Genomic DNA, 144,179 nt, shown 5'->3' with positions numbered 1-144,179 from the left:
AATCATAGTGCACATCCTGGCTGCATGACATTAAAAGGCTTAGCACCATGGTCCAAACTACATGACCTTAAACTATAGCGAAGGTCTAGTTGCGCGATGTTAAACTGCATGGTCCTAACTATATGATTCTAATTTGCATAGCCATGGTCCGCTATATGACCTTAAACCATAGTGCACATCCTGACCGCATGATGTTAAACTGCTTTGCACAGGTTCCGGAGGCATGACCTTAAACATGCCCTCACACACACGTAAATGCCCTTTACGTGCATCTTCACGCACGTCTTCCCTAACCGACCCATTCGTCTGCATGTGCCACTTTCATTACCTCCCCAGAGAGTCCATTCCTTTCATCACCCTCCAACATTCCTCAGTGAGTCTCACCCGTTCACAAAACGGTGAGCCATCTCGCCATCCATACTTGCCATCAGCTAGTGGGTCACCATTTTTCACCTTCCATTCATACATCATCCATCTTTCACATGTAACCTCGTACCATCTCCCCAAAGTGAGTCAAAACCAACACCATACTCACTCCAATGCCTCCACAGACTGCCATTTATCACCACCATGGTCCAGTTGTATGACCTTAAACTGTGGTGTATGTCCTTGCCACGTGACATTAAAAGGCTTTGCACAAGTCCCGAAGGCATGACCTTAAACACACCTTAACAAAAAAAAAAGAATAATGGGCATGGTATATACCTGAACAAGGGAACACCATGAGTAAAAATGACGGATGGGCATGGTCACAAAACCATGAGTAAAAGAGTTCCGTAAATAAAAACCTGGGCACAGTGAAAACCCTAAAAGGGCACAATGAGTAAAAATCGAAGAATAAGGCTGGACGTGGCCGAAAGGTCATAGGTAAAAAGCCTCAAATTAAAGGAAGTTGGTGAAAACCGTCTCTACGGCGCCGCTTCCCAAGTCCAAGTAAAAATTCGCAAAGGACGCTTGGATCAATAAACAGATTGACGCAGCACTCGCCTCAACAACCGGCTTTAACCCACATTCAAGAGAAAAATCCCTGGTATCACAATACTAGGACCAAAAAATACGAGCATCAAGAAAGATTTTGACAGCCTGTTTCCATTTACAAAAGGACTAGAAAGATAGAAGACTCACCAAGAAGGCATGACAAGTCTCATGAGGAAGAGCACTTTTCCCACGAGGTCACAACCACACTCCAAAATGCTAAAGAAGGCCAAATTCAATCAGAACTTGGACCTGTTATGCTAACAAAACTGCTAAAAGGTAGCAGAGGTTATACCCACAGCTGGTCACCTTGATAAACTAAGGTACCCTGTCCAACTAAGTACAATCTGGTGCACCATGCAGACGGACGCTAACCAAAGGCCCTTCAGCACACCATCTACCACCTACAACAAAACAAACACACTAAAAAAGGCTAAAAACACCCTAAGAAGGCTAAAGTCATCCAGAACTTGGACCTGCTATGTAACGACACAGCTAGCAGTGGGCAGGGGTTATACCCACAACTGGTCACCTCGAAAAACTGAGGTACCCTGCCCATCGAATAGAATCCTAATGCACCACACAGATGGACGCCAACCAAAGGTCCTTCAACAGACCATCCACAAACAAACCCAGACCAAAATGGGAAATTTCTCTTAAGCATGGCACTCTACTGCCTGATGGGCCTGATTCTGACCAATAAGGTTTGTTCAAAATCCTCAGCTGTCAAAATCACAATTAATCCCTTGAGGGTGAGGACTTCGACAAGATCCCTCAAAAAAGTATCTTCTCCCCTAAAGTCTCCACGGATAGGCCTGTACATTACATTCAAACGTCTTAGCATCCTAGTTGCAGCATTGCATGAATCACCTTGGCGTTCACGTGGTCTTGTGGCTAGGAAGAAAAACATAATAAAGCCAGAGGAAATTTTTCGAATGTTGTCTTTGTGCTTCTCTCGAAGCACAACATTCGGCGAGGCAAGCTGTTTGAAGACATTTTTCAGCATCTTGGCTCCCCAATGCGGAATAAAGAGGAAGTCGATCAATAAAGTCTGACATACAATGGAATTCTCGATAGTCTCAAAATTTCCCAAGAATCAGTCAAAATGTTCTTAAGCACTTCAAAATGCCACCGGCCAAGTTTCGTCGCAATTATACATGTCTAAGACAGTGCAGACTAAGAAACAATTTCAAAAAAATCTGCCTCTAATACCTTGAAACAGACCCCGTAACTAGAGCTCTATTTTCGGTGCATCAAATTATTGTAGGACTATTGTCATTGGATTCGACACAGTCAAAAACCTCATGGGTCAAGTTTCGGCTTAATCAAACACTTCACGACAAAGTTATGGGTAAAATACCATAAAGAGGTAGACCGCACGCTATTAGTGTGTGGCCTCCTAGCACCAAATAACCATTAAAGGTGACTGTTTTTGCTGCCTTGGGTAGTGACTTTCGGGGTCCATATCTAATTTATCCTGGGTCGGATCGTGCTCAAATTTTGTGAGCATGTTCATCTCGTCAAGACGAGAGTTTTGATATGTGGCACGCTTTGTGAGGACGCTCGAGCAAGGAGAAGAGCTAGAGAGAAGTTGCTGATTCGTAAATAAAGTTGCAGGAAATTCAAAAGCAACACCCCTCGCTCGAGTGGCCTAATCACGGTGCTCACGCGTCGAATTGACATGAGACCAATTCTATTACTTGCGTAAGGTCTAGGGCTACCATTGGTCCGAACTAGTGGTTTAAAAAGCGGATCGGTGACCCAAATCGAGCATCTCAAATACCCATCTGGATAGGAGAATCGGCGATCTGGATCAAAAATCGACTAAATCGGTCGAATTAAACCTTAAACAAAATCAGAAAAAAATATGAAAATTGATTATAAATGTTGGTTTTTAGGAATTCAATAAGAAATGAGGGTACTCTATTAAGAATTTTTATTTATTTGCATGAATATGAGAATATTGATATGTTCTTTCTCTACATGAACTACTAGTTACCCTTTAATTTACATCATACAAAAGGATAAACATAGAATTATCATAGATTAAGTATATCACCATACATGAACTACAATTAAGCATACAACTCATAACATACGATCTAAAAATAAAATGACAGACGGCATCGTTCTTCATCTTGGTCACGCTGGTGCCATTGATTGAATTCGTGTGACAATTCATTGACTTGATCTAAAAATGAATCATCCAAATTAGTAGGCACCTGACTATACCCACATCCTTGAGTGTTAGTGTTTTTTTGTGGTCCTAATCCAAAATCCCCGAAGCTTGTCCATCCTTCATGCTCACTTACTCTATCGTGCTCATCCCTACCCTCTTGTTGTTGGGACTCGATATGTGAATAATTTGGCTGGGATTGGGTGGCCTCAGAATCATCACCTCTCTCATTTTCCCTTAGACCCCCTTCTAACTCTCCCTCATTAGGTGCAATATCACCGACATCTCTGAAGAATTGTGGATATGTTGGCGGGCTGCTTCCTCTTTCATGGTGCTCATCACCTTCTTCAAGATCTTCCTCACAGATAGCCTCAAGGAACGCTCTCTTGTGCAACACTGGCTCCTCTTCTTCTACTGTCCATTGTTCTGTTGTGTCTGTGACAAATATTGTGTCCAAGTCTATCAGCCCATAGTCTTCAAGCTTCCTTCTTATTTATCGCTCTCGGAAGTTTAAGTTGTAATGAACGTAGACTAGTTTATGAAGCTTCTTTGAAGCGATTCAATTCCTTCTAGTAGTGTGCAACCATTGGAACGTACTTCAATTTCTCTCACAGCTAGTAGCAAGACATGTCTGAGAGAGCACCTTGATTGCTATCCTCTTTAGGTGAGGTGCATCACTACCATATATTTCCCACCATTCAGCTGGATTAAAATGTAAAAAGCATCGTAAGGGCAAGAATAATTCATAAGATTAAATATATGAATGAATCAAATATTAGTTAGGGGATAACCTGGATCCATCTTAGTTCGAGAATTCCTGGCAAGTCTAGTTCCGAAGGATCCTATAGCATCCCTATACATAGCAAGCTAAAACAAAATATTTCGTTTTAGTGCATTATTCCTCAGAAATATAACAACTCATTCAAGTTCTTACCGAAATATTAAATAATACCTCTTGTATTGCTGCTACCTGGTTTCGATGGCTTCTCTCCAACCTGACAAAAATGTATCTGACCCCCTTCCATAATCTTGTGGGGATGTTCAGGTGTTAAATACAAAACTTTTGGGTTGAAGTAGTAACCTGAAAAATATATAGATAGAGAAATGTCATTTAAAATTTCATAAAAAAATAATTACAATCAAACATTCTAATGATATAAATATATATTTACCTGCATAATGAATTGGACGTCCAAATTTGGTGTTCCACCTTCTTTCTATAATCTCGATCACTTTACTAGCAAAACTACACTTCTCCCCAATAGCTGATTTGGCCCTCTCGATACCTCCATAAATGATGCCCATAGTAGCTTTCTTGTCAGCATCCACCATTTTTAACACCGTGACCAAAGGGGTGTGGCCTCTATGATACTGGAACATCGAGACCAGAACCTCCTATTCGAGATTATGCCGTCTACTTTTAGCCCGGTACTGGACTTCGAGAGGCGGTCATTTAACCGCTCTTCATTGGTAAACAATCTCTTTATTGCACCTTCAGATTTTCGAATGGAGTTCACAACCAAGTAATCTGTCGCAAAGCGGGTTATGGCAGGCCTAATTATCTCTTTTTGCTTAGACTGCTCTTTGAACAAAAATAAAATTAGAATGGTTATATATAAATCTTGACACCAACCTCGCTTCTTGTAGAGTCTCCTTCACAATTTTGATCTCACCGATCTCCTCTAACATAAGATCGATGCTGTGTGCAACACACGATGTCCATACTAGATGCTTCCTCTTATCCATCAACTTGCGGCCCGCAGAAACACATGCACGCGCATTGTTCGTAATAAACTAGACTATATACTTATCTCCCACCTCCTCCACTATCTAATCATATAGTCGCACGTAGAAGTTTGCATCTTTTTTCGTGTTGTACCTTTCGGAGAATGGGCCAAGAAGTTTACAAACTCCTTTTTGCTAACTTTATTCAACCAACCATCACTCATGAGAGTAATACCTATTCTTGGCCAAATCTATTTATATTCTTCAATCCACTTTCTAACTTTCTCCACCTCTTCATCCAATATTGGCCCACTGAGCTCATATGTAGTCGGGGGTTTCACCCCGGGCCCAGCTCTCTGGAATGCGTTGACCATAGGTGAAAAATATGGGCGATTGACTGCATCAAAGGGGATCCCTTTATCGTAGAACCATTTTCCTATATATCTGCCCAACATGTTTCTCGTACCTTTCACTATGCCTTTGAGGGTCATCTGTTCTGACTTAGGCTTTGAGAAAAACGGGTCTATACAACCCTGACCTGCAATACTGACAATCCTAGATTAGCTAGAAATAATTTCTTCAATGTCTGATTCCTCTTGATACATATTGCCACCAACTCCTCCATACATATTTGAGCTGGGCACGCTATACATGCTCGAGCTAGGCCCGCCATGCATGTCTGAGTTAGGCCCGCCATGCATGCCCATGTCATAACCACCAGGTATTTTAAACCCACGTTCCCTCTGGTATGTTTCATGTAAACTCATTCTTGTGGCCATCTCCAAGTCATTATTATATTGCTCTTCTGGATCATTCCCTCTTGATGGCGTATATAAACTAGCTATCTCCTCATCCATCATCTGCTTTACAATTTTTTTACCTTTGGTAGCCTTGAGAAATGCCGTCATCTACTTTCTTACATTATTAGGGACACTATTGTATGCAGAAACATCTCCCTTAACCCCTGCCAAGTGTTGCTTGAACCTATGTACCCCACTACTTATCACTCTTTGGCAGTAATTACAAATAATTTTGTCTTTTTTGTTGGGATCAAGTTTGACCCCATGTTGCCATGCAGGTCTTCCGCAGATCTTGCCATGGTTCAACTTTAAAATGTAAAATGCTAAAATTAACCTCACAGTTCAACATGAAAAATAATCACCATGTGTAGTGATAATATGTAGGGGTAGTTCATGAAGTTATATTTGTTGTTAATGTAAAATACTTCTATTGACAAAAATATTTTAATTCCTACTGAGAAAAATAATTTATTTATGCCACATTATAGATAAAAATAGCCTATATCAGCCACTACATATAGAACAATAAATTTAAATTGATATAGTATCAATAAAAAAAATATTTACAATGGTATAGTAATTCACAATACCAATACATATGGACTTGTCACAAATCTTCATTTCGACAAACATGGATTAGTTCCTACTGAGAAAAAAATAGATTTATGCAACATTATAGATAAAAAAAAGTTTGCATAAGTCACACTTAGAATCAAGAAAAAAATTACATTAATATAATCATCCATAGTGCCACTACATGTATATTTGACACAAAAAACATTTACAATGATATAGTCATTCACAATGCCACAAATAAAATTTACAATGATATAGTCGGTACAATCCCAACTCGATTGAAATGATCACAAATAGTCGTATATCTCAATTACAAATATGCAAGATAATATAATAAAAATGCAAGCTCCAAGTATGGCTACAACTTAAGTATCAAGAACATACATTTTTTGCATTAAAAATTTAATAATAAAATTGAAAATTGCAAGATAATGTTATTATCATACATGCCACGATTTTTTTACAATGATATTCACTTTAATTCCTCATGATAATGCAGTTTAACATGCATTTCATGCATTAAAAATTTAAACAATTAAAAATGCATTTTTCATGCAAAACTGCATTAAAAATATAATACAGTTTAATAGCATGTATTTGTTAATGTATTTTTTTGCATTAACAACAAATTAAAAAATACAGTTTTGCATTAAAAATAAAATAACATGCCACGATTTTTTTGCAATGATATTCACTTTAATTCCTCATGATAATACAGATTAACAACATGTATTTTTTGCATTAAAAATTTAAAAATTAAAAATACTTTTTTAATGCAAAACTTCATTAAAAATATAATACAGTTTAACAGCATTTATTTGTTAATGTATTTTTTTGCATTAACAACAAATTAAAAAATATAGTTTTTCTTTAAAAATATAATTACATGTATTTTTTTGCATAAATAATCTATCAACATGTAATTTTTTTAACTAAAAATTTAACAACAAAAATTAAAAATATTGTTTAATTCCTCATGATAATCAAAAACAATTTTTCGAAAAATCACGATTTCTCAAAAAAACTGATCATGAATAAATAATAATAAAAAAAACTCAGTTCTTCATACACCAACCTAACATCAGTCATTCCAACTCAAAACTCCGCCTCAAATCGAATAAATTACATCAAATTGAATACACGTTTTGATAAACAACACTATAAGGAATCAAAGCTCTATAATATTAACACATTATTATCAAAATATTAAATAAAATCGATTAAATTGAGGGGAAAAAAAAAACGCAGTTCTTCACAGACATCAGTCATTCAATCTCAAAAATCAAGCTTAAATTGAATAAATCAAATAAAATTAAATACATCTAATGATAAACAACACTATAACAAATCAAAACCCTATAAATTCAACACATTATTTGCAAAATATTTACTCAAATTGAGAGAATGGCTGAAAAAAATAAAAAAAGTTAGTCCATTTTTTTTTAACAGACATCAGTCTTTTTTTCTCAAAATTCCAACTCAAATTGAATAAATATAATCAAATTGAATATATGTGATGATAAACAACACTACAATGAATCAAAACCCTATAAATTTAATACATGATTTGTAAAACATTGACTGAATTTGATCGCATGGCGGAAAAAAAAAAAACACAATTCTTACCTGTTCTTTGTGCACCCGTGCTTTCAAACTCAAAATTGATATGTATTCCTCTAAGATAATCACAAATTATGAAAAAAAAATTCTGACCAACACTCTTACGATCACTCATCCTGAAATTTTACAAAAAATGATGCGTTCTTTCGCTTGAAATCAGTGAAATGGCAGAAACCCTAAAACTCACTCTTCGATCCAAATTTTTTGATAAACACGGCGCTTTTTAATTCGTTTTATTGACTGAAATGGATGAGGAATTTGAATTAAAGCCTGTAAGATTCGTTCATAAAGCTGAAAAAGTTGAAAATCGATAACAAAATGACAAAAAAAAGTGAAATCTCGTGAAGAACACTGTGCAGCCCGTGTGATCTTCTATGGATGATTCGGGGATGCTTCGGTGCCCGTTTTGTAAAAAGATGATTACTTTCTCATTGGGCTCGGCATGACGATCCATTTAGTACCAACTTCAAGCCACGGATCATGTTTTTAGGCCACAATCATGCGACTTGAAATTTGCACGAATCTTGGAAACTTTCGATCGATAGTGCGCTAGTTTCTTAGATGTATTTCTTTGATTTCTTCGTTGAATTGCACTGAGTATGTCTTCGTGATGTTGCAACAAACGCATCTTGATTTCGTGCCCCAACAAAGATTTTGCCACCTTGGGCTTTTGACCAGATCTTGAATTTCGGTGGCCGGGATTTACAGTAACTTATTAGCTTCACGGGTGAAATCCAACTGTTCATCATGTGTGAGGTTTGGCACAAATGTAGCCTCAGACCTTACGCACATAATGAAAATGGTCTTGCGTCGATCCATTGTGCGAGACCTTACGCTCGAGTGAGACGCGTCGTTGTAAAATTTTCTGCAACTATCTTCATGAATTGCCAATTTCTCTTTAGTTTTTCTTCCTGCTCGGGCATCATCATGAGTCGTACCATATATCCAAACGTTCGTCTTGACGAGACGAACACGCTCACAAAATTTGAAAGCAATCCGACTTGTAATGAGTGAGATATGAGTCTTCAAAGTTGCTGCTCGTGACTATACAAACCAATCTCCTTTAATGGAGATTAGCGTAAGGAGACGCACGGCAATAGCGTGCGACCTACCCCTTTTTAATATTTCACTTATAACTTTGTCTTGAAACGTCTGTTTAAGCTAAAACTTGACCCTTAGGAGATTTCGACTGTACCAGATCCAATGGCGGTGGCCTTTTGAACTCTTTAGGAACGTCTTCACCTATTATGGAGCAATTCTGAGACTATCAGGAATTCTACTGTAAGTAGGGCTTTATTGACCGGTTTCTCTTTTATTCCGCATCAAGGACCAAGGTGTCGAAAAACGTCTTCTAACAATGACATATTCGAATGTCCTATGATAATAAAGAAGTTCAAGATATTGAGAATCCTTGGCAAAGTGAAACTATAACAAGAACTTTAAAAACTTCACATCAAATTTAAAAATACTAGAAAACTTTAGAAGGAAGATCAACGGAGAAAGCAGTATGACAAAGAAGCAACAGAGAGAGAGGGATATCATGAAGCTAAAATTCAAAGCTAGTTTACACAGAGAGAGAGAGGGAGAGAGGATATGAAGCTGAAATTCAAAGTTTGTATGAGCACATATCCATTTTTCATCTAATATGACAAATAGGTAGAGAGAGATAGAGACCCAGAAATAGAGAGAGAGACAGTTAACAATGTCATCTACCACAATTTTTTATTCTAAGGAATTACATATAGAGAAAAAACCCAAAAATAGAGGATAAAATACTCAAATAATAATGATTTTCTCAAAGCTAAGACAAATTAAGAGAATACTTAATTTTTTAAGGGCTAACTTACGTCATATAAAAAAAAAAAAGTAAAACCCTAAGTTTTATTATAGAGAGAGAGAGATTTCTCTTACTTGAATAGCGTGAGAGAGGGATTGCTGCAAGTAGCTCGCACAACTTGCTCCAAGTACCTCGAACAATTTGCTCGCAGAGGTTCCTCTCCTAAGGTTGCTCGCAGAGAGAGACTGAATTGGGAAGCTCGAAGAGGGACAGAGAAAGGAGGCCCCTAAGAAGTGTGACGATGAAGAAGAGAGCTAGGGTTTTTGAAGGGAGAAAGTCGGGCAACTTTTTGGGTAAAAGTTGCTGCTCACCCCATGGTATGTACGGTTGGTATGTTTAGTATGAACAGTAAAAGTACGAAAAGGGTTGTTCTGACTTTCACCATTTTTTGACTTAACAAACGTGCTTAATACATAGTGTAGGGGAAAATCAGGTGCTTTCCCCACTTTACACCCAATTTTGGAGTTATCAAATACCACCTTAATCCCACGTGAATCTCTCTCTCTCTCTCTCTACGCTCCTTCCTTAAGCTCATCCTCTAACTTTGATGCCCCACCTCTTAAACCTTCTTCCCTTCTAGTTTCAAGGGGAAGAAACCTTGAGCTTAGTCTAGTCCTAGCTCCTAGCCCTCTTGGCCCTGACAACAACTGCAGTCCACACACCTCATCCCTACATAAACCCAAAAAATTTTCTAAACGTTAAGACTAGGATCACCATACACAATCGCGGTCCACTGCTACAAAGGCCTCTCTCTACCACTTCAACAACTCCAAAAACTGAGGATCTGTAGCTCATATCAAAGAATCGATAATGAAAACAGTCCCCTAGTACTATCATCTTTTATTAGGGCCGCTAAGTCCAAGTGATGGGCCTATGGGTTCGACTTCGCTCCAAGTAGGCCCACAACCTTTTTTCTCTTTATCTTTTTTTGTTTTTTTTTTAAATTGATTTTTCTATTCTCTTCTCAGGCATTTTACAAAACTCCCCCCAGTTTTCATTTTTTTTCCTTTATTTTTTCGATTTTAAGCAATTTTGAACCAGTATGGCCGACCGACTATCAAAGAAAGGATTGTAAAGTAGTTTTTCTTTCGTGATCTAAATTTGATAGAACCCCTTTATCTACTTCTAATATATGGAGTTTAAACATGAACCTAGGCGGAGATTGTATTTTCTCTATGAAATTTCTTGTGGAAACAAATACATTAGTGGGATTCTTCAAAAATTTCTCTATTACAAAAAATATTCAACACTAAAAGTTGTCCTTAAACTCTTGAGCAAAATAATATTGCAGAGCGGAAAAAATCATCATACTTCAAAATCTACAAGAGCACTTCTTCTGTTCACTTATGTCCCCATTAATTTCTTGGCAAAAGTTGTTTGCAGAAATCATTGCTATTTGATCGCAAAAATTGTTTGTAGAAATCATTGCAAAAGTGGTTTGTAGAAATCACTTATGGCCGAATACTATCCATGTACTTGAAGATCATTAAGATGATCAACCAACTATTTCTGAAAGTCCCAATCAAACACTCCCATTTGCTAATCTTGTAGAAATCATTGCTATTTGACGAAGAACTTGTCTCTTTGTCCCACTTACATGGTTTTTTATTTTGAAATCTTCTTACCTCAATACCAAGCCTTTATTGCTTCATTAAATTCTTATTCTGAATCCTAGACTTACAAAGAAGCTACAAGTGAGCGTAAGTGGGAATTAGCAATGATAGATGAGTTGAATGCTCTTAATAGAATACACGCTTTGGTTCTTGTGCCTTTTCTAAAAGGAAAAGAAGATTTTAGCTGTCGATGGTTATATAAAATTAAAAAAGAAAGCAGATGACAACATTGAATGATATGAAGCTCATTTGGTGTCAAAATGATAAAACCAGCAACATAAAATCGACTTTGCGAAAACTTTTGACCCAAGCCCTTATGACTAATGTTCTAGCACTAATTTCTGTAGCATCTACACGGCAGTGGCCTATATATTAGCTAGATGTTAAAAATACATTTTATAATGATGAGCTTGATAACTAAGCTTATATGAAGTTACCTCCTAGAGTCATAGATCCCTAAAATAGAGTGCATAGACTTTGTCGAGCTCTATATAGATTCAAACAAGCTCCTGGGGCTTGGTTTGAAAAATTTTACAGCGCAGTGGTATCAACAAGATTTTGAAAAAAATATCATAATCCAACGATGTTTACATTTGAGACTCCTCAAATACAAGTTATCTTATTACTTTATATAGATGATATGATTATCCATAATGATGATACAAGAACTATTCAAAAGATTAAATATAAACTCAATCACATAATTGAAATGAAAGACTTGGGGTTCCTACGTTGTTTCCTTGGGTTAAAAATTGCTTATTCCCCTCATGGCTATGTACTCGCTGAGCTTACGTATGCCACAAAAATGGTCTCTTAAGCATGCTTGGCTGATGAACTAAGTGAGTTGATAACCCCCACTAAATTAATGTCAAATTTTGGGCTACAAATGGAAAACGTCTCGCCAACCCATATTGTACAAATAACTAGTTCGGAAACTGATATATTCACAATTTCATGCCCATATATTTATGCAGTTTATTTTGTTAACCAATTTATGAATGCTTCTTGATCTGTTCAACTAATTGCAATGTAACGAATAATTTGTTATGTCAGGGATATTACATATTGAGCTTTATTCCTCTCTTCTTCTTCCTCACTAGTGCTTTGAGGCAGACATTAATATTTATACTCGAAAATGTGAGCAAGGATCTTCACCCCTGTATTGGTTTCGGGAGCAAACAAGTCAAGGAGTTGGAAGAGAATGGGTCCCGTCAATTATGTTCTGAGGAAGAATTGGATCCTAAGACCTTATCTCTCTCGGACTGACGGCAAAGCCATTTTCCCTCTTATTTCAACCTTGGAACTCTACAAGAAAGCTTTCAAAAAGAGGTTTGAGGATAAATAAGAGACTTTTAGAAAAATAGGTTTAGAAAAGAAATGAGAGAGGATAACCACAAATAAACTACCAAGCTATGGAGGTAAAAATAAACAGGAGTAAAGAACTTAACTATGAAATGCAAAAAAATCAAGAAGGTAAAAAGCATTGAGATAATGAAATCTCTAATACTATCTAAGCTAAGCATGCAATACCTAAGCAAGGGTAAGAAAGCTATGAAGATAAGAAGACAAGCATAAAGGCAATAGGAGAGAGAAGCCACATTAAAGAGAAGAGGAGAGGGAAATGATAAGACATTTGAAATAGAGGAAAAATCAATGCGAGAATGAGAATAAAACATTAAACAAAGAGAAGAGAAAATGAATACTAAGTGGTAAGGGGAGATAATAAATAACACAAAATAAGAATAAATACAAGAAAAGATAAGGAGACGAAGAGATTAAACTATTGAACAAATTATAAGAGAAATAAACTAAATAGCTATAGGGGAAAGAAGGGAAAGGAGGGGATAGAAAAAAATGATATCTAGGCTATAGAGTAGAGTAAACGGAAGAAGAGTAAATACCATTAACTTAGAAAAACAACCACGACAAAGAAAAAGAAATAAATGCTTAGTTGAGGAAATGAGAGAGAGAGAGAGAGAGAGAGAGGGATCGACACATTATAAAAGGAATAAAAGAGAAAGAGAAATAAATACTCCAAACTAGAAGAAATAAATGTTACAGAAGGAAAGAAAAATCATCATTTAATAGAGAAAGAGAAAGAGAGAGAGAGAGAGAAAGAGAGAGAAAGAGAGAGAGAGAGAGAAATCTATGCCATGGGATGAATGAAAGGGGAAATGGGAATAAATATCAACTAAAAGAAAAGGGAGAAAAATAAAACTTAAATGCAAACCAACAAGAACAATCAATATAACATTAAAACAAAAAGAAGGAAGAAGAAATTAAGTGATAAATGAAGAGGAAAAGGATGAATTCATAAATGTGAACAAAATAGAAATCAATATAAGAAATAACAAAAAAAAGAAAGAGAAAATGAAGCTTTAGGTCGGGCCCCTAGGCCCTGTGTCCAAAGTCGGCACCGATTTAGATCGATTTGTTGCACAGTCACTCCCGATCTTTTGGTTTTTAATGGGAAAATTAGAAATAGGAGGAAGAGGGCCCAGAAAGTCAGATTATCTTGACCGCCTTCGGTTTGATAAGATAGCTTGAAGGGGCTAGAAGCTTAGTTTTGGATTGAGGCGTTTAAGCGGAATGGGGGTTTGCTCAAGTGGGCTCACCTTGGGACTTCCACACAAGCTCAAGTTTAGAATTGAGATCAAGAGAAATTGTGTATAACCTTGGCTCAAAATCCCTGAAAATCTAGGTGGAGTTTAGGCTCCAAACTTATCAGAATCTGGACCTTAAGCTTGAGGCAAATGGGACTAATTATAGGGAAAAAGGATACAAGATAGCCTGTCGGTTTTGCATGATTTTCAGACCATCAGAGTTCTGACGAAGTTCGGAGTGGCATCGGATGCACTTGTATTAGTTTCATGTCATTAATGCTACATTGACGATCAACAACAATAATGCAGTTGATACGACCCTGTCAGTGTCTGATGCCATTGACAATGGCGTTGGTAGTGTTTCGATTGCCTTCAAATCCAATTTTGGACACGTATCACATTCTATTGACTCTAATCATATTCTGATGGACCAATAACTGCTTGAAGTTGTTCCGATTGGCATCGACGATGTTTGTAGTATCATCAGACGCTAGCTAGCATGCCATCTTAGTTGTACTGTCTTCAGATTTTTTTCTAATCACAGATGACAACCATGGTCCGTACTAACTTCAGACATGTCAGTACGACCCTACCATATCGGTGGGTACAGCCTGACATGTCAACCAGTCATCTCAGTCTTGGTGACCAGTTTGTTTCCCGCCTGTTAGAGGTCTTCAAGCCTAACGGTGTTTGGAATGGAGCTAGGCAACATTGGCAGTATCACCAGACTTCTTATCATTCTGTAAGATCATGAGGGCCTGGAGCTTGACGCTGGTTGGACTGGTGCTGGCGCCAGGCTTTTGCCTCATTTAGTCACCTACTCTGTGACTGAGGTGCCTTCGGTGCTTTTTCTTTGGACTTTTGATAGGACTTTGGTAGTTGTTGCGACAACACTAGAGCCTTCCCTTCTGAAAGTGCTTCGAAGTCAGGCTGCTCAAAATGCATCGTACCTTGTCTCGCCTCTTGGTGTTGTTGAACCCACCTGGGGAAATATTAGTTTGGTGGAGGCTAAGTTTATGTGAGGGTTCAAGTGGGGTGAAAGGTTTAAAATATCCCAATGATCTGCCTAGGACATTGTAACTTATCCACAATTTCTACAGTTGAGATCGGGGTGTCTATAGTTGCTCAACTTTATCGCTTGTGTCTCACTCGAGCGATGAGACACAAAGCACAAAGAAGTAGATCCTTACAATAAAAGATTTTGGTGGAGGAGAGAATATGAGCTTTTCATCCACGGAGTCCTAGCATCGCAAGGGACCCATAGTGCCTAGTAGTCATGCTCAGGACCCCGGAGGTTAGCTTAGTCAATTGTGCAGGACGTTGCATGTTGGTCGCTCTTGATAGTCAATGCTTAGGATCTGGAGGTTGGCTTAGTCTATCATACGGGGCGTCATAAGTTTGTCACTTCGCTTGTAGGTCATAGGCCGGTGTGCTGCTTCCCCGATAACTGTCGAGTCAAAATAATCTTGAGTGCAATGTAGTAGATGAGAAGGACAGAGAAAACGTGACGAAATAAATGATAGATAGCCTCATTGCCCAGGTGTGTTCCTAGGGTTGTCTAAGGCTGGTGATGGTTTGGGAATTGGGGGTTTTTCTTTTTGTTTTTTGGATTTCATAGGGAAAAGGTACGGTATGCAATATGTACCTACCGCAGTTATTTCCCGTTAGATTGAGCGACTATAAGTGCATTATGATCATCATTATCGGGGCCGTTCTGACTCCTTTGTTTCAAAAATCATTGTCAAATAATGACATTTTTTAAATCAGGGGAGAGAGATTTTTAGAGAAAATGCTAAGGCTAGGTTACAATTTGAACCAAAAATATTAAAGTTTTTGAAATCGCATAAACATAGTGAAGTACTTGATAAAATTCCAGACCGGGTCTCCCCAGTATTGGATTTTTTGGAAGAGAGATATTTTTGAGAAGTTAGAAATGGACATGGTTTGCATTTTAAACTCATGCGACTGATGAGCCATTCGAGTAGTTTAACATCATGTGGTGATGGACGAGATTGAGCGGTTTAATGTCATGCAGCCATGAATGAGTATGGAATTAGACTTCCCCTAGCCAGGTATTGCCAGTATCCATTGGGAATTTTTGGAGGGACATTGCCTCTGGCTTATCATATGATTACTTAGCGAGTCCGATATCTGCCCTAGTTCGGATTCAGGTCAGTTTGGCGGTAAAAGAGTGTACAGAGATGTTCCCATTGTCTTCAAATGGCATAAGGGTATTTTGATTATTTGCTAACACGAGCCCCTAAGGGAATCGTCCATCAGTTCTGACCTGCCCCATTTTTAGTCGATGGGACATTGCCTTGGATACCTTGGGTGCTATTGTGAAATGGTGAGTCATGGTTGTGGGCGACATTGTTCCTTTAGAAACATTCTGAATGCCTTCAGATAGTCAAAGGGTATTTTCCTCCTTTGGTGACATGGGGTCCTAAGGGAATCATCCATCATATCCAGCTTACCCGCTTTTTCAGCCAATTGAATGTGTCCCAAATCCCTTAGGCATTGGTGTTGAATGGGAGGTCAAGGATGTGGGTGACACTAGCAATGTCTTTCGCGACATTTCAAATGCCTTCAGATGGTCAAACATCATTTTCGTCATTTAGTGATAGGGGCGCCTAAGGGAATCATCCATCATATCCAGCCTACCCATCTTTTTAGCCAATTGGATGTGTCTTAGATCCCTTGGGCATTGGTCTGAAGTGAGAGGTCAAGGATGTAGGCGACATTGGCAATGTATTTGGTGACATTTTGAATGCCTTCAGATGGCCAACATGCATTTTTGTCATTTGGTGACACGGGGCCTTAACGGAATCATCCATCATATTTGGCTTGCCCATCTTTTTAGCCAATTGGACGTGTTTCAAATCCCTTGGGCATTAGTGTTGACATTTTTAGTAGCGTCATAGGGTCCTAGGGGTTCATGATAACCTTGGATAGCATCATTTTGGGGAGAATCTAGCTTCCTTGGTTTTCTTCCCTTTAGGTGTTGTCTTGTCATCACGTGAAAGATTCTTCTCAAGCCATAATGAGTCTCTATTTGGGGCACCATTGGCAGTGTCGCTGGTGATATTGCCAAGGCCACCGACCTGCTCTAGGTTGGCTTATATAAGGAGGGCCTCCACTTACGAACTTTCATTTTTCGAAGTTCCTTCTCGAAAATTTTATTTTGTCTCCTGGTGTTATCTGTTGTTTTGCCTATCTTTGAGCGAACGCAAACCATTGTCAAGTCTCGTGAGGAGGATCTTCCTACCCATTCTGATGGGATACCTTATCCTCATAAAATCCCAATCACCTGGGTCATGATTTCATGGCTGTGGAATGTCCTCAAAGGATCCGAGGGTATTCTCTCATTCCTCCTTGGTTTTGAGAATTGTACGAGTTTGCTCGTGACTGGGCTGAGCTGGCCTCATCCTTTTTTGTTCTCTCTTTGTTGGGATTTTTTGTTAGGGCTTCATCACATTTGAATTTTAATCATTTGGAAGCATTGACAAAGAGATTTAATCCTCTTACCAATACTTTCCTCCTTCCTCCGAGTGAAATTACCTGACATTGGAGTTGTCACGAATCTCCAGCCTTCGACTAGCTGAGAATGTTTACAATCCTCTCATAGATAATGATGACCACGCCCCTATAGGCCGTCGCTTTCTCAGTATTCGATTTACTCCCAGTGTGGAGTGGATCGACGTTAAGGCTTTGGTTCATTCTCAAGATGACGCTTCTGCAGAGGTCTGACTTCAAACTTTCTACTTCTGTTTCTTCGGCTTGGTCCTATTTCCCTCAGGTCGAAAGACCATCTTATCCGCGCTACTTCCATTTGTGGTCTCCTTTGGGGACAACCGTGAGATTACTACTATACCGATCATCTTGGCTGACATCTTTCAAGGCCCTACATTCAAGTTGCTCAAATGAGATGATATCTTTAAGGAGGGGTGGTGTTTTTGCAAGTATATCTTCTATTCTGCCCTTTTCCTCCTCTGCATTGTTTGCATTTGCACTTATTTTTCTTGCTTTGATTGAGTATGGGCCTATGAGCACATAGCAATAGTCTACCCTTTATGGGCTTGTATCGCTGTCATGGAAGCAAGGGGTTTGGCATATAAAGATGATGAGACCAAACCCTTGTTGTTAGATGAGTATCAGAGTATCCTAGAGAGCCTTGATGAAATTGATTGTTACATGAAGGGTTTCGAGGATTCGATAATGATCCTTCTGTTAATTGGTCATTACTGGTTGACCCTAGCTGATCTGAGCTATTGCTATGGGTATTATCCCCATCAAGTGCTTCGGCGGGATCGGTATACTCAAGGATTTTTCTCCTTTGTTGTAACTTTGATCGTCAACCCTTTTATCCTATCAAGGGCTCTTTTATCAAGGTTCTCCAACTCTCCATCCTAAGATGGAAGTATCACTTGAACTCTCGCAAGGAGCTTCTAATGAAGATCATCAGTTCGTGGCGCTCTATTAGTTATGAACTTGGTGGAAGAAGGCCGCCTGGACTTCTTTCTTACCCCTCCTGTTGGAAGGAGACTGCAGGCATGCAGAGATCTTTTTTTTGCTAAATCTTTGACTTCTGCCCCAACTCCTTTCTTCCCACTTGTTTTCTTTAAAACCTACTCTAGAATATTTCGGTTTTCCCCTTTTGAACATTCTCTTTGTCTTATACTTCTCATCTCGCAGGAGGGTAGTTTCAGGTCACCCTTTTCTTGCCGGAGTATCTTTTCTTTTTACAAACGGATGAGTGACCGATGACTAACTTTAACCAATGGCACTTCGAAGGAAGGCATATCGGGGCGGGACTATGAGAGGATAAGGTATGCTCGATCTCTTCCCTTTTATTTTTATTTCTCACAACCTTTTCCTCTATCTTTTCCTTTATTCCCTTGATGGAAAGCAAGTGTATCATTTACAATTTTTTATGAGGAGGTTTAGGCATTCCTAATTTCTTGGGTGACCCAATTGGGAAGTTGTACTTCAATTTTCTATGGGTGCACTTTCTTTGTTCGTAGATCTAGATGCATTTTTATTTTCCAAATGATTTGAGTGAGGATTCTAGTTCGTCGAGAAATCCTTAATTCTGCTCTAGTGGGTCGGTTTTAGAATCCTGACGACTACCTTGCCTCATGTTTTCCTTTTCCTCCACGTTTTTCTTCACTCGTTTTTTTTCTCTTTTTTTTTTGGACGGAGATAGCGGCATTTTGAATGGTGCCATACTCAGTTTGACGCCATTTACAATAGCGACAAAGTTTTGCATTCGTGGATTGCGGTTGGCACCATTTGAAACGATGCCCTGCTCATATTAGCACCCTTTATAATGGCACCACATTTTGTTGGGGCAACATTTCTCTTTAGTGACAATCCCAGCCTAGGATTAGTTAGGATCTAGACTTCTGTCTTGTCCTTTTGAGACCTTTTAACCATTAGATGGAGGCCATTTTGTTCTAAGGCAACCTGAAGTGAGGCCTCTTAGCACCTTACTTTCCTATCCCTTGAGCTCATCAGGAATGGATTCGCTTTTCTATTGAAGATGATTATTTTTCTTTTATTTCATTTCTCATCTTCTTTTCTCTTCTTCCATATCCAAAGGATGGGCCTTAGGATAGGGAGAAATTCTTGTGTATTTATGTGTATATTCTCCCCCTTATCCTGGGTGAAAATATCAAGGATAGGGGAAGATTCGATTGATCTTTAGTGATCTGAAATTTTGTTTGTTCCCTCAGCCTGTACATTTGAAGACTTCTAGCCACATGAATGGTCTCAAGTTATGGGCTAAGAACTCTCTCCTCAATTGATTCGGGAGGTGATGAAGGTTGGGTTTTGGGAAATTTGCAAGATAAGGCCCTTCCTCTTAGATTTTCCATTCATTAGGGCTCTGGTACATAGATTTTGCCCAAAATCTGGGAGCTTCCCCCTCCCTTGTGGGGAATTGGGTATTTCCTTGCAAGATGTCACTCGCATCCTGGGGGTAAAGAGTGACGGGGAAACTCTCCTGTGCGAACCTCCCTCAGAGGGTCGGGATATCTGGGAGAAAGTAGGGGGTTTCTAGATCAGGTTCCCCTCGAGAATCAGAGGCGCAAAAGTGGATGGATATCCAAATTTTGATTCTTAGAAGTTTTAGGGGAAATCGTATTAACTCGGGAGGAGAAAGATGCTCATTCAAAAAGTACCCTACATTTTTTAGCCAAAAGCTTCCCGTTTCTGGCCAACCGACCCAAGTTGAGGGAGAGAATGCGAAAGGGCCGAAAATACCTGCTGAGGGGAACATCTGAGTGCAAGAAGTGGATGTCCCTGATGAAGAAGATCACTCCTTGGATTCGGATGAGGAGGAGATGGATTCTTGCCCCCCCATGCCCCATGGCGATGGGGCCAAGAGTTCGCGTACCGGCCATAAGAGATCACGAGCGGCAGTTAGAGGGAGAGTGGTGAGAGTTAGGCGATGTCGTAGAGGGAGGTCTACCAAAGTTCTAGTTGGGGACGTGGTAGAGGATGTTGCTTCTTTGGCTGTGATATGCCCCTAGTTCCTCCTTCTGTAGCTGAAGGGGATACCTATTGATAATGTATTTGGTCCCTCTTTTGATCCTCCTGATGATGGTGACTTGTCTCTTGAGGACGAACATATACTTAAGGGTTTCCTAGCATATCTTCTAGGGGTTTTCCTTTTTCCTGACTCCTCCAAGGTCTCTCCTCACGTGTAATGCTTATGAGTTGTGAAGGACATCACCTACCTCCATCAAATGGCTTGAGGGCCTGCCATCTTGGGTTTTCTTCTTAACGATATTCAAAAGGCTTATGTAGAAGGGTGCATTTATGTTGTTGGCTTCACAGCTATTCTCCAAGTAAAATCCGTTCTTCATGCTTGCTTGAATTTCATATGGAGCTAATGTTTTACCGTTTTCTCATGCTGATGTAGCTCTGGGTGTAGAAACACATTGTTGTTACCTGTCCCGTTCCTTCGAGGGATGTTAAGCGTTCCCCCCACAGTCAGCTATGGGTCAAAGGATGGCGTGAGAAGGTTCAAAGTTTTTCTACATCCCATTACACTGTGATCTTTGATATCTTGGAGGAACAGGAGGTATAAGATTGTCTCATTCTTTGTTTTTAATTTCCTTTCTTTTTTCCTCTTTTTGTCTTGTATGTTTATGATTTTCTTTATCTTTAGATTGACTGGTGTCCTTATGCGAATGTGGAGAACCCTTACTTAGTTCAAAATTCTTCGAGTATATTCCTCACAACGACCCCCCTTATTTGCATTGATATTGTGGAGGCTTATCACCCTGATCGATTTTTTAGGAATTTTCCGAGGTTACCATAGGCCCCTATCTTCTCTGCTCCTAGTATTCGTGGTAACTGGTGATACAGAACATGTTTGGGTCATTTTATCACTCAAGGGCGAAAAACTGGGCAACCTTTGAAAAATCCTAAAACTGGGTGTCAGATCGCCACCCTTCCCATGGTCTAAAAAAGGGAACACTACGAAATAAGCCTAAAGCTAGGAAACCTCTAAAATAATACTGGAACGACTTCAAAAGGTACGAAAAGGGTAGTTTGGGATGCCCGAAGGATGCTCACAAAAGTTTCGTCCCATTCTTATAAGTTTTGATATGATCAGGACAAAACTCGGTTCTCAAATCCAGCTCCTATCATGCTGAAAAGGGACCTTAAAACTGCAGCCCCATTCTTAGACTTTCAAAATAGTACTTGACTATTGTCATTAGATTCGAAATGTCGAAAACCCCCCAGGAACCAAATTTAGGCTCTATCAGACCTTCCAGGACAATTCTTAGCCTAAATTACCATAAACAGGTAGGTTTCACACTATTGCGTTGCGCCGTTGGTGAACCTGTTGTCCTTTCTAGAAACTATGTTTTCACCCCTCGTGATGATTTCAAGTGCTCATAGCTCAATCGTTTGGAATCAGAACAAGCTCAAATTCGGACATAAGCTAGGTCCCGAAAACCCAGTGATTTTGACATATGGCACACATCATGGCGTTGCCGGAGACGAGAAATTTTCTAGAGAGAACATGAACCTAAAACCATGAAAATCAGAATTTTAAAAGAAAATATATCATACTTCGCGAAGCAATAACTCGAGATCTGTAAGTCAGACCGGCACGAAATCCGGTCCGTTGCGACCGCATCGCGAAGGGATACACGTTTCGTATAGATTTTACATTCAGTTAAAGTTCGGAAAATAAAAATTTCAAGGCTGAAGATGACAAGAGTTTCTCGATACCTGGAATCCCATTTTCCAGCGACTTCTCAATTTGGGGATATGCTCAAACTGCAACCAAATTGGATGAAATTTAGTGCAAAACGATTGTTACAATGTCCCCTTTAATTTTTAATCAAAATGAGGACTTGGAACATCATGGATCGCACCAGATCGGTGGTCGAAGTTTATGGACTGGGCCGGATTTTTTTCCCTTTATGAAAATTTTTTTCAAGCCGATCAAAGGCCATCAAAATTTTCTGAACAGATCAAGCATCAATTCTACGATGATGGATCGTCTGGATCACTGCCACAAGCATCTAAAAAATCTCCTGAAGCCTCGCAATTGCAAGAGGCCCCTCATGGAGGGATGGTTTTGTCATTCGCTCAAAAGAATTAAGGGGTATTTTGGTAATTTTATCCAAAAAACATGATTTTATTTTAATTCCATTAAATTGTAATTTTCCACTATTTGACGTAGTTTTGAGCATGCTACCCTTGTTTTGTAGTTGCTTTATATAAGTGAGCTTAAGTCATTTGTAAACCTAAGTTGGGAAGCGTAATAAAAATTGGGTTCTTGCCCTTCAAGCCTTTGATTGTGTATAGCTTCCAACTTCAAGAGAGAGAAGAGAGAAAACTTTACCACTTTAGGTAATTTCCCTTGGACCTCCTACTTCTAATTCCCAACTTCCAAACCTCCTACTTCCAACTCCCAACTTCTAAATCCCCACTTCCAATTCCCTACTCCTTAGAACCTCAAACTCCCTACTACCTAGAACCTTAAACTTCTTACTCCCCAGCCTTCCCAACTTCCTACTCCCTACACCATACACCTGACCTTGGATCACCATACACCCTATCTCATACACTACCCTAATCGACTTAGGTCTATTCATCTTAGACATAGACCCAACCTTAACCCCGAAGGTCAAGACATCTTTCTTATGAGTGCTCAAAAGGAATCCTCAAAAGCACACACAAACACAACCCGGCTTAGGTCCACTCTCTCTTCTCTCTTTCTTCTCTCTCTTCTTTCTCTCTCTTCCCTATTTTCTCTTCGTGAGCGTCAACACCTTATTTTCTCTCTATGCGCGTCAGCTTCCTATTTTCTCTTTGTGCCTGCAAGCCGCGAGTTTCCCTATTTTCTCTCCATGCTCGCAACCTTCCTATTTTCTCTTCATGCCTGCAACCTCCCTATTTTCTCTCCATGCCGCAACCTCCCTATTTTCTATCAGTGCATGCGACCTTCCTATTTTCTCTCCGTACCTGCGACCCTCCTATTTTTCCTTCATGCCCGTTCTTAACACCCTTTTATTTCTTTATCTCTCTCCTCACACAATCATTCTCTCTCTCTTAGTTGTTTATTTTCTCTCTCCTTCACCCAATCACTCTCTTCCCTTAATTATTCATCCTCTCTCCTCACACAACCATTCTCTCTCTCCTCATGCAACCATTCTCTCTCCTCTCATGTTTTGTTCATTCCCTCTCTCTCCCCTACCTTGTTTGATCTCTCACTCTCGTACCTCTCTTTCTCTCAACCACCTCTATCTCTCTCAATCCCCCAAACAAATCATCCCTATCTCTATTTCCCTCTCCTCTCCACACGCCCAAATCTCTCTCTCAATTCAACGCCACCTTTTTCTCCTCTTTTCTCACTCAAATCTTCTCTCTCCCTCATTATCCCACATACCTTTCTCTTCAAATCCCCTCTTTCTTTCAACTCTCCCAACCATCTTTATCAACTCTCTAAATCATCTCTATCTAATTCAATTCTCCAAACCCCTTGAATATCTACCTCTCATCTCATGTATTTCTTTCTCTCTCTTACCTCCACGCCACTTTTCTTTCCTCCTTTCTCTCTCAAACCTTCTCTCTCTCTTTCTTGCATGTACCTTTCCCTCTCAATTCCTCTCTCTTTTACACGTGCCACTCACACTCACACTCACACTCACACTCATACTCTCACCCTCACACTCACAGTCACACACACTCACTCACACATGCTCACATCACAACTCTCAAACTTTCACTCACACACTCACATTATACACTCTCACCCACACACTCCTATCTCCACTATCTTACGCACCTCACTCACACACTTCCATTCGTACTTCACCCATCTGAACCTACACTATTTTGAGCAACTCTAATCTTCACAACCCCTCTATTCTTTTGTGTTGGTATCTTCTTCTATTATTTGTGTGTTAGACTTGGTGCTACACTTAGAACTATTTTAAGATTTTTAACTTTCGGACCGCTGCTCTAACCTCCATTTCGTATAATCGAGTTGAGTTGAAAGAGATATTGATGCTCTTACCCTCAGTCACTCGAATGGGGTCATCCTGAGTTAGCAATGCATAGAGTTATGATTCTTTGACTGCTCTAATTGCTGAGTCACGTCACACTCGAGTGATAAAGACTTCTATCACCCCTCTAGCCTTTAGTTCAGACCCTCAATTTGCCATATTTCCAATAGGAGGAGACCCGAAAAAATATACCTTGAAGGTCATTTTCAGTGTGTGGATCCAAGTGCTGCGTAGGAAAGGAAGGGAGCCGAATTCAAACCATGCTGCAAGGATAGCCGGAGGCCTTTCGAGTTGATCTACGAGGGCGAATCACCAGAATGTGTCCCCCAACCCAACACGGCAAGGTAGGTGCTCGATCCCTTCTTTGTCGATTAAAATCCTTCTCTTTGTTGGTTCCTATCCTCACCACAAGCACACGTGCATACACATGCATGGGCCTTGTGGTTGTTCGATAGAGGATTCCTCCAAACGAGTCACCCATATCTGAGCCGACCCAGGACGATGAGAAATCTAGCCCAACCAGACATGTTTCATTGATTGCATATATATACATTTGAGTGTTTTGTATAAAGATGGATTGATCGACACCAACCATGTGCACACAATCACAAACGGAGTATCCTTTGGCTTATATAAGCCAATTCTCTTGTTTGTCGAATACGCATAAAATAGAAAACGAGTCCCCTTTATTGCCTTAGGAACAAGGGAGAGAGAAACCTCTTTTTGCACTGGTTAGACTCATCATATTCACGAAAACATTGTTTCCATCAAATAGTAGTTAGCAGTTTAAAGTCGTGCAACCATGAACTATAGGTCCTATTTCAAAAATATTTTTGAAAATTATTTGGGGTGAGTGAAAGACGATTTTTAGAAATCATTTTAAAACAGGAGTAGGCCTTATAGTTTAAACACATGTGGCCCCATGGTGGGAATGAAAGTATGCATGTTTTAGGGGTTTAATTAAATCCAGAAACTAGATTAAGAGCCTAGTTTTGAAAATAAATATTCTCCTCAAGAGTAGACTCTTACAAACCCATTTTCTAAAACTAGATCTGAGTCTTGAATGCCCTTTTTGGGGTTTTCATCTGAGGCATGGGGTAATAACGCCCTTTTTGGGGTTTTCATCTAAGGCATGGGGTAATAACGCCCTTTTTGAATTTTCATTATTCCCTATATTTTTATTTCAACTTTTTTGCCTATAGTATTTCTACTATCGCTTCCATTTTTACCTGTGGCGCCCTTGTAGATTTTTACCATGTCCAATTATTCTTGTATTTTTATCCATGGGCAATTTTTTAGGTTTTAACCATGTCCGCCTTTCTCTCTCTTTTTTTTATATATATTGATTTTCTTTTTACTTTTTTATTTTTTTTGTTTCTTCTTTTTTTGTACCCCCTATAGGTAATATTTATTAAGGTATAATGTGTTGGTGAGGTCGAATATTTCCAACCCATCTTGGTTTCTTAACCTGTAAGAGTTTTCTAGGTGTACTTTGGCTATCACACCTTTTGAATTAGGTTTGAATCTTTTCAATGGTGAGGGTTGGCGGATGAATGAAACATCTATTTCAGCACCATGTTGCCAACTTGGAATTGCCTTGGAATGACCTTCCTTACGTAGGCTTCCTTGATGAACTTATGATAGCTTCGCATAGTGTTGTAGGCTCGGAGTCGCCTCTCATCTAGAGTGACAAAGGAGGCTAACCGTGCTTTGTATATTCCATTATCATCCAAAGCTCAATGAGAAAGTATCTTGAGGGATGAGATATTGATTTTGATAGGCATGACCGCCTCCATATAGTAGATCAATGAATATGGGGCCATACTAGTTGGTGTCTTTGTGTTGGTCCGGTATGCCCACAAAGCATCTTGTAATTTCTCGTGCCAATCTTTCTCATTCTCCATAGTTTTATCAAGGATCCTGAGAAGGGCTTCGTTGGTGGCCTCAGCTTGGTCATTTCCTTAGGGATAGTAGGGGGTTAAAATGTTTTGGGTTATGCCAAATTTTTTGCATACCCTTGTGACAATATCATTTTTTAAGCTCGTCCCATTATCGGTGATGATTTCTTCTGTGACTCCAAACTGGTAAGTCATGTTTTTTTTGAGGAATTGTGCCACATGTTATCCTTCAATTTTTGTGAAAGAAGCTTTGACCCATTTGGTGAAATATTCAGTGGCAGTTAAGATGAACTTATGTCCATTTAATGCTCTAGGAGATGTCATCCCAATAACATCAAGAGCCCACCTTGCAAAGGACCATACTTGTGGTATTGAATTTAGAGGCATGAATGGCACATGAATCAGGTCTCCGTATATTTTATATTTGGCGTGTTCCAATAATCCTCAGCCATGGTATTCCAGTAATATCCTCGACGTCTAATTTTCTTGGTGAGGGCAGATGCCCCAGAATGTCCTCCTTCATTGTGTGCTCCGGTGAGGATTCTTTTGATTTTCGGATGATCGACACATCTTAGAAGGACTCAATCAACGGATTTCTTGTGAATTTGGTCATCCCAAACAATAAAATTAACTGAAAATCTTCTTAGGGATTCCTTGCTTTTTGTACTTCCCCCTTCTAGATATTCATTAATTTTTAGAAGGTGATTATGTCATTATACCATGGCATGGCTTCTACTTGAGCCTAGATTACGCCCAAATCCCCTTAGTCTTGATCTTAAGCTTTAGGTTGTGAGAAAGCCCTGAGGTGAGCCCACTTGAGCAAACCTCTTTCTACCTAAATCCTTCAATCCAAAACTAAACTACTAACTCCTTCAAGCTACCCTATCAATTGAAGGCAGTCTGGATATTCAGACCTTACGGGCCCTCTTCCTCCTATTTCTATTTTCCCCATTTAAAAACTTAAGTTTGGGATTGACTATGCAACCATCTGATCTAAATCGGTGCTGACTATAAGTATCTGGCCTGGGGGCTCAGCCTAAAGCATCATTTTCTTTTCTCTTCTTTTGTTTTTTGCATTTATTTCTCTTTTAACTATTTTTATATATTTTCCCCATTTTCCTCTATTTATGATCTTACTCGAGATGTTTGCTTTTCATTCAATAGTTAGTTATATTTAACCATCTCTTTCCCCTTATATCTTCTTATTACATGATCATTTTCCTCTTGTTGGTTTGCATTTATTTCTTTTGGTTTGTTTCATTTATTTTTTTTCCTTGTTTTCTTCATTTGGTAGCATAGATCTTCTTCTCTCGCCCATATCTCTCATTTTCTTCATTACATAGTTTTTCTTCTTTCTTTGTGCCATTTGTTTCTTAGGTTTGTTGTATTTATTCATCTTTTCCCTTTTTGATCCCTTTATGACGTGGATCTCTCCCCTTATCTCATCTCCTTCATTAGATACTTGTTTTCTTTTCTTTATTGCATTCCCTTTCTCTAGTTAGTGGTATTTACTTCTCTTTTCTTCTTTTTCCCTTATCTTGTAGTTTCAATCTTATTCCTTTCTATTTCTTTCTTTTTCTTTCTTCATTTTATGCTCATGTTACTTACCTCCCCTTATATTTTATTCAATAGTTTAATCTCTCCCTCTTTCTCATCCCTTTAAATAAGCATGTATTTTTCTCTCTTCATTGTGCTTATTTTTCCTATATAACGGTGTTCACTCTTCTCTCTTTCTTCTCTTACCTAATAGCCTAGATTCTATCCGTTTTCATTTCTTTATGTTTTCCTTCTCTCTTATGGCTATTTAGTCCCTTAAATTTTGTTCAATAACTTAGTTTCTTTTATCTTCTTCCTATCTCTTCCATGATATATTATTATTTATATTTCCATCTTATATTTATATCTCTTTATCTATAATAGAGATGTCCTTTCTTTTCTTCTTCATATTCACTTCCTTATCTCTATAATCCACTCTCTCTCTTTCACTTTATGTTATGCATGTTTAGTTTAGATAGTAACTTAGACTTTGTAGGTTCCATGCTTTTCATTTTCTCGTTCTTCTTCCATCTTGTAGTTAGATTTTTTACTCCTATGTATTTCTACATTGTTTACTTGTGGTTTTCTTCTCTTGTTCTTTTTCTAAATTTCTTTTCTTAAAAACTTCCTTTCATCCCTAAACCCCTTTTTGAAAGCCTTATTGTTGAGTTTTAAGGTTGAAATAGGAGGGAAGCCAGCTTATCGATGATTTGAGAAGGATAAGGTCTTAGAACCCGTTTCTCTCTCGAAACGTAATTTGATGGGACCCATACTCTTCCAACTCTTTGATTTGTTTGCATCCAAAAGCAAGGCTGTGGCGAAGTCCCTTGCTCATATTTTTAAGGATAAACACCTAGCCACATGTTGGAAGGTGATTTCTTTGAAATTTCTAATCAGATGCCCCACTTTTTTGTAGTAGGGCACCAATCTTTCTTCGCGCACCTTCCATAGCCCTTGGATTTGATTTATCATAAGAAGAAAATCACCTATATCCCGTAATCATTTGATTTGTAATTCGACCGCATTTTCAAGCCCTGTTATCAAGGTTTCATATTTGGCTATGTTGTTGGTGCACGAAAAATTAAGTCTGATCCTTTTGGATGAGCTTAGGATGATGCCCACTGCTGCCCCATATTCAATTTTTTGAACCGTCAAAGTGTAGCTCCCAAGTCAGACCTTCTATTTTGAAAAGGTGTTAATTGGGTAGATCAGTATTTATTGGCATATTACTAAAGAGTGCATGTTCCTCTAAGTGGCCAACTATCGCTTGCCCCTTTATTGACTTTTGGGTGGCATAATCGATTTCAATCTTACTTAGGAGTATATGCCATTTTGCAAGCCGTCTGTTGAGGATCGACTTTTCGATGATATATTTCAGCATGTCCATCCTTGAGATGAGCTTTATGGCATGTGATAAAACATAATGTCTCACTTTTTGAGTTGCCCAAATTAAAGTGAGGCAATGTGTAAGGGCCACAATTTTCTCCCAAGCCAGTATCACTGCGCGAGAAAGAAGATGTAATGTCGAGCGAGAAGGCCTAAGGATTTTTGCCATGCGCAAAAGGCGTAGGGAGTATTGTCGTCTGAGAAAGAGCAACGCTGGTTGGAAGAGAAGAAAGAGCTGCGCAGATTGGAGCAGCACCAGTTGGAAGAGAAGAGAGAGCAGTGCCGGTTGGAAGAGAAGAGAGAGCAGCACCAGTTGGAAGAGAAGAAAGAGCAGCACCGATTGGAAGAGAAGAAAGAGCAGCGTCGGTTGGAAGAGAAGAGAGAACAGCACCTGTTGGAGCAGTATTAGTTGAAAGAGAAGAGAGAGCAGCGCCGGTTGGAAGTGAAGAGAGAGCAACGGCGGTTGGAAGAGAAAAGAGAGCAGCGCCGGCTGGAAGAGAAGAGAGGTAGCGCCGGTTGGAAGAGAAGACAGAGCAATGCCGGTAGGAAGAGAAGAGAGAGCAGCACCGGTTGGAGTAGCGCCAGTTGGATGTTTGATAGTGCAGCGACAGGTGTGTCTTAGTTAAATGTACAGCCTCTGTACATGTCAAAGCCACCGCGTATGTGTCAGAGCAATCAGTGATTGCATCAGCCATAGTGTTTTCCAACCACCCTCTCTTTCTAATCCTTGGGGAACACTGGTCTCTCCTATTTTTCTCAACTTTTCCCAACTCTCTTAGAGCTCACTGCTGCCCCTTTCAAGACAAACCACTGGTAAAGTCAAGGGAAGCCCGTGAAGGCCATGAGTGAGGAGTTGTGATACTGTGAGAAGTTAAGGTAAGTAGGTTTAGCTTTATGCATCCATGAGTGTCGTAAAAATGTTGAAATGGATTAGATGATATAATGGAAAATGTGAAGAATGAATGGGTTAACATGAGGTTGAAGTTTCAATTTGTGCTCCTCAATGCCATGACTGTGTCTACCATATGTTTGATCTTTTTATTGATGGAAACTCATGAAATCTCTCACTATGAGACTCCTTATCACGAATGAGGTTCCAAGCCCAAAGTGTAGCTTCGCTAGGAAATATTAAGTGTTCTTTAAAAGTATATTAACTTGAGAATATTAATTTCCATGACTGTGAATGTTTTTGCATCTATATGTTCGATGACCAAATAGCATCCAAATGGGACCAAATTATTCCCAAATGAAAGATATGTGTGTATGCTCCAAGTTTACTTTTTATGTCATGATACTATTTTACATGGATAAAAAGATATGACCCTAAATGTCGAGGCATGACAATGTTCATAGTCGCTGCTATTTTCAGCAATTGTGGCCTTCTCTGGGCAATGCTTTTGACCTAGCTAATGGAATCCAAAAACCTTGAAATTACTGCCATTGTAAAGTTCTATGAATGTACTTAAAGTTGTATGTTTTGAGATGTTTGAAACTCCCCACAGGTTTTGAATTATGACCCGAATTTCGCGAACATGTCACTGCACACTATTGCAGGGAAATTTCCAGCAACTAAGGCTCACTTTATAATGAGCTATTGACCCATCAAATGGCACAAAAATTTCTTAAAATCATGGTTTTGTAAAGAAATGTGTGTGAGCTCATGGTTTTAGATTTGAGGCATCCTGAAACTCCCCCTACATAGGGAGCTACGCCCTCGCTAAGAGGGTCATGTCACTGTTACTTGTCATTGCATCATTGTATCACCATGCGATACTAAGTTGTCTTGATATATGACAAATGTGAATGCTATATGATAAATTCCATGAGAATGCCATAAAGATATATGAATGATGCCGTGTAAACTACACTTTGTGAGAAAAAAGAGCCACGAATGCGATAATGATGAAATGAATTAACAATGAACACCAAAATGATACTGTGAAAGCTTACGTGTCAATTCCATATGATAGCTGATGAAATGCATGTATTTTTCTAAATGTTATGACGCTACGATGAAATGTTATGAGGCAATGAATGGCCACTGCTTATATTGTTATTGACCACTACGTTGTGGGACACTCACCGGTAGTGGATATTGTGCTATTATATTGATGACAGTGTTGACCACTTGGCATTGGACTTATTGATGGGAACATTGGCTGAAATGTTATGGGACCCGAGCCCATCGGTAGTGAGAGCTAGGTTCACTAAGACATTGATGAGGATATTAGATACTAAGCGGTGGGACACTCACCAGTAGTGGATGCTACTATGATATTGCCTGCTACGAGATGGGACACTCATCGCTAGTAAGGAAAGAGATGCCGGAATAGCCCCTAACTTGCATAATGATAAGAAAGGGTTAAGGGAGAGAATAAAGGGTCGCACCCTAGAATTATGAAATGATATGTGATTGATGCATTGCAAGGTAAGGGCCTATCGAGACCCCAATGCGCGCTAGGAACTGTGTGAGTGTGTTGAAGGTATTACGAAGTGGATATACCGCTTGTCATTACCCTCCCTCCAGTGTAATGGTAGAGGTCTTAAGCAATGGGATTGGCTTAGTCGCGGCCACTACTGCTGGAGTAGGTGATTCAGGGAGTGCGTGGGTAATGATTGAAGGAATGTTTAGCATCATAATTATGGAATGAATTATGATTTCATTAATTGAAGGCTCTGATGTCACTGATTTAGAGGTGACTGTTGTTTAAAGGAAATGTTCACATTCGATATCTTGACTTGATATGCATTTATGCTAAATTATGACTCTATATTGATAAGCTATACTAGTGTCACGTATGGATAGCAGCACCATAGATGTATAACACTAAACCTGCTTAATGGGCTGTATAGCTCATCCCATTATTTCTCCTCTACTTGTAGATTGATAGTGGTAAGTACAGGGCTGGAAGTTCATGTTTGGCGGCTGGAAGACAAAGCTAGTGTTCTTAAAGAAGGTGCTTAGAACTTGTTTATGTCTGGCCTGTTTGGCTCTGGTTTTGTTTTGTTCTTGGTGGATATGTGTAATATTGGGCCTTGATGCCCTAAACTGAATGTAATATTTTGGAAGATTTTTATACTATGAATTTTGGTGTGCGGTGTTTTCCCTTACTCTTCTGCCAGTTAAGCTTGTCGCTTTAGCTCTCTTCCATGGTTTTCTCAATTTCCTAATATAAAGACGTTGAGCCCACTCCTACCTGAGTAACAAACGTTACATTAAATCACAAACCCAAGCTCGATCGCCCGCCATCGCGTACGATACTGTAGTCGGGGACGGGGTTGTGACAGTTATGGTATCAGAGCAGCAAGGAGAGGATTCTTGGCCTAAGAAGTTTAGGAGAGTCCTTAGAATTATTTTTTGGGTAGGCTTGTGAGTGGGTGTTCTTCTGACTAGGTTAAAGGATGTCGAGAGCTCCTAATCACAACGGGAGTTCCAGTAATGAAACCACTGAGGCACTCGGCGAGTTTTACAAGACTCTGGAGGCTCTGACCCAAATGATGAAAGAATCAATACCAACCTAGTCTACCCTTACACAAGAGTAAAATGACAGTAGCCTGACAATAGCCTCATTGAGATGTTTAGGAGAATGGCACCGCCAACCTTTTTGAGGCATGGAGGAGTGGAGAAGGCTGAGAAGTGGAAGAAACTAATAGAGAAGATCTTAGAGGTGTTACACTGCTCAGATGAGCAAAAAGTTAGGCTTGGGGCCTTTATGCTGGAAGGGGAAGTAGAGTACTAGTGGGACTCGATAAAGCAAGCTTGGAGCGAGACAGAGACCGTGGCCACCTGGGAAAACTTCTTGATAGCATTTGATGCGAAGTACTTCCCCGATTCAGTCAAGGAAAGGAAGGAAGTAGAATTTATTAAACTTCAACAAGGGAGTATGATTGTGGAACAATACGCCGTCCATCTTGCAAAGCTTTCTAGGTATGCTCCCCACATTATTAATACAGAGGCACGAAAGGCGGCTAAATTTGAAAGGGGCTTGCTACCAAATATCAGGAGTAGGGTGATGTCAGCCAATATAAAGTCGTACACCCCATGGTAGACCATGCTCTGAAGATGGAACAAGATTGCGAGGATCGCAGGTTAAGAGACGAAGGAAAAAAGAAAACAGTGTCGTTGGGAAAGTTTCGGAAGAAACACCGACAATCTTCTGAGAGAAACGCCAGAGAGGGACCGTACCTAACTAACCCAAGAATTTCGAGGAGTCTTTCAGGTAATATAGACAATGACAGACGCCCGATTTGTACTTATTGTGGGAGAAGCAACCACACTGCCTCGGAATGCTACCAGAAGAAGAATGTATGTCAAAAATGCGGCAAGCCTGGCCACTGGGCGAAGGACTGCACAATGATGAAGACCGAGGATCGCCCGAAGACCCAAGGATGAGTGTTCGCACTCACTAAAAAAGAGGCTAAGGCATCCACCTCGATGATCAGAGGTATGCTCTCAATTTGTGATACTAATGCTAAAGTCTTAATTAACCCTGAATCCTCTCATTCATTTGTTGCTTTCCATTTTACTCGTTACATGAATGTTGCACCTGCATGTCTCAATTACACTTTAGTAGTATGTACACTGATGGGAGACTCTATGGAAACTAACAAAGTATAAAAACAATGTAAGATTACAATTGATGGGTGTGACCTATCAGTAGACCTGATCCCCCTACATATTCAAGATTTTGATGTAATTCTAGGCATGGATTGGTTGTTTACATACCATGCCACCATCGACTACTATGAAAAGATGGTAACCTTTAAACTGCTAGATCAAGCAGAAGTACACCTTGAGGGCATTAGGGATACTTCTCCTCTACACTTTATCTCTACCCTCCTGGCCTCTCGCCTCTTGGCTAAGAGATGTGTAGGATATCTGGCTTATGTGGTGGAGAATCAGGATGTTCAGACCCAGTTAGAAGGGATACGAGTAGTAAAATAATACGTTGAGGTGTTCCCAGAAGAATTTCCATCCCTACCTCCAGAAAGAGATATTGAGTTCGAGATAGAGGTAGTACCTGGCACCACTCCCATTTCTAAAGCCCCTTATAGAATGGCCCCAGCTAAATTGAAATATTTAAAAGAGCATTTGCATGAATTATTGGTTATGGGATTATCCGACCTAATGCGTTTCTGTGGGGTGCACCGATCTTGTTTGTGAAGAAAAAGGGCAGGTCCTTGATATTTTGTATTGACTATAGGCAGTTGAACCAAGTGACGGTGAAAAATAAGTTCCCTCTGCCTAGGATTGATGACCTCTTTGACCAGCTCCAAGGGGCCCAAGTGTTTTTGAAGATTGGCCTTAGATCGGGTTATCATCAATTGCCGGTCAAGGAGGGAGACATCCCAAAGGCCTCTTTCAGAACTCGATACGATCGCTATGAGTTTCTTGTGATGCCGTTCGGGTTAACCAATGCCCCCGCTGTGTTCATGGATTTGATGAATAGGGTGTTCAGACCCTTCCTAGATGAATTTGTAGTGGTGTTTATTGATGATATCTTGATATATTCAAAGAGTCAGGAACTGCATGAGCAGCACCTAAGGATGGTCTTGCAAACTTTGAAGTCGGAAAGATTGTATGCTAAGTTGAGAAAGAGTGAGTTTTGTCTCCCCAATCTAGCCTTCCTTGGACACATTATTTCTAAAGATGGGATCACAGTCAACCCCTCTAAGATCGAAACGGTGCTTAAGTGGGAAAGGCCAACAAATGTGACCGAGGTTCGTAGCTTCCTGGGACTGACAGGGTACTATAGGAGCTTTGTGGAAGGATTCTCAAAGATAGCGCTCCCCCTAACTCGGCCAACCCAGAAGAATGCAAAATTTGTATGATCAGAGGAGTGTGAGAGGAGTTTTCAGGAATTTAAGAAGAGGCTAATCACAGCCCCAATATTAGTCTTGCCCAAAGGAAATGAAGACTTTATGGTTTATACCGATGCATCCCATAAAGGGCTCAGATGTGTACTTATGCAGAGAGATAAAGTTATTGCTTACACCTCCAGGCAGCTAAAGTCGCATGAACAAAACTATCCCACTCACGACTTGGAGCTCACAGAAATAATGTTCGCGTTAAAAATTTGGAGACACTACCTCTATGAGGCCTAGTTTAAGGTGTTCACAGACCACAAGAGCCTCAAGTACTTGTTTTCTCATAAAGAGCTAAACATGAGGCAGAGAAGATGGATGGACTTATTGAATGATTTTGACCGAACAATTGATTTCCAACCAAGCAAGACTAATGTGGTAGCTGACGCTTTAAGTAGAAAAGCGGTGGTCTCCATGGCACATTTGATGGTTCGAGAAATGAAGCTATTAGAAGATGTGGTGGAGTGAAACCCATCTCAGACTCGTAGCAAGGGGGAAGGAATGTTGTCATGTTTAAGAATGGAACCCCAACTCCTTCAGGTAATTTGAGCAGCCCAAAAAGGAGATCCCCAGCTGAAAAAACTCCTTGACGAGATAAGAATGGAAGGAAAAGGAGATTTCTTTATGAGCAGTGATGACTTGTTAAGGTTTAGAGGCCGAGTGTGTGTTCCTAATGATGAGAAGATAAAAGGGTTGTCCTAGAGGAAGCACACCACTCCCGCTACACGATACACCCAGGGAGTACAAAGATGTACCAAGATTTGAAAAAGACCTTCTAGTGGAACAACATGAAGCGAGATGTGGCATAGTTTGTCGCTAAGTGTTTGACATGCCAACAAGTGAAGGCAGAACATCAGAGACCTGCAGGACTATTAAAGCCCTACCCATACCAGAATGGAAATGAGAACACATCACGATGGACTTTGTTTCTGGATTATCAAGATCAAGTGCAGGGCATGATAGTATTTGGGTCGTTGTGGGCCAATTAACTAAGGCTGCTCACTTCTTACCGATTCGCACGACCTATACTCTAGAAAAACTGGCTCAGTTGTACATCAGAGAAATTGTGAGATTGCACGGAGTGCCCAACAGCATTGTGTCAGACAGGGACACTAGATTCACCTCCAGATTTTGGGCAAGTCTGCAGTCAGCGTTGGGAACCAAACTTACATTTAGCACAGCCTTTCACCCCCAAACAGATGGACAGACAGAAATAAGCATTCAAACCTTAGAGGACATGTTAAGGGCATGTGTCACTGACTTTAAGGGAAGCTAGGAAGACCATCTACCCTTGATAGAATTTGCCGATAATAACAGCTTCCAAGCCAGTATTCAGATGGCACCTTATGAGGCCCTGTATGGAAGAAAGTGAAGGTCGCCCATCTGTTGGGACAAGGTGGGTGAAAGAAGATTATTAGGGCTTGAAATGGTTCAAATGTTTCTGAGAAGATTGCATTGATTAGAGAGAGGCTCAAGATAGCCCAAATTCGGTAAAAGAGCTACGCCAATAATCGCCGGAGAGACCTCGAGTTTGAAGAAGTGGATCGAGTCTTCTTGAAGGTACACCAACCAAGGGTGTAACGAGATTTAGTAAAAAGGGGAAATTGATCCCACGATTCATTGGACCTTTTGAAGTCCTGGAAAGAACTGGAAGCGTGGCTTACCAACTTGCCCTGCCACCTGAACTGGTCAGCGTCCATAATGTCTTCCATATATCACTGCTAAGGAAATATCAACCTGACCCGTCCCATGTCTTAGAGTGTAAACCAATCCTGCTCATAGAAGATTTGATCAATGTTGAGCAACCGATTGGGATTTTGGACATACGAGTACAAGTGTTGTGCAATATCATTCAAGGGAGGAATCGACATGGGAACGGTAGGTCGAGATTAGAGAGAAATACCCCCATCTTTTTAGTTAATGTTAATATGATTTTGAGGATAAAATCCCTTTAAAGGGGGAGATGATGTAAGGGCCACAATTTTCTCCCAAGCCAGTATCACCGCGCTAGAAGGAAGATGTAATATCAAGCAAGAAGGTGTAAGGATTTTCGCCGTGCATGAAAGGCATATGGAGTGTTGTCATCTAAGGAAGAGCAACGCCGGTTGGAAGAGAAGAGAGATCAGTGCCGGTTGGAAGAGAAGAGGGAGCAACGCCGGTTGGAAGAGAAGAGAGAGCAGCGCTGGTTGGAAGAGAAGAGAGAGCAGCACCGGTTGGAGCAGCGCCTGTTGGAAGAGAAGAGAGAGCAGCGCCAGTTGAAAGAGTAGAGAGACCAGATCCGGTTGGGAGAGTAACACCGGTTGGAATAGAAGAAAGAGCAGCACCAGTTGGAAGAGAAGAGAGAGCAACGCCGATTGGAGCAGCACCGGTTGGAAGAGAAGAGGAGCAGCGCCAGTTGGATGTTTGATAGAGCAACGCCGAGAGTGTCTTAGTCAAACGTACAGCCTCTGTACATGTCAGAGCAGCCCCGTACGTGTCAGAGCAATGAGTGATTGTGTCAGCCATAGTGTTCTCCAACCACCCTCTATTTTTAAGCCTTGGACAATATGGGTCTCTCCCATTTTTCTAATCTTTTCTCCTCTCTCTTGGGGCTCACTGCTACCCCTTTCAAGACAACCCACTGGTGAAGCCAAGGGAAACCCGTGAAGGCCATGAGTGAGGAGTTGTGATACCGTGAGAAGTTAAGGTAAGTACGTTTAGCTTTATGCATCCATGAGTGTTGTAAAAATGTTGAAATGGATTAGATGATATAAAGGAAAATGTGAAGAATGAATGGGTTAACATGAGGTTGAAGTTTCAATTTGTGCCTCTCAATGCCATGACTGTGTCGACCATATGTTTGATCTTTTTATTAATGGAAACACATGAAATCGCTCACTATGAGACTCCTTATCACGAATGAGGTTCCAAGCCCAAAGTGTAGCTTGGCTAGGAAATATTAAGTGTTCTTTAAAAGTATGTTTACTTGCGAATATTAATTTCCATGACTCTGAATGTTTTTGCATCAATATGTTCGATGACCAATGGTGTCCAAATGGGACCAAATCGATCCCAAATGAAACACATGTGTGTATACTCCAAGTTTAATTTTTATGTCATGATAAAATTCTGCATGGATAAAAAGATATGACCCTAAATTTTGAGGCATGACATTGTTTATAGTCGCTGCTATTTTCAGCAACTATGGCCTTCTGTGGGCAATGCTTTTGACCTAGCTAATGGTATCCAAAAACCTTGAAATTACTGTCGTTGGAAAGGTGAATGTACTTAAAGTTGCATGTTTTGAAATGTTTGAAACTCCCCATGGATTTTGAACTATGACCCGAATTTCGCGAACATGTCATTGCACACTGTTGTAGTGAAATTTCCAGCAACTAAGGCTCACTTTGTACTGAGCTATTGACCCATCAAATGGCACCTAAATTTCTTCAAATCATGGTTTTTGTAAGGAAATTTGTGTTAGCTCATGGTTTTATATTTGAGGCATCCTAAAACTCCCCCTACATCTGGAGCTACGCCCTCGCTAAGAGGGGCATGTCACTATTACTTGTCACTGCATCATTGTATGACCATACGACACTAAGTTGTCTTGATACATGACAAATGTGAAAGCCATATGATAAATTCCATGATAATGCCATAAAGATATGTGAATGATGCCGCTTAAACTACACTTTGTGAGAAAAAGGGGCCATGAACGCGATAATGATGAAATGAATTAACAATGAATGCCAAATTGCAACTGTGAAACGTTATGTGTAAATTCCCTGTGATAGCTGATGAAATGCATATCTTTTTCTAAATGCTATGATGCTATGATTAACTATGATTCATCTATTATGAGACAATGAATGGCCACTGCTTATATTGTTATCAACCACTACGTGTGGGACACTCCCCAGTAGTGGATACTGTGTTGTTATATTGATGAGAGTTGACCACTATGCATTGGGACCTGAGCCCTTTGGTAGCAGATATTGGACTTATTGATGGGAACATTGGCTGCTACATAGTGGGACTTGAGCCCATCGGTAGTGAGAGCTAGGTTCACCAAGACATTGATGAGGATATTGGCCACTACAATATTGGACACTCACCCGTAGTGGATGCTACTATGATATTGCATGCTACGCGATAGAACACTCATCGGTAGTAAGGAAAGAGGTGTCGACATATCCCCTAACTTGCATAATGATAGAAACAAGTTAAGGGAGAGAATAAAGGGTCGCACCCTAGAATTATGAATGATATGTGATTGATGTCATACAGGGTAAGGGCCTAGCGAAACCCCAATGCGTGCTAAGGACTGTGTGAGTGTGTTGAGGGTATTACGAAGTGTATATACCGCTTGTCATTACCCTCCCTCCTGTGTAATGGTAGAGGTCTTAAGCAATGGGATTGGCGTAGCCTAATGAATAGGGCCTCTACTGCGAGAGTAGGTGATTCATGGAGTGCGTGGGTAATGATTGAATTTGTTTATAAGAAATGTTTAGCATCATAATGATGGAATGAATTATGACTTCATTAATTGAAGGCTCTGATCTCGCTGATTTAGAGATGATTGTTGTTTAAATGAAATGTTCATATTCGATGTCTTGACTTGATATGCATTTATGCTAAACTATGACTCTATATTGATAAACTATACTATTGTCACATATGGATAGCACCACCATAAATGTATGACACTAAACCTACTTACTGGGCTGTATAGCTCATCCCATTATTTCTCCTCTACTTGTAGATTTATAGCGGCAAGTACATGGTTGGAAGTTCATGTTTGGCGGCTGGAAGACAAAGCTAGTATTCTTGAAGAAGGTGCTTAGAACTTGTTTATGTCTGGGCCGTTTGGCTCTGGTTTTGTTTTGTTTCTGGTGGATACGTGTAATATTGGGCCTTGATGCCCTGAACTGAATATAATAGTTTGGAAGATTTTTATATTATGAATTTTGGTGTGTGGTGTTTTCCTTTACTCTTCTGCCAGTTAAGCTTGTCGCTTTATCTCTCTTCCATGGTTTGTTCCTTTTCCGAATATAAAAGCGTTGAGTCCACTCCTACCTGAGTGACAAATGTTACATTAAATCATGAACCCGCGCTCGATCGCCCATCACCGCGTAGGGTACGGTGGTCGGGGGGGGGGTCGTAACACAATACTTTTCAACATGTGTGTACCTAGTTTCATAGTCAACCAAGGTAATAAATGGTTCATTCTTTTCCGTGGTCGTTGTATTTCCACAACATAGCCCCCATGGTCTGTTTTTTCAAAGAGAGGTATAAGAATAGCGGTTTGTCAGAAACAAGTGGGCTTAACAATGGTGGGTCAAGTAATGTTTTATTCGCTCAAAGGCTTCTTGACACTTTTCATCCCAATCAAATGGCATATCTTTTTTCAATAGCCGGTTGAAGGGTTCACATGTGTCCGCTAATTGCGATATGAAACGCCTTATGGCTTGTATTCTTCCTTGCAGGCCTCATATTTCCCTTAAATTTTTGGGAGGCGGCATGTCGGTAATGGCCTGAATTTTTTATAGGTCCACTTCGATGCCCCTCTAACTGATTATGCAGCCTAGCAATTTTCCTGAAGTGACTCCAAAAGCACAATTTGGGGGGTTAAGATTGAATTGATATCTTCGGAGACGCTCGAATACCGATTTTCAATCGACTTGGTGGTCATCCCTAGTCTTGGATTTTACTAGGATAGCATCTACATAATCTTCCATGTTTATATGCTTCATGTCATGGAATATAGTTGTCAATGCCCTTTGGTAAGTTGCTTCGGCTTTTTTGAGTCTTAAGGGCATGACTCGATAGCAGTAGGTCCCCATGACGTAATGAAAAATGTTTTTATCAGGTCTTCTTAGCCATATGGATTTGGTTATATCCCGAGAAACCATCCATAAATGACAGTAACTCGTGCTCAGCAGTATTGTCGACTAAGGCATCTATGTTAGGCAAAAGAAAATCATCTTTTGGACATACCTTATTCAGATCCCTAAAGTCGACACGCATTCAAATGAAGTCATCCTTCTTTGGGACGACAACAACATTGGCCAGCCAATTGGGATAGTCAATAGGCATGATGAATTTTTCCTTTAAGAGTTTGTCGATTTCCTCGTTGGGCTTAAGTTCTAGGTGGGTCTTTAGTCTTCGGGCCTTTCGTTTGATAGGATTTGCCTCATCTCGTACGTTGAGGTGGTGCTCAACTAGAGCAAGATCCAGTCCAAGCATGTCATTGTATGACCAGGTAAAGACATTTCGGTATTCTTTGAGGATGGCCACCATCTTATCTTGCTCTTCGGGTGACAAGGAACTCCCGACCATAGTTATTTTCAGGTCGTCCGCAAAACTGAGATTGACATCCAACGTCTCCTCAACAACGACCGTCGAGTAGCCATCGAATTTTTGCTTCAATTGTTCGACATGGAACCTGAGCTCTTCCGATTCGGAATCACTTTCGGTTTCCACATCTATTTGGTCCGAGATAGAGGGCTTTAGCTCATCACCAAGGATTGAACTTTCCATTATAGGATTTTCATATTTTTTTGAAATTATTGTCTTTAAAAACATTTTCTTTAACAAAATCTATATTTTTATTCGATTTGTTAAGATTTTTTTCATTTTTAGAATTAGTATCCTGTACGGGATTGGATGAGGTTACAGAAAAAGACAAGGGTGTGGGGCACTTCTGAGGATACCCCGTGCCTACCCGTTTTTTGGCACCGATGTTTGTTGGTGCCACCGGAAACCTTCCAGCACAGAGGTCATCAGATCGAGAGACCAATTCCGCCCTTGGTCCTCTTGAGAGGTCAGGAGAGTGTGACGCATATCCAAGGCCACTCTCCAGCTACTCAAATCGAGTTGTTTGAGATGTTCTTTGACTGGTTTATGTGTGTGCTCATTTGAAATCAGGATTTTTGAAATTCATGTGGAGCCAAAGATGTCTGGGAGGAGTTGCTATTTGTCGTGTCTGATAACTGTGAAGTTCCAATAGCAGTACTGCACTGTAATTGAATGACATCTCCCATTTGTTCGGCTGGAGAAGCAGGGCTTATGGAGTCGAGATTTTGAATAACTGCGAAGATGAACTTGATCAGCCATTCTAGTCTCTCATTGTCCTCCATGAGGGCGTCTAAGTACCCTAACCCTCTCCAATAGTATTTTTCTTGTTTTTCATTCATAGAATCCGAAACCGTCGTGGTGGCCCCTATTTCCAAAGGTCCTAGGATGTGCCCGATGTGAAAACCTCAGCTTACAAGCATACGTGAGGCTTTGGGCAACTCATATTTATATTACTAATAGAAAATTGGATATGCTCGAAATGTGGAGAGCTGCAAAAGCTTTTGAGAGCAAGATTACTTATTTCGAGAGTAAGAGTCACATAATAAGGTTCATCATATATTACCAAAGGTTCATCTATGCTCCTCAGGATATTAATGCCTCCTGACGAGTCCAATTCTAGTAGATTAACAACTTGGGGCTGGTTCGCATAAATAGTGACTACCCCTTGATCTATAAGAAACTTCAGACACTGGTGAAGTGTCGAGGCTATGGCAAGATTTTTCGTGGAGCCAAGGCCGCCCTAGGAGAAGGCTGAAGGAGGTATCTATATGTAAAACATAAAAATCTAACTATTAGATATATAGGTTCTACGCTAAGAGCAATGGGCATAATGCCCTCTGCAGATCTCTTATTCCCATCGTAAGCTGAGAAAGTTCTAGATAAGCTAGGTCTACTCCGATTCTTTCTATGGTCCTAATTGGAAGGATGTTGAAGACTGCCCCACTGTTAATGAGCACCCTCGAGATTCCATGGCCGGCCACATGGACAGTAATGTAAAATGCCCGATTATGTTATCAATCAATGTCAGAAAGAATGTCGCTATCGCTAAAAGTAATGGGCGTTGAAGTCGTTAATTGTGCGATCATTCCATTGAGTTGTTCAGGTCTAGTGTTAGGCATCACGTGCACTTTTTAGAGAACATTCTTAATTTGGCGCAAGTGAATGGGAGAACTCTTAAGAAAGTCTAAGTTAGATATAGAAGCAGAGATCCTACCTATGTGTGCCGAGAGGTCATAGATGTTAAGGAGACTAGTGGTCGCCCCCTCTTGAACTAGTTGAGCATTAGGAGTTGGATCATTGTGACTGATTGCGGCATAGGGGTAGGATTCCCTATCCTTTCCTATAATGTATCTGCTCTGAGTCAAGTTGGCAATGTCTTGTAAGTGAAGTGATGATCCCATCGATAAGGGTGTAGGAGGGTTGGTCTTTGATCCATGTGTCAAACTCCTCATATTCCCCTTACAATTGGATCGTTTTTTGAACAAGGTACCCCTCTTCAACTCTGATTAATGCCAAGCTATTAGGAGATGAACAATTGCCTTGTTCAGGTTCTTCTTTAGGGGTAATTTCAATGTCTTGTGTGACGAGGATTCCTGAAGGGAAAAATCCTCCAAGATCTCTAGAGCGACTGTGATTATAATGTCTTGATGCCATGTCTAAGGTTCTAAAGGGAAATCGATCCCTTGGTCATTCTGAATGGTGGCATCGAGATATCTTGGAGAGGTTCTTGAGGGGCAGTTTCCCTTGGAATTATTGGTGTAGCCGGTATTATGCATGGGAAGATAAGTAGAGACAAGCCTATAGTGTACAAATCTTCATGGATGGTAGAGATCGTGGCCTTTCCTCTTGGATCTGATGTCGAAACTTTGATGGTTGTAGGCGATGGCGCACTTGGCTAAGGATCACAAGTCGGCAATGGCTCAACATAGATCCCCATATTTTAATTGGCCCCTTTCATTGGCTCACCATGTTTCACCACTTTAATGACTCCTTTTTCTATCAGATTTTTTATTTAATGTTTTAGAGTGATGCAATCCTGGGTATTGTATTGGTGATGTTGATGCCACTCATAGTATTTTCTTTCCATCATCTCATATGGGAGTGGAAAAGGAGGCAGAAGAATCAAATCTCCTTCCTTCAGAAGTTGTCGAAGTACTTCGAACAAAGGTTGTTAAAACGGGGTGAAGCATCTTTACGATTTGATGGGCTAATTGTATGGTTTGTACTAGTTTCTTCACCCCTCCCCCGCCTGTTTTGGTTTCCTCACTGATCTTGGCCAGCTGGTCGATCCTGATTAGTCAAATTCACCTGGTGGAGGATAATCCGATTTACCTCCCCAGCTTCTTGTTGTTTGGCCCTATGGACCTTTCTCAAGGCTTCATTGATTTTCTAATTTTAACTCGGCCTAATACCAACCATCTAAGATTTAGTTCTCTCGTATAGCATGATCTTATCCAACATAATGTTGAACATCAGAGGGACACTATCGTGACTGAAGAAGGTCTTATATTCATTGTTGGCGTTCTCCAATATCATGCTGATTTTGGCATGGTTTGATAACGGGCATTCTGTAACCTTCGAGGTCATGGCATAGAACCAATCGATGAAATCAATGAATGGTTCGTCCAATCCTTTCTTAAGGGCGACTGGTTCCCCTAATGAGATCGGTCATGGTTTCTTAGTATCGAAAGGGGTGACAAATCTCTTAAACATATCTCAACATGAAGCCTCAGGATAGTCCCCGAAAAATTTACGCGATGGTGTCTCTTGCGAGACTGTGGATGAATGTCGCTTTAAGGGGGACCGACCTATGTTGGATTGCTAGTACGGCTAATAGATAACCGGTTACATGAAGTCGCGGTTCTCCCATGCCATTAAAGTGATTTTAGAATTTTGGTGATAAGAAGTTCATTGGTAGGTCAGCGAATCCATCTAAGTAGAACTCGTCATAGGGCCCGATGAGAGTTGGATCGTCGACCCCCATCTTTTGTAGCGATGTGCGCATGATTTTCATCTGACCTTCCAGGGATTCATATTTCAAGTCAACTTGTACAGATGATACCCAAGGGTTACTTCCTAAAGTGACAACTTGACGTGGTGGGTGCAAAAATGGCAAGTATGTCGGTGCCATGGGAGGAGCTGGCTTGGGTTGAGGGTTATAAAATTGGCACGAGGCTTCGAAGATGGGCCGACTCAAGACCATCCCCGGATCGGGTTGTGCTGGACCACGTTGAGGGGGTCCTAGATTAGGTTGGGCAGAGAAGTTGTCTACTTATCCTAGGCTAGGGTTCCTTATGGCTTGGAGAACAGCTTGAGCTATCCTAGCTAGATCTACAATGTTTTCTACCACAGGTTGGCTTGCCCCTAGAGAAAACTGGGCCATACTAAGGTTAGCTGCGAGTCTTACACTAATTTGGGAGGCTCTAAGCTGAGCTTGGTCAGTCCTACAGCTACTGTGGGCACTAGAGGATCCTGTGGCACTACCACTACCAGAATTCTCTAAAGTGGGAGGATGTGGAGCTACTGGTATGGAAGGATCACCTATGCTAAAATGACCGGCTTGACAACCGTTGAAGGCACATATCCTATCTTGCGTTCAGTGTCGGGACGGTGGTAATACTTCGACTTGTTGGAGAACTACATCCGGCCTAACTCCTTAACAATTTAGGGTGCTTCGGATAGTGCAAACTTAGTGACCCCTATTGTCGGACTGACGGCTTCGTTGGTCTTTGAATTGATGACTAGGTGACCTAACCACGGGCCTAGGCAGAGGCTGGGTTCCATAGTCCCACGGGATAGCTACGCGTTGTCTCGATGAACAGCCGGACGATGTACCCGACCTTTGGTATGAGTTGGCAGTCGACTCAATGTCCGACTCTCTCACCACCATACTTGGGTCATAATACATCTCTCTATTTAGGCAAACAAATCAAGCATAAAGACATGGGTACCTCTAAACCACATGAAGGTAAGGCCAGGCTTAGAGTTCCTTCCTTGGGTAATGCTTAGTTTAGAAACAAGATAATGTATCAGGGTACACCTACCTTTGGTTCGTCCTACTCCTATAAGCAACCATGGGTCCAAAGTATTGTGGGGTGATCTTAAAGGCCAAGTATATACAGAGGGTGCCCTCTCGTTGAGGGCCCACGATCCCAGCTGCTCTTCCTATAGGAACTAGGTGCCTACTCCAGAAACATTAATGTCAGATGCAGGTTTTCTTTAAAACTGAGTTTGGAAGATGTTTGACATTCGTGTACTCGGTTGCATAAGTGTCAGTGTGGTAAATCAGCATGCATGCATGTGATTAAGTGTGTCAAACAATCAATAAGGTGCTCAAACAAAAATGAACACAAGATGCTTAATTGCACCGAGTGGGGTGCGCTTCGAATAAACGAACCAGATCAAAGCGCAGTGAAAGTGAAGGAGTAGGGCCCTGGAAAGGACTAAATACCAGGCACCCAAAGTGTGGTTCAAATGAAGAGTGCAACTTATGTCGACTCAGGCACGCTTAGAGTCAGGTGTAGCCCTAGTCAGGGCGCAATGCTAGGTTGAGGGAAGAAGCTTCCTCAAAAACAGGGATCTTGAGGAGGTATGAAGAGGAAGGAAAGTGATAAATCTACACTGAAAAAATCATCAGAGACAACAGAGGTCTGGCGTTGATGTCAATGCCGTTAGCACAGCTGGCAACACTGCCAAAGAATTATGGTTTCGGAGCCACAAGTTGAGGATCAGAGGAACAAAATTCTGGAAACACTGAGAATGTCCCTGAAGACAGTGCAAATGTCATCAAAACTTTGTCCTTTGAAACTCAATGAAAAGGGTCATACATGCCAACAGCAAGCATGTAAGTGCGAGAGGACTTTCTGGAGTCATAGAGACTTAACGCAATGACACTGCCACTAATGTTGTTATTTGAGCTTCTAGAAAGTGCACAAAGGGGAAGCCGAGACGGGCAAAACTTGTTGAGGGTGGTTTTGACATCTCCCTTGATAACTTTTGTCAGCTTTGGGCCCTGAAAAGAAATGAAAGCTCGCAACGAGCCTGGATGAGTTCCGAGTTGATGGCGGCCTTTCGAAACTAAGGATTGAGAGGTCACTTCAACGGTTGAGATGGAAGGGAAGCTTGACATGCCCCACACTGGACGTTAGACCGTTTATACTCGAAAATATGGACAAGGAACTTCGCCTCTACATTGGTTTCAAGTGCAAACAAAGTAAAGAGTTGGAAGAGAATGGGTCTCTTCAAATTACGTTCCGAAGGAGAATCGGATCCTAAGACCGTATCCCTCTCGGACTACCGACAAAGCAGGCTTCACTCCTATTTCAACCTTGGAACTCAACAAGAAAGCTTCGAAAAGGGTTTTAAGGACAAAAATGAGACTTTTAGAAAAATAGGTTTAGAAAAGGAACGAGGGATGATAACCACAAATAAACTACCAAGCTAGGGAGGTACAAATAAACAAGAGCGAAGAATCTAACTATGAGATGCAAAAAGAACAAGAAGGTAAAAGTATGAAGATAATGAAATAAAAAATACTATCTAAGCTAAGCATGTAATACTTAAGCAAAGGCAATACAGATTTGAAGATAAGAAGACAAATATAAAGGGAATATGAGAGAGAAAACTATATTAAAGAGAAGGGGAGAGGGAAAGGATAAGACATTAGAAATAGAGGAAAAACGAAGGAGAAAATGAGAATAAAACATTAAACAAAGAGAAGCAAAAATGAATACTAAAAGGTAAGCGGAGATAATAAATAACATAAAATACGAATAAATACAAGAAAAGATAAGAAGAGTAAGAGGCTAAACTATTGAACAAAATTTAAGGGAAATAAACTATATAACTAAAGGGAAAAGATGGAAACTGAGGGGATAGAAATAAATGAGATCTAGGCTATAAAGTATAGGAGAAGGAATGGAAGAATAAATACCATTAACTAAGAAAAATAACCACAATAAAGAAAAGGAAATAAATGCTTAGTTGAGAAGATGACACAGAGAGAGAGAAATGGATCTACACTATAAAAGGAATGAAAGAGAAAGAGAAATAAGTACACCAAACTATAAGAAATAAATGTTACAAAAGAAAAGGAAAATCATCATTTAATAGAAAAGAAAAGAGAGAGAGAGAGAGAGAGAGAGAGAGAGAGAGAGAGAGAGAGATCTATGTCATGAGATGAATAAAAGGAGAAAGGCGAATAAATATCCAACTAAAAGAAAAAGGAGAAACAGATAACTTAAATGCAAACCAACAAAAGCTCTAAATACAACATTAGAACAAAAAGAAGGAAGAAGAAATTAAGTGATAAATGCAGATGAAAAGGAGGACATCATAAATGTGAACAAAATGGAAATCAATGTAAGAAATAACAAGAAAAAGAAAGAGACACTGATGCTTTAGACTAGGCGCCCAGGCCCGACGCCCAGAGTCAATGTCGATTCAGATCGATTTATTCTACAGTCAATCCCGAACTTTCAATTTTCAACAAGGCAAATAAAAATAGGAGGAAGAGGCCCCATAAAGTCCAATTATTCGGACTACCTTCGGTTTGATAAGGTAGCTTGAAGGGGCTACAAGCATAGTTTTGGTTTGAGGGATATAGGAGGAATGGGGTTTGCTCAAGTAGGCTCAACTTGGGGCTTCTTCACAAGCTCAAGTTTAGAATCGAGATCAAGGGAATTTGGACATAACCTAGGCTCAAAATCCTTGAAAATCCAGGAAGAGTTTAGGCTCCAAAATTATTAGGATCCTGACCTTAATCTTGAGGAAAAATAGGTTAGTCATAGGCGAAAAAGACCCAAGACAACCTGTAGGTTGATTTTGTGTGATTTTTGAACCATTAGAGTTCTGGCGACGTTTGGAGTGGTGTCGGCGATACTTGGATCAGCACCATGTCATTAATGCTGCAATAATGATGGTCAACAAATATTAATTGCTCATTAATGCGGTTGATACGGCCATCTCAGTGTTTGGCATCATTAGCAAGGGCGCCGGCAGTGTTTTGACTGCCTTCAAATCCTGTTTTGGACACGTCTCATTCTAACGACTTTGGTTTGGTTCGGATGGATCAATCACAATTTGAAGCTACTTCGAGTGGCCCCAACGACATTTGTAGTATCATCAGACGCTAGTTGGCATGCCATCTTGGTTGTATTGTCTTCGGATTTTCAACCAATCACAGGTTGACAACCATGGTCCATATTGGCTTCTGACATGTCAGTACGACCCTACTATGTCGATGGGTACTGCCTGACATGTCGACAAGTCATCGCAGTCCTGTCGGTGAGGATGTTTCTCGCCTGTTGGAGGTCTTCTGGCCTGGCGGTTTTTGAAATGGAGCTAGCGACATTGGCAATGCCACCAGACTTCTGGTCATTTTGGAAGTTCATGGGGACTAGCGCTGGCGCCACTGAGAATGGCATTGAGCTTCTACACCTTTTGATCGTGTACTTTGTGACAAAGTTGTCTTTAGTGCTTTGTCTTAGGACTTTTGGTAGGGCTTTGGTGGATGTTGGGGCAACACTAGATCCTTCCGTTCCGAAAGTGCTTCAAAGTCAGGCTGCTCTAAATATGTCTTGCTTTGTCTCACCTCTTGAATCCTTTAATCCCACCTGGGGTAATGTTGGTTTGGTGGAGGCTAGGTTTACAGGTAGGGTGAGTGGTTTAAAATATCCGAGTGGTCTGCCTAGGACATTTCAACCTATCAAAAATTTCTCCAGTCGAGATCAGGGTGTCTTCAATTAACTCAGATTTTATAGGAAATTTGATTGACTGAAAGTCCACTATTGGATTCTGCATTTTTCTAGGAGATTTTCTTAAATCGTGGAACAGCGAAAAACTAAAATGCATTGGCCAATCTACAACTGAAGCTGAATATAGGGCAATGGCACAAATCACAACTAAGATTATTTGTCGTCATTTTAATACTTCTATACCATTACATTGTGATAATGAGTGCATCATTTATACTTTAAAAATCCGGAGTTTTATGAATGTATCAAACATATTGAAGTTGACTACCACTTTGTTTAATAAAAATATTTGACTGACACTATCTCTCTCCTCTTTGGAGTAACTCGCCGACTTTTTTACCAAATCTAATTCTGCACATCATTTCTCGCAATTTGTCTTTAAATTCTTCATGATTACTTTCAAAACATCTCAAGTTTAAAGAGGATTGTGAACAAATAGAAATTGTAGATAGCCTGGTGTGGGAAAATATAGAAATTGTATATTGCATAAGAACACATATAGAAACTAGGTAATTATATACTGCACGTACACCCAAGTATACCTTTTTTGCACATGCCTCTTCAATTGTTTATATCATGTAGTCTAATACAATTTTCATCATGGAATAGAGTACAATTCCTTCACATAGGTCAAATAGACCCAGGAGAATAGATTAAGCACTAGAAGCAAATATGTAACGCCAAAAGGAGGTTACTCACTGTTGCTTTGTGGTGCTTACAAAGAATGCAAATATCCATTAGGCAACTCTCAGATTGAGTTCGTCAATAACGAGGGGATTATTGGCTAGGAGAAGGCCTAGAGTTTCTATGACCCAGAAAGTTCTATACGCTTAGCCATTGGGTTATGGCTTCTTTATATGTAACGAAAGAATAACACGAAGTTCCCAAGAACCTACATTTGGGATCTAGTGCTTGGATGAGCACTCATTGCTGATGAATAGGTGCTAGAACTTAAGAAAATTGTGTCAAATCCAAGAAAACATAGTTATTTCAAATTTTCTCAATTGACAATGCCAACTCTCTATATTCCAGGTTGATTTGTCTCGATCTCCAGGCATGATTATTCTACTATAGAATTTGGCCAATATGTGGTAACGAGTAACTTAGCTATAAACACCTAAGATTTGGCTCAAGTTTTATACATGATTTAAGCAGTTCCTCTATTGCAAACCATAGGCAAAACTCCCAATCACCCATGGGAACCCTCTAGTACACTGCAATAGTTCCTAGATGCCAAAAGAGACCATACCAACAACCTATACTTCCTGTAGGATTCACCCTAGGAAAACTTACTCATTTGTGTATCATACCTATTCCATTTGTAGGGAATAAAAAGAACCTTCCAAAGGTCCAATAATCACTCTTCCAATATACAGTTTGATCATTATGGGCGAAATACTATACAATATGTGAAATTACCATCTAGTCACAAGTTACATATTTCCACATCAGCCCCTTACATGTTTTCTACTATAACTCAACAGGCATTTGGAATCCTAATCCCATATTTTTTTTATTCCTAAGACGCCTAGCTTCTAAACTTTATCATATTCATTAGAACACTAAAAAAAACTCATAAACTCTTAGTTACTCTAAGGGATCTCCAAGAAAGCTTCAGGAGGTTGTATAAAGAGAGCTCGCATAACTTTGAGAGCTCTCCAAACTCTATAAGATGGAGACAAAAACCCTAATTTCAACATCCCTTGACCTACACCATGTTTAGAGAGTCCAAATTCATCTTCAGATCAGCCCTAGGTTATTCCTAAGCCTTTGATCGGACCTAGGTTAGTGTAAGCCCTAGGTCAACTCTAGTTCATCCCTAAGCCCTATATCAAGATCTGGATCCAGATTTAAGCCAAGGAACTCTATATCTAACCCTAAGTCTAACCCTCAAGAACCTTAATATTACTCTATTCTCAATTAGATTTTGGTTGGTATTCGCTCTAGCACCATCAACTTCAGGGATGTTCCCACCACAATGCCTAAAATTGTCATTCATTCATATTTGGTTCATCAATTTCTCCTTGGATATTGTCTTATCTTTACTTTGGTTTCTAATTATTTTACTCCTTTTCTTTCATTTAACTCGTATATTTTCTTCCTATGATTACTTATTGAGTCACCTTTTGGTTAAATGTTTTAAAAAACTTGATAGTACGACATATATGATGTGTTATGGGTACTAATGCACAAATATACTTTTGGTGGTTTCCTTTTCTCTACCTTATGAGTTCTCTAGGAAAGGGACTTGTGAATGTTGTAACATGTGTGCCAGCCCCACATATGAACTAGCATGTACAAGCCAGATTTGTGCTATAAAAGGCCGAACAAAGGTGGTTGCCGGATATAACATAATTGTATTGTTACAGTTACGTCATTTACTATAATGTATATGGCTATTTCTGTCAATGCTCGAGATGTAACATTATATATCTATGTTATAAAGCAAATTATGTATGAACTATATTGGAAGGGGTCTATTACCATTTGATGTCGAATATGCTCGATATTACGAGTACCACCTCCTGTTCGGTAATGAAAACATCGGACATAAGCTATTCTTTTTTAGTTCTTTGTTGTCCGATGTTTGAAATACTGTACAACTGTCTGATATCCCCAATACCTAATGAGATCTCTCTTCCCATCATTTCTCTTCTTTCGCTGGCAAAGTTGGCTTGGCAGTGGGGTTGGTCCTCAAGCTATTCTTTGTCTGAGATAGTGCACCATGAGGTCATGCGAGGTTGGACTACGTACTTGAAGACCAAATATAGCATGTTGTGATCCTTTGCATTCAGTGGATGCTGACAAGCGGTGTGCGCCATATCAGTCATGTAACGTCATAGCACTTCGCCTCCTTGGCGAACTTCGCCATGAAGACCTTCACCTTGCATTCAGTTTCGTTGAGACCACCATGATGGTTGTTCTGTTCTTCCTGTTTCTTGATTCAATTAGTAGCTGCTGGGTCTCTGCCTTTTAAGAGAGAGACAAAGACAGGGAAGTATTGTGAGTCAAGTATGGAACAAGGAGTTTAAATGAGAGAGAGATTTTTGTTGGCCTTTCTTGGGCCAGAAAACGATAAAAGCCCCCACAGATGGGAAAAAGGTCACAGAATGCCCAGAATATTTTTTTATTGGCGCCCAATAATTTCAGTTGTGAAACTGAGATAGTGGTAATTTTCAATGACGACTACTGTGATTTCATACTCTATGAACCTCAAATTCAAATATTTGAGAGAGTAGAAATCGAAAAATGTTCGAAAATGCCCGAAATATTTTGAACGGTGCCCAATAATTTCAATTGTGAAACCAAGATAGCAAAGTTTCTTCAATGATAACTACTGTGATTTCGTGAGCCTCAAATTCAAATATTTGGAAGAGTAGAAATATATAGGGGAAGAGAAGGCTCGCTGGGTATTGGGGATATTAGATAGTTGTCTGGTATTTCGAACACCAGACAACAAAGAACAAGGAAAGAATACCCCCTATATCTGATATTTTCATTGTCGGGTAGGGGACAATTTAGAAAAAAATAAAATAAAATAAAATAAAATACCACGCCAAGAAATGATTATAGACCCCTCCTAATATGGTATGCACTTAATTTTCTCTATATTATATTGCAGGACTTGGGTCATTTCTTAATGTGTATTTCATGGTAGAAGATTGTGCATGTCTTCTCTCTTCTTCTATATATTTTTCATGATATTTTGAATATGCTCTCAACGTGATCAACTTCTATCAAGGTAATTCATATTTCCTTCTTCTTGAAGATTCATTATCTCTCTCTTGAAAACCCTACTTTTTTTTTTCGTCTTTACCTTCTCGTTTATCATCCTCATCCTCCACTCCTAAAATCCTAATCTTTCTTTCTCAGATTTCCTCTATATTGAGGTAACTACTGTTCATTTTATTGTTTATGCTACCATCTGAAATTTACGATACTCCTCTTTGCAACCTATTTTTATATCTCAAACAAAAGCAAAACAAAAAAAAAATCTTAACTATTCTTCTCTTTCTCGATTCTCAAAATCTATTCCAAAACCCTAACTTCTCTTCTATCTTTTGCTCATCAAAACTAAATTTTTGTTTTTATTTCCCTTCCTTCTTCTTATTTTATCTCTCTTTCTTTGTTGGTCTTTCTTTTATGTTAACGATGGCTCCTCTACTTCTATTGGTCTCCCTAATCCTCAATACATACTTGTTAAACACAACACGTCAAACTATTAAAAGGTTTAGATCTAACTTTCATAAGATACCAACTATTGTTAGAGCCCATTAATGGATCGTCAAAGCCTCTAGTTGAATTTTTTACAAAAAAGAGTTTAGCGGAGATGAAACAACTAAGAAAATTGTTCAATCCAACATGGTTTATGATGATTGTGCATCTAAGGGCTAGAACTTTATCAATTGGATTTCTTCCGCTCTTTTAGAGAAACTTATTCATCAAGTAAACAATTTATTGACTGTTGTAGCATTATGGGAGGCCCTTCATGACTTATTTTCTCAGGAAACAAAAGCCCTAACTGCATCTTCAAAGTGAGCTTCATGCATGTAAAAGAAATAACATGCCAGCCTCAGAATTCTATAGTAAGATAAAATCCCTATGTGATCAGCTTGTTACGGTGTAAGATCCTCTGAGTGCAACAGACAAGGTTCATTATACTCTGAGAAGCTTTAGGGATGATTATAGAGTCTTTGTTTACTTTGTGATGATGAAGAGTTCATTTCCCTCATTTAATGAATTGTGGCCGTTCCTATTGCAAGCATTATTCAACCTTAAACCGTTGTTAGAAGAGTAATTCTACTGCAGATTCTCATCATGTTTTATTGTGACGCAGTAACTCAAAATAAGCTAGAATTCAATTAGTGGTGGAAGAGGTACAGGATATAGAGGTAGAGGACGTGGAACTCAAGTGGAAGAACTAATTTTCATCCTAATCGAGGTGTTGTTTGCTATACACTCCCTCAACAGGATCATTTGTTACTTTAGATGGTGCTATTGTTTACCAGATATATGAAAGGAAAAATCATACAATTATTAAGGGCTAGTTTGAATCCTAAGATAAATAAAATTATCATTACAAATTTGTTGGTAAGTTAGGATTTTTTAGGGATCCTATTTACGTATGGAGACTTCATGTTTTTGTCAGCTTTAAATTATAATATGTAAGATGTGGAAGAGGTGCGGTCAAGCCTTGAAGGGATCATTCCACATGATTTTAGACTTAAAAAAAAGAAAAAAAAAAAATTCCTTCATTACTTTTGAACTCCAGCTCATGGTGAGCCAGAAACCCTAGGTTTCTCCAAGTTGTTGCTCGTCTGGCTGGGATTACTGCTGTTTTTCTGTTCTCTTTCTATCTCTACATCTCGTTATAATTTGTCACCTCTATATCTTCTCACTTATCACATAAGCACTATGCTATACCAAAAGTTTGATTGGTTATAACATTTATCACAGAATTATTGTCGTAGCTCATCCATAATGTACGACATGAAGATTTCGAAATACTATTAAATTCTCGTGAGAGGAAGCTTATTTTAATTTGTTTGCGTGGAGCATAATGTTCCTCCCTATAAAAGATTTCTATAAGTACTATTCCCTATCAACAAGAAACAAGATAACCAACTCAGAATCGCATATGTTCACTAAATAGCATTTTCTCTCTTTTAATAAATAGATTTCGGGGCATTAAATACAAGGCTTAGGAACCTTAAATTATGTGTTACTACCAACAAAAAAAATAAAAATTGTTGCAGTTGATTTTTGCTTTTTTTTTTTTTTGGTCTAAAAACACCCAACGGGGAAAATTATTGGTTTAAAAATTGCAGTAAAGAAAAAAAAATCCTTCTTCATCTCTACAAGAAAAATAGGAGTCAAGGGGTCATGGCTTTAGGGGCATTAAATACGAGGTTACGTGAATTGAAATTTTGGGAAGTTCAAACTTTCACCAGTAAATAAAGTCACCTTAATAGAAAAAAAGTTTCAAAATAAAAGTTGCTTTAATGCTCATGCAACTTGTACATATTTGGAACGCTCAAATAAAGGAATTTAATACCTTCAAATGGAAGTAGAAATGTGTAAACTATGAGCCTTGTAATTGGACACCCACATTTATGACAAGCCACTGTAGAACACTTGATGAGCCTTTATAACATGGACAATAGACACAGTAGGACACTTGATGAGCCTTTATAACATGGACAACGATGTTTGTGGCTCTTAGCGCATGTTTGTGGTTCTTGGCACCTGTCGGCACATTCAAGGCACAATACTCGTGTCTACCAATTCAGTAGACATTACTAATTAACATATCTTATTGACGAAGGTTGCTCCGATGCTTAAAACCCCAAATTGATCTTCTCAAACCTGAGTTTTATGGAAATGAAAAAAAAAAAAATGAAGTAAAAAATAGTGCGTCTACCACATTATTTGAACCAACCATTTTTTAAAAATTTTAATTGTTTGTAGATTTGTTCAATTTGCATCACTTTTTAAGTTTTTAAGTTTCATAATTAGGGATGACAATAGATTTTCATGCAGTTACAAAGTTAAAATGCATCTTTCGACATAGTTTTGACGGTGCACGTTACTTCAATAGTAAAAAGTTGACACCTTACACGGACCTCACCCTTATCATTGTTTAATAATTCCATGCAAACAGTTTAGAACAAAAATGAACTCTTGGGTAGACACCTCGCTGGTGTGACCCAAAAAAGAAATGGATTTCGGCCGCTCTAGTGAAAATGTCAGGACATCAAATGCTAATAGTTCTATCCTTATTCTTCCTATAAATAAATTAACATTTAAGGCACTTAACAATGACACCCAATATCACAACAGTTGATGCTTAAGATGGAAGAAGCTAACTAATACATTGGGACATTGGGATAGACATCTCGGGCCCAAGATTCCAATCCTCCAATTATATCCTGAGCCAAAGGGAAGCCAACACCATGTAGGTAATCAACAGCCCTTTGGGAATCATTGCCTCTCCTACAAACCACATACAATGAAGCATGTGAACCTGGAGAAAGATCGGACTCCTCTCTCTTCAAGGCTTCCTCAATCTCCCCCAACCTTGACTGCAAGGTAGAGAGAGGAAGATTTAAGGATTTTGGCAAAGAAGCGATCATAAAGTGGTGCTCTGGTCTCACATCCACCAACACGTGTGGCTCCCCCCTTTCCACACACTCGTTGTACTCCTTGCTGCTGATTCTTGCACTCTCTGGAAGAAGGCTCAGCTTTGGACGAGTCTGCAAAATCATAGCAAGGCATTTAGAGAATGACTAGGTTCAATTGAAAGTTTAATCCTTGAACAGAGTTCAATAATGCATCCTTTGTGAAACAAGAGTAGTGGAAGCCCAGTGATGTAGCATAATTACTAAAAGTTTTTAAAGAAATCACCAAATTTAACTCACTACATATATGGCAATAAAAAGGAAATTAAATGGGCTTTTGTTTTTTAAAGAATAACTTCATAACAAAAGCTCTGCGAGAATGCATTCAAACAAACATAAATTAGCACTTTTTTTAAACCAGTACTGCTGGCTGGTATGATTCCTTTTTGTTTCCTTACAATTTTAACCATCTTGAACAGAACTTCGGTGCCACTTTTGTCCCTTACAAAGATTAACCTGCAACCTGGGGGCACACTTATCTTAAAACATGCGGTCTTGAAACGTGTTAAAGTATTTCTCCATAATGTCAAAGAAAGAGCTTACATATGTCTTCAGACCCCAGGAACTTTCTCTATATCACCCGCTCTGAAAGCTGTGTATGAAGCGTATCAGAAAATAAAACATGAGACTACAAAGTACAATAACTGGGATCACAACCCTCAGGGGCCTAGACATTAAGATGAGTTCTCAAGAAAGGAGATATTATTATTAGCATCAGTGTTCAAAAAGTCTTCAGCCTAAAACGAATAATAGAGGCCTAGGAGGGTGCCCTAGGAGGCCATGTTCCTAGGTGCACACATTAGACTAGTTGCCTAAGCGGTACCTCAATGCCCCTAAGGCCGAGGGCAGAAAAAGGCCCTCAGCCAAAAGCAAAATGTCATTTTCCCCTTGAAAAGGGCAGAAAATGGTTTTGGTGGGCATTCTACCCCCAAAACCCTATTTGTGCCTTCTTGAGAGACATATTTATTTTTTTTGTCAGATTTTTCTCAAGATCCAAAAACATTTCAAAGTGCTTGACTTCTTGCAAAATTGAAGGTTAACGTATAGGATACTTTTTGGGCTTGGAGTGGCTACAAAAGAGGACTTTCGGCTGCCAAAGGTCACGAATTAGAGCCTATATCAAGTTCATTTTGCAAAGGTTAGTATATCAGAATATTTGACTTGGGATTTGTTGCTATTTCCCGTAAAACGGTTTATGATTTGTTTTTAGTTCCCTTCTGGTGTTTGCTTTTGTGAACTTTTACAAGTTTGGCTTTGAATTATCAGCAAGTTTTAGGTTGACTTTTTTTTGAAATTTTCTTAAGGCTGGGAAACCTAATCTTAGGAGAATCATTAATCTCAAACCAAATGAATATTATTTGGTGATTTCTCCTTAATTTTTTATAATTGTGACTTTCATTGCATAGTTGGGTTACCCTATTGATTCCTAACTAAAGTTCGAATTGTTTCTTCCTAGGAAAAACTTGTTTTATGAAAATTACTAAATAGATTGTGCTTGAGTTATTTTGCTTGCATGAATGCTTTAGAATATTGTTTTGTAAATTAATAAATATTTCCTCCTTTTATTCAGTTGGATTGGTTTACATTTAGTGCCACACATCAAAATTTGGGTAACTGCGTATTTCCAGACTTGCTCAGTGAACATATCTAGTTTTTTTATTTAATACTCTATATGGTTTTCTTGTATTGTCTAGACAAAGAGTTAAATGGGGTTTACTTCATTGAATACTTTGATTTTGTGAATTTTGAGGTTAATTAATTAGATGATGTCGTGAGTTCTGTGGGTCATGAGTCGTGACAAATTGGCATTGTCTTCAACCAGTTCAAGTAAGCAAGCTCATAGAGCTTGGAAATACAGTTCTTTAACAAATCCAATTGACAAAGTTAGGGTAGACAGTACTTGTGTCACATGGGGTTAGGAGAGAGATGTTAGAGCACTTACAACACTCGCAGGAGGTCAAAAAGAAGAAAGAGAAAAAGAAAAACCATGATAACCTTTTGAGGAGTGTAGATTTATACGGACTACAGGAAGATGTATATGCCAACGACGAGTGTTCACGGTAGGCCACAAGGCTTGAACAAAAGAAACCTCAAGCAAGGGGGGCATATAAATTCTTACTCCCCCTCCAACCCCCAAATCTTGAGATTACAGTTGCGAGAAACGGAGCAAACAACTTTAGAGGGACAATCTAAGAAAGAAGGTAGGATAAGGTGTCTCAATATGTAGCTAGATGGCTCTATCAAGCAAGCATTCCATTCAATGCCGCTAACTTAAAGAACTTCCAAACTATGTTGGAAGGAGTGGATTAATTTGGGCCAAGCCCCAACATGAGCTCATGGAACCAATACTTAAAAAGGAAGTGGAGCTCACAAATAATTTTTTGAGGACCCACAGAGACACATGGGAGATGTATCTAGGGTCCCTATTATGAATGATCGATAGACTGATTAGAGAAACAGAAGTATTACAAACTTGATAGCGAAGTCACCATTAGAGATCCAAGCCGCGAGATTCATTAATGCATTAATGTTTTTAGGTCCATTAACGCATCTGACAAGATCCAAGCAGCAAGATTCACTTTTGAGTCAGTGGACCAATGTACAGAGGAGGTGGGGAAGGATCACATGGTCAAAGTAGTGACTCATAGGGCTGCAGCCAATAATGGCGGCTTCTAGCTTATTGGTGCAAAGAGGCCACATGTTTTTTGGTCGCCTTGTGCTGCTAGACCTCATGCTTAAGGCTACTGCCATGATGAAGGTGGTGGTGATAACACTGAAGAAAGCGAAGTCATAATAATGCTATGGATGCGGTTAGCATGCCGCCAAGCCCGCACATGTAGAAATACGGGCCCCTTAATAAATTTATTTTTGAAATAGAATTCGATCTTAATTTTTAGGGAATATAATCTTTAACATAGAGATCATGAATATGAAGAAATAAATAAATTTTGAAAACTAGAAATAATAATTCTATTAAAAACACATTCGAACCCTTCGTTTCAATTGTTTTTAGATGGACCACCTATTTGCATCCATCTTTAAGTTGGATGCTTTATACCTCTGGACCGCATATTGTACAAATGCGGTCCAGTCCACATGAAACAATTGTTCTAATGTCATATATATAGCCACACGCAGGTAAGTTTAAAACTCTTCCATTAGAATTGTTGGTTTGTATGCATAGAAGTAATGTCACATATGTTAAATACTTAGGTCATAAGGATCTATGTTAAGTCTCAAGCTCTTGACTTTTAAAGATACTTGTGTTAATATGACACATGTTCTCAATTGGCTAGGTGACGACCATGATGAGGAAGTATACAAACAATAGAGAGTCGGTGAGGCCCAGAGTGGCAAGATTTGCCGCCTACTATCTGTCTTTGCAATCCACATTAGAAGAAAAAGAGAACCTATAGACTGTGTGTCTCAGAAGACTATAGCAGTGTTTTAAATAACGGATTGGTAGGACAGGTCACCCACCCATTGATTGGAGATCTGGATCATCAACTTTGGCGATCCAGCAAAATAAAAGCAAATTTTATATTATTCAATGAATCGATGTTGTGTCCATACTTGAAGTAGTCAAGTCAGCTAAGGGTTGTTGCCGCTAATGTTGAGTTTGGGTTTTGAACCCACTTTGGCTTTTTTTCTATATATTTTATACTATACTTGGATTGGGAAGCTTAGGGCGAAGGGAAAAGCACTCCACATGGTCTTTATTGATCTAGAGAAATCTTATAATACAATACCTCGAAATTTGATTTGGTGGGTGTTGGAAAAGAAAGGAGTCTCCAGACATTACATTGGAGTAGAGACGAGGAAGTAGTTAAGATTGAAGGCCAAGAAGTATCAAAAGTCCACACTTTCGATATCTTGGGTCGATAATCTAGGAAATAGAGAGATTGAGGAAGATGTCGCACACAGAATTAAAGCTGGATGAGCGAAGTGGAGATGTGCAACTAGAATTTTATATAATCATCGCTTACCAATGAAGCTGAAGGGTAAGTTCTATAAGACAGCTGTGAAACCAGCTTTGCTCTATGGGGCAGAATGTTGGGCGGACAAAAAACAATATACTCATAGAATTAGTGTAGCGGAGATGAAGATGTTGAGATGGATGATTGGCAAGACAAGAAGAGATAGAATTCGAAACGAATCCATTGAGGAAAATTTCGATATGGCACCAATAAGTGATAAGACGAAAAAGAGTAGACTTAGATGGGCACGTGTGGTGCAGACCTAGTACAACACCTGTTAAAAGGTGCGAATTAGTTCAAGTAGAAGGCTCGAAAAGGGAAAGGGGGTAGGCCCAAAAAGACGTGGTTGGAAGTAGTCCAAAAAGATATAGGTACTTATGGCATCACTAAGGGTATGGACTTTAATAGAGCAGAATGGTAGACCAGAATTCGTGTAGCTGACCCCATGTAATTGGAAAAATGCTATGATGATGATCTTGAAAGAATTCAAACCTTAGACTTAAAGCTAAACATTGACAAGGCCTAACCACCAAAACATCTCAAGTTTATAATCATAAAATGTACACATAACATAATAACCAATTATGTACACTTAATGGGGTTCAAACCCTAACTACATGCTCAAAAATCATGCATGCTACCCAATTCGTTCTTCCTAATTGATGGAGTGCAAAATTATGCTTATTTTTAATTTCTATTCAATTTTAAACATAGTTTTAAAAAGGACCGCCCAGCGCCTAAGCAGTCTAGAAGGCCTGGACGCATCGCCTAGACCTGGGCGGCCAAACTAGGCGGCTGTCTCTCGGCACCTGCCTAGGCGCCCGGCCCGCCTAGGGGCCGCCTAAACCCGCCTAGGCGCTGCCTAGGGGTAGAAATGCGGCTCTTTGAGAGTATTTTTGGGCCATTTTTTTAATACTAAAAGGGAAAAATTGTGGGCTTTAAGTTCATTTAAAACCTAAAACCCATTTGAGGCTATTTTATAGAGAGAAAACCTAAAAAAAAGTAATAGTTAACAATGGTTTGGGCTTTCATTTCTGGAATAGGGTTCAATTTGCCAAAAGTGATATTCTCCCATTGGTGGAGGTAATGCGGTTAGTGGAAAGTGAGCAAGAAGAATCGATCACATTTATAATGCAATGGAGGTTCCAAGGAGGAATTCAAGAAACAATTTGGCAATGATGAAGCTAAATATGCTCCTTTTTTGAAATTTATTGATGAGAAGTGGAACTCACAACTTGAGATGCCCCTATACCTAACAGTGTATTACCTTAACCTGCTCATTTTACATTGATCATGTGATACACAACAAAAGCAAGTTCATGAACGCAATCAACCAATCCAACATTAAACTCAACCCTAATCCAAATGCCCAAGCCAAAGTGTCAATGGACTTGGAAAAGTATTGATTCTTAGCGGGGTCTCTTGGAACGGACTCGGGGAAATAAGGCAGAGGACCAAGATCTCTCTTGGTAAGTTTAACTCATTCATTGATTTTCTAAACTGAGTATTTAGTTCTAATTATACTATAATTCTTATATATTGCATTTTCATTTATGTAAACTAGCCACATGGTGAATAAGCCACGGGGAAGTGGCCCACATTTGTGCTAGAAGGTTATGTGCACATTGAATTTGACTTGTAGCTTGTCCGATTGCGAGCGCAGCTTCAGCACATTGAATGATAATTAGTTCACCATCTCCTAACCTATTAGTTACTAGCTATTAGTTGTTAGTTGTAGTTGTATCCCTAACATGTACTATGTTTTTCAAAGTTCAAATTACTCATTCATATATTATCTAATAGCTTCACAAAGAAGAGAAACATGATTGAGCAGAACACATTGAACAACCTTGTCATTGTTCAGTAGCACAATGAAAGGGAGAACCTTGTTACAAACATAGATGATGGTAAAGAGTGATTGGTTAATGCTAGAGAGGAGGTATTTGGAGCGGGCTTGACCTAAAATCAAGTTTGTGAGGATTCTGGGACACCACTAATCCCTATATGGACCACTAGATCTCAATCTCAAATGAAGAGGTTGACGAAATGAGAGAGGAGGATAAAGGGGGAGAAGCACACCCAGAGGAGGATTGGAATGAAGAGCAATATGTGGAGATGACTCTTACAATAATGGCATGGCATCATCATCAAATTCATATGCATCTAATGTTGATGGGGATGCTGATGAAACTCAATTTCCAATTTCAGTTCAGTCTTGTTGGTCATTTTGAATTTTACTCGTCAATTTGTGTTTTCTTGGGTTTATGTACTGATTATTTTGTGGGATGTGACTTGTAAATCATGTGTCACCTTTATAATGTTGATGTAGATTGTCGATTATGGAATGCAACCTTAATGTATAATGAAATGCAACTTTATATGGATTTTGGGAAACTATCACCCAATACTTGTATATATTTGAAATAGCACAACACAATAACACATAGAAGACTTCAAATTTTGATTATATCTATATATATATATATATATATATATATATATATGGGTGAGATTTGTATAACCTGTCAACCTTATACTGTTGAAGTAAGCGGCAACTCAAAACTATGCCGAAAGATGCAGTTTCGATGTCAAAAAGCCTGGCGATGGCATGAAAAACTGTCACCTCTAATTATGAAATTTAAAGCTCCAAAACGCGACACAAATGGAGCAGATCCATAAATAATTACAATTTCGAAAATGGACTCTAGGAATATCCATTCATCTCAAGGATGAGACGATGAATTTAAGGGCTTTTTTAGCATCATAACCACATTTGTGATGAGTTTTTTAGGTGCATTGCACCTCTGTGCGTGTGTGTGTCCGTGTCTGTGTGTGCGTGCGTGCGTGTGTGCATGCATGTGAAAAAGTCTTCCCAACACCTATAGGCGAAAATAAATAGTGATTTCACCTACCCTCAACACCGTCCAAATTTCATCGCGCAGACACGATTGTCTGGTAGTGTTTTATTTTTTATATTTTTTTACAGATTAGAATGACCTGAAATTTAGAGGGTATGTACATCTTACTGAGGCGCATCAAATAAAAATATAAAAAAAATTATCCGTGGAAAACAAATTGACCAAAATACCCCCAAATATTTTCGGGGGTATTTTGGTCAATTTTTTTCATGTAAAATATTTTTTTTATATTTTTCGAAGATTCCCCTATTTTTTATTAATTTACTTTCCAAATTTCAGGTCATTCCAATTTGTAGAAAAAAAATGAAAAATGAAACACTACCGGACAATCGTGACCGCATGATGAACTTTGGATGGTGATGGGGGTAGACAAAATCACTGTTCATTTCGCCTATAGGCGTTGCGTAGTGTTTTCCTATATATATATGCGTATGTGTATGTGTGTGTATGTGTATATGTATATGTATATGTGTATATGAATATGTAGCCCCTATAAACACCATAATGGACCAGAATCCCCTTAACTTTTGTTTGGGCCGCCTAGGTTTCTAGGCATCCGCATCCGAATTTCTTAACATTAATTTGCATATCAACAAGAGGAGAAAGGAGCAAGCAGCAAGATTTCCTCAAAGTCTAGGGACAACCAAATCTTTTGGGAGAGGAAATTTTGTCATTGCTAGATGGTGAATCCTACGAGTCAAGGAGCTTTGCATTCAAGAGCGTGGCTTACTAACTCGAATTGAGAGACTCATCTCCCATGGGGAGAGAAATAGCCAACAAAAAATACCCAAAGATGGTATTGTACAGATGCCATACCCAATGATCGATCAAGATAAAGTTATGTGTGCGAAAAAATTAATTTCTCCACAGAGAACTTTATTGTTTGGATTTGTTTGGACTGTTGGGGTGCAAATTTGCAGTTTTATCTTGCTAATCAACTTAAATATGTATTTGTTGAGCTTGGTTTAAAGGGGGACAGCCACTCATGCTCACAGGAAGTTTCTGTTGAAACCTAAATCCATCCAAAGCATATACCAGAAGACAATTTTATGAATCTATCAGCTCAACGAGAACAATAAACTTGTGCCACTCCAATATCAGAATCTGTGTACTGCAGATGAACCAGCTAATAAAATGACAAGCATATACATAGCAAGTGGGCTTTCAAAGGAAGACGAATTTCCATTTTCTTCTTCCTTACACAGACACAACCAGGCAGAAAGTATTTCCCTTCTCAAACGACCATTTTCTCAAGTGCCTGTACTTTCTTATCAGAGAGCTGCTTGTACTTACTCGCGCCCCATGTCCTTACTCAAAATAAGACTCTGTAAATTTGCAATATTCCGAAAAGGAGTCTATTGCACTACGAAAGCACTGTTATGGATGGCATAGAGCATGTTAAGAAACTAAATAGTGGTTAGGACGTGTTAGGAAAGAAGGGGAAATGAAATGCAAACCTTCTGGAGCCTTCAGGCATATAGGCATCTTGAGTTTTTGTGTCTCCTAGGTTGATGTCCTTCACTTCCCATAAAAAATCAATTCTTCTTTGATAATTGAGTAAGCAAAAAATCTAGCAATCATCATCCTGGTTTTAATCAAGTGCAGGGACAAAAAGGTCAACGGGAAACAGGAATGGTTAATGTGACGCATGAGGTAGAACTTGGACTGGTAGATTTACCATCTTGTGTCTCTCCCAGAAGTGGATCATGGAAAGCTTCAGCAGTATATGGTGTGAGACACTAAAAAGGTCACATTGCATGGAGTACAATATCAATCATGGCATGTGAATGTTCCCAAGCCAAGAAAATATAAATCTAACAGACATTGCACCCAACTTATCCCTCACACCCATAGGTAAGTAACCAAAACAAAGATGATCTAAAGCGTCTTTTTGGCTAACCATAGACACCTTCCCACTTGGTTTGTTAGAAGATGGTAGGTTTTGCGGAAAACCGATAGGGTGTGTTTTGCACCTGGTATGAGATGAATCCACAAAGTATTTCCTCTGTCACTCACCTAGCTGAAATTCCTTTGATAAAACATTCACCTGGCTTTTCTGCTGGCTAAAATAACTCAGGGAGTTTGTAATGCAGAATCATGAAGAAGCGGAATGATTCCCCTGTTTTGACTATTTATAGGCAGTATACTTAATCGTAGGAAGTCAAATATAGTTTTCAAATCTGATTTCTAGGGATATTACTTTGATGCTATCCATGAGTATTACAATTCCAGTCATGAATGACCTAACAAATTAATGAAGCATAATATGCACAATTATTTTAAGAAAAGTAAAAAAAAGGGCATAGCATGCAATGAACATTGAGCTATAAAGAAAAAGTGTGCAAAGTGTCATAATAGCAATTGACTACAGGACACAAATACCATGAAAATATTCATCATTTACAACTACATGATTAATTTACTTTAGATGTTCAGTAGATTCAAAGTACAATGAAACAAAGAAAAGCGATATTCAAAAGTACCTTATCCGAGAAGGGAGCTTGAGTGAATTTTTCATAGTCAAAACTCTGAAATGAATCTCTGGTGAATGTTGCATTTTCTCCACAAGCTACACAGTTCAAAGACCTGCCTCTAATTTTCACCTACGCAATAAGATAAGCCACCCATATATTAATATTTTTAAGGAAAACAAGAAAGAATGCATGTCAATATCATAAATAAATAAATTCATATCCATAAAAAAAGCAATAAATGCATATTAATGGAGATAAAAAGCAATAATTATACAAATCCGTGTGCCCTAAATTTTTCAAAGGCAAAAAGATTCTTAAATTTGCATCAATAGCCAATAAAATTTTATAGGGAATGGCAGGTCCAACTAATGTCGCATATAGTGATGGGATTTTGACACATCATCCTTTTAAAAAGTATGTATGAGTTGCACAAAAAAAAAGAGAAAAGTATGCACAAGACAAAGAATGATCTCTCTCTCCCAACTCTCTATCAATTTCTCTCTCTATATATTTTCATATTTATTTGCTCTTTCTACATCATGCTTGTGTGTTTCTTTTTTATCCTGAAATGAAAGGGAGTTATATGATGAAAAGGGCAGGACTTTTGATAGAAATAACATCCTTTATTTTCCAAACAATGGAAGACCAAAAAAATATCTTTCATATATTATTGTGCAGGATTTAAGACTCAAGTAAATAAAAATCAGTTATTACTCCCAAATTTATTTGTATGTAACTAAGTCATCATCATCATCATAGTCTTTTTCAAATTAATTGGGATCGGCAACATGAAACTTGGTCTACCATTCTGCTCTATTAAAGGTCACCCTCAATGAGGTCATAAGTCCCCATATCTTTCTGAACTACTTCCAACCACGTCCTTTTGGGTCTACCCTTTGCCTTTTTAAGTCCTTCCACTTGAACTAACTCGCACCTCCTAACAGGTGTTGTACTTAGTCGGCGCCACACATGGCCAGCCCACCTAAGTTTACTCTCTCTCATCTTATCGCCTATCAGTGCCATACCTAAATTCTCCCAAATGGATTCATTTCAAATTCTATTCCTTCTTGTCTTGCTACTCATCCATTTCAACATCCTCATCTCTGTTACACTCATTCTATGGGTATATTATTTTTGTTCGCCCAACATTCAGCCCCATAGAGCAAAGCTAGTCTCACAGCTGTCCTATAGAATTTGCCCTTCAACCTCATTGGTATGCGACGATCACATAAAATTCCAATTACACATCTCTACTTCGCCCAACCTGCTCTAATTATGTGTGCGGCATCTTCCTCAATCTCTCCATTTTCCTAGATTATCGACCCAAGATATCAAAAGTGTGATCTTTTTTGTAGTTCCTGGTCGTCAATCTTAACTACTTCCTTGTCTCTACACCTATTATTATTAAACTTGCATTCCATATACTTTATCTTGTATGTAATTAAGTATAATAAACATATTTTCAATATATTAATTTTGCATCTAATGACTATTTAGAAAATTGTGATTGATATCTTATTTTATAATTTCTCCATTTTTAACTATTGATTGTGTGGGTAGTCCCAAGCTAGGAAACTCCTAGAAAGCAACGATCCCCGCTATTGCTCCCACACCAGCTCCCGCCTCCAACAACTATAGAAGTTTCACTTATCTTTGTTTTTTTCTCTCTTTTCATTGTACTGAGGCTTTTGCAGAAAATTCTATATCTCCGCTAAAAGGGCCCCGTAAATTCTCTCTTACCAGCGTCAAACTCCAAATGTTCCATCCCTTACAAGATTTCATGTGGGCCCCTTCTGCAAAGATCCCCAATAGAGGGCTATAACTAGCTTTCCAACCTCTAGGATAACTAGGTGAAGCCAAGTGTCCAAGATGGTGGACGTCATGCCTTAATCTTTGGGGACGAAGGCATGACCATCCTCTATCTCTGTTAGTTGGGGTTTTGCCAGTTGTACTTAGAGAATGGTTCTTTGCTCCTAATTCGTAGAAAGTGTCATATAAATTCAACATCTATCCCAATCTTTATGGTTTTGACATGTGCCATCTCTATGTGAAGACCATAAGTCCTTTCTATTTCTATCCCCAGTGGCCTATTAAACACTTAGGGTCATCAGATGTGGGGGACTATCCCACAGCAAGGTTTCAAAAAATGCTAGGCCTGGTGCCCAGCGTCCAGGCAGGCCTAAGGTGCCTTGTAGTAGAAATGTTTAAGATATGTACATATATTTGTTGTCCAACCGCACATATATCATATATTCGTGTCAATTTTGTAATTTATTGCATTTGAAAATATACAAACATATGACATATCACGGTTGAGAATAAACTTGTTCAAAATTTCAAACCATACAAAACCTTTAAAAGTCAAGCTATGTAAGGTCTCCAACTCTCAAATTCTCCATATTCCATATCCATAAAATAAACCTTCATAACATCCAAGTCTCCAACACTCCAAGTCTTCAACAAACTGAGTTCCAAAAGTATAAAAAACCACACAAAAGTCTTCTAATACCTCCAATAACACCCGAAAAATACTTTCAATGAGAAAAAGAAACTTTTTCAATCCACAAAAAATACTTTCCATTATCAGAAATTACTTTAGATTCTCATAAATACGTTTAGCATAGATATTGAGGGTGTTTTTTTAACTTTAAGGGTTAAAAATAACCCCCGTAATATACTTATACTATCTTGGGGGTCAAATGACCCTCTTTGCCCTTTTGGGTGACTTAAAAAAATGAAAAAGGACCCACAGCCCTAAGCGCAGGCCCAGAACACCTGGCCCTCCAGAGCACCCGCCCAGGTACATCCGCCTGTGTTGGGCTGCTTGGGTCTGGGCATGTAGTGGCTATGGTCTAGGACGCCTAGGCACCGGGCGGACCGTTTTTTGAGACCTTGTCTCACAGCCCATAAGCACTTAGTTTTTAGGCTATAAATCCCTTCAAAAATCACTATAATGAAAAACCATATAATAAAGAATGGCAGTTCTACCCTTGCACCTACAAAGTGACATATATCACTATTCCCCTCTATCATGCAAGTGCATGTGGCCTTTCTTCTAATCTTATAATTGGATCAAAGTCCAGATAATTACGTTAGACATGATCTACTATGTAATTAAACATATCACTTGGGTTCCAGATTAATGACATAATCCCATTTGCAAAAAGCAGTAATTGCCCCTTGTGCTCATCTTTCAGCATTTACAAGCAGTGCACTGCTCATAAATAGAAAGAACATACAAAAGAAATGCACATGGAAAACCGACGCATGTACAAAATACACATAAGCAGATGCACACATGCGACCGCACACACACACACAAACACACCTGCGTGTCCACACACTGGCATTTACTAAAACAAATGCACAATGCACGCTTGTCTATGCATTCACATATACACAACCTTCGAACATATGCAGAAAAGCATATGAATGTTAAAGAGCATACACTTATCGAGTTCATGCTAATCATCTATCGGATCATTAGTATACATGCACATTAGTTGTAAACAATCTATACAAGGCATATAATGTTATTGCACATTGGAACATCATGTTAGTACTTGTCCACAAAACTTGAGAAAGATGTATTGATATTCAATTGCATATATGTATTACATGAATGTGATATAGACATTTACTCAAAATAAGCATGAAAGTTTGAATGAAATTGATGACAATTCAAGTTCATATTCTAGCAAAATCAATTTTATTAACAGTATGCAGTAAGTATTCCACCCAGTTCAAGGAAACAACATCACTCCACTCATGACTATTTATGTCCATTCATGGTGCAATGAGAACAAATCATTGCTTGTAAACAGTAAACTTATACAACTAAAATAAGGGGAGGGTGTATATAGTAATTTAGACGAATCAAAAGGAGCAGATAATCTTAAATCTCTTTGGAAGAGCAATATTCCACAAGTTCCAAAGGTCTTACAGAAAAATGCAGGAAAAGCAGACACTCTAATTTAAAATAACTTATGTCAAAGAAGACCTAGAAATATAAAAAAGACTAAACATACAATGTGGATTCTTGCTGGTAAGGCATCAAAAAGAAGCATTCTTCCAGAAAGAGGTTCACCCACTGAACTTGCAATCTTTATTGCCTCTAAGGCTTGAAGGCAGCCGATTACTCCTGGGACTAGAAAAAATCGACACAAATTTAAATATCAGTAAAAGATAAGTTCTGAGCCAGTAAAGAATTGAACAATGGAAGTCACATATCATAGTAAATGGGGGTAAAGATCTTAAAAGAGAAGTATTTTGTAAATGGATTTCTTAACATACTATCATAGGGAACAAATAAAGTTTTGCATCAGTTTTCTTTGTTCACTCATATCAAAAAGGACCATAGCTAGCAAACAGCTGACATATTGACAGACCTTTTACACAACTGAGAAAAATTCAAGCAAGATAATATAATGGGTCCATGTATGGAAGTCCATCAAGGATGCAGCAATATTTGAGCATTGAAGATTTTACCTGTTCCTCAATATTTTCTCACAATTATGTGATAGTGAAGTACTTACAGACAAGAGTAAGTATCATTGTGGGAGGAAAACATTTGCAGCCATATGTTCCTTGAATAGGATCAAGTCCCAACTATGATGGCAATGAGGCAAAAAACTATCCTATTCTACACTGCAGATTGAGTCGCTTTGGGTCCTATATCAGGGTTCTGTTAGCATGTCGAAAACTTTTACCTAACCTTATAAAGATCATGTCAACCAGTTAATTACTACACTACAACTAGGAAGGCATACCACCACCTAATGTTATGAATTTATGATATAACAAGAACTTTTACCTAGCATTAGGGACAATTATATATCACAAGCAAACCCACTTACCTTCTGGCATAAGAGAATATGAGATACTTTTTCTATGACTGTATTTGTTTCACCCCTTAACAAACACGAATCAAAGGTTTTCATTTTCAACAACATTATGCCCAGATTGGAAAGACTCATAAGTTTATTAAGATCGTCAGATGCAATTTTTGCAGTGAATATATAAATAAATAAATAAATAAATATATATCTATATATATATATATATATATATATATATATATATATATATATATATATATATATATATATATATATATATATATATATATATATACATATGCCATTTTCTACAATTAAAAAACAATATTATTGCCATCAATAAATATACAAAATGGCGATATCGAGCACAAAGAGATGACTCTCTTCAATACAAAGGAAATTTTCCGATTAGTTTTAGACCAAAAAATACAATAGCGAAGTGGTGTATGAAAAACTATAGACCATTTTTTTTTTGTAAGTCAGTGGGGGAGAAGGCCCGCTACCCGTTTTTCATTAATAAAAAAGCAGAGAAAAACAATTAAGATATAACCCTATGGTAGGGCAATTACGCCAGATCATGTAATAAAAGAGAGGGAAAAAAATTTGGTGGTTTATGGCGCCACATAGTAGCACCGGGGCCAACAGCTGCCCTCTTAGCTAGGGCATCAGCATCCATGTTAGCCTCACAAAAGACATGTGTAATGGACCATCGATGAGAAAACAGTCTGGTGCAACAATTGTCAACAATCGTCTTTAGTCTCCATGGAGCAATGCATCGATTCTGAATGACATTCACAAGCAAGGCCGAGTCACTTTCAATCTGGATTGGAAAGCAATTACTTTGGATAACCAATTGAACTCCTTCCTCAAATGCCAAGAATTCTGCATGGTTATTAGAAGCAAAACCAAAATGCTTTGCAAGAGCAGCAATAAAACCACCCGCACTATTCCTCAACAATCGTCTTTAGTCTCCATGGAGCATTGCATCGATTCTGAATGACATTCACAAGCAAAGCCGAGTCACTTTCAATCTGGATTGGAAAACAATTACTTTGGATAACCAAGTGAACTCCTTCTTCAAATGCCAAGAATTCTGCATGGTTATTAGAAGCAAAACCAAAATGCTTTGCAAGAGCAGCAATAAAACCACCCGCACTGTTCCTGATAACTCCACCACCACCTGCTAAACCTGGATTTCTCAAGGAAGCACCATCAATATTGAGTTTGTAATTATGAGTCTCAAGAAAAGACCACGCTACCGAAGTAAAGGGCACAGCCCTCTGCTGCTGCCAAGTTATCCGAAGGTTACCAATGATGGCCTTTTTTGATAAATGAAAAAACCATTTGGGCACCGTCAATGAATCGATGGCATGCGTACGTACACACACACAACACAAGCACACATACGAACGCACACACATTTGTACGTATGTATTGGGTCTACTCCACGGCGGGGGTTGGCCAGCCCTGACCAACCTAGCTTGGTGCTCAGCTTAGAAAGAAGTAGTTGCTTTGGGGTTGCTGCTCACAGATTCAAAGGTAGTAGACCCACTTTTTTGAAGAAAGTAGACCCAATTTTTGTTCCACTAAAAACATTGTGAAAATAATTCAGCAGTTGCCTTGATAAAAATACCCCAGATTCTACTCAAGTCAAAGCACATCAGCTGTAAATATCATTTGATAAAGCATGCAATAGAGCATGGGGACATTACCTTCTCTTACTTTCACTGGAAAGATGATAGCAGATCCACTAACTAAAACTCTGGGAGCAGATTTTTTCACTAGACATGTTTAAGCCATGGGGCTTAGGGATTTATCAAATGGACTTTGATGCCAAGTGGGAGATATGTGAAGATTGTGGCCATCAAAGGCATTTTCTCTTGGATTTTCTTTTCTTGCTAGGCGTGCATTTAATGTGCATATTTTTATTCCCATGGTTACGAATAGCTAGTGCTGGAGCACTAGTATATGGAGTGTGCAAATAGGGGTTGACCAATATATGTTGTGTTTAGCATGTTTTCCTCAAACAGCTAGGATGTTGTGGTTGACTGGTATTCACAGAGAAACCCACAAGCGATCTGGTCCTTGAGGAGGCATAGGTGAATCTCCGAATGTAGGACTTGATTATGTGACAGCTGCTACTCACACTTGCGAGCAGATGTGACCTTGGCCTAGAGTGGGGGACTGCTACTACAAAGAGCTTTTCACTAGCATAGTGGGCATCTACAATCCCAGCCAACAATGCCAGAAACAATTTTACAACCTAAGGACTCTTGGTATGGGTGTCCAGTAGGAATCATAAACTATGACTTTGATTACAAGCACGCAGGTTTCATGGTGTGATAGACGTGAGCCATGACTGTTGAAATTAACCAGATTGAGACTAGAGGCGCGGGTGCCACCTGCTTTGATGGATGATGAGCATGGTCTGAAGATATGTATGTGTAATATAACTTTAGAGTGTGAAAGAACATGCACAGTGCTCCATTCTAGTCAGAGTTTGTAAAATGATTTGCAGAAAGAGTCAACATAGTTATACCCATGTCAAGAACCTAAAACTCTTTTAAAATACCTATTATGTAGAAGGATATTTGGTATTTTTACTGCAATGACAAAGTACTTTAGAATTGTTAAAATGTTTTTCACCTATTTATTTTGATTTTTCAAGGGTTTAGATTTTATTTTTACAGTTTTAAGATATCAGTCTTTAGTAATTACTTGTTTTTGAAAGAACTGGATGGAGTATAATAAAACATTTTGTCTTTTCTTTTATTAATATATCTCAATTCTACTTACAACTGCTACAAAACGTTGTAAACACAAAATAAAACTTTAAATACAACCTACGATCTTTCCTTTTACTGCCAAATAGAATAGACACAATCTAGGGATTAAATACAAGCTTAAACTAAGAATTCCAATACAAATATGTTCCTGGAAATTGCAATAAATCTGAAAAATAATGGCATGAAAATAAACTTAGAGAAACAAGAAGACTTACTTGAGTTTGCTAACCGCCCCCACACCCGATTACCTAACCGATACCACACTCTAATCTTATTGGCCCTGCTGAATTTCTGAGTGGAAAGCTTCCTTAGGCAATACCTTTCAAATCTAGGGTTTTGAGAGCATAAACAAGATTAGGATTTCTTAGACCCCATTTTGGACCTCTTAGAGCATGCCACATATGGCACCTCCCTTGGTATTACTCGAGGCTGGGCGTGCCCCTCTCTAATATCTTTGGGTGGTGTGACACCCTTTTCGTCACTAGAGAGAGGGGGAGAGAGAGAGAGAGAGAAGGATGGTGTGGAGAGAGAGGCTAGGAGGTGGTGTAGAGAATGAGGGGGTCCCTTCCTATATTAGGCCTAAAGGGCTAGGCATGCCTATTCAATTTATGACTCATCATGTCTAATAAGAATTTAGGTAATATGTGAGGTGAGAGAGGAATAAACTAAGTCTTCCATTCCATGAATTAGCCATCATGTCTTAGGAAGGAATCTAAGAACCTTATCTCCTGGATCTTTGAACCATATCCACTTCTAGTCAACCTAAGATAAGATTGATCAAAAACAAACTTCTAGAACTTCCCTTTTCTCTTACAAGACTATAGGAAGTCAACAAAAGATAAAAGATTTGGTCAAAGATACGAAGGATATTTTAAAAAACAAAATATCTTAACTCCCACAAAATAAGGTGTCAAAAAAGATTACACTAGATATCCTTCTTTAATAAAACACTTTTTAAAAATAAAATAAAAAAACAAGAAGGGAGGAGATGAGTGGCAGGGGGTTGTGTGTGTGCCACCTCATAAGTGTGGTGTGTGGGCCCCATGGACTCCACACCCCAGACATGAGAGAGTGGTGCACATGTGAGCTAAATCCAAAGGCCCCATGTGTTCCACCTCGCACCTCCACAATCCTGTAACTTCTAAACTACCCTTTTAAGTGTTTTTACCACTGAAAAATAATTTTAAAAATTCTGAGAAAATTTCAAAAATTCACATAAACAATTACACTAAAAATAAGATATGTAAAGGTGGACTGATGCCAAGGGGTCAAGAAAAGTGAGTGTCCGGGCACTCAACCCAACCAAGTAACTGTGATCCTCGACAATCTTTTGAAACCAACTTAACAAGACCTATGAACCACAACCTCATGCAAGGGCTCATGATTGGCTCGTCAAAGCTAGTCAATAAATAGTAGAACTACAACCCTAAAATATGGATTACAAGTTCCACTCTAGGAGAAAGATACACGCATATATCACTATACTACAAAGGGACTCTCTCATGCACAGGTGCATGTATCCCTTTTCAGGGTTGCTTCCTAGCATATGCGACAGTTTTGTTTACATGTCATGCAGAAGTTTGTTGAAGATTTAGCCCTCATTCTCACGAGCCTACATTCACCTACAGGAGACCACAAAACTCTCCTGGCTTATAAATTATCTGATGTAGGGAAATTTGAGGAAACAGTAAAACCGGCAAGAAAAAGGCCAAACACAAGCACAATTCGAGGTTTCTTCTCCAAACCCCAAGCTAATGTTCCAAAAGCCTAAGCTTTTCTCTCTGTCAATTTCTAAAAATCATGTGTAATTGACCCTCTCAAGCCCCCACATACCTTATATATTATAATTCAATGGTCAAGGACATTACATATCCATACAATGATTAAAATAGTATATAAATCCTAATTTAAACTTAAATTTTGTAATAAGAAATTTACCGATGTGAATAGTACCCATGAATAGTACTCATAAATACTACTGTGAATAGTTCCCATGACATAAACAAAAAAATATAAAAACCCTAGAATTCCTAAAAAGTAAAATACATAGAAATAAGCCCTAAAAGCAAACTTTAATATACACCCCTTAAAGTTGAATAAAAATAAAAAATGAGAACAATTTTTCCCTTCATCATTCTCCCCTGGTTGGAGGAAACTCGTCCTCGAGTTTTGAAGTGTGCTAAAATGAAATTGGCGTTATTCCGACAACAGCCTTCAACTCGAATATTACAAACATGATCTTGGTACTTGTGAGTTACTGCACTGATCATAACACAATAATTATGCATTGGAACTAAGGAACCCTTGAGGAAAGGGTCACTATATGTCAATAAAATATTTTTAATCACATAAACTTGTTGAATTTGCATCACCTCAGCCATGTAACAATGCTGAATTTGCCTAGGCTCAACTCTAGAACATACCATGAGTGCATTTTTGAAATTAAGGATTAAACCAACAACTTCACCCTCTTCCAAAATATCTTCACCATCATCGTGATCCTTATCTTTGATCAAATCTCCTAAGAAATCTTGTTGCTCATCTGAGTATATATCGAAGATTGGTGGTGAATCCCAATCTAAAATTTGCTGGCTTCCATGCAATCTGTGTCAAAATAAAAAAATATCATCCTCCAAATTGAAAATCTTAGAGTGATGTTCCCTACATCTAGGTCTTCTATCGCTATCGTCATCACATGACTCCACACACGGAGCGCAAAAGTGAAAAGACTTGTACTCGAGATCCTCTTGGGCTGAAAGTTCAACATCTTGCTCATTATTGAGGGTCACGAACTATTGTGCCAAGCTGCTATACTTGCCAAGTTCTTCAACTCTGTCATCTATGGGATCATAGAGTGGATTTACGCAAAACCCCCTTCTACGGCCCTTTCTTGCTGCCATAGGTTCGCCGAAATCACAAAACCATAGGTAAATAATCAACAAAATTTGCTGATATCAGCAAGATCTAGGTCATTTTAATGAAACTTTGGCCAAAATCAGTAAACCCTAGACCCAGATATAGCTTCCCCTCTTTATTGCTGACATAGGGCACCAAAAAAAAGGGCGTTACAATAACTTCGTATACACTACAATAACTTTCGCAGTCGCTACAGTAACTTCTGTGTCGATCGCGGGCTTTGATACCACTTTGATGTAGGGAAATTTGAGGGACCAGCAACATCAACAAGAATCAAGGAAAACACAAGCATAATTCGAATAAACCTAGGGTTTCTTCTCCAAACCCCAAGCTAGGATTCCAAAAGCCTAAGCTTTTCTCTCTATCAATTTCTAAAATTCATGTGTAATTGACCCTCTCAAGGCCCCACATACTTATATTATAATTTAATGTTCAAGGACATTACATATCCATACAATAATTAAATTGATATATATATATATATATATATATAGGAAAAAGATTTAGTACACCATCTCGCGTACAAGGAATGGATGCGCCAATGGTCTGGATTATCCAGGCATTTTTTCAATGGCAGGATGGGCAGCCGCTTGGATTAGCAAAACAAAACATATGCGCCCCATGGCAATTAATGCCATGTCAGGCCTGTGCGCCGTGAGAGAATGTTTAGCAAAGTACGCGAGATGGGCAATTAATGCCATCTCAATGTTCCCCTCTCTCTCAAAAACGTTTCCATCCTCTATCTCTCTAACTCTCTCTCTCCCCCACCCAAACCAATTGCCTTTCCACCTAGCCTCCCTACACTCTCGTTCCAAGCACCCTCTATTTCCCTAACTCTCTCTCTCCCCCACCCAAACCAATCGACTTTCCAAAAACCACCTAACGTCTATGCACTCTCTCCAGCTAAAACATCTCCCACCTCCATTGGCACAACCTCTATCTCTCTCTAACTCTCTCTCTGCCCCACCCAAACCAATGACCTTTCCACCTGACCTCTCTGCACTCTCTCTCCAACCAAAACATCTCCTGTCTCCATTGGCGCACCCTCTATCTCTCTCTGACTCTCTCTCCCCCACCCAAACCAATCGCCTTTCCACCTGACCTCTCTGCACTCTCTCCAACCAAAACATCTCCCGCCTCCATTGGTGCACCCTCTATCTCTCTCCCCCACCCAAACCAGTCGCCCAAAACAGGCTGCTGGCTGCTGGTCATTGCTAGTTTTTGTTATTTTTGATGTTTAGCCTCTCCATAACATTTCGTTGTTTTCATATCTTCGAATTCGCAATTTTAGTTAGATCTTACATCTGGTGGATGTTCTCATTCGAATAGTCACAAATTCAGGTCATCAAGTTTCTTGAGTAAAACTTAGATTGTTTGTTTGCATTAAAGCTGATAAACATAAATTATAGGCTAAAATGTAGGACCATATTATAAAGGAAAACAAAATGAAATTATATGGCGAATATAGTTACCATTACTTCCACATCCAAACAACCCAAAAAAAAATTACAGCGAAGATGCATACCAGAACCTCGCCCATAGTTTCAATCAAACAAAATGAAATTATTGGCCAGGATGGTTTGGGTGGGGGAGAGAGAGAGAGAGAGGGTGCGTCAATGGCCTATTTTGGGCGACTGGTTTGGGTGGGGGAGAGAGTTAGAGAGAGAGAGGGTGCGTCAATGGCCTGTTTTGGGCGACTGGTTTGGTTGGGGAAGAGAGAGTTAGAGAGAGAGGGTGCGCCAATGGCCTGTTTTGGGCGACTGGTTTGGGTGGGGGAGAGAGAGTTTGAGAGAGAGAGGGTGCGCCAATAGCCTGTTTTGGGCGACTAGTTTGGGTGAGGGAAAGAGAGTTAGAGTGATAGAGGGTGCGCCAATGGCCTGTTTTGAGCGACTAGTTTGGGTGGGGGAGAAAGAGAGAGTTAGAGAGAGATAGAAGGTGCACCAATGGAGGCGGGAGATGTTTGGTTGGAGAGAGTGCAAATAGGCCAGGAGGAAAGGCGATTGGTTTGGGTGGGGAAGAGAGAGTTAGAGATAGATAGAGGGTGCGCCAATGGAGACAGCAGATGTTTTGGTTGGAGAGAGAGTGCAAAGAGGCCAGGTGGAGAGTAGAGGTTTGGGAGGGGAGAGAGAGATTTAGAGAGAAATAGAGGGTGCTAGGAGAGCGCAAAGAGGCCAAGTGGAAAGGCCATTGGTTTGGGTGGGGGAGAGAGAGAGTTAGAGAGAGATAGAGAATGCGCCAAGGGAGGTGGGAGATGTTTTGGTTGGAGAGAGAGTTTGGTTTGGGTGGAGGAGAGAGAGAGTTAAAGAGAAATAGAGGGTGCTTGGAAAGTGAGTGCAGGGAGGCCAGGTGGAAAGGCAATTGGTTTGCGTGGGGGAGAGAGAGTTAGTAAGAGATAGAGGATGGAAACGTTTTAGAGAGAGAGGGGAACGTTGAGATGGCATTAATTGCCCATCTCGCGTATTTTGCTAAACATTCCCTTACGGCGGCGCATCAGCCTGACATGGTATTAATTGTCATTGGGCGCATGCGTTTTTTTATGTTAACCCAAGCGGCTGCCCATCCTGCCGTTGAAAAAATGCCTGGATAATCCAGGCAATCGGCGCATTCATTGACGTACCAAATGTATATATATATATATATATATATATATATATATATATATATATATATATATATATATATATATCTTAACTTAAACTTAAATTTTGTAATGACAAGTTTACCTTTGTGCATAGAACCCATGAATAGTACTTGTGAATAGCTCTGATGGAGGGCAAAATTATACTTATTTTTAATTTCTATTCAATTTGATAGGATGTATATTTTGATTTTGGTTTTAGGATTTTTTGTTTTTAGGAATTTTAGGGTTTTTATAGTTTCTTTTATTTATTTTATTGTTGGACCAGTTAGGGAGTTTTTAGATATTTTAATTAAAGTTAGGGAGTTTAGTTTCAAGTTATACTTAAGTTAGGACCTTTTGGTCAAAAATTAATTGTATGGACAAATATCGTCCGAAACAATAATTTATCAAATATAAATAAGCACATGGATGAGCTGAAGAGTGATTCATGTATTCCTCTCTAAGAAAAGAAAGACTTTGTTTTGCAAAAGAAGCTTAAAGCTTGAGCCCTAAGTGGGAGAAAGCCTTAGAGTTTCTTTAAAATTGCTTGTGTTTGGCTTGTTTCTTGCTAATTTTATTCCCTCAATTTTCTCTCTGCATCAAGATCCCATGAAATAAACAAAAAAAATATAAAAACCCTAGAACCCTAAGAAACTAAAAACCCTAAAAATAAGCCCTAAAAGCAAATTATAATATACATCCTTTAAAGTTGAATAAAAATAAAGAATAAGAACAATTTTTCCCTCCATCACCATCCCTCAGCATCTCTCCAACTTCCATAAGAGATGACCCTTTGAAAACCCTCTACAGTAATGCATATGCCCAGTGGAAGGAGTTTTGGACATGACCAAGACCATACCCCACCTAACTCTAAGTCAATCAACAAACACAACACAGTCAGATTGAAGTGCATAATCCACTATAATTCTACTTTACATGCTCTCGTGGGCTTTAAAGTGCACAAAACCCCAACAATTTTAGAATTCATAGGGATCATCATCACTACTGGTGTTCTTCCTCGTAGAATTAGGATATTGTAAATAATGCTCAGGGGCAAATCAAATTGTGAGAAGCTTTTTGCACATACACATAAACAAGTGCAATGAGGGTCACCCATTATATTTGGTGGGCTTGTCAATGGTAGTGGTGAGTTACAATGGTGGGCCACCATGGCAGGTTGCCAAAGCATCATAGATTGAGGGTTGTGATTTTGTTGAAGTCCACATATTTCTTTTTCATCTAATTAATGTTTTCCCTAAAAATATTACATATTAATTAGTATCTATCTTATAAAAGGTTTTTTAGAGAGAGAAAATCACTTTTCCAATGGATAATGGATAATTCCCCATCTCCAAGGTATTGAGCGCCACTTCTCAAAGATTCCAGGAAGGAAAGTCAAACGTTGGAGAACGATCTCCTCCTATCTCTCTATAAGTTAGGGTTTCATGGTCATGGCAATATACAGAGAAACAAAAAGTTAATTCTCAATCGTTTTGGAAAAGCCCTTACTCTCTGTGATTTATAATCCAATGATGCTCCCTTTCAATATCTAGGATTTTTTGCAGGTTTCATCTAATCTCCTTTAAATTTCAACACTGGTATCAACGCGATCAAGCATTCGTGGTTTCGTTATTAGGCAGGAGGGAGGAGTTTTCGTGGTTATCTTATTAAGCATTCATGGTTTCTTATTAAGCAAGAGGGAGGAGGAGGGGTCGAGTAACATAAATTCACTGAAAATGCAATGAATTTCAATTAAAAGAAGTTTACTAAGGGCTGCACGTAGGTTCGGCAAACTCCTGGCTTGGAGAGGGCACATCAGACTAAGCGCCACCTGACTAATCCGTCCAGCCACTTTGCACACCCGCGCTTGGGTGACAAGGCCGTGCTTTTCTCTTAATCACTCCAGCCACTTTGCAGGCCCTTGCTTGGGTGACAGGCTCGTGTGTTTCTTTTGTGAGTACGTATATTATCTCATTATCATCATCAGCATTTTAGCTTTTTTCCAATTAATTGGGGTCGGCTACATGAATCTTGAATCACCATTCTGCTCTATTAGAGGCAATATCCTCAGTGAGACCATAAGTACCCATATCTTTTTGGACTACTTCCAACCAAATCGTTTTGGGCCCAACATGTGTTGTACTTGATCGACGCCACACATGACCAACCCACCTAAGTCTACTCTCTTTCATTTTATCGCCTAATGGTGTCACGCCTAAATTCTCTCGAATAGATTCATTGCGAATTCTATCCCTTCTTATCTTGCCACTCATCTATCTCAACATTCTCATCTCTGCTGCACTCATTTTATGGGTATATTATTTTTTGTCCGCCCAACATTCCACCCCATAGAGCAAAGTTGATCTCACCGTTGTCTAATAGAACTTGCCCTTCAGCCTCATTGATAGGCGGCGATCACATAAAATTCCAGTTGCACATCTCCACGTCTCAAATCCTATTATTACTAAATTTGTACTCCATACACTCTGTTTTAGTCTGACTAATTTTAAAACCTTTGGATTCTAGAGCATCCCTCCAAAGTTCTAACGTTGTGCTGACGTCGTTTCGGGTCTCATCAATCAAAACTATGTCATCTGACATAAAACCAAATTGGTTTTCAGATACACTTGTTTCATTCCTTAGTCGTTGCTCAATAACTCTTTCCCAAAGCTTCATAGTATGTCTCATAAGCTTGATCTCTCAATAGTTTGTACAATTCTGTATGTCTCCTTTATTCGTCTGGCATTTTCATTGTTCTCAACACCTTGTTGAACAGCTTTGTCAGCCAATCACCCCCATGCACTTTCAAACCTCTATCGGGATACCATCTGGTCCTCAAGCATTTCCTATCTTCATGTTTTTCAAAGCTTCTTTCACTTCCGACATCCTAATCCTACGAAGGTATCGATGACTTCCATCGTCACTTGTACTAACAACCCTTCTACCACTATGTTCCCAATTTGTTTGTCGTTTAATAATTTTTGAAAATAGACTCTCCACCTTGCGTTGACCTCATCATCCTTTACCAAGACCCTTTGATCCTCACTCTTAATGCATTTAATATGGTTTAAATCCCTACACTTTTTCGCTCTTATGTTTGCTAATTTGAAAATATATTTTTCACCATCTCTTGTTCTCAATTTATTATATAGATTATCATATGCCTCAAGTTTAGCTTTACTTACTATTTATCTAGCATTTTTCTTAGTATTTTTATATTCTTCTAAGTTTTGATTGTTTCTATTACATTGCCAAATTATATAACATGATCATTCTTTGCTAATGGCCTTCTGAACCTCATCATTCCACCACCAAGTTTCCTTATCGAAGTTTCTTTTCCCCTAAAACTTCTTTTGCCACTTTCTTGATACAATCAGCCATCTCATTCCATATTACATTGACGTCATGTTCAAAGTTCCATTTTCCTTCTTCAATTAACTTATCCCTAAATAAGTAAATTTTCTCATTTTTTTAATTTCACCGCCTAGTTCTTGGATGCCATTACTTTCAACCCATCTCGTCCATGTCTTTATGCAGACGTGCATGATCACGAGCCTATGTTGGGTAATCAAACTCTCTCCTAGGATAACCTTGCAGTCTTTACATAATGATTGATCTACCTTCTTAACTTAGGAAGACGTCTATCAAGCTTTTATGTGTTCCACTTTTATAGGTTATTAAATGTTCGTCTCACTTTTTAAAGTAAGTGTTTGCTATTGCTAGGTCGTAGGCCTTAGCAAAATCTAGAATAGTCTGACCCATCATATTTCTTTCCCCAAACCCATATCCCCCATGTACCCCTTCATATCCTCTACTAGCCTTTCCTACATGACCATTTAGGTCCCCACCTAAAAAGGTCCTTCATTTGGTATGTCTTGGACTATTCCATCTATGCCCTCCCAAAATTGTCTCTTAATTATATAATTTAATCCTACTTGTGGTGCACACGCACTAATTTCGTTAATTATCTCCTCACCTAATACAAGATTAGTTAATAAGAGCCTATCACCTATTCTTTTAACGATAACTACTTTATATTTTAAATCTTCATCTACTATTATACCTACGCCATTTCTATTATTATCCTTTCCTGTATACCATAGTTTATACCCATCTATTTCTTTAGTTTTGTCTCTTTTCCATTTAGTTTCTTGTAGACAAGCTATGTTTGATCTCCTTAGTCTCATTGTATCCACTAACTCCATACTCTTACCTGTACACGTTCCTACGTTCCATGTGGCCAAACGTATATTATCTCAATACATCAAAAAAAAAAATTTCTTAAACTATTATTAATTGTTTCCATGCGAAAATATTTTCGACAATCTCAATCATCCATAAAATGTTGTATTTTTGAGAGAGAAATAGAGCTAGTGCACAAACTTTAGAGAGAGACAAAGATACACAACTGCTGCTAAAAATCAGTGCATATAAAAAATAAAAGCAAATCAGCTTCTATTTCCTCTACATATTCCTCTGATTTATTTATTCATTTTATCTTTGCATGCTTGATTAGTACTTTAGGGACATTTTTATAAAGGATATTTTATTTGCATCAGAATCTTCCTTATTTGCATACTTTCCCTATGCTATGGTCTATTTTGAGTGGGTAAAATTCATGCTCTTGATTTTGTAAACTAATTTTCTAACTATGGTCCATATTTTGTTTAGAATAACAAATATTGTAAACAACAAAAATAGACTGTCTCATATTGATTTTGACATCAGTCTTGTGCCCTCCTGCTTCCTCTCTTTAGAATATTGAGCTTTATAGAGCAAGAACTTGCATAAAGTACTTTGCTGCCGTATTTTTATCTAGGTTCTTGCGTAACAAAGTACACAAGTAAACTGTTCAAGAGAATTCTTCAATGAATTTATAACCCATAAAGAGTCAATGACCTATTGATTTGACTAGCAGACAATCCATTCTAAAACACAAATCTTAATTCAATTTTTTAGCTCAATTTACCTAAATTTTATACCTTTTAATTTTAGGCAAATCTAAAATTTAAAATGGCATCTAGGCTAGTAATGGCAAAATTATCAAAACTTGAAAACCTCAATGGAACTAATTTCCCTATGTGAAAAAAAAAAATGGATACATTCTCTTCCAAGAAAGCGTGGATTATGTTCTCGATACAGAACCGCCAGTTTTAGAGCCTAATGCCACTAGTCAAACCACAGCTTGAAGTATGTTGGGGTACCCTATCTGAAAAATATGAAACCACTTATGAGACCCATGTGCAATTATTAGTAGAAAAGTATTAACTATTACAAAAGGAAGAAATTTGACTCAGTAACCGAGCATGTCAAAAAAAATGATAGTGCTCTCAAAGGACCTTGTTGCAGTCAGAAATCCAGTCCCTGATCGCATGCAAGTGTCTATTGTCTTTAACAGTCTCCCTCCTTAGTGGGAGCCGACTGTAATTGCATTGAACCACTTTGCACAAGGGATAACCATGTTAAATCTTCCCATGCACCTCAATGTTGAAGCTGAGAGAAGAATGCGAAAGAAGCCAAATGAACTCTACTTTGCTCAAAGTTCACTTTCTTAAATTCTCAAGAAACCTACAATAATCAAAATAATAACAATAATGGGTATAAGGGAAAGGGGAAAAATTTTAAAAATCAAAATAATATGGTTGAGAAGACATGTTTTTATTGTAAAGAAATTGAGCACATCAAGTTTAATTGTCTTAAGCTAAAAAATGAAAATAGGACCTTGACTAACAATAATGCTGGAAAGAATAACAATAATCAAAATAAAACAATGGACTTGATCTGTGTAGTCCTAGAATCATTAGTTGTCGACCATGACCTAAGGAATTGGTGGGTCGACTCAGCTTCCACTCAATATGTCTCAAGGACCAAAGATGGATTTGCAGAGTTGAGAGAGATCGCAGTCGGTAACCAGCGGATCTATATGACATATGGCACCTATTGTAATGTACTTGATATCGGGACATCTAATGTGTATACCTGGAGGAACGAATCTCCTACTTACTAATATTTTGCATGCACCCAATATGAGGTGCAATTTGATTTCTGTACCTAGGCTAGACGACAAGGTTTATGAAATAAGGTTTAGGTATGGTCAAATCATCATTGGTAAAAGGAGTCAAATTTGAGAGTTGGTTGACCTCCCTAAAGATAGAAAAGCTATTGGTTGTGCAAATGGGTCCTAAAAAAAAGCTCAATGCAAATGGATCCATAGATTAATATAAAGCTAGGTTGGTAGCTAAAAGATTTAGATTATGTAGAGACTTATTTGCCAGTAGCCAAATTTTCATATATTAGAATCATCTCAGCATTAGTTGCATATTATGATCTAGAATTATTTCAAATGGACATTTAAACAGCTTTCTTGAATGGATAGTTAAAAACAGATCTATACATGAAACAACTAGAAGAATATGTAATTAAAGGCCAAGAAGAAAAAATATACAAACTTAAGAAATCTTTATATGGTCTAAAACAGTCTTCTCGGCAATGGCATTTAACCTTTCATAACGCATCACTTAAATTGGTTATGTAGCCAATAGATTAGACCATTGTGTATATGTCTAGAATAGTGGGAGTAATTTTGTTCTCTTATCCTTATATATAGAAGATATTTTGCTAGCTGGTAATGATATTAGCATGATTAACCATACCACTTTGAGATGAAAGACATGGGAGAAGCTTCATATCTACTAGGCATTAAGCTAACATGAGATGGAAGTTCAAGACTCTTATGTTTATCTCAAGAAAATTATTTAGAAAATATTTTAAAGAGATTTAAGATGAAAATTGTAAACCCAAAGATACACCCGTTTGCAAAGGCTTGATATTGTCAAAGAAAATGTGTCCATCAAATGACAGTGACAAAGCTGAAATGGAAAGAATTCCATATGCTCAAGTTGTAGGATGTAAATTATGCCATGATGTGTACAAGGCCTGATTTGAATCACGTATATGGTCTTGTCAATAGATTTCAGAGTATTCATTGGCAAGGCGTAAAAAAGATACTCAGGTATATCCAGAAAACTAAAAACTATAAATTGTGCATCCCAGCTGACAAGTTAGAGGTTATTGGGTACTTTGATGCAAACTTTGCAAGCGACCCAGATGTTAGAAAATCAACCTCGGGACTTGTATTCTTCTTTGGAGGTGAATGTTTTTCTTGGTGTACCGAAAACAAGATTGCGTAGCACGATATACTATGGAAGCCAAGTATATTGCTTATAGCGTTGCTACAACTTATACGGTCTAGATTAAACGCTTCATAAATTATTTGACACTGGATATAGCCGACAGACCAGTGAATTTTTTTGTGATAATCAGGTTGCCATTTATCAATTAGAATGGAGCCTATAGTTCCAAGGGTAAGCATATTGAAATTGATTATCAATATATTTATGATATCATTTAAAAGAATGAAATAAGTTATTTCTCATCATCAGATATGACTGCAGACCCTTTTACAAAGGGATTAAGTGTAGACATAGTTTCAAAGCATGTAGCTTTGATAGGACTAAGGAACATCGAAGTCGGGAACTTCAAAATAGGATGTTTTTCTTGGATTCCTTGGTCATGAGAGAAAAAGCCGCAATAGCGTGAAAAAACCCCATGACATGACTTTGGATATTTTTATGTTATGAGATGCATAACTGCACTAGCTTGAAACGCTTCAAGACAAGGATATGTTCATAAAAGTTAAACCACTAAGTGGTACAGACTTTATGATATTTCAATGTATTAGGGCTTCATGGCCAAGTGGAAAATGTTGGTATGTGTGGCCACCCATGGGGTCTCACATGTGCACATTTGTTTTTATTTAATTAATGCTTTTCCTAGAAATATTATGTACTAATTAGTATTTGTCTTTAAAAGGTTTTTTAGAGAGTAGAAAATCATTTTTCCAATAGATAGTGGATAGATCCCCATCTCCCATGTATTGAGGGCCACTTCTAAGAGATTCCAGGAAGGAAAGTCAAACGTTGGATAACGACTACCTCCCATCTCTCAATAAGTAAGGGTTTCATGACCATGGAGAGATGCAGGAAAACAAAAAGCAATTCTCCATTGTTTTAGAAAAGCCCCGACTCTCCGCGATTTACTGTCCAATGACACTCCCTTTAAATATTCTAGATTTTTAGCAGGTTTCATCCACTCTCCTTTAAACTTCAACACTTAATGTTGAACTTCAAAGAGGAGAATCCGCCAAAAATCCCAAGTATTGATAGCGAGCGTCGTTGGACTATAAATCGCAGAGAGCCGAGGCTTTCCAAAATGGTTGAGAATAGCTTTTGTTTCTCTATGTCTCTCCATACTCATGAAATCCTAACTTATAGAGGGATGGAAGGAGGTCGTTCTCCAACATTCGGCTTTCCTTCCTAGAATCTCTGAGAAGCAACCCTCCAAACCTAGGAGATGAGGAGTTATCCACTATTTGTTGGAAAAAAAATTTTCTTACTCTAAAAGACTTTTTAAAGAAAAACACTAATTGATACATAATATTTTTAAGACAAACATTAATTAGATTAAAAAAAATATGTGGCACATGTGAAGCCCCATGGCCACACATATGTACCTTCATCTTCCACTTGGTCATAAGGGTCAAATACAATGATATATTATAAAGTTTGTGCCACTTAGGGGGTTTAACCTTTCCGAGCATATCCTTGACATGAGGATTTTCACGCTAATGCGTTTATGTATCTCTAGACACAAAAAATCATCCAAAGTCATGTCATGGGGTTTTTCAAACTAATGCGGCTCTTCCTAAAAAAATCAAAGAAAAAATATCCCATTTGAGAGTTCCTGACTTAGATGTTCCTAAATCTCAACAAAGCTACATGCTTTGAAAATATTTTTGAACTTATTCCCTTTTTTAAACCCCAAACTTTCAAGATAGTAAGGTTAAATTTCCTACCAGTCCATAATTCATAAGGGGTCAAGTCTATGAATATAGTTGGAACACAATTAATAAAGTACATTGTAGTGTTGAGAGTCTCACCCCAAAAATGAGGTGATAAATTTGAAGAGCTCATCATTGACCTAACTACGTCCATTGGAGTACTATTTCTTCTTTCGGCTACACTATTTGGTTGTGGTGTATATGGCATGTAGTTTGGTGAATTATACCATCCTCGTTACAAAATTCGGTAAATAAGTCGGAGCAGTATGCACCTCCTCTATATGTTTTAAGAATTTTAATGTCTCCCTAGTTGGTTTTCTACCTCAGTTTTATATTCTTTAAATGTTTATAATGCATCAGACTTTCTACTAATTAATTATACATATCCATAACAAAAATAATTATCTATAAATGTCATGAAATATTCCATAACTCTATGTGTTTTTACATTTAATGGGCCACATATATAAGAGTAAATTATACTACGTAGCTCAGCATACCTTTTTCCTTTAGGAAAAGGCTTCTTAATTCATTTACTAGAAATACAAGGCTCGCATGTTTTGAACACAATCTCCCCTAAGTTGGGGAGGAAACCTCTTTTAACCATTTTTGTTCATTTTATCTTTATTTATATCTCCTAATCTTAAACGCCATAAATATGAATCATTCACACACACATAAACATCAAAGGAACCATCAATATAACCAAAATAAGATGAATTTTTATTAATATTCAATTGGTTCAAATTTAGTGCCATACACCAATGCTCGAGAATTTTTACCACGGATTACCCGACCAGACCAGAACCTTATTTCATGACTATTGTCGTCTAGCCTAGGAACAGAAATCAAACTACGCCTCATATTGGCTACATACAAAGTATCAATAAGTAAAAGATTTGCACCTCCAAGTAGATACAGCTTAAAAGTACTGACACCAAGTACATTACAATTGGTGTCATTTCCCATATAAATCTGTTGGTTACCGGCTACGATCTCCCTCAACTCGGTGAATACATCCTTGGTCCTCGAGACATGTCGAATAGGGGCTGAGTTGACCCACCAATTCCTCAGATCATGGTCGGCAACTAATGATTCTAGAACCACGCAGATGAAGTCCTTTCTTTTATTTTGATAATTATTATTTCGAGCATTGTTGTTATCTAGTTTCAATTTTTATTTTTCAGTTTAGGACAATCAAACTTGAAGTGCCCAGCTTCTTTACAATAAAAACATGCCTTGTCAACCTTATTCCTTTGATTTTTTAAATTTTTCCCGTTTCCCTTATATCTATTATTGTTATTGTTCTGATTATTGTAAGGTTTCTTGGGAATTTGAGATGATGAACTTTTGAGCAAAGTGGAGCTCATTTGACGTCTTTCTTATTCTTCTCCCCGCTTCAATACTGAGGTGCATGGGAAGATTCAACAAAATTATCCCTTGTACAAAGTGGTTCAATGCCATTACAACAAGCTCCCAAGATGGACGGAGACTGTTAAGGACAATGGACACTTGCATGTGGTCAGGGACTGCATTCCAGGCCGTAGCAAGGTTATTTACGAGCACTGTCATTTTGTTGACATGCTCGGTCACTGAGTCTGATTCCTTCATTTTGCAAGACTTATACTTTTCTAATAATAATTGCACATGGGTCTCTGAAGTGGTCTCATACTTTTCAGATATGGCACTCATCATACTTCGGGCTATGGCGTGGTCTTCAAAAACTTTAATTAAGTCATCCTCCAAAAAACTCAACATAGTAATCCTAGCTATTTTATCATCTTCTAACTATTTGTCAAATCGCCTTCAGGCTTGATCATTGGCATTAGGCTCTAAAAGTGGTGGGTTTGTATCTAGAACATAATCCACCCTATCTTGGCAGAGAATGTATCCAATTTTTCTATTCTACATAGGAAAATTAGTTCCGTTGAGTTTTTCAAGTTTTGAGAGTTATGCCATCACAAGCCTAGATGCCATTTTAAGTTTTAGAGGTGTTTAAAATTAAAAGGTATAAAATATAGGCAAATGGAGCTAAAAATTAAATTAATTTTGTGTTTTAGAATGGATTATCTGCTAGTCAAATCAATAGGTTGCCGACTCTTTATGGGCTGCAACCTCAATGAAGAATTCTCTAGAACAATTTATGTGCACACTGGTGTGATGCAAGAGCCTAGATTTTGGCAGCAAAGTACTTTATACAAGTTCATGAACTATAAAGCTTCACATTCTAGAGAGAGGAAGCAAAAGGTAGCAAGACTGATGTTAGAAAATATTTATATCAATATGAGAGAGTCTAATGTAATTGTTTACAATAGACAATATTTGTTATTCTCAACAAAATATGGACCACAATTAAGAAAATCAGTTTACAAAATCATGAGCATGAAATTTTACCTACTCAAAATAGACCATAGCATAGGGAAATTATGAAAGTAAGGAAAGATTATGATGTAAATAAAATATCCATAAAAGAAATATCCCTCAACTACCAACCAAGCATGCAAGATAAAATAAATAAATTGATAAATCTATAAATCAGACTAATATGTTGAGGAAATAGAACCTGGCTTTTTTTTATGCACTTATTTTTAGCAGCAATTATGTGTTTTTTTGTCTCTCTAAAATTTCAGCTATAGCCCTATCTCTCTCTCTCAAATTACAGCAGCATTTTATGGATGAATGAGATTAACAAAATTGTTTTTGCACAAAAACAATTAATATTAGGTAAAGAGGAAAAAAAAATGATGCATTGAGATAACATACGTACGAACAAATTTGATGTATGATAGTCAGGTGCGCTTGGTCAGATGTGCCCTCTCCATGTCAGGAGTTGGCCGAAACCACTTAGCCGAAGGCCTTGATGGGATTGGTTATAGAGCTGAGGGAGGAGAACGCGTGAGACTAGCTACACACCACCGGGTTCTTAATAGTGGAAAACGTTGATGCGCTTGCAGCCCTAGAAGAGAAAATCCCTTAACGGTGATGGACAAAGAAGAAATCCTCCTTTCATAGAAATTCATTGTAATGCAGTGAATTTATGTCACTTTGCCCCTCTTGCCTCTTGCCTAATATAAGATCCACATAAATTTTGTTTACATCGGTAGTGAGAGAGAGTGTCAATTTCAACATATGGTTAGAGAGAGAAGTGACGGCAGTAGATGGTTAGAGAGAGAAGTGACGATTTGGGCGATTGCAAGGAGCATAAAATAGAGAGTGGGAAATCTCAACAGCATGTTGGCAAATTTCAGCTTTGATACCAAAGTTGAACTTCAACGGGGAGAATCTGCCAAAAATCCCAGGTATTGATAGAGAGCGCCGTTGGATTGTAAATCGCAAAGAGCCATGGCTTTTCCAGAACGATTGATAATAGCTTTTGTTTCTCTGTGTCTCCCCATGACCATGAAACCCTAACTTATAGAGGGATGGGAGGAGGCTGTTCTCCAACTTTCAACTTTGGATCCTGGAATCTGTGAGAAGTGGTCCTCAATACTAGGAGATAGGGAGTTATCCACTATTTGTTGAAAAAAGGATTTTCTCTCTCTAAAAGACCAAACACTAATTAATACATAGTATTTTAAGGAAAAACATTGATTAGAGTAAAAAAGAAATATGTGGCACATGTGAGGCCCCATGGCCACACACGTACCAACAAAACATTATCATATTCAAACAATTAATACAGTTCTATATCAGACATCTAAAGCCCTAATTTTAATTTGAGCCTTACATAAGAAAAATAAATAGGGTAAAATCTTGTAGGGTTCGTATTATCTGCAAAGTGAATTTTACCTCATATTTACTATCATGTATGCTCGATTTGCTTTGTCAAATGAGATCATGATTTATTTTAACGATTGCATACTAAGGATACATGCACATGCACATGCACAAAAAAATTTGCACAAGTCATTAGCATGCTGAATTTTAAATTTCATTTGAATGTGCATTGTAACACTTTGGTTTTTGTTGGAGCTATATCATAATTGGTTTTACCAAAGGAGTCTTTTCAAATAACTGATGCGCACATGAGCAGATGTTTTCTCGAAAGCTAAAAATAAAACAATAAAAGGAAAACATTATTTGTATTCGTATTGAACATTCAACAAGCATGTTTGGTACCTTGCAATATAAAAACTAAGCATGGATAATGAGTCCTCATATTTACATGTACATATGATCTCACACTTTAATGTGGTCCTTATGAGATTAGAGTGAGCTTTCAAGGAAAGGAAGAGCAGGATCCTTTAGTCCTTTACATTTGATCTCTAGGGAGTATGAAAGTAACCTGGTTAACCTAAAAATTTTCAATTTAAGTCATCCTGGGATTATTAACCAAATACTTTAAAGAAATTTATTTTGGCAATGAGTCAAGAAATCAATTTGCTGAAAATTAAATTTCCACATTTGAACAGAAACCTGCCAGAAACATGATAATAAAACCTATCACCTAGATATAGAATTACATTACCTTTTTTCTTTAAATAAATAGATCCAGAACTAAATTTTGAACAAATAGATAGAAATTAACCTCCCTTTTCCCCCTAACAGTCAAATCATACTAAAAAGGACAAGTCCTACAGTCATCCAGAAGTTATAGACATGAGGCACGGAAACCATCTGACATTTAATGCATCATGAACTAAAAGTTTTTCTACACGGATTTCTAATAATCAGAATTAACAGTCCAAAGTACACAAGTTCTCTAATTAAATTTTTCTGCGCCAATAATTTGCTTGTCTTAGAGCACATTGGTAAAAGAGCTCATAAATCATTTAGCATGACAAGCTCTTGCCAAAATAAGGAATTACCAACTCCAAGAACTCCACTGTCAGAACAATTTTGGCATGCTGCTTGAGGAGGTGGTGAAGGAAATAAACATCTATAGCATGGTCCTCCTTTATGATGGTAAACTGTTAGCTGTCAAGGAGTAAAACTCATGAAGAGATAAAAAAAGCAAGTAAATTAACATCCTGGGAAACTAAAACTCATTTACAAGCATTTCAAACAAATGATAATGAAATAGTTTTAAGCTTATAGTAGATTCTCAAAGAAGTCTTTAGATACTCAATAGTATAAAAAGAACTTTGTTTCCTCTTTAAGTCAATTATCACATGTACAATAATAATTGGCAAGTGCTGAAATGCATACCTGCCCCTCCAATCCTAGGGCAGCACCAGATACAAGCGGCTGCAAATACGGGACTCCAAAGAAGTCAGACAATCAAACCAAGTTTTTATTTACAAAATCATATAAGAATACAACAAAAAACATCAAGTATGGGAAAGCTTGCCAAAGAAATATGGAGTTTGCTTATATACATTTGTTATTTAAGATCAACAATCCCAGTATGTGAGCTGCCAATGAATTAACCATAAAAATAGGACCCATACACACAATAAAATCAATCTTAATCATTGACCTTATTTGAAAATTTAAAAATGAATAATATGAACCATTCAACTTCCCTCACTCAGAACTACAGTGAAAACAAATGAATAATAATCAATGAATTAGAGCAGGCTGCAATGAAAACATGCAAACCTTTTCCTCACACCCTTTGTGACGCAAACCTAGTAGCTTGGAGCTAAGGTTAGCAAAGAAGAAGATAGGGAAAATCCAAAATTAAAAAAAGGTCCAAAAATCAAAGACAAAAGAAGCACTTGCTGCTCCAGGGTTTTGAAAAAAATCCATAGCACGATGCTTCATTATGCTTGAGTACATCTCTCATACAAGAAAACCATAAATAAGACTTAATCATGGCCATCCAACTAACCTAATCCGGGCCATTTATTATAAAAGACTTTAAGTGACTAAAAAGACATAAAAGACTCTAGAAATTACCACTTATGCCCCTAAGTAAATAAAATGACTCAAGAAATAAATAAAAGACATTCAAGAATAGATTCAATGACTATTTTGATTTTCTGCGGTTCCTCTTGTAAACTTTAAGCTCGTCTCTCTTATCTAAATACTCGAGAGCAGTATTCTGGGCTGCATCACATTGGAAACTTGCAACAACTAAGAATTCCTAGCTATACAAGGCTTGAGTATTCATAATATAACTTCATAATTTATAAATGACCCCTATCACTTCAAAAATGCTCTATATTCTTTCGTTTGGAACAGTTATTTATCAACTATATGACTTGCCCCTAAGTCAATGGCATCAACTCTACATTTTCTATCCTTTCAAATCCAATAAACAAGAGATTTATAATTTCCTGTTCCAGCTCCATGCTCATGTTCATGACCCATAAAACTTTCAATTCAGTCTGCCAAACTATCGCATGCATTTAATGGGGGTTTGTAGCCTTAAAATGCCTAAAAACTTAATTTTTATTAAAAGCTTGCTACGTGCTCCCCATCTATGCTTCCTCATGCTTTTATGCCCATTTATTACTCTCAGATTGACTGGGAGTGTGCACTATTTGGATACCTAGAGCAGGATGGGTAGGAATCTGGGTACTACATGCGATATGGTGGGCTCCATCACTCACCTTAGTTTGCGACTGGGCCTTGAACCACCAATCAAGATGTTTGTGTTTGGTCCCCATTACGCGCATTGCCAACGAGAATCCACATAGGCCGAGCATCCCAATGGACGAAGCACAACTAGTGAAAATCTAATGAGAAGTTAGTAGGACCGCTTTTGTGGGAGTCCGATTAAGAGTATAACCAGCTATTAATACTGCCTCCCCCAAAAATTTAGGGAGAGCTTAGCATGTCCCATCACACTCACCATTTTCACCAAGGTCTTGTTCCGTCTCTTAGCTACCCCTTCTGTTGAGTGCATGGCATACAATATTGATCTATGTTACCATGCTTAGTAAGGAACTCCTTAAATAACTTTGAGGAATACTCACCGCCCTATCGGTTCTAGGACCTTAATTTCCTAGTCTGTTTGGGTCTATACCTTGGCATTATAATCTAATACTCTAGGGCTTCTGCCTTTTCACTCATTAAATATACATGGCCAAAAAGGAAGTGCTCATCTATAAAAGTGAACCTCTTGCAGCCTTAATGGATTCGTAGGTCCACATTTATTACAATGGAGAACATCTAAAATGCCAATAGTTCTCTGAGCTTTTGCAAAGGACATCTCAACTAGCTTTCCTTGAATGCATGATTAACATACTTTGGTTAAATCTCAGTAATCCTTCTCTCTTTACTCTCCCCATTCTCTTATGATTTATATGCCCCAATCTCATGTGCCATATATATACATTATTAGCATCTTCAAAGGACGAGACACAGAAAATAGATTCTTTATTGCAATTGTAAAAAAACAATTTACAAAAAGGCCATTCATAACTAATTCTTGGCCCGATTTAACTTCCACCTTATTGCCAGTAAAAACCTAGAGACCAAAACCGAGCTGTCTCACGTCTGGAGTGTAATGAGTTATCTTTAGAACCATGCTTTTTATGTTTTCCAACAAAAGGATGTAATCCCCTAAAGCGAGTATTTTTGTTTTCTGATTTCCATCAATCAAGATATGCTAGTCACATGGTAAACAGGTTTAAAATTTTGAAAACCGTCCTGGTGTTAGACACTTAAGTAGTGCATCCTTGAGTTTAGACACCAGGATCCTTCTTTAAGATCAGCTAGCTTGGTCTCAACAACCACACAAGCATGCTCCCCATCACCCTTGGGATTTGTATTCTTTCGCACCTTGCAATATTTCCTTATGTGTTACACTTATTGCAATTATAACACTTCGTATTCTTGAAGTCCCCCCTTTTCTTAAGCCCAATTTCCCCCTTTTGATTCTCATCTCTCTTACTCTTATTCTTGCCCACGTCCTTCTTTTTCTTTAATGAACCGGTGTTAGGTTTGAGATTTATCAGATTCACGAAGTCTCTTCTTTGAGCATGGTGATGATCTCATCAAGCATTGTTGCATATATAGCCTTTCAAGGCCATGTGTGCACTGCCAGCATTGTTCAGAGCACTATTTGCAAAATCGAACCGAAATGGTTAATCGGACATAGGGCCTAAAGCGGTTTAACCAGCCTAACCGGTCGATATAACCGTTCTAACCGAGCAAGTCCCAGGGCAGTCAAAAAATTGTTAAAAAAATAAAAAAGATACAAAAAATCTACTAAAATATGAAAAACATATAAAGAATGATTAAAACAAAACAAATTCAAATGAAGTTGAAAATTAATGAAAAAAATGGATTTTAAAAATGCCTAGGGGTATTTTTAAAACTTTCCGAGAAAGATGGGAAAATATAAAAGTTAGTATTAATGACCAAAACAATTTCTAATCTTTACAATAATGTAAAGAATATTAAAAAATGTATTACAAATCAAATTCCTTATTTTTGAGATTTTATATATTTTTTTTTATTTTGTTTTTTAAAATACCGTTCGATCACCAAAATCGCCTGAAACCAGAACCGGCCACTAGCCGGCTCTGATCTAACCGGGCGATTACCGGTTAGATTGATCGGTTTTCCAACATGGGTTCAGAGTCACAGTGGGAGTGACCAGGAACCTAATGACTACGAGTATCTTTGCGTACTAGGATCCGGATAAGCCAAAATGACCCTATTTGATTGGATGAGGTGAGGTTCTTGGAACGATCTTGTGAACCGAGAGGTTTCAAGGTTTTCCTCTAGTCAAGGTTGGTATGACAGTGTTCACATCATGTCGTGAGAGCCAAGGCTTGGGGATCAATGGATCTCGGTTTGTTTGAGACATGTTGTGTATAAGCACTATGTGAGCATAGCTAGGTTGTAAGAGGACATCAGCCCAAATCCCTGACATATGTAGCTTGCTCACAGCGTGTGCACAGACAGTCACACTTTGGTAAGCCGTTCTGATGAGGTAAGATCGACCTATCAGAACTGTGCACGCGTACTGAGAAAGGACCCCCACATCCACAAGAGTGCATGTCCTTGGGGGCACCTGTAATCCACTGAACACCCTGAAGTCCATCTAACTATTTGTTAGCTTTGATAGGTCCACTCATATCCGGACTAAAGTCTGTGACTAATAAGGGCCTATTGGGTTGATCTGAGAAATTGGATTGGATTTTTGGGTCTAGCCCAGTGGAGTATAATGTAGCCCGACATTCTATCGGACCTTGTTTTTCCCACTAGATTTATGAGAAGTGCCAGCCCATGATATTTTAATGAGAAATGATAAAACTGATTTATCACGATTTTAGATGATTTTTTAGAATTTTATTTTCAGAGAAAAATACTTTGTTAAAATTGTTGTGTGCTAATTCTAATTAAGGACGTCCACACATGTGGTGTGTGGCACACAAATGGCCAATGTGCCATACGTGCATCCCATAGGGCAGCGACATCATTGCCTAATGGGCATGATGCGGAAACCCTAACCCTAAACGCGGGACCCTTGTTTGGATCTGACACATAGCTTTATGGCACATGTGTGAAGCACATGTGTGGTGGCATGTGTGTTGACATATGGGAGTGCAAAGATTTTTCATTTTCCATTAAATCTTTAAAACTCTAAATTTGTGATTAGATAGCCATTAGACATTTGAAATGGAGTGTTGTGATTGGTGTGAAGAGGACAAGAGGGACGCACCATGACATGGGGTGATGTGATGTCCCCCCTTTGAAAATGACATTGCACTAAGGTTGTGTGAGCCACAAGCCTTAACGACTAAGATTGAAAGGCCGGCATGCCACCCTCATTAAGGTTTTACAAGGCTCATTTCAAATCAATGGCGGTCATTTAATATTTTAAAGATGAATGGTCAAGATGAGTTGATTTTGAAAATTACAGTTTAAGGACACTTGAGATATTGTTGGAATTTTTGAGGTATTATGTGGGCATTTAGTGATAAGGGTGTACTCAATCATCACCATCCACATGATAGCCATCAATAGTGAATGACTAGGCTAGGTCTTTAGCCTCTCTCAACCCTTGGATCACTCAATGGGTGGTTGAGATCTAATCTAGCTTTTGTACCCCACATGAAAAATCAATACAAGGACCACATCACTTCATTCAATTGATTGCTTTCACTTCAACACTTCATCGCTTATCCTCAAAGAGGCTCACGCCCCACTCCATTGCTTTCTTCTTGTCAACCTCAAATTCATGACTTGAACTTGTTATCTTCAAGAGTAAATGTTGCATACTTCCACTCCATAATGCAAGTATGAACCTTCAAGCTTCATCACACACCCCTTCTTGATTTAGGGCTGCTGTCATGTCAAAGACTTGCGGCTGGAAATTCATGGTAACAGTAAGCAATCATGCTCATGGTCTCTTCTTAACGTCCTTTAGTGTTTGAATTGAAGAACATTTATTTTGTGCATATTTGATAAGTGTAGATTTGAGCCTATTGCATGTTTTCCACTCTATATTGGAAGCATGTCTTCTTGAGCACCATCATGCACTTCTCCAAGGGATCAACCCACTGTTATGGAAGTTTAAGATGCTGGAATTGGTCATAACAGCAGGCCTACTTGTTTCATCTTCCATCTTTATTGTGTTGTAATCTTTTATTGAAAAACCTTGGTCATATGCCCTTTTTGATGATGCAGTTTTTAACTTCTTATGCGCAAACTGTTATGGCATCAATGTTCCTGAAAATGCAACTGTATGATACATAACAGTGAGGTCTCAGTGTGCTCCACGCACCAAGTCTAGCCCATTTAATCCCATAGGTGTTTGGATATTTCAACCAAACCCTAGAACCTAAACTACTCAGTTTTGAGCTCATTTTGGATGCGATTTCCCCTACTTTGGCTCTAGTGGTCCAGTGTCCCATTTGAAGTCATTTTGGACTTCTTTGTAAGAGTGACAATTCATAATGTGGTGGTAATGTGTTTGCTTCCCAAGATTAGATCGAAATTACCCCCTTCTTGCGCTATTTGTTGTGAGTGATAGCAAGGGTTGTGAATATACCGTTGCGGCATTCGTACGGTGGTTGCTTGGAATCAGCTTCCCATAAATATTAAACTCATGCACATTACTTCTTAGTCTTTGCCTTTTGTTGTCTTTTATTTTAAAAGAATTTTAAAAGAGTTGTGCTCATCTTGTAAGTTTATTATTGTATTTTGATTTTGTAGTTTGTAGTAAATGGGTGTTTTTCCAAGGTTCAATGGAAGTTTATGTAAAATGTTCTTAAATTTTTTGTTTTACACACCTTGTGTGATTCCCCTGATACTACTTCAGCTCTGGCATGCTCTCTTGTGCAGTACGGGTTGAGGTCAAAGCTTCCCATGAAGTTAGTAAAGTGTTGAGCAGGAGGTTGTCTTACATATTCTCATCAGCTTGTATCTGTGCCAGCTCTTGTTGGATGTGCTCGGCCAATTTTCCTCCATTCATTTTCAGATCAGAGTATTGCCTCGTAGCAAGCGTCTTTCTTATAAAGGAAGAAGTGGCATAATCCTTCTCTAGCTTCTCATGAATCGCCTTTGCAATCTTAGGATTTCGTGCTCGAGGGCATCAGAGTGATCAATAGCCATCAAAAGGGGATGATTAGTTAAGGTATTTCTACGCTCCCACTGAGCATAAGCATAAGCATCCCTAATTGCTTTCATTTCATAAGCACTGCCTCTTGAGGTAGGATTTTTTTTTCCAGGGGGAGAGGGGATTCTCTGCGACTAGCTCTAAGTCCTCCTTCAAAGAGGACATAGCATGTCTTTCTCTTCCAAGTCGCATAGTTCTTCCCATCAAACCTCTCAATCTTCAAAAGTTCAGATATAAAACCTTTGGATGCCATGTTCTTGACTCATGAAATTAAAAAGTTCGTAAACTACGGCTATAAGAAGACAAGCTCTGGTACCAATGGAAGTAGTAGTTATGTAGAATATAAATTCAAAAAATTTCTTCTTTTCTTTATTAATGGCTGGAATTTCGTCTTAAATTGACACAATACAATGCCAAAATAAAACCTACTACAATCTAGACTCTTTAAACCTTACTGCCAAAAAAACACTTGCAACTTAGGAGCTAAAAACAAGAACAGCAACTAAATAAAATAAAACAAAATAACATTAGAAGACTTACTGCCCTTGTTGCCAGAGTTATCGCATTAGAGTTGGTACACCCCACACCCGATCACCTGACCGATGCCACACTTGATTCTTTGATATTGCTGAATCTACCAACTGAGAAGCACATCTAGAACACCCTTATCTTAAATCCATGAGGCTGAGGCCATGCGTCACAATTACGGTTTCCAAGGGATACCCGTTAATCCTTGGGGCACATCGCTGATCGGAACCACCCTAGCCTAATCTGGGGCTGGGGGTGCCCTCTTACTCGCTTGGGAGGTGCATGCCACCCCAATATCGGGTGGTGGCATGCAACCGAGAGAGAGAGAGAGAGAGAGGAGAGAGAGGGCTGAAATGTGTAGAGAATGAGGGATTCGCCTCTTTATATAGACCTCAAGGGCCATAGGGCACATAGACCTCAAAGGCCTTAGGGCATACAGACCTCAAGGGCCCTAGGATGTTCCAATTAAATTAGGATGCAAAATTTTATGCAATCTATGAGGTAAGAGAAATAATCTGAGCCATCCATCCCTGAAATCAATCGTCATGATTTAGGGAGAATTTTAGGGATGTTATGACCTGAATTTGACCCATTATCTACTTTTAATGGATCTTATATTCAACACTCATGCGAAATTTTGGCAAAGTTTTATGTTGGCTGCCTACCTAACACAACCCACCTCTATTAACCGAGCTTGGGACAAGTTAAGGGAAAGTTTAAGATCCTCACCCTTCTTAGACCAACACTACTAACAGTTAATGTAAAAAAAAAAATATATATATATATATATAAAATTATAAAATAATATCATTATTATGAGGAAAGAGAAAAAGGCGAGGGGACGCGTGTCCCAAAGAAAAAGCTAACTTTTCCCAAACCAGTGTTATCAAGAGTGGATTGGTACTTGAACCAGTGAACGGGCTGGTCCAATCAAAACTAGTTCAACCGGCGGTCAGACCAATCGAACCTTTTTTTCAATATGAAAGAATTATAAAATATATAAAAATCTTAGAAGTTCATTTAAAATTAGAAAAACACAAGTTAACTAATGGGAATTTAGTAAAAATAAAAAAATATTTTTAAAAATTATTGTAAAAAATTAACTCATTTTAATAATATATTGCATTTTAAAAATTAGTAAATTACTATAATTAAATATTATTAAATAATTAAGAATTACATTTTATTTAATTAAACATTGTAGTTTGTTTAACTAACGTTTAACTTAAACATTAATAAAGAGTTAAGCAATGCATATTTTTTAATTTAACCATTGCATTCTGTTTAATTAACAGCAAGGTGCGTATGGAAAGTTTCACCTCATTCCATTTTACATGGGCAAGGTCAAACATGTGGAGAGAGAGAGAGAGAGTATAATAGACGGCAAGATTTTGAGAAATCTGACCTTTTATTTTTTGAAAAAAGGAAAGTAAGATATAACTTTTTTTATCACGATTTTTCACAGTAAAAAGTTCCATGCAATCAACATGAAAAAAATGGAAAGGAAGAATAAGATCATGTAAAAAATTGGTAATAAATTTGAAAAAATAGAATTTACGCTCAACTATAGAGTTTATAATTAATTTTCCAAACGGAATATAAAACCGAAGAAACCGGCAATCCAACCAGTTCAACTAGTTAAATGCCAATTTTGACCGGTTTTATAAAAATACCGGTTTAGTATTCTAATCGGACTAGACAAGGTTCTGCTCACCGGTCTGGACCGGTTTAATAACTTTGTTAAAAACCTTGCATTTGCTCATTTCAAGTTTTGTTTTTGAATGAGCAAATACTGAATATGAGATGTTCTGAGGATGTGGATATCTAGGTTACGATCTCCAAAAAAAAACCCAAACAACCTTAGTCCATCAAAACTTGGATATAGAGAAGAATGACTATCCTAAGGCCCCAAACAACCCATTAGATTTGGGTCATTTGTGTGTATGCATGAGAGAGTTATATTTGGGCTCTGAAGAGAGAAAATCGCTTGAAGGCGGGCCGAAGTAGAAACAAATAGTTGTGAGTTTTTGTTGCCATTAAAGCCTTATGAGAGCATGTAATCAATATTTTGACAGAGTAGAACAAAGGACTCCAATGGGAGTATGGTCCAAAGGGACCGAGATTGGCAAATGATGTTTGCCAAGACTCTGACTAGGCTTAACGAGCTAGGCCAGTCGAGTTACAAAACCATAAATACCTGGGCATAGAGCACAACTGATGAGGGTTAGTTCCCTGGATCAGGTCAGAGTTGCCTAGGGTAGTAAGCCAAGGGACTATGTGACCCTTGTGTGCGATTGGTAGGCCTGTAGGGACGAGGGCCAAAGCTTCATCTTAGACCATTATATAGCATGTACATATGATAACCCTATCAGGAAGAAAATCACCATTAAAGGTGACATGTGAACATGTACAAGAGATAACCCCCATATGCACCATAGAGTAGGGTATGCACAAGTCTATGTGACCTTCGTCTAGTCCCTAACAGGGAACCTGTAATCCATAGATTAAGATTGTGTCCTCTAAACTATTGGCTGACATTGGTAGCCCAATCATGAACCCATGCAATGGTTTGTAGGTCATAAGAACTGTTGGGTGATTGTGACACTCTTATAACCACTCGAATTCCAATATGACAGACAATGACGATTGTGACCTCCTTGTACCAAAAGTAAATGGTCTCTTTGTATAGGTTTCCATATAATAATCATTATAGTCACAAACACACAAGTCACAATCCACAAATCATAAATCATAATCCAATTAATCCATAATCCACAGTGCAAAGCCCAAACCAAACACCAATAACGAATACACTTATTAACTCATACATATAATGACATAACACATAATCCTTAATACATAAAAGCTCAATACCATTACCATGATTACCATCCCAGTCCAGAGTCCATACACATAAGAGGAGGAAAAGAAAATTGTTTGGATCAATTTTTCAAAACTTTGAATTAATTGATCAATCTAACAAGATTTCAGTTTTTTTTTATTTGCACTCTAATATGTAATAAAAATAAAAAAGGGTTTAAAACCCCCACCCCTTCCCCGTTACTTGAGGGGGGGGAGCACAAAAAAGCCCCTCCATGAGGGGCATTTCGCCTCGCGGGCAGAGTCCTTGGGTGCCCGCTCAAGGACCCAACGCCTAGCAAGCCTGGTCCTGGCCATTGCACCTAGGCCCCCTGGCCAACCTAGGCAGCTGCCTAGGTGCTAAGTGGTTCATTTTTTGGAACATTGGTATCTGCTACAAAAGCGAACCTCACTCATAGCATTTGCAAGAAAAAAATGAAGTTAAACTTGTGGTAAGATGTCATCCCTCCCAATAAGAGACCCCAGTCCCTCGAATCTCGCAAGGGCTAAAATCATGAGCTTGCAAGTATTCCTCCCCGATTTCCTTACATTTTGGAGCTACATTAGTTTTTCACCCATCAATTTCTCAAATCTCAAGCAAAGGCATGCTGGTATTGCGGTCAGTTCGTGAAGTCACCATGCATCCTATTTTAACCAATTTCGAAATCCCATTGTTCATCGTTCCAATCTTACGAAACATCCTTTACTCAATCAAGCGAGTGTACCACAGAGCACTGTTTTCTGCTGCAGCAGTCTTCTTCAACTTTCCATTTCACCAAAATCTCCCATGCCGTTCCTCATTTTGGCCTCGTGTTATCCTTCCCATTTGTCTAGGTGTTACAAAACACAACCAAACATGTCGCCTATCCTACCACAATGATCACACTTCAGCTTACTGTTATCTCCTTGATTAGGATCCCCTTTTCCAAATTTTTGAGACATATCTGCTTTATTGTTCCTAGGAGGTAATGATCCATTGGTTGTGCAGGCAACAAGACATTTTTTCTACTCCTCACTCTAGACAAAGGAATTTACTTGATTGAGAGATGGAAAATTATCCCAACTAAGGAATTGAACCCTAGCTAACTCAAACTTGAGGTTCAATCCAGCCAAAAACTCAAAGATGTGATTTTGTTCCACAAACTCCATGTATTTATGCCCATATTGCTTACAGGCCAGTTTAAACATTTGATAATGATCCAGCTCCCTCCATAGGTTGTGAATCAAAGAGAAATATGTTGCTAGAGACAGCTCCCCCTGTCGAAGATGGGATACTCCTGCCTCAATTGGTACACCTGGCACACATTCTTGGTTTGGGAGTAAGTTTACCAAATCCCAGGTCACTCTCGTAGTCCAAAGAAAAGGTAACATTGACTGCAACAACCCAGACATTACCGTCAAATTTTCAGTCTCCAACTCCTCGTGAGAGGATCCGTCTCTTCATGTTCAATAATTTTTCCATCGATACATACCAACTTCCCTCTTCCACAAATAAATATTTTAACAATCTATGACCATTCCAGATAATTTGTCAACTTTTAGCAATTGTAATTAGTAGTCCAGGGTTTTCTAGATGGATACCCATGTGAGAGGTTACCCCCAAAGTACAGTAGGGTAGAAGAGAGCTCTGAATCGTCGATAATGGACATACTAATCACTACACAAATCAATACACACCAGAAAACATTTGTTGATTAACATAGACAGCCACTTGACTGACATTGATTAACACTCCACACTACTTCACTCCACACAAAGTTCCAAGACCATCCATACCAGAGATCTCGATAGAAGATATGAGTCTTACAAGTGGTGACCAGGGGTGAGACATATTAAAGGAGTCCAAAACCACTTTTGAAACACCAAATTGTCCCAACCAAGTCTAGGATAGGATTTTCAGTTCACCATCACAAACTCGACCCAGATAGAAAATAACCATGATATTGGGGTTTGATGCACCATACAAACTTTTCATATCTGCATTTTTTATCCACGCAAACCAGATCTACGGTTTCGGCCATCATCAATTTTCAGATCTAGTTTCCAAACCACTCATCAAAAAAATCAACGAAATGAAAGGAACTGTAACATCAAGGTTTCTTTAATCCATACCTGATTTTCCAAATTTACAGTTTCTGACCCGGTGACTATTAGGAACCATTGCACGGTCAGATCACATCATTTAGGTTACAAACACATTTCCTAAAGCTTCCTACTCTGATACCAAATTAAAATACGACAAACTAATAAGGGACAAAGAGTATAAGAGAGATCAAGATCTAGAAAGGGAAAGAAAGTTAGTGAGATAGGTGAGAGAGAGCGTCATATGAAGAGGAAGGAGGAGAGTAGGGTCACAGTATTGTAACCTAAGACCCCCAAGCTCCATGAATATACTTTTATATTGATAATAAAAGGTTTAAAGTACAAAAATTCCCATAAGGGAAAAGACAAAATAAGTCCTGAGGAACTTACATAAAAGAGAAAAAAATATAAACTTAGTTATTCACAACAAAATATAGGGATTATCAAGAAAAGAATGTCTTAATAATTTAGCTATTTTCTCTAAAGGCATGGTATAATGACCAAAATGCATCACTACAACAGCTGAACCTTTCAGCCAATGCCTGTCATAGAAATTAATATGGGACCTAGAATATGCAGAGCTCTCATATTCAACCACTCTAGTTCCATTTGAAGTCCACCTCGTGCGAAAGAAACAAAGAACACATCGTGAAAGGAAGAGGCAATCATTGCAAAACCATGCATCAGGGGCAGCACTCTCCAGTGAAAACACAGTTGTAAACGTGGCCGCATACTATAGCGGGTACCCTATCTCTCAATAAAAGTTTAGTGTTCAAAGGGCAGAAGCTTTACCTTTGTTATGCAGGTTTTTATTGTTCCTAGAAGACATGAGGAAGTATGCAAGAAAACCCAGGTAAAAAACTCAAAAAGGAAGAAAGAGTGAAGGAATGAGAAAAACCGTGCGTTCCTGTTACTTCTATAAGCATTCAGAGCAAAACAATGCTCTGAAAAAGAAAACCTAATAAGACTTCCAGAATCACAAAAATTACGATTCTTGAGGTGAGAGACAAGATGTCTAGCAGGCGATGCATATTGACCTGCAAGCAACACAACTTGCACCCCCAATGTTGTAATTTGCAGATCCAGCCTCAAGGCACTACATGGGGCCTAAGAACACACTGAAACCCTTACAACTGAAAAAGAACAGAAAAACAGTAAAGAACCAATCAAAAAAAAAAGAGGAAAAAGAGACAAAAATAGAATGAAATTTTGGACTTTATTCATGATGGGCATTAATGACCTTATAACATGGGAGGACCGAATGGCCTTGAATCATCCCTCACTATAAAGATCCACAAAAAAAAAAAAAAAAAAAAAAATTCTCTCCAGATATTATTCTTCTTGAGAGCAAATGAAGCTTTCAAGTAGACGACCTTACAGATGCCATAACAAAGGTGTTCTCATTATTGCGACACTTGTTCACATTCTTCAAGTGTCAGATCTCCCCCTTTCAGTGCACAAGATGTTGATCAAGGGATCACAACCAATGACAGTAAATTCCAAAACTATAAAGTTTTGTTGAAGAGAGGCGAATAATGGCTCACTACTAGCTAAAAGGTCACAGTCCTCAATGAAAGTATATTCAAAATCATGTAAGCAATGTTCCAAAAAGCGGACCGCCCAACGCTTGGGCGGCCGCCTAGGCAAATCTGGGGGCCTCGGCACATCGCCCAAGTCTAAGCGCCCTAAAAAAGCGACCCAGGAAACCGCCTAAGCGGTCGCCTAAGTCCAGCGCCCCGCCCAGAGGCAAAAATTGCTTTCGGTAGGGGCATTTTTTGTCCATTTTTTTGATACTCAAGGGCCAAAAATGGGGGTTTTAGGTTCATTTGAAACCTAAAACTTATTGGAGCCCATTTTAGAGAAAGAAAGCCTCCAAAAAACTACTTTTTTGGTGATTTATTTAGGATCTAAGGGTTTCTTAAAGTTATGAGAAATTGATCAAAACATCACCCATTGATATTAGATTTAATTTTTGATGTTTTATAAATCTATTGGGGGGTTTTTTAGAAGATTTTGAGTCCTTAGAAGCATCTTTAAGGTGGAAGTTTGGAGATTGATCAATCAAACACAAAGTAAGAGATTTTTTTTATTGCTTATATAAAAGGCATTATTTTGAGATGTCTTCTTCGGGATCTAATAGAAGTGGTGATCCCGGTTGGAAATATAGCTACAACCCAGATCCTAATGATAGAAATTGCATAAGAAGCAATTTTTGTGATAATGATACATAAAGGGGCACAAACCTGTTCAAGAAACATCTTGCCGGTATCAGGGGGGATTTTACCCATGTAAAAAAACTCTTGATGTTATTAAAGAGGAAATAACCAATTTTTTTAATATGGTAAACATGAAAAAAGATGAGAGATTTGCCTCCATAGCAGAGATTAGGTCTGGGGTTCGGGTCAATTATGATGCTGATGATGATGTGAAGAGGATGGGATTGGGGAGAGATGTCAAGAGGTAGAAGTAGAACAATCAATTATTAGAGGAAAGGGAAAGGGAGTTGTAATTGTTTCTGCTTCTGGTTCTGGGAGTAAGAAGTCTTGAGTTAGAGGCTCTATAGATAGTTTTTTTGCCTCGGCCTGACCCTGAGGTTACAAGAGAGAAAACAAAGAAGCAAACCACCATTGAAAATAGAATGAAGAAGGAAGAGGGAGATAGAGCTGCTTACTATCGTGCTACATGGTTTTATGAGGCAAGCATTCCTTTCAATACCGCTCGCTTAAGCAGCTTCTATGCCGGCAATTGGCCAATTTGGGCCTAAAATGAAACCCCCAACCCCATATGAGCTTTCAGAGCCTCTTTTGAAAAAGGCGATGAGTGTCACGAATGAAGCTGTAGAAGTTAAGAAGGATGCATGTGCTCAGTATGGGGTTTCTATTATGACTGATGCTTGGAGTGATAGGAAAAGAAGAAATCAAATGAATTTGCTTGTGAATTGTCCTTTAAGGACTGTTTTTCTAAGGTCTATTGATGCCTCTGATCATATCCATGATGCCCATTACATATTCCAAGTTTTATAGAAGGGAATCAAGGAGGTTGGGGAGCATCATGATGTACAGGTTGTCACAGACAATGCTGCTCCTAATGTTGCTGTAGCTAATTTGTTGCGCATAACTTATCCTAGAATTTTTTGGACACCATGTGCAGCACATTGTAAAGACCTCATGCTTGAGACTCATGGCGATTTAACCGAGATATCAGGTGCAGTGAAGAAGGCAAAGTCAATTACATATTTCATTTATGGCCACCATCTCAACCTCAACATGATGCGTAGATTTATAAAGAAGAAAGAGATTGTGAGGCCTGGGGTCACGAGATTTGCGACCATGGACTTAAGCTTAGATAGCATACATTCGAGGAGAGTGCAACTGAAGCAGATGTTTACCTTGGATGACTAGAGAGCATGCAAGTGGTCCAAAAACGTTGGGAAGAAGGTGAGAGATATTATCCTTTCTAAGGATTTTTGGAAAGGGGTGAATCGCGCTCTTAAGGTATTTTTTCCTTTTGTCAAAGTCCGTCGCATGGTTGATAGTGACAAGCCTTCTATGGGCTATATATATGACGCTATGGTGAAACGCAAAAGAGAGATAGCCCAAAATTTTGATGATGATGAGAACTGCTACAACCCTATTTGGGAGATTATTGATGAAAAGTGGGATAGGCAGCTACATCGGCCATTGCATGCAGCTGGTTATTATTTGAACCCAACTTTTTTTTATGTTGACAAGGATATACACACAAATGACACAATTATGATTGGATTTAATGAGTGTGTAGATGTACGAGTCCCTGATCTTGATATCCAGGATATTATATGCGCTGATGAGCTGATAAATTACAAGTGCTTATTAAAGCCTTTTGGGAGTCCAATGGCGATGAGGCAAAGGACCAAAATTGATCCGGGTAGTAATAATATTCTTAAGTTCATCGAGTTCAAGTAATCAAGTTTCATTTTTATAATTCTATTATTTATTTATGATTTTATTCTATATCTTTGCCGCCAATTGGTGGAGCCAATATGCGTGTAGTTCTCCATTCAAATCTTAAACCTAACCACTTCCTCATCCGGTTGTGAGCCCAATTGGAGTACTTTTGAAGGGGTAAAATCGTAAGGGTAATTTGTATAATTGTATTAATAATACATGAACCATAGATTTTAATTAGTTTCATTTGATTTTGTTAGATTCATACAAAGAGAAGGAACAGGCTTGAATCAAAGAGGCTCAATGACCTAGTCCATGTCAAGTATAATCGATTCTTAAATGACAGGTTTACTAAGAGAGATAAAAGAGACCCCATCAGATCAAAAAATATGGACAATGCTATGAAGTAGTTAGTTGATGATGATAAGGCCAAAGGGCATGAAGGATTGACATGGGACATGGTCATGGATGTTTCAGGGACATCAGTTAACCCTCCTAAGGCCACTAGATCTTCTACACAGAGAATGAGGGTGGAGGAGGAAGAAGAGGCATTCAGAAGAGACGGATGAAGATGACCAATATGTCGAGAAGGGTAGCGACTCCGATGAATATGATGTCAATGCAGCTGACCCTAACTGTTCCGATGATGAATGATGAAAGTTGAATAATTATTAAACTTTGAACTTTCATTGAACTATGAATGGTAAATTTTAAGTTTTAATTGGATATGGATTATGGACCGACTTATGGTTATGCTTATAGAGTGTGTGCTAATGTGTAGCATACTTTGAATTTGTATGTGTCCTAAATATCTAATTCTTATATTTTATATAATATATAACTGTAGAATCCTTTTGGGATTCAATTAGGCCGCCCAGGTTCTGGACGCCCGCCTAGACACTGGGCGGCCCCAGTGCCTAGAACCCCCAAGCCACCTAGGACCCTCCTAGCGCTTTTTGAAACACTGCATGTAAGTCACTCTCGCATCACAAACATGTGCACGACGTCTAGCACACAGAGAAAGAATAATCTTCTTCCAGCTTCGAAACAATTGTAAATTCTCCCTGACAAGATAATGATCATTGAGCAAATCTTCTTGCAGGTCTCATGGGAGTGGTCAAAGAACAAGGGTTCTTCCTTTTTCTAACTATCGCATCTACAGAATATCCAAGGAAAACCCAAGTTACGCCTCTTAAAAGGAAATAATACAAACCCTTGCACAAACAAAAATATGTGGCGTGCAAGTTGTCAAACCTGCCATACATCATGTGTCTGGCAAGACAACACGAATAGCTTAAACAGTCAATAATGGTTACAGAGCCCCCCCAAAAGTTCAAAACGTGAGGACTTTCATCCTCCTGTGTCTCGTTGATTATTTAGAAACGTTAATTGTCTTTTTCAAATTGTAGCCACGTAACCGGCATAGGTTTTATACTTTCTTGCAGTTTTCCAAGAAACTTCATTTATTTCATTTCGAATTATCCAAATTGTTTATGAATATGAAGGAATCATGCAGCCCGAGAAGATGACAAAATCCTTAACTCTACGAGCTTTGAACCTAAAACATGTCAAACATGTAGATATTGTGTAAAATTATTGATGCTATCTCCAAACCATCCTAAGCCTTCTTAAAGCATACCCACTAGAAGTATCTTTGAAAGGCAGAAATTGACTGCAAAGGTGGTACCAAATTCTTACATCAATATTCAGGTTGGCTCGAATCTTAATTAGTGCAATTCTGTGACAAGGTGATGCAGGTCAAGATGCCCTTTATTTTTGAATTTTACTTATTAAATTTTAGGGATGTATTTTTGGAACTTTTTAGGATTATTTTTTAAGGTTTTTTTTTGGGATTCTAGGGTTTTTTTTTATATATTTAGGATTTTAGGAGTTGTTTAGAAAAGTAATTAAGAGTGCTTATGGAATATTTGGTTTCATTGGGGATAAAAACATCATTACAATTTTGAATTTAAGTTGGGACTAATTAGTCAATTTTGATTTTTCCTAAGGCTATTTTGGATTATACCAAATAAAATATAAATAAGAGGCATATGGGTCCTTTAGGGCACATTTGGTATATGCATGAAAATACTTCTGAAAATATTTTCATGTGGAATAAACTCCCTCATGTGATTAGGTGAGGGAGGTTTTTCAGGACTAATCATTCAATTTTATTTGTGCCCAAGGCTATTTTGAATTACGCCAAATAAAATATAAATAAAAGGCATGTGGGGCCGTTAAGGCACGTTTGGTATATGCATGAAAATAATTCCGAACCAAAAGCATTTTCATGTGGAAAAAACTCCCTCATGTGATTAGATGGGAGAGTTGTAGGGATCTGATCTATGATGACGAACAGAATTTCATAATCGAACCAATCTTTGGCGAAGAAAAAAATGAAGGCCTCCAAGGACAATCAATAGGTGAAGTTCTTGGTTCGACCATGAAATCCAATGCCCATCCAGAAGATGCTCCATTGGTCTTTTCTAGGGTTGAGCCAAGGCAATTTCAGCAGGGACATGACACTAAACTATTGTGACTGTACCCAACGTACATATCACGGTTAATCCATCAACATATAATTACCATTTACTCGAGGGTTTCTCAAAAGTGTTTATAAATATATCAACAAATTGCAAAGACAAAGTTTCAAAGCAGAATATGTGTTTCAATGCACAAGTCCCAGGATTATGTTTCCAATCGGGTTGAAGAAGACCATGGGCTTAGCAAAGAATTCATCTTAAGCCTATTTCAGAACTCAAGGACGAGTTTGTCCAACCAAGAGATTGATACAAGGTAAGATGTCTCTTATTTTAGATTTTTTTTATTAAATTTTAAGGATGTATTTTTGGAATTTTTCAGGCTTATTTTCTAGAATTATAGGTTTTTTTTTTTTTGGGGGGGGGGGGGTGGAGGGGGGGATTTTAGTGTCCTTTATATGTTTAGGATTTAGGAGTTGTTTAGAGAAACAGTTAGAGCTCTTATGGAATATTTTGTTTTATCATGGGTAAAAATGTCATTACAAATTTTAACTCAAGGATGAGCTTGTCCAACCAAGGGAGATTTTGATACAAGGCAAGATGTCTCTTATTTTAGATTTTTCTTATTAAATTTTTAAGGATGTATTTTTGAAATCTTTCAGGCGTATTTTCTAGAATTATAGGTTTTTTTTTTTTTTTTTTTTTGGATTTTAGCATCCTTTATATGTTTAGGATTTAGGAGTTGTTTAGAGAAACAGCTAAAGCTCCAATGGAATATTTTGTTTTATCACGGGTAAAAATGTCATTACAAATTTTCTTTTTGAGTTGAGACTAATTATTCAATTTTGTTTATGTCTAAGCCTATTTGGGACATTGTATCCCAATAAAATATAAATAAGAGGTGTGTGGTGTCTTTAAGGATCATTCCACAAGAGTTTAAATGGAGAGAGAGAGAGAGAGAAAGAGAGAGAGAGAGAGAGAGAGAGAGAAGAAAGAGAGGTCTCTAACTTGAAGCCCTAGTTAGGTGTGAGGAAGAACCCAGGTTCTTTAGAATTGTGTGTGTGTGTTTACCCTTCAAACTATTATTTTTCTGTTTTTCTCATCAAAAAATCCTCATCACAAGGAGAGTCAGAATGTAGCCAGAGGCCCATATTAGAGACAGCTTGCATGTCCCGATCCATTGCATAGTGAGAAGGTTTAATTGACACAGAAATGGCTGTTTATTTGGATTAAAAATCAGATAGCAAATAACACGAGGGAGGGAACAGTTGACATCAACAGTCACATAATTATCCATTGCTTTCCAAAGCTAAGAAAATTTGTTGAAAATTTATTTGAAACACATACATCACAATTTGAAAGTTTAAGCTGCACACAAAACTAAGAACTTACTTTTCCCAATACAACACAGCAATCACTGATAAGATAGCGGGTTGAGACATTGTCTGTTGCGTCTATCACCACGTCATATCTTGCAATAGTAGTAGAGCGGAAAGCAAATTATTAGAACACAATTCACATTAGAAGGACCATATTTACATTCAAAATAGGAATTCACTTTAACACAAATTCAAATAAAGAAAGTAAAATCACTGGTTTTTTTTTGTTTGAAATGACAGTAAGAATTAATTGACACACTGAATGCAAGCCTAACTAAGTATGTGAAAGGCCATATTGAGACAATGAATCCAAAGGATACTTGCTAACTATGTCCAAAGCATTTTGACTACCCAAAGCTTCTGGATATTCTACAATCCGAATGGTGGAGTTAATCCTGCAATCAAGTAAAGACCGGAATGAGCATCACAAATCAATTCCGTCTGATATATACACATAATCCGTTCTTGGGGATACATCAAAAAAGTCGCTCATACGAAATCAGATAATTTTGGTTAGAAAAATGCATACCCATGACATGCTTCAGCAGCAGACTTCACCTTCGATTGTCCAATATATGCTTCATTGTGAATGATCTGAAATACAAAACAAGAACAAATGTTTACCATATTGGAAACCACAATTTAATCTAATTATCCTCCCTGCCTACTAAGAAATAGAATAAAGCATATAGTAGCCCAACACGATGAAATAATTAATTTATTTGTTACACAAAATCGATGTCCTACAGAAAAGATCATAACAATGTAAACTTTTATGGATATTCCCTCCAAAATAAAAGTACATCCAGATATAATCATTAATTCCATTACATACATGTTGCATGGACACTGGTACATATGTCAATGTCTGACATGAGTACGGGATGTCAGATTCGTCATACCATGCAGAAGAGGATTGGGAGACATGGCTATAATATGAAGAGACAACCAAATCCAACAATGTTTTACTAGTATTTCATTTCATGATGAGGAGCAAGATATGATCACTTATACCTTCATTGGCTAATCCATAGATATTTTTTAAGTTCCACAGACATTTTCAAAGTTCACGTGTACTCAAAATGAAAAATAAACAAGTATCTAAAATGATATAACCAATGATTAATAAAACAAGAAGAATCCAAAAGAATCTGCATTGATGATTATGTCGATATGGGTCAAGCACGGGTAGAATGTGATATCCTGAATTTGACCAGGTGGGAGAACGAAAAAAATACCCTTCTAAAGAGTGGGACCAGTTATTTTCAAGATCCTTGATTATATATGAAGGCTAAACATATATGTAACCTTCACAACACTAGGAAGCAAACCAGTAGCCAAAATATTTCTTGAGGTGAAGAAAGTTGTAGGTAAAACCCCTAGGGAAAACCATAGTTATCAAACACGGCAGAATAACCCTTCATGTGGCCTCATCAAACGGATCCCCATATGGCGCCCCGCATTTGACCTATGCAAGCTAGCTTGATGCCCCCACATAGGCATGCTAGCTGGCATATGCAGGCACATCACTCAACATGGTGCACCAGCATATGCAGCAGCCTGCCCGTGGGCAGAATAATGCCCACTAGCCCCAGCAGTTTGGCCAACCCCTTCCCCCAACAAAAAAAGGAACCCTTAGAACCACTTTTCCATGCTTCAAGATAACTAAAATGCAAACAAAAAAAAACAAGAATCAATTGTTTTTTCAATTTTGAAGATTTCGATAAAATTTGTCGATTTTACACCTGCACAAGATTTCAATAAAATTCAAACGAAAACACATGCATATTCCGATTTCCTAAACAACCCTCCATGACACATTTGAGTGGATTGAGGCAGACCTATAAACGATAGTCGTTTTCTTGATTAATAGACTACTATCCAATGCAGTTAGGGGCAGTTAGGGGGGATAGTCCATTTTCTACACTAAATGAAGTACATCTTGATTATTCATGATTAGGGACTTTTGGATGCATATTTTATGTCTACAATGAGAAGTCTTTACGTAATTTGCACCGAAAACAGAAATTTACAGTGTTCTTGGCAATGAAGAGCATTATAAAGCTTATAGATGTTTCAGACCCAGAACCAAGAGGATACATGTACCCTGGTATTTTTTTCAAATGAAACCTTATTTCATGTGAGTGTTCTCGTACGCAATGAACCCAATGCATAGCAAGCACTTTCCTCTTGCCAAATTGGGCATACAGTAGTGTTATTATGAACAAAATCGAAGCCCTCGAATGAAGATACATATATCTATTATATTATAAGCAAGAAGGTGAGCCTACAAGTGTTCCTTTTATTGTTGAGATGACCCTCTTTATTCTTGCGACAAGTGTCCCTTTTATTAAACTAACTTGATGCTACTAACTTCCCGGTTTAAAATATACAAACATCCCGGTATGAGGACGTCATCTTATGGGGCCCCTTAGCAGATCAGATCCTATGCCATTGGAGTTACCTTATGAAGAAAAAGATATGACTGCTAACAGCAAGGAACAAGATGAGAATGGTGAAAGAAGATAATGGCAAAGAAGATAATAGCAATTAGAAATCCAAGTTATGTCTCATGAATTAGGAATGATCAAACATTAGTCATATACACCACCTCCATGCTTTCACAGGAGATGTTGCTTCAACTACATGATCGTTGCACCCATATTGGAATATGGGAGCTTTTACACAAGTCCCACTCTCAAGTTTCCAATGCACAAGTATATCAATTGAAGGTTGGTATACAAAATACCAAGCATAACTCGTCCCCCAACAAATTTTCAGCCTACTTCAAGTGGACTTGTAATTTGCCCAACTTTGCGAACAAATCAGGCAGCAACAATGTGTTGGTATCATTTGGACAATACATTCGATGTGTGGAGCCATGGGACAGGAAGGCTCTTCAGCTACTCACAAACAATCTTGAAGTTCTTCATCCTCCAACCATGACCAACATGAATCCCTAACCACTGCAATGCCACAACTTGATGTCCGGCCTTTCAATGATGATTCATGAATCCCAAATTCCGGTGCAACAAACCATGTCTCAAGCGATGCAATAAGCTATCTAATTGATCCCCAGTTAAGTTTGAGAGCAAAGAAAGAAGGTAATATTCAAGCATAAGATAAAGTAAATGTAGATGTCTTTTTTTTCATTCTATACAAATCTGATGCAGGGAGAAAAGGGGGGAAAATTAATCAACAATAATAGAGAAATAACATGGCTGTAAATCAAGCAAAGAGAAGAACTTTCTTCTTTCATAAAATCAAATTTATTCCAATAACATATGCCCCCAAAAATATGATACCCAACCTTTTATAAGGTTATGAAACCCTAATTTAACTTGAGATCCAAGTAAACATGTAAGACTCTAAAAAACCCTTAAAACAATATTATAATTCTAAAAATACTCATGCGAACAGTGACATGTGAACAGTAATGTGTGAATAGTAACACGTGCACAGTAACTGTGAACCATGAACAGTACTTGAGAACGGTAAATAAAAAATAAAAACCCTATAATCCCTAAAAAACTAAAAAAACACCCTAGAAATAAACCCTAAAACTAAAACTACAATATACATCCTTGAAATTGAATAAAATTTCAAAATAAGAAGAATTTTGCCCTCCATTATTCTCCCATGGTTGGAGAAAACTCATCCTCGAGTTTTGAAGTGTGTTAACATGAACTCAACATCAAAACCACCTTCTTCAACCTTCTTTTTCTTTCTCCGCTCAAATATTATTCGAGGTAAAAGAATTCCTCAAGAAACAGATCTTGATATGCATATTGAGAAATCAATGCAAAATCATCAAATATGGATTTCCTTGAACTCCCTTTGAAAACTGTGTGGGAAACTTCAAACTCAATTTTTTGTTTTCTAAAGGCTTATCTATTTCATTACTCTCTGAAACCAGGGCCACAATTTGCAGATTCTGAGCCGACCACACTTCCACTGCACTATTATGATTCCAATTCAGATTGAAAATGACTCGGCCTTGCTTGTGAATGTCATTCAGAATCAATGCAATGCTCCACGGAGGCTAAAGATGATTGTAGACAATTGTTGCACCAAACTATCTTCTCATCGATGGTCCATTATACATGTCTTTCATGAGGTTGTTGATGCCCTAGCTAAGAGAGCAGCTGTTGGCCCCAGTGCTACTGTGTGGCGTCATAGACTACCAGATTTTCTTTCCTCTTTTTTATTACATGATCTGGCGCAATTTCCCTACCATAGGGTTGTATCTTAATTGTTTTTCTCTGATTTTTTATTTAATAAAAAACGGGTAGGGGGCCTTCTCCCCCACTTACTTACCCAAAAAAAAAATGTCCTAAATCTCCTAAATGTTCCACCTCTTTGATATCCTTAAGATCTTTAACTTTTTCTTCGTCATTGATTCACCCACATAATCTCGATCATCATCATAGATTGGATCTTTTACAAGATCTTGTTCATCATGTAAGTATGTATCGAAAATTGGGGGCATATCTCAACAACTTGTTGATTTTTAATGCGACCTACACTAAAATTTACATCATTCTCCTTTAGATCATATAGATCAACTAAATCCCATGATTTGTTTTCCCAAACATGAGGCTCCCAACGTGGAGCGCGTGCATCAAATAGGTGGTTGAAGGAAGCTTCATCATTTCACCCCAACTCTGAGTCGGACTCTGATTCGCGCCATACTCCTCCCGATTTGGATCTATCCCCATAGATTCCTCTTCGTTAAGGGCACGTTGTTGCGGGAGCCGCTTGCGAAGTAATAGCTCAATAACCCTCTCCATCAAGTTGTTGATTTCCTAACACAATTGGATTAGATCGGCATCCCTACGGCTAAGACCTCCACGACAAGCCATCGCAATATCCAGCCGTCCTCAAACCACACACTGATACCACTTTGATGCAAGGAAAATTGAAGAAACATAGAAAAAATCAGCAAGAAACACCTTGACACAAGCAATTTTGGAGAAACCTTAAGGCTTTCTCCCACCCAAGACTCAACCCTTAGGCTTCTTTTACAAAACAAAGTCTTTATTTTCTTAAACAGGAATATATGAATACCTCTCCAGCCCATCCACCCCCTTATTTATAATAAAAAAATTTATTGTTTTGAATAATATTTGTCCATACAATTGACTTTTTGACCAAATGGTCATCACTTATGTATAACTTGAAACTAAACTCCTTAACTTAAATTTAAATTTTGTAATGACAAATTTACCCCTGTGAATAGTACCCATGAATAGTATTCATAAATAGTTCCCATGAAATAAACAAAAAAATATAAAAACCCTAGAATCCCTAAAAAAATAAAAAACCTAAAAATAAGCCTTAAAAGCAAACTACAATATACATCCGTTAAAGTTGAATAAAAAAAAAACATAAGAACATTAGAGCTTATTTTAGGGTTTTTAGTTTTTTAGGAATTCTAGGGTTTTATATGTTTTTGTTTATTTCATGGAAACAATTCATAAGTACTATTCATGAATACTACTCACAGGTACTATTCACAGGGGAAAAATTGTCATTACGAAATTTAAGTTTAAGTTAGAGAGTTTAGTTTATACCTAAGTGATGACCTTTTCGTCAAAAGTCAATTGTATGGACAAATATTGTTCAAAACAATAATTTCTTATTATAAATAAAGGCGTAAATGGGCTGGAGAGGCATTCACGTATTCCTCTTTAAGAAAAAAAGACTTTGTCTTGTAAAAGAAGCCTAAGGATTGAGCCCTAAGTGGGAGAGAACCTTAGGGTTTCTCTAAAATTACTTGTGTCAAGGTGCTTCTTGCTGATTTTTTTATGTTTCCTCAATTTTCCCTGCATAAAAATCATGGGTCAATGTGCCCTATATATACATAGATCCCTATAAGAGTTACACTATTGATAGGTCAACATGCATAGGAGTTACAGCCATTATGCATAACTATTACAGCAAGAAATCGTCAAAATTATGGTAACTATTACAGTAGAAAAATCACCCAAGTATGATAATAGTAGGAAAATCACCTAAATATAGTAAAATATTATACACATTATTATAACATACAGGTTTCTTTAATGGATGTGGGGCACATAACAGTCACCACACTCCCCCTCAAGCTGGAGCATATATATCATAAATGCCCAACTTGCCCAAAGGAGCCTTTAGTCGAACATGATTAGAGGCCATGGTATGTATATCTTCCAATTCATTCTCGACGCGAACAAATGGAGTGCATATTGTATTTGAAGCAACATTTTCTTTGACGAAGTGACAGACGAACTCAATATGCTTTGTTCTTCGATGAAATACAGTATTAGAGTCGATATAAATTGCCGCTTGATTGTCGTAATGTAGAAAGGAATAGGAGGAGATACATTAACACCAATCTCTTGAAGAAGAGAATGGAGCCAAATTATTTCACATGTAGGCATGTAGCACTTGCTATTACTTGATACCCGGTTTATGCTGAAGATCGAGCTACAAACTCTTCTTCTTACTCTTCCAAGTGACTAAATTACCATCCACAGTCATAAAGTAACCACTGATAGATCATCGATCAAGAGAACACCAGCACAATCCACATCACATAACCGTGTACATCAAGGTGACCATGACTGGATATAGTAGCCCTCTCCATGGAGCAAATTTAAATATCGTAAAATGCAATAAACAGCATCCAAGTAATGGGAACAGAGTGTGCATATATTGACTTGCCATGCTTACAGCATATGCAACGTCTAGCTATGTGACAGTTAAATAAGTCTACCCACTACTCTCGGATATACACCAGAGTTACTTAGAGGCTCTGAATATTAATCATATCGTTTGTGATTAACCTCTATAGGAGATTCTACCATTTTGGCTCCAAGCATTCCTGTGTTAATGAGAAGAACAACAGAATATTTGAGACAAACAAATTCCTTATTTAGACCTAACCACCTCTATTCCAAAGAAGTATTTCAATGGACTAAGACCCTTGATGTCATGAACACCCCCAAGAAATCTTTCACTTTTTGAATCTTGTGATCATTGTTTCCTATGTGTACTATATCATCCACATATTTTATTAGTATTATGGTAGAACAAGAATCACTTCTAACAATATAAAATGATCGAAACACTTCTCTGAAATCTGAACTGATATATTACCATGCTGAAATTTTCAAACCAAGTTTGAGGTGACTATTTCAATCCATGTATAGCTTTTCTCAACTTGCAGACCTTCCTTTTCTCCCCTTGAGGATAAAACCAAGGTGGCAATGCCATATATACTTCCTTTTGCAGATCTCCATGAAGAAAAACATTCTTCACATCTAATTAGCGAAGTGGCCATTTCTTGTTTACTGCAATAGATAAAGTATCTGTACTAATTTCAATTTTGCTTCAGAAGCAACTCCTTATATTCAACCCATAACCGTGTAAAACCTTTAGCCACCAGACGAGCTTTGTCTCTCTCAATCAAACCATCAGGTCTGTGCTTCAGAGTATACACCCACCTGCATCCAACTACATGTTGTCCTTCCAGCCAATCAACTGCATCCCAAGTTTGTTGCTTCTCTAAGACAATCATTTCCTCAATCATGGTTACTTTCCATTGTAGATGAGCTAATGCATCAGCAACTTTGGTGGGAATAGGAAAAAAGGAAGTAGCAAAAGTATGCCCAAAAGCAAGGTCCAAGTGAAGCATAAGAAACAAACTTACTAATCAAATGAGAAGTACAAGTTTCTTCTTTTCTTATAGCAATAGGTAAATTGAGTGGAAAAGGTATACAGGTAGAAGGAGAAAAAGTACTTGATGAGTCAATGAGGAAGTAGTGATTGTTATAGGCAAGAAAGGTATAGAATATAATTATGTGATTTTTGTTTGGGTAAAACTAAGGTCCAGGGCATTTTGCTGGAAATGAAAAGAGTTTAGGATAAAACTTACTTATTGATAAAAGAAAATCTAGATGATTATGTGAGGTTGCTAGAAATATAAGGATGCTGGACAAGAGTAGAGTTTGGAATAAAAACTTACTTCATGGTAAACGAAAGCGAGATGATCTTGCTGGAAATGAGGTTTGCTGAAACACCACAGCTTAAAGCCCAAGAAAAAGGAAAAATCATGATTCTAGGATCGCTGGAAGTAATGGATATCCTAGGGTTTCAAGACCTGCTCTGATACCATGTTAAGACTAAGAAGAGAGAGAGAGCAATATTCAAACACAAGATAAAGTAAATATAGATGTCTTTTTTTTCTTTTCAACTCTATATATATCGTGGGGCAATGTGCTCTTCATATACATATGGATGCCTATGGGAGTTACATCTTAGGTAGGTCAACATGCATAGGAGTTATAGTCATTATGTATAATTGCTACAGCAAGGAAACACCCAAATATGGTAACTGTTACAACATGCAAATCACCCAAAAATGATCACTATTGCAGCCGAAAAATTATTCAAATATAATAGAATATTATACATATTATCACCACATGAAGGTTTCCATGATGAGCATGAGGCTTGTGCAGGTTTCTTTAATGGACGTAGGGCCAATAACGGTCACTACATCCCATAATCGAGGAAAGGTAAATTAGTTGCTGGTGATGGCAAGTCCACCCTACATCTGATAATCGAGGAAAGGTAAATAGAAGATGCATTGATTCCCACTCCTTTTAGGTCCCTACATCTGCCAAACACATTTCTTTTAACTTATATCAAACATAATTTGATTTTTGTGTCAATCTTGAGATCCCTCAAAGATGACACAGGCAACTATTGCCACATCATGAGGACTCTCTTAGCATTGTTATAGCACTATAGTATTTGCATGTCACTAGGCCCACCATTGTATTTTTTGTGAACCACATTGTGCAATATATGCATTCACCCAGGACATCATATGGAAGCTATGAAACGCATACTTCAGTACATCAAAACGACAACCAATCATCATCACCATCAAAGCCTTATCCCAACTATTTGGGGTCGGGTACACGAATCATGTTCTGTCATTCTTCTCTATCAAGAATCATACAGTCAGTGAGACCATAAGTCCCTATATCTTTTCTCACTACTTCTACCCATGTCCTTTTAAGCCTTCCCCTTGCCCTTTCAAAGCCTTCCACTTGTGCCAAATCGCACCTCCTAACCGGTGTTGTATTGGGACTACATTGTACATTGCCCACCCACATAAGTCTACTTTCCCTCATCTTATTGTCTATTGAAATCACTCCTAAGTTCTCTCGAATGTAGTCATTTTGAATTCCATTCTTTCTTGTTTGCCACACATCCATCTCAACATCCACATCCCGGTTACACTCATCTTATGGGTATGTTGTTTATTGACCGCCCAACATTTCGTCACATAGTTGTTGGCTACTGAAGCAGAATCGGTTCGGGAATCGCCGAACCGCCCTATTGCGGCAGTTCCCTGGGTTTGGGATCGGTGTCCGTGCAATGAACAAGAGAGGGAACAAGATCCTTAGGTTTATGGGAGCAAGATCCCATATCGATGGGTTCGAGGTTTTGACTGACAAGAATCTAACCTCCATTACACATTAAACGAGGTTGTCAAGTAGAGCTAGTACAGGTTCCCTTGGTTAAGGGATCGAGATTTCTGTTTGTCATAAACGGGGTTCCTCTCGTTCTAATATTGAGATTCTTCAAGTATAGGAATCAAGGTCCTCAGTTGATTGGCCCCAAGATCCGCAACTACCATTGGTTAAGGGAACGAGTCTAATATGTATGCTATCCTCTAGTTAAATAAATCTATAGTAGCCCATTTCTATACATCACATGTTTACATGCTACTTGATAAATGCGAAACACTACTGAACACTTTACTGTATATGTCCATTGTCCATGCTTCAAAATCCAATATGCACATATGAACGTATGACAACCTCTAATTAAATAAATCCATAATGCCCTATTTCTAGGCATATATGCTACTAGATGCATACATGATACTTGATGAAATATTAAATACTTTAGGCACATTACCATATAGCCTATGGTCCATAGTCCAAAATGTAATATGTATTGCATCCTATGTTTAAATAAGTGCATCAAACCATATTTGCATGCAACACATGCCTATATGCTTGATAAATCTAAAGCGTATGGATTATTTTGCTACTTAGTCTGTGGTCCTTAGTCCAAAATCTAATGTGCATGACATACGCTATTTAATTAAATGCATAATACTAAAATTTGATACAGCAAGTGCCTATATACTACTAGATAAATGCCAAAAGTATAGATCACTCTATTAGAAAGTCCATAGTATACTTATGTACTCCATTTTTATATATACTCCAAATCCCATTAGAGGTATAACTTTAATAACCTAGTCCCTCGAACCACCAAGATATTCTTCACACATAAATCCAAAAAATAATCTACAAGTACACAAATTGGATTTTTTCTATCATTTTAATCAACTACATACTTAGATCACCAACACGTACCACCCCCCCGACCTTCCCTCTTCCCCGCCCAATTCCCCCTCCCTTTATATTAACCCTTGGGCCCAAAACCAGCCCACACAAATCCTTCGCCATTAGCTTGTGGTGATTGTAAACCTGGTTGCTCCTCCCACACTCAGGTATGTGCGCTTATGCTCTTTCCCTGTGTATTTCTATAACTCTTGTGTGTGCATAAGAGAGGGAGAGAGTTGAGTGTGTGTGCACAATAGAGAGAGGGAGAGAGAGAGTTGAGTGTGTGCATAGTAGAGAGACAGGGAGAGGGAGATGTGTGTGTGCGACAGTAGAGACAGAGTTGTGTGTGTGTGCAGTAGAGAGAGTTGTGTGTGTGCACAGTAGAGAGAGAGTTGTGTGTGTGATTGAAACATGAATGTTGCATGGGTTTTCGATGCATTGAATTTCTAAGATTTATGTGATAAATATGGATTTAGGATGAATGGTGTGTTGGTTACTTTGTCTTCATTTGACATTTTATTGGATAATCTGGTATTTGATTAGAATATGAATACTGAATTTGTTGCTCTATTATAAAACTTGCCACTTGCATTAATACTGAATTTGTTGCTCTGTTATAAAACTTGCCACTTATATAAAAGGGGGGAGAGAGAGAGAGATGTAGTAATTCGAAGAGAGAAGTGTAAGAATATTGTGGAACTGGATTCATCTGTTTTTTAAAGTAGATTCCACATATATGGAACCCAAAATTATAAAGTACCAAAACCTTGGACCATGTTTGATGGGAAAGGGAACGTGATCCCCTTTATTTGGGAGCGAGATCCCAAAATTGAAAAACCGGGGTCCCTACGAGATCCCTAGGAGGAACCGTGGGATTGAGGTTCTGGAGCAGGAACGCCACCGTACCCCCATGGTTCCCTTAACTATGTTTTGTCATATAAAGCAACCAATGATGGACACAGTATTTCTTATCCTACTTTGCTCTTTCTTCACCAACATCTGTAGCAGCAGTTGCCTTCTTCGATGCTGATTGGGCGAGAGAACTCAACATTCCTATTTTAGGGTACTATGTCTAACTAAGTCCTAATCTCGTGTCCTGTAGTATTCAAGAACAATAGATTATTGCTCGATCTGGTAACAGAGGCCGAGTGACATTCAAAGGCAGCAATTGTAGCAGAACTGTCTTGGATTAGACATCTTGTTACTACATTATATCAAAACATTTCTCAATCATTCGTTATCTTCAAGTTGTACCATGTTAACCACAGCAAAACTAAACATGTAGAGATTGATCAACACTTTGTTTAAGAAACAAACGAGGATCAAGAACTTGAAGCACATTTTGTCATCATTGAGCATGGACCGGCAGGTATTTTTACCAAGGCGCTTACCTCCATCAAACATTGGTTTCTCAGAGCCAAAATATCCATGGTCATATTCCATGTACAGTGTGAAAAGCTTTTAGGAATAATTGTTGCGGACAAGGATGTAATTTTTTAATATTCATTATGCATGAGAGCAATCTTCATTATATTTAGGGAAAATTATGTAAATATCCATTTTATTTTCTATTATTACGAAGATACCTAAAACTTTTTGTTATTATACATATGTCCATTTTTTGAACTTCATAACAATTTCTAAAAAAAAGACGAAACGATCCATTTTCGATTTTTTAAAAACCAAAATGGGCCTCATTTTGGTTTTTGAAAAACCAAAAATGGCCATCCTTAGCCCCCAAAAAAACACCCATTAGAAATTGATCATATTATGCCCGAAAACTATTATAATTATTAGTTTCTGAATGATTATTACCAGCTTCATCTGCAACTCCAGTAACGACACTACCAATGCTGGATCTTTAATAATTTGGAGACTACCCAATTTTTTATTGGGATTGCCGATTGTAGGATCACCGGCCATTTTATCCTTAAAAATAAACTGTAACCTAATTAATTTTACCAGCTTCGCCACTAACTCCACTGTCAGATGCGGGATCTTCAATATTTGGGGACACTAGATTCTCTTATGGCATTATCGCAACCACCATTAGCACTTGTATGATCACCTTCTCTACCTAAAAATCTTACAATCAAACCCAGAAACATCCATGTGATAATTACTGTCTCTCTGCATCATTGGCATGAACCCCATGCTCACCCTCAGCGCGTTCCATACCACTTGCAGACAGAAGCTTCTCAGCCATTGATGGCCTGCAATCCATTGAGATTTCGAATTTTCAAAAACCAAAAATTTTAAAAATTTCGGTTTTTGAAAAACCAAAAATGGGTTAGTTTTGTCTTTTTAAAAAAAATGTGTTATGAAGTTCAAAAAACGAACATATGTGTAATAACGAAAATTTTTAGGTATTTTAGTAATAACGGACAATAAAACGGATATTTACATTATTTTTCCTAATATTTATCATGTATAAAAGGTAATCTAGTAATCTAACCAACCCTAATTCATTTGTAACGCTTTATACATCCATAGAGTTGGAGATCCAACATCAAGTGACACGGGGGTTGGACGTCATATCTTTGCTGCTATACACTTCTTGTCTTGTATCGTAACCACAACCTCAACTTCTCTCAAGGGCGCATCCTTTGACAACATTGAGGGGGAAACTATCTCTTCATGGAAAGTTTTGGCATAGTTTAACATTGGCAGCCTATTGAGAGGGAAACTATCCAACTTATTAAATTCAAGAAGCTTGTTATGGGATTGTGCATTTCACGGGCTAATTAATTTATATATTTCAGGTAGGATGAAACTAGGGTGACAAGTGCAAATGAAAAAAAAAAAACCAGAACATATATACATTTCCAAAAATTCAACGGTATGCAAACATATGCAAGCTTCCTGAGAACTATGCCATGCAAGCTATTACTCATCATGAATGTCCTTTTAGAAAAAAATAATAATAATAATAATAATACTTGAATGCAAAAGAAATAGATTTTACAAAGAAATGCTTGTAATTTAAAACATTTTTGTGAATTTTCAAAGCAAATAAATTAGGTTTTAAGACCCGAAACTAATGCATCTTAGATCATAAGGAAAATCGTGCATATTGTTTTCAAGACTTATATCTGACTGATTTTTATTAATGATCAGGATGAATAAAATCTTTAGGTGCTAAAAGTCAGGATTTCACAGCAGAAAGCCATAATTTGCATCTTAATTTTATAGCTTTAATTCATTTTTGAAAATCAAGGAAGCAGCATTTGTCGTCTTAAAATTTCACAATTGTTTTTTAGTACCCATCCAGAACATGGGTGCACTATGGGCCATTACATGGTTTGGCAACCCACTGTGTTAGTCAGATAATTAATAACTTCAGTGATGAAATCTGCCAACTAAGATAAATAAACAAATAACCTAAACTAGATTTTGAAAAATCTATATCTGGATATAGTGGTCTGCCCATGTTAATTAACTAATCAATCAATCTAATTAGCAAAAATACATGTCAGTAGAAGGGGGAAAAAGAGCATGTGGGACATGAACCAATTGGGTTAAAGCGAGGGACCACACCCACAGGTTTCTTTAATTTTCATACTTATATGTTTTAGCCCCATGATGGGCAATGGATGCCAAAACGACACCCATCACTCCACAGGAGTTCATACCCTCAAAGAATAACATGCCGCCACAGGTTCCATCTTCTCCACTTTCTTCTACACTCCATTCTCCCTCCTCTCTTTTTGAGTTACAGGCAAAAAAACAATTTGCAATAATGAGTTTATCTAGAAGTCATATGATCACATGCATGCATGCTTCCCAAGCACTGTCGGGGATTGTGTCCATGTGCATTTCAAAATCTCAAGAGAAAAAACACAACTAAGCATATCCATAAAATTCATCCAGAACAGGAATACCAACAAGTGGAGTTGTGGACTTGAGAAAAAGTTCATAGAATGAAACAATATTCTCAAAATTACCATTATAAAAATATATTTCCATAATTACTATCAATAAAGTACCTGTCGATGTAGATTATTAAGTTCAACCACATCATGATCAACAATACCAATGCAACCTATAAAAGAGAACAAGCAACATGTAAGGACAAAGGAACTTAAAATTAAAGTTTACAAGAGAATCTTTCACCTAACGGTGGGAAGAAGTTACTCCATTTAAAAGCATTATCTGTGTATACACATGTAATTTGTTGATTCACTTTTAATCATTCACATGGCAAGCTACGTCAAATATGATCTCTCAAGACAAAAAGATTCGACCATTGGGTGGAGCCCGCTACTCGGGCCCATCAGGCCAGACCTAGGATAAGGAACCTGGCCCAGTTATTGATCAGGCTGTGCTCGGGCCAAGGGCCAAGGCACAACAAGCCAGAACCCTAGGGCCATTGGCCAGGCCCGGCCAAACAATTTGGGAAAAGAGCCCAATCCCTCTAAACGAGCTAGCAATGGGTTGGCCCAACCCTAGAAACGATCAGAGAGAGAAGAAAAAATTCAACCACAAAACCCTTAAAAAGATCAAATCAAAAGCTTCAGTCAACAAGAGAACCATCAAAAAGACACATGTTTTCGCAAAAGAAAGCACCGAAATTTTCTCTGCGACGAACACACTGTGAAATTCAAATGCTACCAAAACTCATGAGAGGATTCACATCATCAACTTTTATATAATAAATAAATAAATAAAATACAAATGAAAATATCGATTTCCTGCTCTTAGGCGACATCGGTTTCAGGATTCGAACTACCCATGCAAACCTAAACATAATCTAGCTCCCATCTCTCTATCCATGCATGTCTCCCATCTCACAACCTTGTATGTGCATCATCAGCAAATCCCACCGATTTAGAACTCGTATGTGCTCTCCAAATCAAAAGGAAATCCAAAACTGGTAAATGACAACCTTACCCCATAAAAATTAAATAATGCAAAAAAAAAAAAAAGTAATTACTCCAAAATTCGTCATTATTTTCATGTTATACTTTATAGAGGCCTAATACAGCAAAATTATGCAAAACGAATAAATAGCCTTCGTAAACAATTGAAAGACTATCTAAATACAACCTGAAGCATCCAGGTAGGAGATATGGATGAAAAGTTATGCGCCTCAGATGATAACTACATCACCTTAATTTACTAAATTTTACCCCAATTTACTAAATTTTAAAAGAAAATTCAAATCATAAATAAAAGGGCATGAGCCCGATCATCAGGCTCAAGCCTGGGATCTGGATTGGCCCAATTTAAATTTAAGAAAAGGGCCTCAACACTATGCCCAGGCTCAGGCCGGGCCACAGCAGCCTGATTAATGTCATTGGGCAGCAATAGAACCAGGCCAAGCTCTAGTGGATCAGGCAGGGTATGAGCCGGATTGAGCAGCCTGGGCCAGGACACACGGGTTAGGTGGTTGGAGTAAGCCCAGGCTGCAGCCTAGCCCTACACAAGAAGAACACAACAACCGCATGCAACGACATAATGAGTCGAAAATCTAAAGAAACACAACTTATCAAGCCATAAGAGGGGACTAGCAAAAGATTACATTTATCTGTTGGCTTTCACAAGAATCCAACTCTAATGCTGATCAAACTGAAAGAAGTTCTTGGACACTAACCAGTTATGTCAAGATGACACCTTGGAGACTCATACCCCCTCATCCACTGGATAATGTCACAGAACATGCAATATATGCCAACTGTATCCACCACATCTATAACACTCAGATTACATTAAAAAGAAAAATACATTTTGAAGAACAAACATCGCAAATCTCATCTCAACGTCGTTGCGCACCTTGGATGTAATTTTTTGCATAAAAGGCATGATCCAAACACACCCACAGATTCTTTAGCTAGAGAATCCTTCAAGGGATGTCATTTCCATCACCCTCACCCTTGGTGTATAGGTTTTTTAGGCTCCCACGGTAGCTTAATGCTATTTCTTATTTTTTCCTTCAATTAAAAAAAATTCATAAATCTCATGGAAGACCATCGCTCTTTGTCCAGTGACACTGCACCTCAATGTAATGTCAAGGCTTAAGTGATACTGCCAACACCTAATAAGTAGTAACTGACATTTAACATTATCCGATGTTTGTAGCTGTCTCCTCAACTAGAACATCAAAAATAGATCGTAAAGAGATGATGATGTTAGCGGAAGCAGAGTGACTGCACAAACACTGTAAAATCATGGATGCAGACTAATTAAGAGTTTAAAAAGGATATGGACAGAAAGCTCCAGCTAGCTCTTCAAAGCTAAGAAGCAAAGTACTGATGCAACTATCGCCACAAGATATTTCCCTATGTTGGGATCAGTGTGTTAAAGTTAGAGCCATCTATATGAACCCAAAATTCCTTATCCAAAGGGAAACATTGCAAGTGAAATGATACAAGGACCATAGCCAATATTTCTCCACCGATTTCTTATAGAGAAAAGAGATCAAATTTCACTCTCAAAATTGGTTTCCATATTTACAAATCAGAAAAATCAAGTTCACACGAAATCGTAAGAAATCACATGACTATAGTCAAATTGGCAGAAAGTCTACAAAGACAAAAAAAAAAGGTTAACCAAACCGAAAAGTTTCTTATAACTCAACAGAAACAACTCCAAAATTCATAGAATTCAGCAAATGCAAAAAGCTTGGACAAAACTTGAATTGCATTTGCATTAGGCTGCAACTAAAAAAACCATTAATAAAGAAGTTTATCAAAAACACAGGTCCACCAGCCATGAAATGTCTCCACAACCATCAAGAGAGGCGACACTACACAGATGCCAACAGTGTTAAAAAAATTGACTTGGCCAAGGTACTCACGACCTGGCCGAGGCGAGTTACTCAGGCGAGTCCGAGTAACTCGCTCGAGTCTGGATCATTTTTTTTAAAGAAAATGAATAAAAATAATAGTTATATATAATATAAGTGCCTTTTTTATCAACAAAATAAGAAACGCCGTGCTGGTTAGTGCACCTTACGTTAGAGGGGCTCTTTATAAGAGGTTTTGACCTCGATTCCTGGAGAGGTGTTAATTTTTTCTTTTCAAAAGTTGAACACCAACATTAAAAAAAAGTTGACGGGTGGGAAAAAAAAGTGTGAAGGGAGGGATTCGAACTCTGGTTGGAGTAGAGTTCACTCATTCGTGATAACCAGTAAACCATCCTAACACATCTGACATGAATTTGCGGAAATATTATACTTAAAGTTTGAAAATATTGTGTACAACTAACTCGCCCAAAATTCGTCTCGGTTCATGGCCGAGTTACCTCGTCCGAGTTTTAAAAATCCGGATGCCAAAGGTCATTTTACGAAACTAGAAAATCTCTTATAGGTTTGTGTTCATGCACCGCCAGAGACCTGAATAGTAGTACTATATGCACAAAGAATGTGTGACACAATACAATATAATGTCTTCAACCTCATTAATAACATTCATACAAGAATTAAGACAACTTCATCCAATAGAATGCAGAAGCCGATTTAATACATAAAGACGAGGTGAATAAATTCCTCTTATGCTTCAAAGTCTTACCAACACCACATGCCGCAAGATATAGTAGAGCAGGTGACCCCAATCCTCCAGCTCCAACCACCAAAATTGAAGACTTCAAGAGATTTAACTGCCCTGTATAGGAAGTAAGAAAAGATAAAATTACAATCAGAAATAAACCTTACCAAGCAGAGTTAGCTGACCATGAAAGTCCACCCAACTTGCTTGAGGAAATGTTTCATTATTATCCCCAAAGAAATAAATAAACAAAAATCAGGCCATCAAAATTTAAGAATCAAACTCCCCAAGAATGCGAAAAGAAGTCACTCATGCAAAATTGGACTAACACAAGCCACAGCAAATAATTTCATCATAAAAACAATAAACACAAGTACAGTTAAAATGACTCAATCCATTTAAATGATGTAGTAAGACTTGTACATAAGAATTTTGACTATTTTGTAAAAATTAAATGCTGAAATATTGCGAAATGCTAAAACAGATGTATGATCTCTATTAAAAAAAAAGCGGAGGGAAAAGTGGCAATAAGAATGGAGGGAGAAAAGTGGCGACCTTGTACACCGAAAGAAGGAAGCAAGAGGTGGCGACTGTATCTGTATATATCTTGCGGAGTCAAAGAAGCAGAGGCGGAATTGCAAGAAGCGGAATGATGAGGATCACGAACTCCCTCCTCCTCTGCGAAATGACCACCATCATGGAGCTGGGTTTCAATGACGTTTATACGCTTCTCGATCTCAATCTTTTGCTGTTTAAGAGACTTTAACTCTGCGAGAATGCCGGCCCTTCTCCCTTCCCTACAATCGCACTCGCGCCCCTCCATTTTCTCTCTCTCTCGCTCTCCCTCGCTTTTCCTTACTTTCTTCTCGCCTGCGTAATCGGCCGCCTCTTTTTTAATGGAAGCCCACTCTTTGGGCTACAGGCCGCTTCGGCTTCTTTCCGCCTGAGGACGCATTGACCAGTAGTGGGTTGAAATTCAAAAGAGTGAGGTTTGTATAAGGCCGAGGCTCTAAACAATCAAAATAAGATCTATTCCCTCCAAGGGAAAATATTTAATGAGGCCATTTACTTTTGGTATAAAATAGTCACAATTAATTTTAATCATTAGATGTGAAATTGGGTTACTATATTTATTTTATTGACCAAACTTAAAGTACAAAAAAAAAAATTCAAACTTTATAACACATCTAAGCTATGAGATTTCAGATCGAATGGTTGTAAGCAATTGTGACTTTCCTGTATCAAAAGTAAATGGTTTCATTGTATACAATCTCATTCTCTAATAGTATTGAAAGATAATTTTCTAGTAGCAAAAATATTTATGATGATCAGACAATTTATATTTATTTAAAAAAAATTAAGTATATATATATATATATATATATATGTTATATTTAACATTATTACAAAAATATATTTTAGTTTATGTTATTTTATATATATATATATATAGATATATATATATATATATATATATATATATATATATATATATATATATATATATATCTATATATATATATATATATATATATATATATATATAGATATATACATTTTTTGAACAGGAATGTTTTCGGTTTTTCAAAAACTAAAATTCTTAAGGCTTTTAAAAAACCAAAATTTAAAAATTCTTAGTTATTGAAAATCGCACTTTATATTTTTATAATTTTTTAAAAATCCTAAGAAATATCTTCCCTTCTCTCTTTCAAAATAAAGCAAAGGCTTTCTTGAACAAAGGCCATTACTTTGAGTTCAATATAGGATGATTGAACAAAGGCCATTACTTTGAGGTCAATATAGGATGAGAGAGGTCATACGATAGTAGTTGAGAGAGCGCAAGAGATCTTCCACTTTCAATGCTCGAATAAAAGTCACGGTTTTGCGGTCAATACAAGAAGACATACAGTTTTCTTATGCTTCATATGAAATCAATCATTTGAGAGAGGGAGAATAACATACCCTGAGAAACTAGGGTTTTGGAGTGGTAGCTCCTTGCAAGCCTCGAAATAGCAAACCCTAACGCCAAGGAAAACAACAACTACAGAGAAATAAACCCCTCTCTCTCAACAATTGGGGGAGCTGCCATACATGCTCTGTCTGTGGATTGTTCTAGAAGGTTGAAAACGTCCATTTTTAAGAGAAAAAAACCCGTGAAAACATGCCGCTGAGTATTTTATTCAGCAAAAGAGTGATTTACGTAGTGACTTTAAAATTTTAGGTAAAATACAAAAGGGGTTTATCTTGAACAATCCAATTGAGGCGCACCCTCAAATTTTATAATAACATGTAATTTTGTTATAAAAAATTATTAAGATTATCTGAAAATCTATTTTTAACTCCAAAAATGGTTAAAATTAAGTAGATCTATAAACATACTAAAATCTTGAAAATAGACGGTTTAGATAATGTGTTACAAGATGCACTATTTTTTGGAGTCAAAATCTTTTTTTTTCATATTCATACATCTTGATGTCAAGATGATCAATGAGTGGGTTTTTTCAACATTAAAACAATCTTTTCAGATGGATTTTTGAGGTTATCTTTAATTCTACTTTTTAAGGTTGCAGCAACCTTCTATAAACTTTTTCCAATACAAAATGTTCTATTTATATGCGAAAATTAGATCATCCCTCCTTTTTTATCGTTTTCAAAATTGCCCTCAGTCAACTTGATTTTTTATTTTTTATTTTTTTTTTTTTCTAAGTTTTTGTTAAAAGTGTAGTACCTTAACGTTTAGGGCACTGCCCTACTAACAAAAAAGTAAAGAAAAAAATGGATTGACTAAGGGGCAATTTTGAAAAAAATAAAAAAAACGCCGGTTGATCGACCTTCTTTATAATTTCTGCCTAAGAAAGGGGCATTTTCTATTTTACCTAAAATTTTAAGGTACTTATGTAAATCACTCTGTAGCAAATGGTGTTAAAGAGCGTTGGAGGCAGGAAAAACGTTTGCTTTATTTTGTTAGAGAGAGAAAAGAGATGAGATTTTTAATATTTCCAAAAATAAAAATAAATAAATTTGGATTTTCAAAAACTGAAATATTTAAGAATTTCGGTTTTTGAAAACCAAAAATTTTAAATATTTTGGTTGTTGAATAATGAAAAAATGGGCAGTTCTGTTTTTATTTAAAAACAAAAAAATGTAAAGAAGTTCAAAAACAGATATATCTATAATAACGGAAACTAAAATGTATTTTTATAATAACAGTAAATATAACATATATATATGTAATTTTCTCTTATTTTTAATTATTAAAGTTTAAAGCTTCAAAAATAGTATAAATCGAGCATATCTATAAATATTTGAAAATATTGAAAATCAACAGCCTAGATAATGCATTACAAGATATACTATCTCCTATCGATTTGAGGGATTTTCCACATTGAAATAACTTCTTTTTGTGACTTTTTTAGGTGTACCTTAATTTGATTATTTAGGGCCTTAACCTTATATATACTTTTTCTATTTGAAAATCATTACCATATAGGTATTTATGAGAAAATAAATCCAGATTTTGAGTTTTTTAATGTTTACATCTTAGGTCTAAAACTAGGATGGCCTCTATTCAATTTTAGGGCATTTATTCTTTTCTAGTGGTACATATAGAATAAAAAAAGTTTATATTAAGTGTCAATTTTAAAACGTAGAAATAAGGAGTTCCTCACAAATCCACATGTCCTTATGTAAAAAAACCTCCATAATTTTTATTTGTTTTACAATATTGAAAGCTCTCTATTGATAGTTCAAAAAGCATACAAAAGAGAGTTACAACACACTTAAAACATCATTACAAATCACCAAGTCAGCAAGTGAAGCCCCCTTTTTTGCTATCCCATCGGCTATATCATTGGCTTCTCAATAGATATAGTAAAATGAGACCCTCATAACTGCTACGAGATCCATGATATGTAGCCAAACTTGTCGCATCTGTACCACATGATGGTATTCAAAGAGCCTCCTTCCACCATGAGAACTACCTCCATCTGTCTATCTTTCAAAGTCTTCGATCCTTGCAATAGAGAGGTCATCTCAGCCTCATTTGCAATCAAAGTCCCGCAAGGTCCGACATAGCAAAATACAATATTCCCATTCCAACACCTGCTCTCATCAGATTTTCGTAAGAACTACCATCAAAGTTTAACTTAGAGCAACCATGCATTGGTAGGGTCCATTTCATTTTCGGTATATACTTAGCCTTCCTCAATTTGAAAAAAATAGGGAGATTAGCCAAAATATCAATTTGACAAATTCCTAAGCCTTTTTTCAAAATTGATAACCAGCTCCACATGCTATGCTTAACGTTGAATAACACCCTCTCAAAAGGAAGTGAAACCCCATCAAAGATCATGCGATTCCTCTCCTTCCACAACTCCCACATGATTGTCCCTCTGAGGATCATCCAAAACTTCATATCACCCCCAGATAACTTTATCCCTAAAAATTGTGTTAGAATACAATCTAGAGAAAAGGGCACAACTCACGCAACTCTGAGCTAATTAAAACACCCCCCCCCCCCCCCCCCCCCTTGAAGCGAAAGCACAATGAAGGAATAGATGATGACCCGATTCCCCATCACATTTACACATAAGGCACATATTCGTCAAAATCTTACCTATTTTAATAAGATTGTAATAGTTAGAATCTTCTCATGTATAGCTAACCACACAAAAGCTTGAACCTTGTGGGGTATCAGCCACTTGCAAACACCTGCTAGTACTTGTATTTTTACAGACCATCTCCAACGATCATGAAACAACATACTATAAACTGATTTGACAAAAAACATAGCCTCTTTTTCTAATTCCCACACAATTTCATCCTCCTCCAAATTGGATACATACACATTTTTTGAAAGAGACATCAAACTGAAAAATTGAGTAGCTACTGCCTCCAAAACCCTATAATTGATCATCGTGAGCTCGAGATGTATAGATATGGAATAAAAAGGATGTCAAATATTGAAAATAATGCTACTTATAACATATTATCTAGACCGACTCTATTTTCAAAAAAATTAAGTACTTATAGATCTACATTATGTTTTTACCTTTAAATTTGATAATTAAAGGTGAAATAGATTTTTAAGCTTGTAAGTGTCTTGTACATCAAAACAACATCTTTTAAGCGAGATTTAGAGGTGCACCTTATTTTGATTGTTTAAGATTGAAACATTATACAATTAAAAACTTTGAGGGGTTTACATAGGAAATCTATTTCTAAGGAAATAGATTTATTAGATTTAGATTTCTTAGACTTATTTTTTCCATGTTTGGTGACACATCTAGATGTCCCCTATGAAACTATTTTCTATTGTTTGGAAACTTGTTTGGGAATCTACCATCCTGGAATCTCGATTCCACTATTCTAGAATATGGAATGTAATCTATTTTAACCATTTATTACGAGTATTTTTTATAAGACATTGATATATGTCCAACGAATATGATATCTTAAAAATTACCCATCTTGATTAGGACTAACAAAATGAATGGTCCAAATCACTAGATCCAAAATATTTTAATTTATTATTCTCTCTCCCTCCTTCTGAGTCCTAAGAAATTCAATAGGTGTTAACATCTCTATTTTGTAAATTATTAATCTTAAAATGATGTCTTTCTCTTTTTCTCATTTTCTCTTACATCATTTCCATAGTGGGGTTATTCCAAGCATCAACTGCATAATTCATTGATGCACTTTCAAACAAACAATTCCCACCCCCTGCACATAAAAGAGGTGAAGGGAACAAAAACACAAGAAATTTAAGATCAAATAGAGAGTGTGGGGTATATTAACGAAGCAAAACCCCATCGTATACTAGCAACTATCCAATGACTTTTACAAAACCAAAACATATGGAACCCCATCATCGACAGTCTACTCATGATCCGTGTGAGGAACCCCATTGAAAACCATATGAATAAAAAGCTGGCTAGAAGGGGAACAACATTTCAAAATTTGAGCTAATTTGGCCTCGTGAATTGTGAGATATGGACAAGTCTTTGAGCGGAAAAAACTTGAATGTTGCTGGAAATTGTTTCCTCATGAATAAACTATGCACTTTCCGCAAAACTTTTGGCGTCCATTGGTAGTCCGTTAAATATTGCTTTAAAAATGGTACTTTCCAACATTGGATCGACACCAAATTTGAAACTACTACGCTTCTCTTCCATAACAGTTTTGGCCCATTCAGCGATGGATTTCTTGCGGTATCTTTGTAAATTTGGGCTATTTAAGGGGTGACACCACCTTTAACCCTTCAGAAAGAGATCCAGAAGGCCATATCTGAGTCGTCTAACCTCTAATTGAGCTCAAATTTGGGATTTTGGCATTTTAATATAGTTTCTTTCTTCTACCAAAGTTTCAAAACATTTGGCCGTTGGCTTCTTAGGGCTTTTTTTAAAATTGAGGGCCAATTTGGGCACCAGGTCAGAACTTTCAACTTTGCATAGTCGCATCTTGGTCATCTAATATCGGATTGGCCTAATTCTTAGAGGTAGCCTTAGGGTACCTTAGGTTAAAGTTATACATCTTTGGATATCATTTTAGAGCAAGTTTGACGTAGGTTTGACTGTGCACTTGTTTGGCCCATCTGGTTGCCAATTTAAGCATATAACTAGCTTGGTTTGTCTTTGTTTTTAATTAGGGACTTTCTCATATCCTATCATACAGATTTACTAATGTTGAGCCCAATTTGAGGCTGTTTTCATCGGCTAAACCCAATTCTAGTGATTCATGTGGTATTCTGGTAGTTATCGTGCTTAGTGTCTATTCGGTTGATTGTCTTTGTAGATTGCACTTAGGGGGCCACTGTTTTGACTTTTCTTCATCTTTTTTATTTTGGGCAACAAGAGATCCTTCGAAAGGTCCAAATTTTAGAGTTTCACCTCCTTGTCATTGTAGTTCGATATTGCGCTAGACAACCATAGCAAATACCCCTCAATGACTTTATTATGCATAAACGTGCCTCCCCCCCCCCCCCCCCCCAAGGACAAGAGAATGTCACATGATTAGGGAACTACGAAGCGCATGACAGTCAACCTCAGTTTGGGTAGGGTAGTGTCATCATATGATGATTTCTCAACTTTGGGGTGTGTCAGTATCACTATTGGTTTGCCCTTGTTTACCATTTGTGGACATGGTACTTCATTGAAGTTTGCTCCGCTCATGCTTTTTAGTGCATCAGGTGTTTAATTAAATTGCTCCCAAGTTACTTTATTCAAAGGTAGCGAGTGTCTTCATGACTTCCTCCCAGATCCCTAAATTTGGAGATGCATTGGGTGTCTTTGTGACTTGCTTCCAGTTGTGCTTTCAATGTGGTATCGAGTGTCCCAATGACTTGCTCCCAATCATATTAAGAAAAGGTGCACTAAGGGTCCTCATGACTTAGTCCTAAGGTACTGGGTTTGGGTGTGTCGTGTGTCATTGAGACTTACTCCTAGATCATGATTTGATGTGGTGCCAAGTGTCCTTAACTTGCTCCTAGTCACCAGAATTTGAGGGCATTTTGAGTGTCCCACAACTTGAAATCGGATCCTTGATCATAGAGGGTTGTCGAGTGTCTTTGGCTTGTTCTTTATCACCAAAATTGGGGAGGATTTTGAGCATCCAAAGACTTGATCCTAGATCCTTGAATATATAGAGGTGTTGTGTATCTTTGACTTAACCTTGGTGCTAGAATTTGAAAGGATTCTAAGTGTCCCACGACTTGATCCCAGATCCTAGATCGTAGAGAGGTGCTTAGTGTCATTGACTTGCTCCCGATCACTGGAATGTGAGAATATTGAGTGCCTTTATTACTTGATCCAGGATCCTTGAATATGGAGAGATGCCGATTATCTTTGACTTCCTTCTAGTCAGCGGAATTTGAGAGGATCCCAAGTGTCCCACAGCTTGATCTCAGATCCTTAGATATAAAGAGGTGTCGAGTGAAAGGTGTGGCAATGTAGTATTTCAAGCTATAAATTCAAAATTTTATTTCTTTTCTTTTATTAATTGCTAAAAATTATACTTACAAGTGCCATAAATACAATAAAATAGGCCTACTAAAATATAGTGTCTGAATAACTTGTAGCCAAGATAAAACTTTATTCAAACCAAATACAAACCAACAATAAATAAAACAAGAACAATAGTAAATAAAATTAAATAATTGAAGAAAGACTTAGTGACTTTTGCTTTATCCCTTTAGGGCTTAGCACACTCGACACCTAATCGTCTAGCAAATGGAATATTTGATCCTATAATCTGTTGAATCCACCAATTTGAACTAAGAAGCACTTCCCGAACTCCTTTTCTAAAACTTAAGGGCTTAAAACAAAATAATTAGGTTTTCACTAGGAACCTTTTTCTGGCTAGGGGCATTGCCAAAAGAGGCCCTCCCCAATTTCTAGAATAAGAGGTTTAGACATGCCCCCTCCATGTCTCTCCTTTTAAGTGCATGACACCCCAACACTTATGGGGGGTGGCATGCCACCTTCTAGAGAGGAGCTTGAGAGAGATGACAGAGAAAATGGTGTGGAGAGAGAGAGAGAGAGAGAGAGAGATCTAATGTATGGAACAAGGGGAGACCATCCTTATTTATAAGCTTGTAGAGCTTAGGTGGTCTCAGTCATATTAGGAGTTCAACATTATCTATAATTATTAGGTAATATATGAGGTGCGAGAGAAAATTAGTCTGAGTCATTCATCTTTAAAATTAGCTATAGATTGAATATTTAGAGCCGTATCCTCTGAGATTTGACCCATATCCACTTCTAATCAAACTAGAACTTTTGGCCGATCAATTAAATTAAATTCAAGCTGATCAAAGATAAACTAGATCCACTTATAACTTATAAAAAATTTAGTTAAGAAACTTTGTAACCAAATAGTTTCGATAAGAAAATATGTCAAAACATTAAGATATATTTTCTTAAATAAAGAGCATGTGCCAAAAAATTGGGGTGCCCATTAAGAGGGACATGTGGTCAGATTGGGCCCCACGTGACACCCCTTATGTGGGGCCACACGTGTGGGATTGGGCCCTCAGCCCCCACGTAGATCCCACACACAATTTAATAAAATTCACTATGCCCTTATAATTCTAAAATTTCAAAAATACCCTTTAAGGTTTTTTTTTTAAGAAAATAAAAATATTTTAATCACAATAACACAATTTAAGTTGAAATCTGTAATTTTTTAGTTCCACAAAAATCTAAAACATACAAAAATACAACTTAGAAGTGGATAGGTACTAATAGGTCAAATAACAAGTGGAAAAGTTAGACAATAAATAGTAGAACCTAGTGGTTTAAAAAACAGAACAATGCCCCAGATCGGGCACCCAAAAAACCCATCCAGATTGGTGAATTGTTGATCTGGATCAGGAATCAGCTGAATCGGTTGGATTAAGCTTTAAAAAAAATCTAAAAAAATTATTAAAATGCATTATAAATGTTTTTTTAGGAATCCAATAAGAAATGATGGTACTATATTATTAATTTTCATTTTTTCATCAATTTGAGAATATTGAGATGTTCTTTCCCTGTATGAACTTATGTTAACTATTAAATTTACATCACACAAAAGAAAAATCATAGAATTATCATGGATGAAGTATACAGTCAGTCATACATAGATAAGAAAAATATGATACTTGTTGTATTACCTTTTATTTTATTTTTTTGACAAGAAATACTTCTTGTACTAATTTTTATTTTTTTGACGAGAAAAATAAGAAAATAACAAGAAATACTTGTTGTATTAAGAAATACCTTTTTTTTTTTATAATAAATACTTGTTGTAGTACTCTTTTTTTTTTTTGACAAGAAAAATCAAGATAAATCCCCAATTTAATCCTATAAACACTCCATCTCCATAACCCAAAGAGAGAAAAAAAAAATTCCCTTAAAAATTATCGAAATTAGAAAAATTACCAAAAAATACCCAAAAATAAAAAAAAACCTTAGAAAACTTCTGAAAAATTAGAAAAAATCCTCAAAAATCCTATAAAAGTAGATAAAATCTCGAAATTCATATTCAACCTCTGGAGATCCCAAAAACCTTAAAAAAACTAAGAGAAACTCTTATCTAATCATAAGAAATACAAAAAAAACCTAGGTAGACCCTATCTAAAATCCCCAATTTTTCCTAGTGCGAGCCCGAGATCTAGGTCAAACAACCTTAGATCTACCAATTCCGACAAGAAAAATGTATCTAAAAAAGGAGATGGTGGTGTAAATCAGAAGAGCGACCTGATCCATGCCTGAAACTCTAGGTTTCCGATCCCTAGAGATAAGTATATCTTTCTTTGCTTGATTTAATTTGTTTTTCTTCATTTCTTTGCTTTAAATTATTTTTCTGGAAATTAATTTATTATTAGATTTAATTAATTAGAAACATTTTTTTTAGGTCAAAATATGAATTTGGAGCTACCGTTGCCGATAGACTCAAAAAAAGACTGAATGTATAGATCTGATATTTTTCTGAGCCCACAATTCAAGCGGCCCCACTCATTTTACCTTTTCAAAAGCAACTCAGTTTTTGCTAAGATTTGAGTAGATCTCATCTCAGAGATCAACGCAGATCGAAGCGTAAGCATATGATATTTTTATATTTATTTTATACTCATTTATTATAATGTTATAATCATATTAAGGTCATCCTACAAAGTAGTCTCTAAAATTTGAACCTAATTTATATTCTAAAATAAATATTGCAATCTGTTGAATTTAAGCTTGCCTTTGCCAACCTTCTAATAATATCAAATTCTACATGATTCTAGTAAAACAATCGTTAAATATATATGACATGCATTATGCATTATTTTTGCATAAACACAAATATTTAATTTTTCTTGCATACAATATATTTATATTTCTAAAATTTTATATTTCTTATTTTATGCTACTAAATTATATTTTAAAATTCTTTTATTACTTATGTATATATTATATATAGAATATTGTACGAACTTGACGGGCCGTACTGGGTTTTTGGGTGAAGAACTAGACACGTAAGATGTGTACTAGACACGACACTCATGGCGGTGTCTATGTAATATTGCCATAAGGTTATGTTAGATTTTGGCTCTGCAGTCATCTTCTCCCTCTGAGAATGCTACAAAAGTTGGATCTAACAATTTATGATCTCAAGCCCTCTAATTTAGTGTTTCACTATAATGTGTACTAAAGCCATTATGAAGAGAAATATCACTCCACATACATAGACTAGAGAAACTATACACGAATTAACAAGCATATTTACCTAAGATTGCATACCAATCAGATTTGAACCGTTAAGACAACCTCAAGATTTTGTTAGATTTTTAGATTGAAATAAAAAATACTGCAGTGTCAAGGTAAAAGTTATTGTAAAAAGAAATTCAAGTCAGACTTGAATTTTTTTTATGAAAGTGCAGCTCTCTCACCCCCATGCAAACCTCAACCCATGACCCAACAAGTCCCCTTGCAAACCTCAACCCATGACCCAACCACTATGTGAAACCTTAAAAACCCCAAATCTCTCTGAATAAACAGACCGTTTTTATTTTCTCTTTCTAAAAAAACCAGAGAAGCTCAAGCCCCATCCAAGGCAGCCCTAGGCGGTGTCTTTGTAAAGCCAAAACCTTTTCTCTATCTACAAAAAGGCGAGCCTTTTTTCTCAAACCACATCCATAGGAAGACCCTTCTCTTCATGAATAAGGAAAAGCTCGGGTTGCAAACAACCTGAGAAGCTCAAGCCCCATCTATGGCAGCCTTAGGCGGCGTCTTTGTAAGGCCAAGCCCCTTTCTCTCTCTACAAAAGGTGAGCCTTTTCTCTCATACCACACCCATGGGCTCGGGTTGTAAAAAACCAAAGAAGCTCAAGCCCCATCCATGGCAGCCCTAGGCAACATCTTTGTAAAGCCAAGGCCCTTTCTCTCTCTATAAAAGGAAAGTCTTTTCTCTCATACGACACGCATGGGAAGCCCCTTCTCTTCATGATAAGGAGAAGCTTAGGTTGCAAAAAACTAGAGAAGCTCAAGCCCCATCCAAGGTGGCCCTGGGCGGTGTTTTTGTAAAGCTAATGCCCTTTCTCTCTCTACACTTGGGCGACTTTTTTGTAAGGCCAAGGCCCTTTCTCTCTTTACAAAAGGCTAGCATTTTCTCTCATACCACACCCATGGGAAACCCCTTCTCTTCATGAATAAGTGTTTACGATGAAAATATGACTGATCTTCCGACGAAGATATCTCCGATCTTGACACCTTAAACTGATGAAAAAAATGTGCTAGAGAAAGTGAGACAAATCGAATTCAGATCTGAGGCCTGATTTGCCCAGAAATGAATAGATGGTTGGGTTTTCTCAGCTAACTCTTTTCTTAAGCAGTGGTCTCTCTAGGGTTTCAATCCGTTTTTAGGGTTTCAATCCTCCTCCCCTCAAATGGCCACGAAAAGGAGATTTTATAAGGGCCATGGATCTGTTAGAAAGGATATCTTTCCCTAACCAATAGATCCCCAACCAAAAATGCTAATTTTGGGGGTACGAATCAGGGCGACACTGGTGGTGTCGAATGGGTGACATGCCTAGTGTCACCCAAATAAATGTGGTAAAAATCATAAAAAATGGTAAGAAAATCAACAAGGGAAGGAAAAGTTCACTTTGGGCCAAAAAGAGGTTGAGCGCCACTGACAGTGTCACCCAAGCCCAAACCAAAAGTTGTCCAAACTGATTTTTTACTTCAAGTGTGTTCTTCAACCTCTTGTGAAGCTCTCAGAGAAAATTTCGGTCAAAAAGGATTTTTTTACTATTTTTAATGATTTGTTTAGTAAAACGGGATGTTTGCAAGACTCTAGGTCAAAACATTCTGCGGGTTCTAAGCAGGAAACTAGTTCTGGGTCATAGTGTAGGTTGTGTGAGCTATGGATTTGGGTTTACTAAGATATTGTGGTCCTAAAAGTTCATGGAACCATAGAATTTGCCAGATTTAAAATGAGGTATCTATAGTTGCCCCTCTTTGGCACTCCCTGTCCTTCGAGGGACAGATGAGTAGCAAAGAAGTAGACACTCTTTGGCGTTCCTTATCCTTCGAGGGGTATCAAAGATAATGTGAGACATTTTAAATTTCTTCCACATGGTCAGATGGCACACAAACTAATTCCTCCAAGTCATTGCGCTCACCGAGCTCACCCACTTAGGGCATTTTTCCTCCTAGGGTTTTCGGTGCGAGATGTCAATGAGTTACACAAGTTTGAAACTCT

At 38.0% G+C, this 144,179-nt stretch overlaps 1 protein-coding gene across 4 annotated transcripts; it reads right to left on the bottom strand.

Annotated features, from left to right (window-relative positions):
* Positions 1 to 56,397: 56,397 nt before the first annotated feature.
* Positions 56,398 to 131,831, bottom strand: CNX5 (co-factor for nitrate, reductase and xanthine dehydrogenase 5). Of its 4 annotated transcripts, none has more exons than XR_016042704.1 (11): positions 131,512 to 131,831; positions 130,981 to 131,073; positions 127,459 to 127,514; positions 113,587 to 113,651; positions 113,378 to 113,452; positions 113,071 to 113,149; positions 93,491 to 93,529; positions 91,106 to 93,259; positions 70,312 to 70,430; positions 66,293 to 66,412; positions 56,398 to 56,989 (listed from the first exon to the last, which is right to left on the bottom strand). XR_016042704.1 is itself a non-coding variant. In XM_006829420.4 (11 exons), exons 1-11 carry the CDS (start codon positions 131,777 to 131,779, stop codon positions 56,603 to 56,605), a joined length of 1,410 nt encoding a protein of 469 aa, XP_006829483.2. In that variant the 5' UTR covers positions 131,780 to 131,831; the 3' UTR covers positions 56,398 to 56,602. The 4 variants fall into 4 exon arrangements, 1 of the variants encoding a protein (XP_006829483.2); XR_016042705.1 differs by having other exon boundaries at positions 91,110 to 93,259; XM_006829420.4 differs by having other exon boundaries at positions 93,151 to 93,259.
* Between the last annotated feature and the right edge of the window lie 12,348 nt (positions 131,832 to 144,179).

Source organism: Amborella trichopoda, chromosome 10 (genome assembly GCF_054954075.1).
Source record: "Amborella trichopoda isolate Santa Cruz 75 chromosome 10, AtrichopodaSantaCruz75HAP2 v2.0, whole genome shotgun sequence".
NCBI classification, from domain to species: Eukaryota; Viridiplantae; Streptophyta; class Magnoliopsida; order Amborellales; family Amborellaceae; genus Amborella; species Amborella trichopoda.
Note: the sequence above shows the minus strand (reverse complement) of the source record. Positions and strands in the feature narration are given on the sequence as shown.

What these genes read in the sequence shown, in the direction of transcription:
- CNX5 (XM_006829420.4), bottom strand. Translation starts at nt 131,779, where the DNA reads ATGGAGGGGCGCGAGTGCGATTGTAGGGAAGGGAGAAGGGCCGGCATT. An exon ending in TTAATAATCTACATCGACAG is followed by an intron (nt 113,652 to 127,458) that starts GTACTTTATTGA and finishes TTTGTATTTCAG; the next exon opens with ATCATTCACAATGAAGCATA. An exon ending in GCTTTGGACATAGTTAGCAA is followed by an intron (nt 113,150 to 113,377) that starts GTATCCTTTGGA and finishes TACTATTGCAAG; the next exon opens with ATATGACGTGGTGATAGACG.